A 138,420-nucleotide genomic window follows, 5' to 3' on the forward strand; every position below is an offset into this window, starting at 1 on the left:
CAGTTATGCTTGCTCTGCAACAACCCTGCCCCATTGCCTCCCACCCTTGGGGGCAGCACCTGCTATCCTGCCTCTCCCATGGTTGGGATGCCAACAGACCTATGCTGTAAGGACCACACGTAATTTTAATGAAAAATTGGCTGCCCAATACTAAATCAGCACAGGACTCCTTTTATCCCATATTTCAACCCGTGCACTAAGTCACAACACCATTCATAGATGGACCGAGAGTGAACAGCCAAATTTGAGTGGCACCAGCAGCTCTTCAGCTGGGAAGGGTAGAGGAGGGACCCTTTCCTAAGCTCCACATATGCCCTGTACCTACCATTCAGGATGATCCCAAGGTCTTTTCCAACCTTAGTTTCAGTACCATTTCTATAATCTCCACTCACTCAAAACTCTCACTGGCCTCCGTGGAAGTTTCTCTTCAAAAAGGGGTATTGGGGTTTGTCTCAGGAGGGACTTTGTTCACCTCCAAACTGCATCTGCTCTAGAGTGGAACATGCAGCTGTTCAGCTACAATACCATATAGTGATTTAGGATGGGATGTGAACGGGGGACTAATTATGCAATAGCAACTGCAGCAGAGGGGAGGAAGGGATCTCGAATGTAATTTTCCATATTGGAATTTGGCCAGGACAGTGGGATGAATGCTCCAACTTGTCACGTCCAGACTCAGTTCCTGCAACTCTGTATCTACGGGCGGAGCCAGCCACATAGAGAAAGCTCCAGTGGGACCGGATGCAGCAGCCTGGCTGCCTTGCAATATTAGTGGGACAGTCCTGGGCCTAAACAGAAGAAAGAGACTATATAAAAACATCAATGGGAAGAAAAATACAGCTGGGTAAAACCTGTCAGTAGCAATTCTGATAAAACATTTTGTACTTTGTGCTGCCATACATTCACTGATGAATTCCAAATGAATTGGCATAGAAGCAAAACTTATAGGAGAAAAACATACGAATGAAAGGTCTGACAAATATTAGCAAATTCTTTGTCTCTTCAAACACTGAAAGAGACAGAATTGCAGAGTGTGACATTGCAGCTATTTACCACACAGTTAAACACAGCCTTAGTTGGAAAAGCATGGACTATGGCAATAAGCTTGCTTGCGAAATATTCTTGGGATTCCTATGTTAATAAATTGTCTTGTGAAAGAACCAAGACAGAGCTATTAGTGACTAATGTTTTGGTCCCAAAGTCTGTGAGGAATTGTTTATGGGATTTATTGCCCTCACTCCAAAACAGCCTATGTATTTTGCCATAGCAACTGACACCTCAAGTAAAGAGAACAGAAAGATGTTTCTGATGTGCTTGCAATACTTTACCATATCATGTGGTGTTCAGTCAAATTGCTCAATTTTTATGAAGACTATGATGAATCTGCAAGAGGCATTCATTGTGTTATAAAGACCAGCCTAGATAAACACTAGTTTAACATGAATTGTATTACCGGATACTCCGATAATGCAAATATGAACTATGGTAAACACAACTTGGTGTATCAGTTGTTACGTGCTGAAAATGATTGCATTCGAGATGAACTTCCCTATACACATAGCCAATCAATCACTCACATTTGCAAGTATTGTGGGCTATGATTTTATTGAAAATTTACAACCATTTTTCTGTCCCTGCAAAGCTCAGAGAATTCAGGGTTTTTTTGTTGTTGTTGTTGTTGAAATTGAATGGAAAGAAGTATGGTGACATATGAATACAAGTTGGCTATCCCTTAACCCAGCAGTCAACTGACTTTTGAGAAACTGGCCAGCAATTGCAGCCAACTTCAAGTCACTAGGGGAGTCTTGCCCAGTAGCTTAAAAGAAAATGTTCACCAAAGATGGTGAGTATTCCTGCATTTACATGTTTTTTTCCACAATGTGGCTTGTGTCTTCAACTAAATTGGAGGAATCAAAACTATGCGTTATTGATGTGTATATAGATGTCCCATCTTAAGATGAAGATGTTGAACATAAAAAGAGGACTGTCTTCTCTATTCAGAGCCAAACAACTGACGGAAAAACTACTACCACACCAAAAAGTGAAGGTAAAGCAAGACTTCATTAAGTTTTAGGACTTTGCATTTGTACATTAATAATTGGTTCAGGGCCTCTTCTAACAGCATTATGTTTGAAATTGGTCTCCATAAGAAGCTTTGTTTGCCAAACCTTGAGTTGTAAAAGAAGTACTCCGAATGAAGGAAATTATTAACTTGGATCAGCTCTATAAGGAATTCTGCAACAATCAAGATACAATTGAAACATCAAAAAATGATATTTCCAAACTTGCTAGTGAAAATTGAAAGTGTGGAAAAAAACATCTGAAAAACTTGTTTTAAAAATGTGCCATTCGCACTTAGCATACCAGGCTAAACACAGTTGTAGAGAGGATTTCTTCCTTTAATGACGTATAAATGGTCCAACAAATGGAACAGATACAGGATAGATTTAATTAAAAGCAAACTCAAAATTTGCATAAACTTCAGTTAGCCTGCAAAGATTTCGTTTCCAGATCCACACACCAAGGCCAGAAGGTGCTGAGTGCAACGGCAAGTGATAGTCCTGGCCAATGTAGGTGAGTGCAGCTTGTAATCAGTGGGCTTGTCTTCATCTTCAATGCTACAGCAAAAGCAGCAGAAAATCCTGTGGCACCTTATAGACTAACAGACGTTTTGGATCATGAGCTTTCGTGGGTGAATACCCACTTCGCGCAGCTGCCCCACTGAAGTGCTTTAACGAAGACTCTTCTGTGTGGATGAGATCTTCTCCGTCAGCGTAGTTAATCCACCCCTTCCAGAGGTGGTAGCTATATCAGCAGAAGAAGCTCTCCCATTGACTTAGCGCTGTCTACATGGTGTATGTGGTTGGTGTAACTGTGTCCCCCAGGGGGAGCGAGGTTCACACCCCGAGCCAGATAGTTATACCAGCATCGGTCTGTAGCGTACTCCTGGCCCGAATGCAAACTAGACCCCTCCCGTTCCATGGGTCCCCATCCCCACCCCATCTGCACAGCTCTGCCCATGTCGGCCTGCAGCTAGGGCGGGGTGGTGGGTATCACACCTCAGGGAAGAGAGTTGCCGGCCCTTCCACAGCATAAAATGAAAAACAACAACAAAAAAACCCGTCGAGACCCCCAGGCTCTGCAGGGCCCAAGGCGGGAGCCGCGATTCCGCCGAGCGAGGCCTTAAATCTCACGTGATTTTTTTTCTGGCCGGGCTGCAACTAACCTGCCCCGGGCGGCACTGCCCGGCCCCCGCCGCGCGGGCAGGGCGCGTGCAAAACACAGGGCCTGCTCCAGGGTTTTGGCCCAACGCTCTCAGCCCGCTGCGCCGCCCTCCCAGCCCCTGTCCACCCCTTCCCGCTGTACGCCGGCGAGGGCCTTTTTCTCGTCAAGTCTCGCGATATTTGGACCGGCGGCCAGCCGGCCTGGGCAGCGCCATGTTGGCGCCTGGGTAGAGAGGGCTGGGCCCTCCCCTTGACGCCAGGCCGCCCGGATCCCGGAAGCGCTTTACGGCCGCGCCCAGTGCTCTACAGTCCCCCCCACCCCGCCCCCTCGTCTGAGCTCGCGCTGCCTGGAGACCAGTTCCCAGGTCCTCCCGCCGGACCCCGGAGGAGGGGGGCGTCCCGGGCAGCCCCCACCCCTCCCCCGTGTATAGCGAGGGGGAGCCGGGCATGCTGCCGCCGCCGCCCCCCAGCGCACGGTAAGCGGGCGGGGCTGTGCCGGTCGTGGGGTCCCGGGTGCGAAGGGGCGCGAGGGCATCGGTGCCTCGGGGCTGGGGCTTGGCGGGGGAACCGGGGGCCGGGCTGGGGTGACTGTTCCTTGTAGGCTCCGAGCCGCGGGGCGGGGGGGAACTCGCCGCTCCTGTGACGGGCTGGGGAGGGGGCGATGGGTGCGTGGTACCCCCTTCTTCTTTTTCTTCTCCCCCTAGTTTGGACAGCAAAACTTCGGCTCCGTGAGTTTGGGGGCGGCGTGGGGGTTGCCTGGTGATGCCGCGCGGGTCTGTGACTGGGAGGTGGCTTCTTGCGCGGGCCACAACTATTGTCTGGCTGTTTCTGGTGTAAGTCATTGCAGGTGGGAGAGTTGCCGCCGCCTCTTTCCACTCTTCGGCATGCTGACTCTGCAGCCTGCTGCGGGTTTGGCTCTGGCCGTAGAAGGGGTAACAATGGCCTGGTTGTGCTCTGTGCGGACGCCTCTCTCAGAGCTAGACTTGAGCTCCTGCGTGTTGTGTTCTGTAATCAGTCAAACATAGCAGAGGGGCAGACGGACCCTAATTACGCCTAATATAGATACATTGCTGCTGTTTTGAAATTGCTACTTGAGGGTGTGTTTACACTTCCTTCAGACATGACTTGTAATCCCATATCAGCTTTTTCCCCTAGCTAAGATTTTTTTCCCTTTTTTGCTCCTGTTAAATATGCCCAAGAATGACTGTATTTTAAAGTTACAGAAACGTACTGTACGATTCCTTTATCTTTGGAAAAGTGGCATGGCCTACATGTGCCAGGTTTAAAGGTGGTTCTTAATAAAGTAAAGCAAGACACTGTACTAATCTTTCTGTAAGTCTACGTAAAAGTGGCTATGAAGATTATTAAATGATATTGTCAGTTAACATTGTTTGCTAATTGTCTTATAGCCTATTTTAAACTGAGGAATCATTTAAAAATGGTAGTTGCTTTTCTAATTATTACAGTAGGCTATGCAGTGAATATTTGTTGCTGAAGCTTTGTCAGCATAATTTTCTACAATGACTTTCATTTTTCATTTTATATAAACATTAATAGGACAAATCTCACTGCTGATTTATCAACTATCAGTGGAGAATCTTTGATTTTAGCTCTGGCATACAGTATAGCAAAAAAAAAAAAAGGTACAAATTGTCAATTGTTAAAATGCCTTTTTAAAAAAAGTTTATTTTGATAGTTAAACTACTGATTTTTTTTTCTACTTACAGTAGAATAACATGACAAGCTTTCTTTTCCTAAGTAAAACTCCTGAAGTTTCTGTTTGCAAAGCTTCTGTTCATTTTATAAAATGTTATAAACATAGTAGAAAAATGGTGTTAGTATTTCATGTTTTAAGTATCTATATTATAAAGTGAAACTATAGCTTTTACTTGTAAAATAAAAATTCTCCCTCTCTCCTGTTCATGTCATTTTATATTCTGCAGGTTAAGTTGTGAATTGAACTTGTGATAGTGAGGTTGCACGCATGGTGCACTACTATTCTGTTTACTGTGCATTACCAAGGGATCCTTGCTGCCTTGTATAATAGTGAGGTGGCTTATAAGCAAAAATAACTATTGACTTGACTGAAGCTGGGTCATTACAGCAGAATGAGAATGGCCACTGTGAAATGTCACACTGCCTAACTCAGGTGTTAGGCTGTGTCTACACTACCGTGGTAAGTTGACCTACATTTCACAACTTCAGCTATGTGAATAACGTAGCTGGAGTCAACTTAGGTCGAGTTACCGCAGGGTCTGCACTGTCTGGTCGACTTACCTTACTCTTCTCGTTGGGGGTAGAGTATAGGGTTCGACTGGAGAGCGATCTGCTGTTGATTTGGCAGGTCTTCACTAGACCCGCTAAATTGACTACCAGTGGATCGATCTCAGTGTTGATCCTGGATGTAGTGTAAATGTAGCCTTATTGTATTAACAGCTGAGAGTTCTGTTAACTGGGGCCTATGCCCCTATCAAGCCAGTCAGCTTGAGTTAGTGTTTTTTTGTGGTGTTGGGACTTGAGTTAGGGACAACACTAAATTTACAACTCAAGTAAACTCTGCAGTGAAGACAAGCCCTGAGGCTATGGGTTTGCAAATAAGATGAAAAAGATGCTGAAGGAGCTCTTGAAGTAGGAGACATTGAAAAGTCTTGATAGCCTAAATTGTATAGCTAAAAGTGATTTTATCAGACTGGCACTTTGTCTTAGGTGTTGATAAACTTGTCCATGCTTATTGATCTAGAAAGTCTCCTAAAAAGCAGGTTTCTTAGGCCATGACTACACTGGCGCTTTACAGCGCTGCAACTTTTGCTCTCAGGGGTGTGAAAAAAACACCCCCCTGAGCGCTGCAAGATACAGCGCTGTAAAGCCTCAGTGTAAACAGTGCCGCAGCACTGGGAGCGCGGCTCCCAGTGCTGCAAGCTACACCGTAGAGGATGTGGAGTACGTGCAGTGCTGGGCTGGCGCTGTGACCACATTTGCACTTCAAAGCGCTGCCGCAGCAGCGCTTTGAAGTTTCAAGTGTAGCCATACCCATAATTTAGTTGAACTGCAACAAAACTTCATATTGGGGTATTTTATCACAGGTGGTCTTGGCAAAGAATTTTCAGTATCCAAGAAAAGTAGTGTATTATAATGGTAGACGGTATTGGAGAAATTGTTAATGAAGACAGGTTCTGATATGTTTCTAGTTCAGGCTGTTAATTTACTGAATATGATGCAGGACTTAATAGGTGAAGTTCTGTAGCCTGTGTTATGCAGGAGGTCATATATAGGTAATCATAATGGTCTCTCTCGGCCTAAAAATCTATCAGTATTAAGTTGAAGTATGCATAGAAAGTCTTTTTATGCCTCAGTTGTTTTTTCAAACCTATAACACGGTTCTAATCTGAAAACAATTTCATAAAAGTAGCAAGTAGTGTTTTGTTTCTGTGATTCTATTATATTTTTCTCAATTTACAAATAAGTTTTTTCCCGTAAGCAGCAACTTGTCTTGGAATCTAGCACGATTCCTTTCTTGCTTTTGCATTATCATAGATAATAAAGATTCTGCAGACCAAATGATATTTTCAATATTGCCTCCGCTAACCCTGTAGCTTTAAGTGGACTTGTTTAGGATGTAACTGAGATCCATGAGTTCAAGACAGCTGCCCCAATCCTGCAGAGATTTACACTTGTACTTAACCTGAAGTAGGTTAAGTAGCCTCCTTATAGTCTGGCCTGCTGAAACTATATTTCTGGTGGCGATACATCATCCAGATACAAACCAGTCAGGTTTTTGAGTCCTGTAGTGTGTTGTTAGGACTTGTCAGTGTCATCTTATGCCCCCTTTGATTTGGAAACACAATCAATAATAAACATGAACCTCCTAATACCATCTTTACTGAGAAAAAGTTGAGAATAAAACTTGTACTTGTAACCAGTACATCTCTAAGTTGGGTAACACTGAGGTTTTTTAAAAAAAAGTTTTTACTTTTACAGCAACCAACAGTCAAACGACTAATTCAATGTTTGCTATACTTAGTACATTTTTTTTGAAATGTACTAAGTTTTAGTGAATGTCCAAAACTAATGAGTGTAATATAGTTCCAAACTTAATAAAATTTGGGTATGGTAAATGGGTTGTGTACACTTTCTCATGCTTTACCATAGTTGAGTCTAGTGACCTTTTTACTTTCAGAAACATCTTTCCAAAAATGTAAGATGAGCTTTAATTAATATTAAGAATCTGGAATAATTTCTTGTTGTAGTTGAACCAGGTAATGTGTCCAACTTGAATATATCAAGAAAGACATAGATTTTTGTCAAATAATCCAATAAAACATACATAATGGAGAATAAACCCTATGGAGAGGTTTCCTTTTTGTGTATCAGAGCCTCCATATTATCTTTTTCTTGGGCACCTTTTGAACTTTTTGTTGGGGGTAACGACCCAAATGTATAAAACAAAAATGTCTGCCAATGTTTGTGGGTTTGCAGTTATATTCCCCTCCCCCCCGCCCTTTGGTGTGTGGAAGGCTCACAAAAACCAAGTGGGCAATTATACAGCGGAAGAAGTAAAGTTGCCTAGGTCAGTGTAACCAAACTAATATTGGATGTTTATTTTCAGCAACAAATAGTAGCAAAAAATTAGAGGCTAGTTACTTTTTTTCAGTTGAAGGTGCCCTTTTAATGGCTGTGTAAGACATATCTTCTGCATGCTCCACATTTTAAAAACAATATATATTTGTGCTATCTGTCTGCATCAAGAATATGGGAAATGAGGCTTTCTTGTGAAAGACTGATGATAATCATTTTGCTGAGATTGCATGCAAATAGATGTCAAATGCCAATTCATATGTGTGAGGGATTACAGCTAAATGAGGAGAGAGTTAGACAAAATAAAAATCCCTCCTGGAGGCTGGGGCAGAAATTTATTTGACTGTCAGAAGTGCTTTCTCAAAATTATTTTCAGAACAAGATCCTCAATAGATTCTACTGAACCTCAGATAATTTATTTAAAGCAGGTCTTGCAAAGGAGAGCAAATGCTGAAGATGCCAGCAACTGTCTGCAAATTTGTCACATACCTGTCCTAAATTGAATAAATTATAGCCTGACATACATGCAGAAACCTCTGTGGTATTGAATGTCCTGTTCTGTCTACTTCATGAAGAATAAGCAGGCATCTTGGCTGTAGCCTCATTCTACTATCAATCAATACTTAGAAGATGGGGTTCTGATGTTAACATTTTAATGCAGTGCCTCTCAATCTTTCTAGACTACCGTACCCCATTCAGGCATCTTATTTGCCTTACGTACCCCCAAATTACACCTCACTTAAGCCTGCTCTACATTGGAAGGGGAGGGGGATCGATCTAAGATATGCAACTTCAGCTCCGAGAATAGCATAGCTGAAGTTAATAAATGTTAGACTGACTTACTTCGTGTCCTTGTGGTGCGGGATTGACGGTTGCCACTCCCTCTGTCGACTCCGCTTCCGCCTCTCGCCTTGGTGGAGTTTCGAAGTCGACAGGGAGCATGTTTGGGGATCGATGTATCGGGTCTAGATGAGATGCGATACATCGATCCTCGATAAATCGATCACTACCCACGGATCCGGTGGGTAGTGTAGACATACCTTAAAAACTACTTGCTTGTACAATTAGACATAAAAATACAAGTGTCACAGCACACTGTTACTGAAAAACTGCTTACTTTCTAATTGTTGCTACAGAATTATAAAATCAATTGGAATATAAATATTATACTTACATTTCAGTGTATAGTATATAGAGCATTATAAGCAAGTGATGGCATGAAATTTTAGTTTGTACTGGATTTGCTAGTTCTTTTTATGTTGCCTGTGGTAAAACTAAGCATATGTGTAGATGAGTTGATGTACCCCCCGGAAGACTTCTGAGAACCCCCAAGTGTACATGTACTTCTGGTTGAAAACCACTGTTTTAATGTCTACCAGGCACTTTGATTTCAGAAGTTTGCCACTTGAAAGACTGAAAGAAATAAGCTAAAGTTGAAGAGTGCATAGATACTCTGGATAAAGAAGAAATGTATGATGCTGGTATAGGTATTATAATCCAAAATTTTTGTAACACTGGGTCTTTAAGGAAAAAAGAAAGATTAGTGTTTTATCTTTTTCCTTGATCCTGTCTCCTCCTGTACATGTGTTAGACCTGATAGATCCCACTACATATATCTGCTCTTCTGTTTACTGAATGTTTTAATTGACCTAGATCCAACAGGTGAGCAGACCTTTTCCAAAATTTACAACAAGTTTTTAAAAACGATAGAATTAGTGCAGTAAAGTTCAATTGCTTGCAAATATAATTTGCATAGTTAGTAGACTTCATAAAATCGTGTCTCAGGTTTTACCAAATAAGTTGATCCAACAAGCTGGGATTTTTTTTTTTAACCCTTATGTACTGTCTTACAATGACCAACATAACACTGTAATTATAATTCAGTAAATCATATAAAAATGTAAGATTGGTTGTGTGACAATGAGAAGATTCTTAGAGCACTTTATTAAAAACCTGAATTATGATTGTTGTGGACTTTGCTATCCATATTCTTAGTTGCTGTAGGGTTTAGATGCCTGGGAAGTGGCAGTAGACTGTTGACAGGAAAGTGGCAAAAGAAATCAGGTTTTTCTTTTTATGAATGCAGTCCAGGGGAAAAAAAACTCCTGCAGCAATTTTTATATGCTTTCTATATTTTTTGCACTTCCCCTCCTGTTAAAATAAACACGTAGGCTTCAATCTGCCTATCTTTGTCTCTAATCCACTCTGTTAAGTTTTTATTCTTCCTTTGCTTTGAATACCTTGTTTCCCACTCATTATGTGTGTTTAGAGACATGTCCTAAAGACAGAGGTTTTATCAGTCCTGATAAAATGCTGTGGAATAAAATGGCTCACGCTCCAGTTGTTTTATTCTTTATTTACTTTTTTATAATATATGATCCAGGAAAAAACATGAAAACTGTAAAATATGTGGATTTGTTTTCATTATGCTAAGAAATATTAATCCCCAATAGTATGAACATGTATTAAAAAGAAACTTCTGGTCATTTCCCTTTTTTGTACAGTGGTTGTGATAACTGTGTTAGGTGAGTGGCAGACACCACTGATTTGATCGACTTAATATATCCTCTCTACACGCATGCACATTGTACATCATTTGAAGGCTTATTGTGTCGTCTTCAAGATAAGGTGTGATGTGGAGCAGTCAAATGGTGCCATTATCCTAGAAACAGGGATAACCAATGATACCATCAGCACGTTAAAATGACCACTTTGGAATATGTGCATTCAAGACATAAAATTGGATTTCTTTGTGGCCTCAAAGCATCACAACAACCCACTGGTAAAACAAAATATAAGTTTGTACAGGTATCACTGAAATGTAATAGGGCTGGTGGTATTTCTAATTGTCATCATTATCATAACTAGGGCCCTTCCAAATTTATGACCATGAAAACCACATCAGACCCTGAAATCTGGTCTCTTTCACTCTATACTATACAGATTTCATGGAGACCAGTGTTTCTCAAATTGAGGTTCCTGACCCTGTGTGTGTGTGGGAGGGTGTCACAAGGTTATTTTAGAGGGGTTGCAGTATTGCCATCCTTACTTCTGCGCTCCACCAGCAGCAACACAGAAGTAAGGGTGGCAATACTATATCATGCCACCCTTTACTTCTGTGCTGCTGCCCTTGGAGCTGGGCAACCGGAGAATGGCAGCTGCTGACTGAGGGCCCAGCTCTGCAGGCAGCAGCGCAGAAGTGAGAATGGCAATATCATACTATGCCATCCTTACTTCTCCGCTAGTGCTGATGGTGACTCTGCCTTCAGAGCTGGGCTCCCAGCAGGGTGGATTTGATTTAAAACACTAGTCAGGAAGACTTGATTTAATCATAGATTCCTATATAAAAGTGCATTCTTGTTGGTTGTTCTAACCCAGAGGTCAGCAACCTTTCAAAAGTGGTGTGCCAAGTTCACTGTAATTAAGGTTTTGTGTGCTAGTAATACATTTTAATGGTTGTAGAAGGTCTCTCTCTATGTCTATATTATGTAAATAAACTATTGTTGTATTGAAAGTAAATAAGGTTTTTAAAATGTTTAAGAAGGTTCATTTAAAATAAAATTAAAATGCAGATCTTATCAATTTAATGTGATCCTTGTCTGGGGTTCCAGCCACCAGCCCCACTCAGTGCGCTGGAACCCCAGACAAGGATCCCAGGCCCTGCTAAGCCCACTGCCGGTCTGGGGTTCTGTCCACCAACTCCTGCCAGCCGGGATCCTGGCCGCCGGCACTGCTCAGCCCGTTACCAGCCTGAGGTTCTGCTCACACAGGCCGGCAGGAGGCTGAGCGGGGCCGACAGCTGGAACCCTAGACCAGCAGCAGGTTGAGTGCTGCTGGCACCCTGCTGAGAGCTACCGGCATCTCAGACTGGCAGCGGACTGAGCTGCTCAGCCCACTGCTGGCTGAGTGAATGGAACCTCAGGCTGGCAGCAGGTTGAGTGACTCAGCCCGCTGCCACTCTGGTGTTCCAGCCGCCGGCTCCTGCCAGCCGGGGTCTCAGCTGCCGGCCTGCTCAGCCTGCTGCCAGCCTGGGGTTCCTTGGGGGTCCCCAGGCCAGCATCGGGTGCTGAGTGGGGACGGCGACCAGGACCCTGGCTGGCAACGGGGCAGCAGCTGGAACCCCAGAGCGGCGGTGGGCTAGCCGCTCAGCCTGCCGCTGAGTGCCATCAAAAATCGGCTCGCGTGCCACCTTTGGCATGCATGCTGTAGTTTGCCAACCCCTGTTACAACCTTAATACATATTCTTCACAACTCAGATAGATGTAGGTTTTCATTTTTAAGGGTACCCACTATATATATTTTTAAGTGATTTATTTTGAAAACTTTTCAGATTAGTTTTACAGCTATATCAGAAAATGAATGAATGTTTGTTTGATTATTTCATTTACCAAAGGTAATTGAAGCAGATATTTCTGAAGTCATTGTGAGGTGAACTATCTACAGTTCAACAGGTTAATCATTAATATTTGGAGGATTTTCTTGCCATGGTGTATTAGGAGGAGACCATCACCAGACAGACATTTAAATTGTTTTATTTAACTAAACCAAATATTATATATTCTGGATTTTTTTCTTCACAGCAAACATATAATATTTTAATAAAACAAGTATATGAATTTTTGAATTTATTTCAAGTCTTTAAAATCTGGTTTGTTTTTGTTAAGATTGTTTGTTTGTTTTTAATTAAAATAGTCTTCTTTTTTTTTTTTTTAATATTTCATTTAACTACATCAGCCAGGTCAACATGAGAAACTTAAAATATTGGCTTCTGCTGCGAACTCAGTTGTCTTCACCTTCATTTTTCTGTTTGTTCATAATCTGGAAAAGAAAAACTAGCTTTCCTGCTTTTTCAGGTCCCAAACAATTTCTCAGTTTGGAATGAATTAGTCTAAAGGAAGAAAATATGCTTTCTACACCGACAGAAGAAGCTACTGCTGTTAAGTGAGATTATCACTTCAACAGTCTCCGAATTCAAATGCTTAAGTGACTTTCACCAGTTCACTGGTGTGACTTTCTTTAAAACATCATCAGCAAACATATATTTCTTGAATGGTTCACCCTTAGCTCTGAAGTGTATTAGAGTTGGCATTATGGAGGGATGATTGCTGGATGTCCATGTCGTAGCCAACTCCTCTTCTTCAGCAGTTAAGGTTTGACGCTAGTACCGAGTATTGAGAATATTTGCAAGAAAATGAGATAGAGATAGTGCTTGTCCCATTTTTTTTAATGCTTGTAATTTAACTCTGTCGTTGCATATTTCTCTTTTTAAGATCTCCCTGAGTTCTTTCCAGTTTTCAACAGCATCAGCAATAAAACAGCTATTTCCCTGCATTTTGTTCAAGGCTACAGAAATAGGCTTCAGGGTACTCAGCATGTGTTCAACATTTCTCTTCAGACCAATGTTCAGAACTTTGGCTGTGACAGTTCCATACATTTTTTCACGATTTTGTTCACAAACTGTCGTCAGATTAGGCCAGTTCCTCATCTGGTGCTCAAAACAGTCCACTACTGAGTTCAATCACATGTCTTGTGGGAGAGTTAACTTGGTTCGTCCCACTTTTTTTTCAGAACAGCTGTTGTAAAGTGATTGTTACGAAAGTATTTTGCAATTTCAACATTATTAGTCTTTATGTCTGGAACACTGAAGTCTTTGGCTAGGAGGTGCATCAAATGAGCACTGCAACCATATATTATTAGCTTGGGACTCTCTTCTAAATAATTTCTTCTCATCTTGGATATATTTGCAGTGTTGTTTGTGACCAAGCTGCATGCTAGACATTTGAATTTTTAACAGTTTGTTATAGCTTTTACTGCTGCCACTTGTAAGTATTCTCTTGTGTATGCATTTCCTGATGTATCAATTGTTTCTGTAAGTATGACATTCCCTTCTTCTGTTGTTACACAAGCACATACAACAGGATCATTGTGGACATTGCTCCACCCATCAGGACTCAAGTTAACAATTTTACCCTCTAGACCTTTTGCACACTGCTCAATTTCTCTTTCATACACTTTATCCAGCAATTTGGCTGTGACATCTGCCTGTTGGCTGGATTGTATCCTGGTCTTAATGACTAAACCATGTTAATGAAATGTGGGTTCTCAATCATATGGAAAGCAGAGTTTGTTGCATAAACAAACTGGGCAGTTTTTTCATGAATGATCTCTTTTTGTAATCTTGCTGGTTCTTAAAACAAACGTATCTATCATTGTTTCTGAATGATGATGATGATTTTTTTTTCTGTTGATATACTGTGGCTATGTGACATACATGATACTGAAACACTATAATTGGCAGATGACTCTGAAACTATAGAAGATGATGCTGATCTTGAAGGTGGATAGTCTTCAGAATCCTGTAGAGGATGGATTCTCCCAAACAAAATAAGTCAATATAGTTATTTAATTATTATTACCATACTGCTCATTTGGTATTACTCATTGTATTCACTGACACTCAGTACTACTTCAAAGGTGAATTTGTAAAAGGAAGATCTGCCTATTTCAGCTATGTATTTTTATCACAACTGCATCTGAAATGATAGTACACCTTTACCTCGATATAATGCGACCCGATATAACACACATTCGGATATAACGTGGTAAAGCAATGCTTCGGGGGGGCAGGGCCGCACACTCCAGTGGATCAAAGCAAGTTAGATATAACGCTGTTTCACCTATAACGCGATAAGATTTTTTTTTGGCTCCCAAGGACAGCATTATGTAGAGGTAGAGGTGTACCATAGAGTAACAACTACATTTTTTGCTCAAACATGAGAATTCAAGATTAGTCCAGAAGGAAGACAGGCAGTCTTTATGAAAGAAGTATGAAATAAAAAAGTTTAGCAACCTGAAGATCCTGCGTGTTCAGACATGTTCCTTTCATTATCTTCAACACAGCTTCCTCCTGAGAAGGAACACTTCTCATGATGTTGTTTCATTCAGGCAACTATGCCTTGCGTTTCTTTGTTGCACTGATTGCGTTTTGCACACATGCTTGTCCAGTTCTATTCCACCCCCCCAACAATCTACTATTCATTGAACTTTTTGAAACGCTGCAGTTTTAAAGAGGTAAGGGATTGACTCTGTCCCTCTGCTAATTTGTGTATACAATAGGGTTGAGGTCTGTTTCTCACCTCTGTATATTTATTTATTTATTTTTAAAAACATTTTTGTTGTTAACAAGCATGTTATCTCTGAAGACACAAATCCTCAGTATGAGAACTGCAAAACTAAGCATCTCTGATGGTATCGTCTAGACTGAGCACTGAGTCCCATTGGGCAGATAGAAAGATTACTTTGGTTAATCTATACAGAAGCCCCTGGAACCCCATAAAGTGGGTCCCCAATCCATGAACTATTGGAACTCTCAACTTTTCTTAAACATTACATGAATATATTGTCTCATACTATAGAATTAGAATTTATAATACCTATTCCATGATGAGATATCTCTGAGCTATAATGTATCTTATCTAAAACTATCTTTAGATAGGTTTTTTCCTGAGGAAGTATTTTATCAAAAAAATTTGATTTAAATAAAAAAATCTGATTTTTTTTTTTAAATCGTTGATTTTTATCCATCCTGGTCTGTTCAGAAAATGAACACTGAGACCCAACTTATATGGCAACATCTCTCTGTGTGCATGGGGGATGTACTGAATTATGTGGCATAATTAAGTAATAATTTCAATAATTTTCAGTTATACAGAAATATTTCTAAAATATTTGAAGGTGGAAGTTAGTCTGGAAAGTGTATTTTACTGATTACTTGTCTATTGGAATTTGCGACTTCAGATTTGATAGTCTGCATATCTTAATTGTCTGATAACCTAGTGGTGTTTACAGTATTAACAGTAAACATGTACTGTACAAAATATTTGATGCTTTATATTATTTTCAGTAAGCGTTCTAAAGATAGTTTTATAGAGTATATCAGGGATCGGCAACCTTTGGCCCATGGCCTGCCAGGGTAAGCCACCTGATGGGCTGGGCTGGTTTGTTTACCTGCCGCACCAGCAGGTTCGGCTGATCGCGGCTCTCACTGGCCACAGTTCGCTGTCTCAGGCCAAGAGGGGTGGCGGGGGGCGGCGGCCAGCACATCCCTGGGTTCATGCTGCTTCCCGCCGCCCCCCTTGGCCTGGAGTGGCTTACCCTGGCGGGCAGCAGGCCAAAGGTTGCCGATCCCTGGAGTATATTATTGAGAGATGTTACTGCAGTTCCTTACTGGTATTTATCCAAGGTTTCTAGATATGTAAGTTTAAATTTATTAACAAATGGGAAGTTGGCAGAGTTATGAAAAGCATGATAGGGAAATGTTTAATTTTATACATCTTACTAAATATTACAGTTGTGGAAAAATTAGGAAAACATTAAGCATTTGTTGGCTGCACACATTTGCTTCTCCGTTTTATGAAATAACTTACTTCCATGTAGCTGAGTTGGATGTGGCATTCCTTGTTATAGGCAGTAGTGCTGATGGAATCCTAACCATCTGCAGTGGATAACCTTCTGGTGGTACTTTTTCATCATCAGTCTGGTTAATCAAAAGATACAGATGTGTGTATAACTGCAGCTGTGCCATGTTTCAGACCCTTCGGGGTCCACTGTGGGGATGTTGTGACATCAAGTTTGCTGCAAAATTGTCGATCTAAAGAGCCACAGTTATACCAACTCCATTGTATGGAAGTGAAACGTGGAAGGATGAAGAACACTTCATGTTTCTGATTCTTGTCATCTTCGTCAGCTGTTGCATATCAAGAACGAGATCAAAAATGAGATAGTTGAAGTCAAGTCCAGCAACCGCCTCCATCAGCACTTGTTTAGTTTCAATGGCTTTCTTGATATGGATACACTAATAGAACAGAAGATCAACAAATTCTGAAGTGTGTACACCAGTAAATGCTCCTATGTGACCAGTAATTGCATAGGTGTCAAAATCTTTAGTGGCAAGGCAAGATTGTCAGTGATGGACATAAACTGAATATACAATCAGACCACCTCAAGCACCTTGCCAGAGAGTGATCCAGGTGGAGCTCAGTTTGTGAGAATGTGTCCCTTTGGGATTTGCCATGATGATGGATTCCCTAAATTTGTGAGAAGTTTTATTAAAATTTACAGCATGTTGCATACAATTTAAGTTTAGATATTTGCGGTAATTATCGTTCATAATGGAGTGTGCTAATTATTGCCAGATTTGACATGTGCAATATAGTGCTTAACAAAAGATACAAATAAGAAATATGGCTTTTGTCAACACTGTAGTTCAGAATATGAAACTGTGACTTAAGCTAAATGACCACTTATTTAATTGTGGACTCTTTTGGTTCTCATGCTCAGTTATTCTTAGAAGTTGTTAATGTAAACATCAGAAGGAAAAACTTTAATGCCTGTTTGGAAAACTGCAGTCTTTTGGACAATGACAGCACTTGGAATATATTTGATTGTTTTGTTTGTTTTGAAAACTGTGTAGCAAATTGCTCTTCTAATCAGAATAAATGCTTTAGAACCAGAGAAGAAATGAAGGCCCTGCTCCTGCAATCTTATTCTTCTGGGCAGATCCTGGCATCCATGCTGAGCACCACTAATGTCAATATGGGCTGAGTGAGTAAGCATCTGCACACATGGATCTTGATTGAAGGATCAAGGCCTCATTGAATTTTTTTTCTTTTCATAGCATCCATGTGAAAAATGTTTTTACTAGGGCTGTCAAGCGATTAAAATAATGAATTCCATTTAATTGCATGATTAACGATAATAGAGTACATTTAAATATTTTAAGATGTTTTCTACATTTTCAAATATATTGATTTCAATAATAACACAGAATACAAAGTGTACAGTGCGCACTTTATATTTTATTACAAATGTTTGCACTATAAAAAATAAAAATACCGTATATACTCATTCATAAGCTGATTATTTTTGGTAAAAAAAGTCATGCATCAAAGAACGGGCGGCAGCTTATAAACAGGTCTACACCAAAAATTGATGATTTTAAGCTCTATGAAATCATTGAATTGAATATCTAATACATTGCCATTTTGTTTACCTGGAGCTTCTGCAGGCATGGAGGCCCTCAGCTCCCTGTGGCCGCGGTTTCCTGTTCCCAGCCAGTGGGCCACTTCCCACACCTCCCATTGGCTGGGAACAGCGAACCTCGGCCACAGGGAGCTGAGGGCCTCCATGCCTGCAGATGCTCCAGGCAAACAACGTCCTACCAGTGGCTTACCCTGATGGGCAGGGAGCCAAAGTTTGCCAGCCCCTGAAATATAGGGTTGGCTTATGAAAGGGTCATACATTTTTTGCTCTTTTTACCTAACCATCTTGGAGGTCGGCTTATAAACGAACGGGCTAGTGAACAAATATATACGGCAGTATTTTTCAATTCACTTAATACAAGTACTGTAGTGTAATCTCTTTATCATGAAAGTTGAACTTACAAATGTGGATTTGGGAACAGAAAAATAACTGCATTCAAAAATAAAACAATGTGAAAATTTAGAGCCTACAAGTCCACTCAGTCCTACTTCTTGTTCAGCCAATCGGTAAGACAAATTTGTTTATATTTGCAGGAGATAAAGCTGCCTGCTTCTTGTTTATGAAGTTACCTGAAAGTGAGAACAGGCATTATCAAGGCACTGTTATAGCCAGCGTCGCAAGATATTTATGTGCCAGATGCTCTAAAGTTTTTGAGTGCAGTTATGTAACAACAAAAAATATCTATATTTGTAAGTTGCATTTTCATGATAGAGAGATTGCACTATAGTACTTGTATGAGGTGAATTGAAAAATACTACAGTATTTCTTTGTTTACAAATATTTGCACTGTAAAATGTTCAAAAATAATATAAAGTGAGCACTGTACACTTTGTGTTGTGTTGTAATTGAAATCAGTATATGTGAAAATGTAGAAAAACATCCAAACATATTTTAATAAATTTCAATTGGTATTTTACTGTTTAACAGTGCAATTAACACTGATTAATCACGACTAATTTTTCTAACTGCGATTAATTTTTTGTTAATCACGTGTTAACTGTAATTGACAGCCCTAGTTTTTACATTAATTTTTCTGAGTTGAATCTTTAAAATATTTTAATAAGATTAACTTTTGCATATATCACATTGAAAAAGTAGGATATTTTCACAATACTGAAGAGCTCCCCTGATGGTGCAAGCTCCTGCACATACTAGCTGACTTAATTGAGGCGCCATTTGATGCAGGTGGGCTTCTAGGGTCAGAATCAAAATGTGGAAAATTTACAGATGATTTGGTTGTGACTTTGTAGTTAAAGTTTCCTGTGGGTGTTATGAGCCTCATTAATTTAACACTCTCCTCACCTACCTCCCTACTTTGAGTTAGGAAAGCCTTTTGACTTTTCTGGTTAACGTTGGGGAGGACTAACAGTGTTTACATTTGATTAAATTCTGCAAGTGACTTTTGGATTATCGCTGTTTAAAAATGACCGTGTGAACATAACACTTACTGGAAAGAAGACCTTATGGAACTCTCAAACAATATTTTCACGTTTCTCCAGCAGTCTATAAGGAACAGAAAATATTTAGCTGAGTTCTTTAGCTTCTTAACATACTGCTAATATTGAAGACCTGTTAAAATAGTATTGCCGGCAGCGATACCTGCACTGTTGTGTGGGGAGACTAAGTACTAGCCAGGGATGAAAGGACAATCCTTTCATGGTTTTTCAGGGTTTTCTTTCTGATGTTTTAATGAAAGTCTGTAGCTGTTATGATGGCACATAAAATCTTAAAATTGTGACATAAATTACAGTGATAGCTGAGTTTGTGGAGAGTCTGAAGCAATGAACTCGCCCTCTTATATAGCTGGGTGCTAACTCACTAGCCAGTGATGGTACTTTAAATGCCAACATTAGTAAATATTTCCCTGCTCATGGAAACATGTAAGAATAAGAGAGTCATGTTATGCATATCTACACCAGTGTTGGCCAAAGTAAGAGTAGGTAGCCAAAGGGGGGAGTAGTTAGAGCAGCCAAGAAGATATTAAAATCAATGTTTTAACATCGTATCACTGCTGAAGATAAATTTGACTGTCAAGTGGTCAGGGATTGGGTGTTTAATGGGGGGGAGGAGAGGATTTTACCTGAAACAGTGGCCTAACAGTCTAGACAGGCAGCATCTCAGCGCCTTCATTTGGTCCTGAAAACTCATGTATCATGCCAACAAAAATAAACAAATCTAAACTGTCATCTGATACCCTGAGTGCCCCGGTATGTGTTCACAAGCAGTACTGCCAGGGGTGGCCAGTACTCAAGGCTGAGTACCACCTAAAGATCATATGGCTTGTTCATTGAATGACGCAAGGGTCCTGTGGGGAAGAAGTATGTGGTCAGGTAATCGGCTATATCATAATGCTTGTACAAGGGAGTCAAATCAAAATTGCATAGCCTTAATTCTAACATTTGCTGACTTTTAAGTGCTTGCTTTACAACTTTAAATGTTCTTTTAACATGCTTTTACATAATTTCTGAATTTAAAAAAAGCTTTAAAACCCCTCAGAAATTCTGTGATGTGGAACTACACTGACCCCAGTTTAGGTCGTCTTCAGGTTTTGGGCCTTTACATCCACAGCATAGACTTCTACCACTTGGAGCTAATTGAATAACTGGTAGCATTAATAGGCTGTTGTTCTAGATGTGGGCATATTTTGGGTTACACAGCTTTTTGTCAAAGCAGATGAATGTAGAGACTCTGATTCAGTTCTAGGTTCTGAAAAGGAATGTGCTTGAGTGGTTAGATTCTTCTGTTCCTTGTGCTCCACTCTAGTTCCCTCCTTCTCCACAGTTTAGGCCCTAATCCCCCATATGCTTGCTTATACCACCTTTTGGTCCTGTTTACCCCTACCATTCCCACCAGCTCCTGAGCCCTTCCCACTGTCATCAGCACTCCATATTCCGGTGTGGTTGCTTTTTCCTTTTCTTCTGTGCTGTCTCGGTGCAGCAGGCAGAGGCATTGAAAGGAGAGGAGACCATTTTATCTCTTAATTCCTGTGCCCAGTACTATAGAAACCAGGAGGAGCAATTGCAGAGAAAGACCTGCTCAACATTTGCATTGCTAGTATGGAGCATGCTCAGTCACTCTGTGGGAACGGCATATGTGCAGTCCAGTTGGCACAAGGCAGCTCTAAGGGGATGGAGCATGAGGAGTGCAACTGGGATCTTCAGAGAATTTAGCTTCCAAACTCTGGCAAGTCTCTAATGAGCATATGCAAGCTGTGATTGATTGATTATTTATTTATTTATTTATAAGAAGCACATAATTTGGTGAAATTTGGGTGGACATTCATGGTGACTACAAAAGGTACATCTCTAAGACCAGGGTGACACTCTCTCCCCACCTCAACCAAATTTCAAATCTTTGCTCCGAAGCCTGGAGGCAATAGAGTTTCTCAGTGAAACTACTACGATTTTTAACATGAGCAAAACTTATTTTTCCCCAATCTTGTTCTTGTATATGGCTGATTTTTTTTTTTAAGCTGAAACTTACCAAAAAAAAAAAGTGAGGTTGACTGAGGCAGACACTCAGCATGGAAAATTTCAGCATACTGATTTGGCAAAAGGATAAGAAAATAGGGTCTTACAATAGAAAGCGTTGTACAGCTTTACTATTGAGGATGTTGCCTGCCTGTGTATTATAAATTTCCTTAGGGATATGTCCATTTTCCTACAGGTATTGATATTCTAAACTGAAATGTATATCAATTAACAGCTGTTCTAGCACAGATCTGTTGCTATCTTCAAGGAATTGATTGCCTCCTTAATAAAAATGTGCTGATTGGTATTTTACTCGGTAGTGCTGAGATCCCTTCATATTTAATGATTGTCATCTGTACTATAGTGCTCCTTTGTGCCTGTAATTTTAATTAAATAGAAATACATTTAGCTATATAGTAATACTCAGTGCAGTCAGAGAATTGACCTGCTAATTCTACTCTTGGCTTTTAGATTTGTTTTTTTTAATTGCTTCTGGACAGAAATATTGCCAAGTTTAAATCCAGGGTTGTTATTATGTGGCAGAGATTATATATAAACTTTTGATAAATTAAAATGGAAAGGCTTGATGGGTCATCTGCTATAATAAGACTTCTAAGGATGGTATAAGTAACATTTGTTTATAAAATACAGAAAAATTGCCATTATCTCAGTGAAAGGATTTTCATGGTGTCCACTTCAGAAGTAGAAGACTCTTGATCTGTTCACTTACTGCTGTTGTTTTTAGTGTTTTCTTTGTGACGAGCTACACAAATAATTCCAGAGGAAGTAAGTTGGTCTCTGGGCCCCATAATGCTATGCTTTGCTGCTGCCATGGAACAAGTAGTGTCTTCTACCTCTATAAGAGGGCAGGCAAAGCCAACGTATTAATTTAGGTTAAAGTTCCAGTAGTGGGGAAAAAAATGAAACTTTTCTATCTATATCTATATAGGTTTTACATAAAAACAATTATAATAAAACCTATAAATAGGTTTTTACAAGTTCTCCATCACCATAGTATCTGAGCATCTTAAGATAGTAAGCAGTTCTGCTAGTAGAGATAGTATTGACTGCATATATTATGTGTCAAAATAACACAATATAATCATGCCAGTTCTAATTTATTTTGATAATTTATTTCAAAATACCTGTCAACGAGTATGTCTATAATAATACAGATGACAAAAAAGATTCAGGAAATGTTTTTTGACAAATAGATTCCTTATTAGGCATAATAATACAGAACTTTGAGTAATAATTCATTCAAACTACAATACAGAAATGCATTTCTTGAACCTCTCAGAAACAATGCAAAGGCTTGCAGGGAGTCAGGGTAATGAAGGAGCTGAGGGAGAAGGAAGTCATTGCTGGGAAGGAGCCTAGGAGTGAACCTGGAGGGTTGGGTATAGTGGGAGAAGTATGGAACATTTTGGGGGAGGGGAGGGATTGTTAGGGAGTTGGAAAGCCTACCTATGAAGACCCTAGCAGCTCCCAATCAGTCAGGCACATCTGCCCCCGCCCACGTGTCCCGCCACCCCTCCTCTCCTTGTCCCCATGTGTCCCTGCACCCCGACTCATTCAGCTGCCACTCCAGTCTGCTCTCACTGGTCCTTCTAAACCCCAGTCTGTGACCACCCACAGCAGCCCTGTGTACCCCACTCTCTTTTCCCTCCATCTCATATATCTGTTGCTGCGTCACCTGGCCCTGCAGGCTGTGTACGGTGAGGAATGCAGCCTCTGCTCTCTCCATGTCAGCTGCTGACTATTGCAGCCCCTGAGTCAACTGCCTCTGTTCTGGCATCACAGCAGCCCCTGGTGTGCGAAAGATGTAACTGTAGAACATCTCTGGCAGAATATATTTTCTGTGGAAAATAATATCTGTGGGACACATGAATTCTCTGTGTGCACAATGGTGCAGATTTCCCTCAGGAGTAATACATCATCCCTGCTTGTGTAATTTGGGGGACTGAAGCTGGGATCCTCAGAAGTAAAAGTAGGCACCTAAACCAGATATCTTAGCATTGAAGTAGTAGCAGAGTCATGAACCTCATAGCTGTAAGAGCTATGCTGTGTTAATGTGGATTACAAAAGTATCCAATTTGAAACATTTCTTCTGAAAGACTGTTGGCAAAATGGAAGAGTTGCCTTCATTATATTACAGACTTGGGTTCTGTATTCTCTACTCCCACCACCATCTGAAGTGCCATTGTGCAAGCTCCTTTACCTTACTATAAAATTAGTGCATAGTCCCCTTCCCCACCCCAAGGGATGAAACCATGGCTCATTTTAAGCATGGTTAAGGACAAAAACATTAACAGTGGCCTGTGGAAGAGCTGAGACTAGGACTCATGTTCTTTTGGTTTGCAGTTCAGTACATTTTCTGCTAAACTGCATAGCATTATATGTGGGAGTTCTCTCCTGTTCTGTTCTCCAAAAATGTGACAGGTGAAATGCTGTATCACTGTGAGATTGCATATAATGGGCCAAAATTGTGGTGGTCATGAAAGCTGGCAAAGCTGACAGTATGCCTGGTTAACTTCGGGGTTCTTTTTTTCCAGCCACATCATGTATTTCATTAATTGCTTAATCAATAGCTATAGGTTGTGTGTACCAGCAAGTAAGCCAGTTCATGCCAGATTGCCATACAACTTTCTGGCTTCTGACATTTGGTTTATATGGTAGTATAATGTTGCTGGGGAGTCCTTAATTCCTTTGCTGTCCGGTTGATTTAAAAATTTGTCCTAGCTTGCATCTTTTTGAGGCCCTGCAGAAATCTTCTGACAACCACTCTTCAAGTTTATGCACGTGAGTTATGGGCAATGCATGTTCTTTCTGAACCCAAATGGGTTGTCTGGGCTGTCAAATTGCAATGAAGCTTATCTTTTTATCATAATTTTGGTCCCATAGTATAGAGGTGGGGATCCCTCATTGCCTGGTGGGAGATCATAAGTACTCAGAGAAACGTTCATTAATAACAAAGGGGAAATTTTGTTAGTATCTTACTTATTTAGAATATTTGAAATGATTAAATTTAAAATGCCATTATCTAAAGGCCTTGCTTGTTGCAAGGCTAGTATTGGTGATTTTAAACCACCTTCTGTTACTTCAAAACAATGAAATAAAAAAATACAGTTAATACCAAGTAAAATGGCTGTCTTTGAGGGGACAGACATATGCCATGGTCATGATTCTTATTAGGGGATAAAAGGCCCATAGAAAGGAATATCAGTTTTGAACCCGATATTATATTGTTAGTGAAATGCTCCTAACTTTTTTCCCTTAACAGCATCCCAGTGTATTGGGCAACCTGAGTATGCATCTGTTCCTAGCACTACTTAAGTTATGCTTGTCCAGGCACAATCTATGTGTAGCAAATTTGCTTTGACAGCTTCAGAGAATTTTAATGTTCTGTGGCAGAAGAGGAAGAAGAATAAAAAGAAGATAATTGTGGATCCCGTTTAGATCTTGATAGATCATGAGAATGATATCGTCAGTTCTCTTGGTCTGGAGGCCATAAATGAAAAGAACAGAGAGGCCTGGGAAGAGATTGAAAAAAGGAAGATGCAGGAAAAGATGGATGTCTCTTAGAGGATGTGGAATCGATAGTTCATGGCAATGACTCTTGTGGTGCAAATAAACACACTTGCTCCCAGACCACAGATGGGGACTCAACAGTGATCAAGCCCCATCTCCCATCAGTGTCAGAATATGTTCAGTGGCGGTGATTTATTTCCTTCTTCTAAAACAAAGGACCCTGTCTCAGAAGTGCAGTCCTGCTTTCTATGAGTATTGTGAGGGCAACAAGAATTATCCCCGAATGTGATCTCAGCTGTAAGTAAGCAACATATTTGCTTGAAATTTTCTTTTCCATTTCCAACATCTGCTCTGTTTTTGAAAACCTTGTTTATCATTGTTGAATGAAGAAAAACCTTAGTTTATAGTATAATTTGTCTGCACAGAATCCATGAAAACACTTTTTTCAGTCATAATCCTTTTATTACATACAGCAGTCATTAAATAGCAGCAAATGAATCTATTTTTTAAAACTACAAAGGAATAAAAGATCATGCAGCATAAGCACAGGAACATGGAGATCTGTGTCTTCTTTGTATCTACTACTGCAGTGTCAGTATGAACAAAATACTGGCACATGGCATCCCTCATCATGCATACCTGCAGTGTGTCCAACAATTGTAGTAATCTGCCTAGGATAAAAGGGAAAATCTCAATTTGTGTTGTTGGTTGTGCTTTCCCCTCTGCTCACAAATGTTATGGAGGATTTAGCTAAGACTGTAGAAACATATGTCAGGTCAATGTGATTTTGCTTCGATAGGCATCTACATTGACCCTCAGGATGCACTCAAACACCTTTCTGGCACTGGAGAGGTTATAGTTACATTGCCAATTGTTATCATCTCATAATCTTAGTATTGCAAGGCAACAGAATGTAAGCTAAGGTCGCCAAGGCATTAGCTCAGAAATACCACATTTCTTTGTTTTACTGCAGCAGTGGGACCCTTATCTACTCTTTTTTTCTGCAGATTATCTAATTATTTAATAATCTGGTATCCCGAATCATGACAGGCGAGCAAGTGAAGCACCTTTGTGATCCACCACATCTTTATTTTATGGTTGTAGAGCTCTGCAGATTGAGAGGGAAAATGAACAAAGAATTGGGACATGAATTCCATCAGTAGCCCCAACATACTTTAAGAAGTCTCAACATCATTCACGGCCCTCAGTTACTTGATTGACACTGCTAACTTTAATGATGAATCAATAACATTTACTTTTGTTGCTGTACTATTTCTCCCATTGTCTTTCCCATGCCAAAGCTTTCAAGTGATGGTCTGCATTCTTGGCTAGTCTCCAAAGTGCTATGACAACTCATGTCCAGAAGGACAGTCTTTCTCATCTGAGTGAATTTCAGTTGTAAGGTAGTTGCTAATGCCACGCATACAGTCTAAAGTGACTGGTTGTATTTTGGTGTCTTGGCCAGTTGCAGTTGGTTTAGATCATTACAGTTTTGTCCTAGCAATGGGCTGAGCTCTGTTTTGCCGAAAGTCTGCTTTCTTTGTGGTTCAGTTTGGCATTTTAAATGGACACAATTCTGTGTGGTCCCCTACCTTGTTTTTAGGTTACAACTGACTGTTCTTTATAGTGTAACTGTCTGCCCAGTCTGCTTCCAAGCTGTTAAGCAGCAAACTCCAGAATCTGGAGGATGTAGTAACCTGCAGTGCTAGGAATGTCTCCACAACAACTGGTCACTGTGATCATTGAGGCAGGAGATGGAGTTTTCTGTAAACCACCCTGTAATCCTAGATGGATAATTTAGGGCAGGTTGGGGAGTCTTAGAAAAGAAATACTCATAGTCATATGGTATTGTTTCCCAGAATACACTTACTTGCTGGTACTAAGTGGGGTGGTAGGTATGACAGAAAAGCTGCTACATGAAACTGTACTGTTTGTATTCAGTTGCTGGAGTCTCAAGATATTTCAGTCAGCAAACACTTTTGTAGATACCACAGTTCCATAAGTTTGTGGTTGACTTCACCTTTTGGTAGAGAGGGTAAAGAGATTTATCTGGCATAAGTCTTGGCGAAATCAATTTTTTGTTAGGGTTACACCAGGGGTCGGCAACCTATGGCACGCGAGCCAATTTTTAATGGCACGCGACTGCCTGCTGGGACTCCGCGTGCCATTAAAAATCCTGCCGACGTGGCAAGCTGCGGGGTCCATGGTCCCAGGCCGGAGTGCCAGCCCGAGCGCAGCAAGCCGCTGCCACCTTCCCCTAGAGTTCTGGTGCTGCACGCGCAGCGCTCTGGGGGTTGGGGATAGGTGCTCCTGCAGGGCAATGTTTGGCTCTGTGAGGAGGGAAAGACGCTCCCAGCTCATCCAGAGCCCTGCTGTTGCACGCGCACCACTTTGAGGGGCGGGGCAGGGCAGGGCTACGCGCACGGGGGTGGCGGCGACAGGGCTCTGGATGAGCGGGGACCCTCATGGTAAGGGGGCCGGGGCCGGGCGGGGTTGGGTAAGGGTGGGGCAGTGAAAGGGACAGGGAGCAGGTGGGTGGATCCTGGGAGTGGTTAGGGGTGGGGGTCTCTTGGAGGGGCAGTCTGGGAGCAGGGGGGTTGGATGGGCATGGGAAATCCCGGGGTCTGTTGGGGGGTGGATAGGGGTCAGGCAGTCAGGAGACAGGGAGCAAGGAGGGTCGTGGGGGGCAGTTAGGTGTGGGGCGGTTCTCTGGAGGGGGTGTCAGGGAGACAAGCGAGCTGGGGGGGTGGATGAGTCGGGAGTTCTGGGGGGTCCTGTCAGGAGGTAGGGGTGTGGAGAGGGGTTGGGGCAGGCAGGGAGTGGGGGAGGGGGGTGTATGGGTCCAGAGTTCTGGGGGTCCTGTCAGGGAGTGGGGAGCAGTTAGATAGGCATGGGAGTCCAGGGGGTCTATCTGGGTGCAGGGGTGTGGATAAGGGTTGGGGCAGTCAGGGGACAGGTAGGGTCCTAGAGGGGCAGGCAGGGGATAAGGGGCAAGGGTCCCAGGATGGGGTAGTCAGGACAAGGAGTGGGGGAGTTCGGGGTTCTAGGGGGGGCAGTCACTCAGCCCTGACCCTCCCCCCATACCCAGTCCTCTGCCCTGAGCCCTGTACCACCCAGGCCTTTGACTCTTTCACACACCCCCATGATTCCAGCCCTGACTGGCACCCACACACATACCCAGCCCCCCTACCCTGACACCTGCATCCCGTCACATGCCCCCAGCCCTCTGCCCTAACTCTTGCACCCCCCACATCCCCACCCTGAGCACCAAACAAGAGCCCCTGCACCACCACTCACATTCGTACCTGCACCCCTCACACCAAATGGGAGCTGCCAAGGTGAGTGCCCCCACACCCAAACCTCCTGCCCCAACTCTCCTTCATTCTAGCTCCTGGTCAGACCCTTCACCCCTAGCCCTGTGCTCTGTCCACTCCCATTCTCAGCTCAGTGCAGAGAGAGGAAGAGAATGGGCCAGAACCAGGGAGAAAGTAGGTACCCACTGTATGTGGGCAGGCTGGGACCCCAGACCGGCACCAGGCTGAGTGGGTCTGGCAGCTGGTTCCTGGCTGGCAGGAGCCGGAGGATGGAACCCCTGAGCGGCAGTAGACTGAGCCGCTCAGCCCACTGCTGGTCTGGGGTCTCGGCTGCTGGCCCCACACAGCCTGCTGCTGGTCTGGGGTTCTGACTGCCAGACCCTTCCCAGCTGGGGTCCTTGCCGCAGGCCTCACTGAGCCCACTGCCGGCCGAGGTGAACAGAATCCCAGACCAGCAGCGGGCTGAGCGGGCCAGTGGCGTGAGATCAACAGCTTAATTCAATTTTAAATTAAGCTTCTTAAACATTTTGAAAACCTTGTTTATTTTACAGTACGACGCTAGTTTAGTTATATAATATATAGACTTGTACAGAGAGACCTTTTAAAAAACATGAAAATGTATTACCGGCACGCAAAACCTTAAATTAGAGTGAATAAATGAAGACTTGGCACACCACTTCCGAAAGGTTGCCGACCCCTGGGTTACACCAATGTAATCGTTAGAGTGGTTAAATAAATGAAAATGTCACATACTAAACTTCTTTATATTTTTTCCCATTGCCAGTGGAGCCAGATCACTTAAACAGTCTACCTAATTAATACTTGCACTGCAGGCAAGTTTGAAGTTGAGCCAGTCTTGGTTGCAAAGCCTGTTCAAAGGATTAGAGGTAAGATTACATGATTACATCTGCAGCCAGGTCACATGCCAGTCATGTTTACAAGGCTATAATTGGGTGCAGATGACTACTGAATAGATAGTAGACATGACTGGGATGAAATGTTAAAGACCCTTTTTTTTGGCCTACTTAATCCGTGATGAAAGAGAATTGAACTTGAGCTATGTTCAGATTTCATGGAGTGGAATGAGGTTGCCACTTCGGCGTACTACTTATTTATAAAAACTTTATCTTGGCAACCTTTCCTTCTTGGTCGCTTGTTTCTACAATCCCTGTAAAATGCGTAGCAGTAACAAACTGTCCTTACGAGGTTGCTGCAGTATTGAGGGGTGTGAGAAGAAATGATATATCTTCGCCTAGAAGTATAGCCCAGACATTTGACAAAGAACTTACTCATTTTGGGGCTCTGCTCTGTTACGCAACAAACCAAAAATAGTAATATTCTTGTATTTAAATTCGGTGCTTTCTAATTCTATCTTCTGAGCTAGTTTCCTTCTTGTCTTCTCATGTTTTGTTGTTGGCATACAGTTTATGGAGGGTAGTTCATTTCTCAGACGTATGTAACCAAAACAGCAATGGAGCTGAGATAGTTTTATGGGTATAATATCACATATTTGGAATCAGCTGCCCCCATTGCCTACAGTGATCAGCCAGTGCCTAATCTTTTTAAGCAGAACTTTCCTGGAGCAGAGCATGATTTGGGCAGTGGCGAAACTTAGGGGAGGAGTTGAACAGCTTCTTTCCCCTTAACGCCCATCTCTTTCCAGCAGCCACACATCTGGCTCAGCTGCCAGGCAGTATTCTCATCTCTTCACCCCTAACACCTGGCTTCAAAACAGATCCCAGCCAGCAGAACCTTGCCTCCCCATTCACCAGCCTTCATGTAAAAACAGCCAGTTTCTTGCCCTGACCCCACCTATGTGCTACCTTGGATTGTGACCACAAATGATAATAGAAATGGGGCCATAAATTGGATTCTGGTCTGAGGGTCCTGAATGTTTGACAACCTCTGCTCTAAAACTAAGTTAAATCATCAGCTACCTCTGTTTGAGCACTCAAGGCATACCTGGTGTGTGTGTGGTTTGCACCAGGGGTTCTCAACCTTTTTTTTGCGGAGGCCCCCTCAACATCCTATAAAAACGCCAGGGCCCAGCGGGGGAGAAGAGGGACCCTTAAGCATAGGCATGATTTTACTTCTATTTGGGGGCTGGGGGCAAGACCTGGCGGGGCTTGAGCCAGCTCCTCACAGTGGGGTCCAGGGAGGGAGCCCCACCTCTACCCCCTGACTCACTCAACACCACCTAGCCTATCTGGGCTATGGGGGGCCGTAACAAAAAAAAATCAAAAAGAGGACTCAGTTCCAAAAGTTTTAAAACTGCTCAGGGGGCAGGGAGGGTGCGGGCAAGGGAGTAGCTAAGGGTGCAGGGAAGGGAGTAGCTGTATATGGGCGGGAGGGCTCCCAGTGTGACTTCCAGCTTCAGGGGTGGGGTGGAGGCGCTGGGGATCCTGGCTTCAGTCTCCCCGCTCCTGGCTTGAGTGGGGAGGTTTGCTGGCTTCAGCCCCACAGTGCTTCGGGGGTTTGAGGGGGTGCTGGCATCCTCTCCCAGCTGAGGAGTGGGGGCCACCAGCTTCAACCACGCGCTGCTCCTGGCTTCCGGGCAGAGGGGGGCCACAGGCTTCAGCCCCACATCACTTCCAGCTTCAGCGCTGGGGCTCGGGGCATTGGATTTCAGTTATGGGGCTCCATGGCCCCCCTGAAAGGGCTCGTGGATCCCCGCTGGTTTACACTATAACAAGCAAACCTTCCTAGTGCAATGGAATATTTTCCATTTATTTACTCTAGTAAATCAAACCTCTGAACAACTCACTACTTTGCCACTAGGCAGTTTCTGGGAATACTGTGTTTTGTAATGCCTAAATAATAGTATTGTTTCAGATTAGTTGTTGAATCTGACCTCTTAACTGATCTGTAAAAGTAATTTAGATATGGCTTGGAAAATACTTAAAGTAGCCTTTTCTGAAGACTTCCTATGCTCCATAGACTACAAGAAATATGCTTAGATTATGTTTGCTGAGATTAAATGTCTATGCCTCATCTTTAAGATCACTAAAAGTATATTGTTTTTCCCCTTCAGCTTCACTGGAATATCAGAGAACTGATTACATTTGGTGTTTCTGAGAAAAGAATGTACAGTGTTCTACTGGGTGATTTCTTGGTTGAGAGTACATTATTTTAGGACTGTACCTGCATTATTAGATGATTCCTAAATCCTTCAGGGTTATAGTTGTCTCATAAATCAGAGAAATATATAACATGAATTTCTTTATTACTAATTTAAGTTAAGGATCTGCAAGCTTAATGGGCATTACAGATTGCAAGGTGGTCATTGTCATATAAGTCAGTCAGAATTCGTTATCAGGATGAAATTATTGCTTTTTTTAGGACTGTCGATTACTCACAGTTAACTCGTGATAAACTCAACAAAATTAATCGTGATTAATTGCACTGTTAAATAATAGAATACTAGTTGAAATTTATTAAGTGGATTTATTTATTTTTTGATGTTTTTATACATTTTCAAATATATTGATTTTTATTACAACACAGAATACAAAGTTTACAGTGCTCACTTTATATTATTTATTACAAACATTTGCACTGTAAAAATGATAAAAGAAATAGTATTTTTCAATTCACTGTCCGCCACTTCCCGCAGCTCCCATTGTCTGGGACCGGCAAACTATGGCCACCAAAAGCTGCCGGTGGCTGTGCCTGCAGACAGTTGATGTAAACAAACCATCTCGTGGCCCACCAGCGGATTACCCTGACGGGCTGTGTGCAGCCTGCGGGCTGCAGGTTGCCCACCATTGGTTTAAGGCCAGGTCTACACTGTCACTTACTTTAGTATAACTTATATTGCTCAGGAGTATGAATAAGGTGATGTCTACACTAGCACTTTTGTCAGTATAACTTGCGTTGCTTAGGGATGTGAAAAAAACTCAGAGACACAAGTGACACTGATGAAAGCACCGGTGTGGACGGTGCAATGTTGGTGGAAGAGCTTCTCCTGCCGACATAGCTACTGCCTCTCATGGGGATGCATTTATTATGCTGGCAAGAGAATTCTCTCCTGTCTTCATAGAACATCTTCACCAGGTGCGCTACAGCAGCACAGCTGCACAAGTGTAGCACTTCTAGTGTAGCCTAGCTCTTACAAAATCAAGGGGAAATCTCCCTGTGAAGAATTGAGTTACAGAATGTGGAAACCCAGGGGACAGTAGATCAGTGAAAGAATTAACTTAATGTATTTGTTGCTGGTTGTTGAATTCTGTTATTGGTCATGGGAATGGGCTTATAAATTTATACAATTTTTATAGTACCATCCGTTAGGTGGCAGTGCTGCAGCTTCCCATTGAAATTGTATGGAAAGGGCTGATTGGCAAAAAACAATAAAGGGCAGAGCTAAGGGACTAAAAAACTGGTCTCCAGCCCTGGGATCTCACTTCAGCCTGGTAGTTAAATTTAGCTCAGAAGCTTGCTCCAGTCTTGGGATTTTGTTTCAGTTTAGGAGTGAAGTCCAGCTTAGAAACTTGGTTTCAGTTAAGAACTCATCCTTAAATATAGGGTTTCAGTCAGAAGCCTTCTTGTCTTTTAATGGTGGATTTTATTAAGGGATGTTTATTTTAAATAGTGTTACCTGTAAAGCTAAGTTAAATTAACATACGTTTTATAGGCTCTCAAATTGTTACTTACTTTGATATTTAAAATAGATTCCAGATTATTTTCAATCTATATTTGAGACTACGATCTGCATTTTCTACACTATAATTATGGAGTGACACTCTTTACTAAATGCTAAGCATTGTCCTAGCTGCTGCTTTAATGAAGAGAATGTGATCTAGCAGTCTGTCTGAGTCTCCTTTGAGCTTTAGAGTATTGGATATGATTTCAGTAGTTACAAGGTCCATTTAAAAAAAAAAGCCTATAATTTTTTTTGATTTCCAGAAAAAAAAAAAACCCACACATAATTGTTAAATTAAAACAAATAGCTTTCTTTTTATATCATTCTGAAGTATGTACGTGAAATTAAGATATATTGGAAAAGCTTTTTTATTTGAGAAGTTTAGAACTAATTTTTCTATAAATAAAAACTTATGCTATTCTAAAAAGTTGAAGGGAGATTTGATGAGCGCATCAAGGTTCTGATGCTTATTAGGAAACAAGTTATAGAATTATCTAGAAATGTAGAGGGAAAGGGGAACTTGGAGCTCACTAATTAGGCAGAGCAGTGTGAGTACTGAGTGAAGTGATCTCTTTTTGATTGAGGGCAGAGGGCTTGGTTTATTGGAACCTAGAAAATTCTAGAGGTAGCCAGCGCATTTGAAAACATGAGAAGTCACTAGAATTTGCTATTCCATTCTAATGTAGGAAATTTGAAAGCTGCTAATTAATATAAATATATGTAATTGCCTAAGACAATATATGATTTTTTTTCTGACTCCACAAGTCTAAAGGGGTAGGAAAAAAGCAATTGGATGAACTGAACTGCAAAGTAAATATGGTCAGGATTAAAAAAAAAAAAAAAATACTCCTTTGAAGAGTACAGAAAATAATTTCTTTGAATTCTTCATGATCTAATGTGCCACTGAATAAAACTTATTGAAGGGAAGAACAGACTGGTGACAAGTTTGATCCACCATTAAAATGTAGCTGCAGTGATCATTTAAGTCTTTGTTCCAGGCCTCTGAGCAGCTTTAAAACTGCTGGAGGACAAAGACATGAACTTGAGAGAAAGAGTTGCAGCTTTCTTTTATGCTAATATTGTCTTTGATATAGCACTAAATGAACAGTTTTTTTAACATGACCAAAGCACTTCACTCTTGATGCATTCTCTTCAGGTACACTATTAGAAGAAATGGAGAAAAGCAAAGGAAGAACAAAAATAATTGTATTAGATACGAGGGCAAGAAGATTGGTTGAACGTGAGAAATGACCAGATATTGGTTACAAGTATCTGTAAACAGAAGAATAAAATCCTACTTAATGCTATTAATTTTACATTTGAAAAGAAAGGAGAACACTAGCCATATTGCAAAAGACAACGTGTGGGAATGCTGAGGAAAGCACAGGAAGGAGGTCTGTTCCATTTTTTTCATGTGTTGAAACTAAAGTGGAAGTAGAGGAAAACATCTGAAGTTGAGTCATTCTAAGCTTCTGATATGTGAGCACTCAGTAATGTAGCATATTTTTACATAACTGTTCCACAGAGAGACTATAAATTTACAAAAGCAGTTAAAGGAGGTTTTGGAGGGATTTACTAGCTAGAGACTGACATTGCTGACTCAGTCTCCAAACCTAATCTTCACACACAAAATAAAGTAATGGAAACACGTCAGGCATTGGTTCTCAGACTATTGTACGGGTGACCCCTTTCACACAGCAGGCCTCTGAGTGTGACCTCCTGATAAATTAAAAGCACTTGTCTATATATTTAACACCATTATAAATCCTGGAGGCAAAGCAGGATTTGGTGTCGAGGCTGACTGCTCATGACCCCCCATGTAATAACCTTGTGACCCCTTCAGGGGTCCTGACCCCCAGTTTGAGAACCCCTGACGTAAGGAGAAATTGGAAAATTATTTGAGAAGGTATGGAATCTTTACTAGGCATCATGTCTGATCCAGAGACACGGGTTGAACCCATATCATGAGAAGGCTGAAATATTGCTCATGGAACATAATCCTAACTGTATGCCTTTTTGAATTTAAAATTGAAGATCCGCATTTCCACCCTACATTTGTTTGTAGATTAAGTTCTCACAATTCATTGCTTCAAAATGGTGAAAAATTGGCTGTCCAGCCAGCTCAGCATCAATGAGCATGATTTTGAACACCATTCAGATTGATATGGTTGCAACTTCATAATAGGTTAGGTAATGAAAAAAGAAATGAATTGATAAAAATGAATCAGTATTGTAGATCAGATACAAAGGAGAGAGAGGTCGTAATGGCTTGTAGCTTGGTGACTTGTTTGTGATCTTGTTTTACTTTCAGAATTGCTGCTTCTTTTTGGACAATATCTCATCTTTCGACAAGGTATCGTTTTTTGGCAGAAGGACTGCTATATAGCTCTGGATTAATACAATCAGAGCTAAAACAATTTTACCTGCTTAAACATACATTTTCATTTTTGATCCATTGATCTCAATCTTCTCATTCGTTATTAAAATATTTCCCATTCCTCAACAACAGGCATTTAGGCTTTCCTTTGTGCATTTTCTTTCTTTTTAGGTAAAGGATTAGTATCTGGTACCTTTTTGTATGATTCAGATAGATTTTTATGTTTTTTCAGGAAGAATAAAAACTTGGAACAGTGGAATAAATATCACCCAAAATTTGCATATCCATCACATGCTGCTGCCAGTCATTGATCTGTAAACAGGGTTAACTGAGTTGTGAGTTGGCACACTGAGATATGGAAACATACAAACAGTTAAGGACTAACATTGCAGTAGTGTGTTGTGTATAAAAGACTGTTGGAGTAGTTAGGTATTTCCATATGCAATAAATATTATCTATTCTGTCTTAACATCATTAAAATCCTTGATTGTTCATTTTCATCAGGATTTTGCAAATTTACATATGGTACATCTTGAATGTGTCCACATCCTGCATTTAATACAATAGAGAGCACAAAAAATTATGGAAAGGGGTAGCTTAATTCACTTCCAAATAAGTCTTAAAGTGCAACTAAAATCAATGTCACTTTTGATCGGTAAAGATACTGTGTAAAAATAGCAACATCTTAGACATCAGATTTTCTCCCTGTATGTATTGAGTTATATCTGTTTACTTACTGGTAAAAATGCACATTTACCATTTTTTTTTCTTAGTCCTGCAGCGCCAATGCAGCTGAGAAAGGTTGAATGGAATTCTCTTTTACTTTTTGTACACAGAATTTGGTTGGGGCTTCAAAGAAGTTTTGGATGCCTTGGGGTTCAACCCAGGCCAAAAAGGGGTTGTCACTGCCTGTCCTGCAATTCTGGGTGCCTTCAGTGCTGTACTGCTGTGGCTGACAACCCTGACACCAACAGCCAACCTACAAGCATACAGGTCACACCCTGGCTTCTATTACTTAGGTTTTTTTGTTTTTTGTTTTTTTGTTTTTGTTTTTTTGCAATGTAACTCCAACAACCCCCCCAACACACACAGTCCTGAATTTCCCCAAAATTGTCTGCCTTGCAGTGTTCAACCTTCTCCCTGAAAACTTATTTAAAGAACCTTAAGTTCATTACTCCTTTAAAGAGACAATATGCTGCAGCTCATTAATTTAATTAGATTGTGAAGAACACTCTTATTTCATTCACAGCATTGAATTGGTTTATAGTAAAAATAAAACAAGTTTATTGAAGTCATAGGTTTAAATGATACCAAGTACACTGAGTAAAGAGAGAGATGGTTAAAAACAAAAGTAAAAATACACTTCTGAGATTAAAACTTGATTTCAGCAAGTTACAGTCTTTGCCTAAGAAGATTTCTCACTTGTTTTCTGTGCCCAGAGACCTTCAGCATCCTTGGATAAAGGATGCAATGTTCTCTGATTCCAAGAGCCCTGGCCCTTTGACTCCCACAAGGCTTTTTGTTTCTGCTTCTCTCCCCCAAAGTTCATTAACCCTGTTGGAAGAGGCAGGAAGGCTTCCTGCTGTCTTCCCTTCCTGTTGACATCCCACCCCCCTACTGATTCGTATAGAAATGGGGCTTCTATTGTTTTGATTCCCTGCTGCTTAATTTACATTGAAGACAGGTAGAGAGCTGCTGTAAGCGTGTGCAGACTCACCCCTGTGGCGTCTCTGGGAATTAGCTCGCCAGCCATTGGAACGCCCTCTGGAGGCCGGTGTTGTCCTACTGTTTGGCCCCCATGTCCCTCCCGGACCCGGTGCCCTGTTGTTTGGGGTGCTGCAACCTGGCAGTACCTCCACAGTCTGAGTCTTGCCCTCCCAGGGAACCCCCCCCCCCACACTGTCCCCACTTTGCCTCAGTCTTGGCTACTGCCTAGTCTCTATCTAGCCCCTGTTCACTGGGGCAGACTGCAGTATAAGCCACTCATCACAGGCAAAGGGATTTGGACCTGCTGCCTCTGGTTACCCAAGGGGTGCCCCCTGCAACCCAGTACCTAATTGGCTTTACCAGACCTGCAGCCTGGGGCTTTCCAGGCTGGAGCTTCCCCAGCTCCTCTGCCTTTCCTCAGCCCTGCTCCACTCAGGTCCCTGCAGCCAGGTCCATCTCCCTCTACAGCTAGAAAGAGACTTCTGAGCTCCTGGCTTCCAGCCTTTTTATACAGGCGTGATTGGGGCTTGGCCCAGCTGCAGCCGCTTCCCCAATCAGCCCAGCTTTTCCCCTGCCACAGCCTTCCCCCAGGGCTGTTTTAAAGCCTTCCGGGCAGGAGCGGGGTAACCACCCTGCTACAGCTACCTTTTCTCCAGTCTAGGAGAGAACCTGCTTTTCCCTGTTTGGTCACAGACTTTAAAGCATAATATCAGTGACTATCCATAATTTCTTGTATATAGGGCCCTATGAAATCTGTTTTTGTTTTTTTTATCGAAATTGTTTGATACATTGACAAGTTAAGTATCCTTACCTATAAATACATAAAAATGTTCAGAATTGGACTGCACTGGGGAAAAACTGATTTAGCCCCCCCATCCTACAATTTAAACAAAACATCCCGCAGATATACAGTATATTGTAAAAATTAACATATTTTAAATCTCGAGTAGAACTTGGCAATATGACCAAACTGACATTGCTGAACAGTAACACAAGAATTCTACCGAAGTGTCTCTTAGTGACAATTTTACTGAATTCATATTTGAATAATAAAAAAGCACTAAAAATAATTCATCATTGCAGCAGTTGTTGCCATTTTAAATTAAACTCAGTAACTTTCGAGCTTCCTATATTCTGAAGGAATGCTTAAATTAATTTCAAATTTGATTAAACAATGTCGAACTAACATCATCATTTTTATTGCTGAGTACCATAACTTTTTGATGTCTCTGGTAACAGTAAATTTAGCATGCCTTGTGGCATCTTCAAGAAACATTTGGAATCAGTTGGTTACAGAAACTTTACAGAACATATCTGATTTGTTGGTTGTTGATCTCCACTCTTCTCCCTTTCACCTTTTCCTTCTTCTGATTTATATCTGAAGAGATGAAAAGGCTGGCTTGTGGTACCTTTGCCTCAATATAGAGCTACTGCTTTGCATGATTACTGCGCTCCTTTTTCCTCCCAACTTTACCAGCAGGGTAAGCCAGACTTCCATTATTTCCTGTTGCACTGGAGGATCCAAATGAGTCACAAGCCACTACTTTTTCTTTTGGTCCCCAATTCTGTGGTAGCACAGTGACCTACTGTTATTTCCATATGTTGGTAGAGCCAGGGATCACAGTAATCGTAATAAAATAAGAGATCCTTGACAATTGGAAATGAATGAGTGGATGGCGTCATGCTACTGCTGTGAGTGGAATGAGAGAAAGAAGGGCTCGGAGGAAGGAAATGGAATCTGGGATCCTGAGGAAGGAAATGAAAGGGTGCAAGGAATGAAAATGGAGAGAGATAAGAACTGGAGGGGAAGGGAGCAGACAGAGAAGACTTTTATAAAACAGAGGAATGAGGAGCAAGAAGTGAACAATATAGGGGAGCAAAAATTATTAGAAAAGATAACCAAAAGGAGGAAAGGGGGGCAGAAATACTAAATAAACGGAGATGAAGGAAGAACCTGCTTCAACTGAGACTGGGTTTTTTTTGTTAAAGTTTTTAAAGAAAAAGAATGACAGAAAAAGAGGAAACGAAAGTAAACGTAGCTCAGGGGAACTAAAGCAGGAAAGGGGAAGAGAATAAAATTAAAACAAAGCCAGAAAAGATGCATAAACTTGTGTTAGTAAATATGCTTAAAATCATCTTTCTAGATTTCAGATAACGTCCCTCTATTTTACAGAAAGGTTTTAATTTCAGTCTTATGACAATGGAACCCTATCACTGTATTAATCTGTGGGGAAGGAGGAGTTTAATGGAAACAAAGCTTGATTGTAGTCAGTTCCTCTTTTCTGAGAGTTATGCTACTCTTTTTCCTGAAGCATGGTGAGTGGTGGTTGTCATATAGAGATAATTGGAGATCAGATTTGGAGACTTTTAGAGGATCCCTTCCCAGCTAGCTACTGCCCGTCAATGAGCACTTTCTCTTGACCTTTGAAGAAAGTGCTTCAGACAACGTTCTGTCTACTTTTTTGAAGTCAAAAGGGTATAGAGTTACTGTGGCATTACTACAGAATTGAACTCCGTATCCAGCAACTGAGCTCTGTACATTGCCTTTATGGCAGACTGTATTGCTTACAACTATCATGATGATTTTAAAGACATTTCACCTCTTAAGCTTGTCTTATTGATCCAAACAAGTAGTGTGGAATGTGAGAGGTGGCTTTCACTAATAGTATACATCAAATGTGGCAGAAGAACAAACTTTTGACTTGGTGATGTTTCTGCTTTAATGGATATTAATTTCAGTGATGGAACTCTCCAAATAATGAAGCATTATTAGAGACTAAAAGAAAGGGAAAAAAATAGTGTAGAAATGGCCTGACAGAACAGAGTACTTGGAGTGAGGTGAGGAGTGAGAGGCCAGAGCTTTGCATCATACAAAAAAGAATTATCCATTTATATGGATGAGAAGACTATCCAGAATTGAATATTAAAAAATATAATAGACACCAAGATTTTGGAAAGAGTCTGAGCAGTTAAGCTTCAGAGGCACAAACCAACCTCTTTACCTGTTGGAGGTTAGGAAGAAGCTTTTTTGGGGGGCCGGTTGTTGGTAGTGTAGCATACAGAATACTGGACTTAATGGATCCCTCATCTGATTCTGTATGTTCTTTTAGAGGAACTTTCATATTAGCATCTGTGACGTTGCAGTCTATATGATTTTATAAAAATATGCTAATGGATGCATATAATGTAACTGGAATATGTTTCATGCAAAAGGTCTCTTGTAAGGTATCATTACAATGCTTATTGTCTTCTGAGTGTGGTCATCCTGTTTGTATAAAGGTATCACTCTTTTGTCTGAAACTAGAAATATGAAATATAACTCTGAGGGCCTATTGTAATTATGCAAAGTGTGGGGCATTAATGGTGGTTTGGAATCTTAATTACTCCCATCGACCAGGACAGTTACCTGAGTGGCTCTGTTTGCAAGCAAGCCTTTTTGTGAGTCAGGCTGGGAGGAATGAAGGCTTGGGATCTGCTTTTCCAGTGGAGGGGGTAAAAACCCAGAGGGACAAAGTATTCCCGCCTTATGCAAAAGATATGTAAATAGGTGGAACAGAACAGTGGATGAGCCATCATGAAGAATCCCCTAGCTACCATCTGAGCTGGAACAAGAGCTGTGCTAGGGGAAAGAATTGTGCCCAGGCCTGGAAGGTGTCCAGTCTGAGGGAAAAAACTTACTGAAACATCTCTGAGGATGAGACTATCTGTATTCAGTTTGATTAGACATAGATTTGCTCATTTTATTTTATTTTGCTTGGTAACTTACTTTGTGCTGTTTGTTACTACTTGGAACCACTTAAATCCTACTTTCTGTATTTAATAAAATCACTTTTTACTTATTAATTAACTCAGTCTGTATTAATATCTGGGGGAGCAAACAACTGTGCATATCTCGCTATCAGTGTTAGAGGGCGAACAATTTGAGTTTACCCTGTATAAGTTTTATACATATTAAGTGGATTTATTTGGGTTTAGACCCCATTGGGAATTGGGCATCTGAGTGTTAAAGACAGGAACACTTCTGCTAGCTACCTTTAGGCAAACCTGCAGCTTTGGGGCAGGTAATTCAGACCCTGGGTCTTTGTTGGAGCAGATGGAAGTGTCTGGCTCAGCAGGACAGGGTGCTGGATTCCCAAGCTGTCAGGGAAGGCAGGAGCAGAGGTAGTCTTGGTACATCGGATGGCAGCTCCCAAGAGGGTTTCTGTGATCCAACCCGTCACAGTGTCCTTAAACTAAGGACCTATTTGCACTTGGTCTCAAACTTAGTTTTTTGAACTAGTGTAAACATGGCTTTTTAAGCAGTTCAGTTTAATTCAATTTTCACGCACTTGACCAAGTTTGTTCAAAGTTTAACCATATTTAACAACTGAATTTAAGTGTGGCTTAAAAACAGTTAAAATTGGGTTATATCACTGTTTGGCTACTAGTCTGTTTCTGCCCTGAGAGTATCATAAAATTGTCCCACTGTTGCTCTAGGACTGATGGAAGTGCTAGTGCAATCAGTCACAGCTGTCTTTACCATTTTTATCTACTGTTTGCCTAGATGAGATGGTCGTAAAAATTTCTCTTGTCAGGTCAACTCTAGTGATCACTGGATGTCTTCAGCGTTGGCTGAACCAGGTTAAAAATTTCTAGCATAAGTTTCTAACTGGACTAAAGCATAGTTTTAAACCTATTTTTAAACATAGTTTAGTTACCTATTCAGAGCCCAATGAACAGTGTTTATAACCCAGTTTGAACACAGCTAGGTTTAAACCCTGCCTAGGAAATATGGTTCTATATTGAGGATAACTCTTCACAGACCATTCAGTGACCATTCAATATGGACCAGGACAAACCTTGTCTAAACAAAATGTGGACAGGCCAGAATATATGTTAAATCTCAGTTTAAACAGTTTGACATAGTCACTCAAACATTTTATACCCAGTTAACCTGATGCAACTTTAATTAAAATTATATGTTAAAGCATTTCAGCTGTAACAGTTCCTTTCTGTGTAGTTGGTTTAATGTGTTAGTCTCTGTAGTCTAACTATGAAGGGCTCATCTGTTCATGAAAAGATGTTTATGCCTTTTCATAATGTTTTTTTTTTTATTCAGGTCTGGGTATGTTGCCAAAAGTGGCAGTTTCCACATAAAATAGTCATAAGAATATAAGAATGGCCTTACTGGGTCAGCCCAGTGGTCCATCTAGCCCAGTATTCTGTCTTCCAACAGTGGCTGTCACCAGATGCCTCAGAGGGAATGAACAGAACAGGCTAACTTATTGAATGATCCATCTCCTCGTCATCCAGTCCCAGCTTCTGACAGTCAGAGATTTAGGGACACCCAGAGCATGGAGTTGTGTCCCTTACCATCTTGTCTGATAGCCATTGATGGACCTATCCTCCATGAGGTTTTCTATTTCTTTTTTGAACCCAGCTGCATTTTGGGGCTTCTCAACATCACCTGGCAATGAGTTCCACAGACTGTGCTGTGTGAAGTACTTCCTTATGTTTGCTTTAAACCTGCTGCCTATTAATTTCATTGGGTGACCCCTGGTTCTTGTGTTATGTGAAGGGATAAATAATACGTCCTTATGCACTTTCTCCACACCTTCGATCAGACATGTTAATTAAATCATAACAAATGTTACAGCCATATAATGCAACCAGGAAGACATTGCATAGTACAAGAAACTAGTTGTTGTTGAGACCCTTCAGAATGCTTCAGAAGAATCTGTTATCTCAGCAGTACAGCATTGCTGAAATTCATTTAAATATTTTTTATGCAGTACAAATATAAGTAATAAAATAGAATATTTAGTCTGTTTATTTCTGCACTGTTCAACTGAGCTTTTCACTGTGGAATGACGCTGGCATTTGTGTGACAGTGTTTTGCAGAATGTGTTTTGAAGTGCTCATTTTCTATTGATAAGTACATACTTCAAAATCAGATATACCAATACAATCAGCATCAAGTGAATATTGCTACCGCTGAAGTAATTATTTTATAAATACTTTATAGCTGCCAAAATCTTATGTGCAATATAAAGTGTAAGATTCAATTTATAGTCTCTTGCTTAAGTGACTATACTGAAGTATTGAAATTTTGAGAGGCATAGGGAGAAGCTTAATTCGGTCTTGAGTATCCTTTGGTAAGGTGGGTAGCAAATGCTCGTGCAATTCACTTTCAATTAAGATTCCCATCTAGATGGTTTTTAACATTCTTAATGACATGCTTACAGTGTCAAGGCTAAAAGTGTGGGAAAAATTGTCTACCAATCTGGCTTGTAAAGCACATGGCAGATTCTGTCCACCCTAAAGTATAATAGTTTCATAATGAAATCTGGAAACATACAGAAGAATTTTGTTGCGCTGGAAAGTGCATAATCTTACTCTGAACAAAGAATGAAGTCAGCAACCCAGGCTTTAGAACACGCTTGTCTCCCTTCCACACCTGTCAGATGAGGATAATATTAACTTCCTCACAAGAAGGTTTTGAGGATTAGTTAATGTTTGTAAAGTATGTTGAAGTTTAGCTATTTCAAATACTTAATATTACTAGAGTTACTTTCTGGCCAGAACTGTAGAAGGCATCCTTGGCTTGGTATTTTGACTTCAGCTACAGTACTTCAGGCTAGTATTGTGTCGATGAATCTTAATGGGCAAACCATGTTTACTCAAGATGTATGTGTGTCCTATGTACTCTCTTATTCTGGTTCAAATGCTTCTCGTTATAATGCTACTAGATAAAAGAATCCTGACACAAAAGTAGACACTTTTCTCTCTGTATTTAAATATGAAGGTGATAAATATTTTATGAATACTCAAGATAAATACTCTCTGTAACCTTAAAGTCACTTGGTCACTCTTCTTTCCCCAGTGATATCTTGAATGGATGCTCACGTCTTGAAGGCTTGAAAATATTCTTTTCCTACCAACTGTACCTATTTCTATTTTGAATTTTTTTTTATTTTAATGTAATGGAATAGAAACAGACATGGCTTTGTTTCCTGGTGTGCAAGATTGGATGTTGGCTAATTGCTTGAGTCAGCAAGAATTATTTTCCTGTATATGTCACAAAAATGGTGGCTGTATTTTTTTTTGTTCTTTCTAATTTTCTAATTAGTGGATGATATGAGATGGAAAGAGATTAAATCCAGAGAACATTTCTCTGTATTTTGAGCAGTTTTAAGGTAGGGTACATATTATGCCTGAACGACTGAAGTGTCTAAACAGATACTGTGTTAGAAAGTTGTCGACCTGAGCTGTAAAATCTGTTATCTGATATCCGCAGCTGCCGTCTAATTTTAGTTATGGTATATATTTAAAGGTAGTGGTTGTGCACTGTGGAGTTGGGGAGATCTAATTATTAGCTAAAATACATAATTTAAAATACTACTGGTAATTGCACCACCTGGACTTTTACTCTGTCACTGTTACAACATAGCTCTATTACTAAAATAACGAACCCTTGTATAGTACATCATATCCTCAAACACCACAAACGTTTAACTATTCAAAATGTCTTTGAGAAGTAAATTAATATTAATCCCTTTTTTATCAGCTGGTGAACTGAGGTAGACTGAAATCAGAGAGGGAGTCTAATGCACATCTGGGATTAGAAATTCATGACCCAACTTCTGTGTTTATTCCACGCCCCTTTAGTCTGTGAATCTAGAAAACAGTTCAGGTCATCAATGCACAAACTTCTCCCTCGATCAAATGAAAGCAGTTAGTTTCACTTTTACTTAAGATGAATTAGGATGTATTTAATAAATGATCATCGTTATCTGTTTTTCTTAATAGAAAATGCCTGAAGCATCAGAGGATCATATCCACTGGAAGACTTCTTGACTTCCATTCTTGAGAATCCCAGAACATCATCAGTCTGGCATGGCGCAGGGCAGTCAGCAGCTTGATGTGCAGGTACTCCATGACCTCCGGCAACGTTTCCCTGAGATTCCAGAAGGGGTGGTATCTCAGTGCATGCTCCAGGTATGCTGCAGCAGAATTCAATAGCATAGTAACAGTTGTGCCAGCATAAGTCCGTAATGTAGGCCTGGCCCAAGGCTATGCAATATATGAATTAAAAAGGCAAACGAACCAATAGTCATTAGCTGACTTGTCATCACACCACGTATTCCAAATATTTAAAACTACACTTCTACCCTGATATAACGCTGTCCTCAGGAGCCAAAAAATCTTACCGTGTTATAGGTGAAACTGTGTTATATCGAACTTGCTTTGATATGCTGGAGCGTGCAGCCCTGCCCACCCCCTTCCTGGAGCGCTGCTTTACTGCATTATAGCTGAACTCGTGTTATATCTGGTTGCGTTATATTGGGGTAGAGGTGTATATAAGTCTCAGGTGATAGTGTGTTCCATGGGACATCTCCTAGCTACCATCTTTCCCCCTCATGTCTGTCACATTATGTGACCTGAGGACGCCACGGACTCTTCACTGCATTCTGCTTAGATAGTAGGTGGGTGGCTGGCAGCAATTGCATGTGCTCCCTGGTGCCTGATACTGCTCTCGGTTGCATTGGTGCCCTCTCTAATTATGGGGCTGGAACATGGGGACCCTGCTTTAATTCTGTACTACCCGCCACTTAGGACAGCTTTGTTATCCAGCAGAATACAGACGCAGAAATTGGTGTTAGGAGAATGGTGCATGGTGGGATGTGTCAGAGCCAAAGATGTGAACTGGGCTGGACTTCATAGGGCCAAAGATGAGAGAGAAGTAGATCTTTAACTGACAATATGTGTACATCCTTCTGATTCTGGTTATTGAGGTCATCCGAAATATAGTGCTAGAATAAAGATGACTTTGTCTAGACGATTCGCAGATCACCTAATGTGATGGGGCAAGGCCAGATGGCTACAGTAAAGTACTGAGAAACAGGTATGTTAGCCCCAGGCTAAACAAATCCCTAGTACCCTGGTAACCAAATGGCAGTTGCTCAGGTTATATCAAGGCACTGGAGCAATTAGACTTTCTAGAAGGCAGTAGGATAGCTTACTGTTATTAGACTCCTGCAGCCAATCATAGGCGAGTCTAATCGGGCACTGGGTTTAAAAAGGAGCTCACTCCAGTCAGGCAGAGAGGAAGCCAGAGGAGACAGGAGGTGTCGTGAGGAGCTGGGGGTCAAGGAGCTGGAGAGTGAGAGAGTGGTACTGTGCTGGAGGATTGAGGAGGACGAAGCGTTATAGTACACAGGGAAGGTCCTGTGGTGAGGATAAAGAAGGTGTTTGGAGGAGGCCATGGGGAAGTAGCCCAGGGAGTTGTAGCTGTCATGCAGCTGTTACAGGAGGCACTATAGACAGCTGCGATCCACAGGGCCCTGGGCTGGAACCCGGAGTAGAGTGCGGGCCCGGGTCCCCCCCCAAACCTCCCAACTCCTGATCAGACACAGGAGGAGCTGACCCAGCCTGTGGGTTCCACAAGAGGGGAAGATCACTGAGGTGAACAAATCCACCAACAGGCGCAGGACCCACCAAGGTAGAGGAGGAACTTTGTCACACTAAGTAGGAGAGCTAATGGTAACTCATAAGTCTATTGAGATTATATATATATATATAATATATATATATATATATATAGTAAGACAGTAAGCATCATAACGAGACTACATTGATGGCTCTTAATCAAACAAGTGAAACACCTTACAAATTAGCATTGATTCCTCAGTGCTGGAGAGTCGTTCAAAAAAGCATCAGTAGCAGAGGAGATTTTGATGAATCTATACATTTACTTGTGCCTGATAACGAATTTATTTTTGACCTATTGAGATCTATGGTATGCTGTAGAGAATACCCATCTTGGGATCAATTTTGTAAAATGTATATGATCAGAAATAGTCAAATATGACTAAAGGTACCGATTAGATTAGGGTTTGGATTGAGGCTGAATCACAGTTTTTGTTTGGATTTTGTTCTAAAAATGTGGAAGAAAGATTTCTGTGAAAAATAGTAGCAATCACAACATTTCCACAATCCAGTACAATCTTGAGTGACTTTCTAATGTGTTTCCTATTATCTTGGTCCAAAATATCATTAGAATAGCTGTTGTCATAACACTTTGACCATAACTAAAGTGTGTGGGGGGAAGCCCTTTTTTTTTTTTTTTTGACTCAGAACCAAAACTTTGCATAGATTCAGGTCCAAGGTGTGCAGTCCAAACTGTACCCCTCCCGAAATTTGAAGGGGTTTGGATTCTTCATTCCTCTGAGGGCTGCACAAGCTTTTTCAGCATACTTTTTTTATTTATTTTGAAGATGCAATGTCAGAATATAAGGAATTCTGGAAAATGGCTGTTAATTTCCAAACATTTCAAAGATTCTAAATTATTATATATTTATCAGTTGACCAATGTAGGATTTATTGTATTTTCTAGTTTACTTGATAGCTAGACCAGTAAGAGTTAATAATTTGGGGAAAATGTCTCAGATTTCATTCCATTTTTAAAATTTGACAGAGAATATTGGTAGTTTATCTTTTAAAAAACACTCTTCACAAAAGACAGATTTCACTCTGCATTACTGATAGTAAAATATTAATATGTGCCATTTTCAGTCTATTCGTAAGTAGTTTTTAAACTCTGTTTAGAAAATACTTCCAAGTCTCTGTATGTTGTATTTAACATCTCAGTCCTGGTGATTATTTGTGGCTGTTTACTACATTGAAGCTGTTTTCTAGAAAGAGGAAGGTTGTCAAAAGAGTAAATAGAAGTGGATTAGGCTAAGGGGTAAAGGACAGAAATCAGGGGAGGCCTTTTGCAGGGAAGGTTAGACAGAATACATTTGAACTATGAATACACTTTTACAATAAAATTTTTAACGCTGGGGTTTATTTTAAATTGCAGCTAATGGGAAGAGAAAACCAAAGTTAAACAAGATGAGTATTTGGATTGCAAATTCAGTAACCATGGAGACTGGATGGCTGTAATATGCTAAACCACTTTGAAACTCTGAAGTGTTCAAAACAATATTTCAAACTGTGAAGTAGTTCTAATGTGTAGTATTTTCTCATTTGAAATAGTGTTAAATATACATACATCCTTTTCTAAAGAAACAGAAACTTGTCAGGAATGAATGCCAAAACTAACCATTACCAAATTCTATTTCCCGTAACTTGGACTTGCTGCGTTTTATGTGGGTCACTCAGTAGCTAATGTTATCATAAGATTTCACTGTAAGTAACATCAGCCACATACTTCTTATATAGCATGGTCTAACAGGGATTATCGTTAATTTATTTCAGGAGTCAGGTATGCAGGCTACTGTGAAGTGTTATCCCTAAAATGTGTTCAAGCTAGGCTTAACTGGAGCTTCAACTGAGTATACTGATTGGCGTTACTAATATAATTTGAAGATAATTAATGTCAATTCTTACTTCTAGAACAACAACAACCTTGAAGCATGTTGTCGAGTCCTTGCGCAGGAGAGCAGCAAATACTTATATATGGAGTACCATAGCCCCGATGACAGCAGAATGAACAGGAATCGCCTTTTGCACATTAACCTGGGTATTCATCCCCATACAAGCTACCATGCAGGGGAAGGAGCTCAACTTAATGGTGGTCGTACACTGGTACATAGCTCAAGCGATGGACATATTGAGCCACAATGCACAGCAGGTAAACAGCTGATATGCTTAGTTCAAGAACCACACTCTGCTCCAGCTGTTGTGGCAGCTTCTTCTAATTACAATCCATTTTTCATGAATGATCAGAATAGAAATGCAGCTACTCCTCCTCCGCAACCGACTCAACAGCCATCTTCCATACCACCAGGAATGAACACATCTGCTATGCAAGGCCCTCATCCTTCTTCATATATGCACATACCTCGGTACAATACAAATCCTATTACTGTTACGTTATCGCAAAATCTCCCCTCTGGACAAACAGTACCCAGAGCTGTACAAATTCTTCCACAGATGTCAAGCAATCTTTATGGGACTCCTAGTTCTATATATATTAGGCAGACATCTCAAAGTTCTTCAGGACGACAGACTCCTCAGAATGCACAGTGGCATTCTTCTCCACAAGGCCCAGTTCCACATTATACTCCACGCCCATTACCTGTTTATCCACATCAACAGAACTACCAGCCTTCACAGTATTCCCCTAAACAGCCCCAGATCCCTCAGCCAGCTTATCAGTCACCACCTGCATCTCAGTGTCCTTCTCCTTTTGGATCTCCTCAGCATCAGGTACAACCTACCCAATTAGGTCATCAGAGTTCACATGTGTTTATGCCTCCTAGTCCTTCAACTCTTCCACCCCATCCATATCAACAAGCGCCCCAAAGTTATCAAAAACAGGGTGGTCACTCAGTATCTTATCTCCCTTATGGACCTAGCTTATCCAAAGGTTCTATGAACAAGATAGAAATTACAGTTGAGCCACCACAAAGACCTGGGACTGCAATGAATAGAAGTCCTTCACCAATAAATAATCAACCATCTCAACGAAACCAGCACTCGCTGTATGCAGCCACTACTCCATCTTCAGGCTCTCCTTCAAGAGGTATGTCAAGTCAACCAAAACCACCATTTAATCCATTATATATTACCTACACACAACCAACTGGTGCACTAACTCAGTCTCCCCGGGTAATGGTATCTCAGCCAAACTCAACAGTATTTAAAATCACAGTAGGTCGAGCACAGACTGAGAATCTTTTAAATTTAGTGGACCAAGAGGAGCGTTCTGCAGCACCAGAACCTATTCAGCCCATTTCAGTAATACCAGGATCTGGAGGAGAAAAAGGAATCCATAAATACCAGAGGAGTTCCAGTTCTGGATCGGATGACTATGCTTATACTCAAGGTAAATTTCTTGAACTGTCAACTGTTAATTTAATTTAATTTTTTTTTAAAATAAATTGAACCTATTCAGAAAAACATAGATGACTTTTGGCCTGTGTGATCCGAGAGATTTTGATGTACTAGAAGTTTTTAAAATATAACATGGAAAATATGAATTGATGAGAGTGGCAAATTCTAATGATTTATTATAAATAGCCCTACAAATCATGTTGTCCCATAAGAGAACAAGATGACATTTGAAGAAACTGAAAGGTTGTGTATTTTAAAACTAACAAAGGCAAATGCTTTTCTGTATAGTTAATTTACAAAGTTGTGTTGAAGTTTGACACAAATATTTAAATACAGATCAGATGATTTGCATAGACTCATAGAAATGTGGAGCTGGAAGGGACCTCAAGAGGCCATCAAGTCCAGCACCCTGCACTGAGGCAGGACCAAGAAACGTAGATTATCACTGACAGGTGTTTGTCAATCTATTCTTAAAAACCTCCAGTGATGGGGATTCCACAACCTCCCTTGGAAGCCAGAGTTTAAATACCCTTATAGTTAGAAGTTTTTCTTCATATCCTACCCAAATCTCCCTTGCTGCAGATTAAGCCCATTACTACTTGTCCTTTGAATAAAATACATTTGAATAAATTATAACAGAAATATTTATTTGTTTAATAAACAAAATTATTTTAGTTGCTACACAAAACCAAAAACATTGTAGCAAGACAAAACCAAACAAGCCAGACAGGGTAATAAAAATGAGGAAAGGAAAGAGAGAGGTCAGGAGGTAAAATGTTAAAGTTGCACAGTAAGGTGAATCCACATCTTGATTAAATGTATAATAATTCAGTTATTTTAAGCTTTTAAAAAATGTTATTTTATCATAACTAACATGACAAATGGTTTTTCAGCAGGATTTGGATGCAAAGAGGAAGAATGTTTGGCGGTTTGTTTTTATATGATGGGGCAGGCAATACTTTGAGAGAGCCCTAATATCAAATACACCTCTACCCCGATATAACGCGACCCGATATAACACGAATTCGGATATAATGTGGTAAAACAGCGCTCGGAGGGGGCTGCATACTCCAGGAGATAAAAGCAAGTTCGATATAATGCAGTTTCACCTATAATGCAGTAAGATTTCTTGGCTCCCGGGGACAGCGTTATATCGAGGTAGATTTGTACTAAGTAATTACAACTTAAGTAAAAGAGAATTGGGTGAAAACTACCCAGACATTTGAGCAGAAAAGTGCTTTCTTCAGAGTTGCAACTTTTGCAACCTGGTTGATATACTTGAACTCACTTGCACAGAGAAAGTTTAGTCTGCAAACATTCAAGCCAGTCAGCTATAGTTGTCGTAATGCTAATTAGCAGCAATTATTCAAAGCATCTACTTCATATTTAGATTTCTAATGAGATGAGATTATCTGCCTTTCTTCTCCTCCTAGCCTGTCCTTTCACTTCATTTTATTCCTATTTCACATTATTTCACCTCTCTAACTCTGCCCTGCGGTATTTGGGCCTTCATTTCCCGTCGCCTCAGAGCTATCTTTAACCTCTTAACATGGAATTGCTCTGTACTAGATTGTTTCCATTCTGTGCACACAGCATCCCCTGCTGATTCCTGGACTGAAAGCGGGCAGGAATAAACTTTGTGAATAGTAGAGAACAGTAGGAGTGAGGTGGAGCCAGTTAATATTTACCCTAGGCAGCATTGCCAACCTGGTCCTACCTGCCGGGGCCATACACTCTCTCGGGGTATGCCCTTTAGCGGTTCCAAACAACCTTCAATAACTGGCAGAGTAACCACTGTTCCACAGATTAACTGAATTGTATAGGAAAAATATAACTGATTTCATGTAAGTAAGACAAAAAATAGGTTCTGGTTTGCAGAATTACTTGCTAAATATCAGAGGGGTAGCCATGTTAGTCTGGATCTGTAAAAGCAGCGAAGAGTCCTGTGCATGAGCTTTCGTGCGTGAATACCCAGTTCGTCAGACGCACGTCAGATTGCTAAGTAAGGTTCTATTTGCAGCTCAGTTTTTTTTCACGCTGTTTTTCCCCCAAGATACTGTTTTATTTTTTCTTTGGTAGTTAGGGTACGTCTACACTACCCGCCGGATCAGCGAGTAGAGATCGATCTATCAGAGATCGATTTATCGCATGTAGTGTAGACGTGATAAATTGATCTCTGATCGCTCTCACGTCGACTGCTGAACTCCAGCAGTGCGAGAGACAGAAACAAAGTCCATGGCTGTCTGTCTAGTGCTGCAAGGACACGCAGTAAGTAATTTTAATTTGATCTAAGATACGTATACTTCAGCTACGCTATTCTCATAGCTGAAGTTGCGTATCTTAAATCGATCTCTCTTCCCCTTCTCCCCCACCCCAGTGTAAACCAGGCCTTAGTTTCCTTTATTTGGACAGTTGAGTTTCTTAGGTTTGTATGATCGTTGGGGCAGAGAACTGTATCTTCTTATATGTCAGGGCTTCAATAGTGGCTTTATGTGCCACTGCAGTATAAATATCAACAGCAATAGTATTTAGCCTCTGCAAACTTACATTACACACTTATGTAGCACAACTGAGATTTAAAGAGGAATATACTTAAAATCTTCAGATTTTTGCTAATTTAGGAAATTAATTTGTATGATCTTTTTTATAAGTCTACCATGGTGAAAAAGTTACAGAAATATATAAAACACTACTGATTTTTTTTCTTTAGTGTGATATATTATATTGCATGATGATATAGCCTAATAAGATGCAGCACATATGGGAGGGCATTGTATATGTCAGGTATAAACTGGATGATGAATGAGCATATAAAACCAGGAATTGATGAGCCATGTATCATTACCATTGTGAATTTTTTTAAATTAATGCTGTAATTATGATCTTTCAGACTCTTCTGTTGACTGAGACACGTTTTTATGGAAGGTTGTTGCTGGTTTTGTTGCTTTAATATTATTTAATAAGATATCCTGTTTTCAATCCCTGTGTTGCTACTAGCTTCTGAAATGAGAGGGTCCATACAAAATCCAACTTTAGCATTTCTTCTTCAGGTAGAAAAGTGGCAGCCAACAAAAATACCATATTTTCATGCTCCTGGCTCTTCCTCTCTTTTTTCTCTCCTGCCTCTGTAGGATCTGTCATGACTGCTCGTAGTTCCATCTGTGGATATTTTTCCTTTCTTTCAGTTAGTATATAATTGTATTTTTCATACCGTATTTTGTTTAACATTTTAAATTTCTGTTTGCATTGAATGGAGATCAGGAAGGGGAGAGACTGCAGATGCTTTGCATGTAATAGCACTTTACAGGCTTCTGTGGTATGTTCTTGTGCATTCCTTTTTTCTGTTTATTTCACGGTGAAACAGGAATAACCTGCTGGCAAACCCATTACTTAAACAGAGTATCCATCTGAGTACCAGCAGTAAATCTTTTCCCTCCCTGCTCAATTGCCCTTGTCAGGAAGGATCTTTCCTCTTCATTTGACCATCGGTAGATCAGAAAGTGCGAAACCTCAGACCAGTGACCTGTATTAACTACTTCTGTTTGACATCAAAGTAAAATATTGAGGAAGATCCTGTCTAGTCTCTGTCAGAGAAGATTGAATATTTATTGCCAGCTAGTCGGATTATCTTTCCCTGTTCACCAACTGCCTCAGGAACCCATAACAGCAAAGGTCTTGTTAGCTTGAGGCCTGGTCTACACTACACGTTTAAACTGAATTTAGCAGCGTAAACCAATTTAACCCTGCACCCATCCACACAACGAGGCCCTTTATATCGATATAAAGTGCTCTTTAAACTGGTTTCTGTACTCCTCCCCACCGAGAGGAGTAGCGCTGAAATCATTATTGCCATATCGGACTAGGGTTAGTGTGGTCGCAAATAGATGGTATTGGCCTCCGGGCGGTATCCCACAGTGCACCATTGTGACCGCTCTGGAAAGCTATCTGAACTCAGATGCACTGGCCAGGTAGACAGGAAAAGCCCTGCGAACTTTTGAATTTCATTTCCTGTTTGCCCAGCGTGGAGCTCTGATCAGCATGGGTGGCGATGCAGTCCCAAATCCAAAAAGAGCTCCAGCCTGGACCGTACAGGAGATACTGGATCTGATCGCTGTACTGGGGAGACACAATCTGTTCTATCAAGCTCCGTACAAGAAGCGAAAATGAAAAAAGCATTTGAAAAATACTCCCGACCCTGATAGACAGAAGGCCACAGCACAGTCAGTGTGACAAGCCTAACGGAAACCAAGAATCAAAGGATGCTCATGTGAGGATGAAGGTACTAGAACGTCCAGCTATTCCCGCAAGTTCCGAAAAAGCATTTTGCCATCTGGGCTGAGCTTCCGATCCTGTAGGTCCAAATGTACCGTTAGTCGGGTGCAGTAAAGTCTCAGTCATATTTTACGCCCCAATCCCTGTAAGAAACAGGAAAAAAAATCATTTGACTTTTTCTCAATGTCGCGTATGTCTAGACTGACATGCTGAGTAACCGGGGCTGCGCAGCTGACAGCAGCTCTCTCCTCCCCCTCCCTTCCCCGGTGCACGACGGTACAGTACCAAAATGATCAATAGCTGTCCTCATCTCCGTGAGCTCCGTCTGCCTCGGTGAGTTCAGCCGGGCCGCTGGTTAAAATAAGGAATGACTTCGTCATTCCTGCAGATGGTACAGACACGGCTGGTAACCGTCTTCAATCAACAAACTGGGCGACTCCATCACCCCCCGCCCACTTTCATGTCTAAAGAAAAGATTCTGACTGCCTGACTATCATCAGCAGCGGAGCTGGCTCGTGTCCCTCCACCGTCTTAATGTCGTCCTGACTGTCAAGCAGCTGGAGGCTGCCTCCCCCTCCGTTTAAATCTCACTAAAAAGTCAGTGGTTCTTATTCCTGCCATTCTTTATTCTTCATCACACAAATGGGAACAACTGCCACAGTAGCCCAGGAGGTGGGTGGAGAGGGAACAAAGGGTGGTTTGTTGCAGGCACCCCCTAGAAGGGGATGCAGCTCATCATTTCTGCGGATCTGACATGGATGGTCTTGCTCTCTGTTCTATTGTACATAGGTCAAGTAACACTTGCCCCATATTCTAGCAGGACTGACTCTATTTTTAGATAAAAAAAAAGAGGGAATGACCTGGAAGTCGTCCCATTTTTGTGTTGCGCCCCTGGCCGGACCTCAGCGAAGACCACCAGGACACCCATGGACAGCAGCAGAACGGACAAACGAGACATAACTGTCATCTCATCGACCACATTACAATATGGCATGGCAGATGGTACAATAGGGATGGAAACCGTCTCTGCCTCCTTGCAAAGGAAATGAAAGCGCTGTGTAGCACTGCAGTACCGCCTCTGTCAGCAGCATCCAGTACACATACGTGACAGTGACAGAAGACAAAACGGGCTCCATGGTTGCCATGCTATGCGTTGCCAGGGAAAAAGGGCACGAAATGATTGTCTGCCGTTCTTTCCCAGAAGGAAGAGGGACAACATTTACCCAGAATCACTTAGCGACACTGTTTTTGCATTGGATTCAACCAGAACCAATGGCGAGGAGACTGCGAGAACTATGGGAAGCTAATGAATAGCTACCAACAGTGCAACGCTCCAGAAATTGACACTAGCCTCGGTACAATGGATGCACACCATCGAATTATTGTCTTGTGTGGGCCGCGTGACCGACTTTAATACAATCGTTTAACAAAACCGTTTAATGAAAATTCGGAACTAAAATCGCTTAGTGTAGACGTACCCTGAGACTGAACATGACAAATTTCATCTGAAAGGCATAAGTTTTTGAGGACGTTATTAACGACTGAAAGAGGTTTAGAAGGAATGGCTCAACTTTAACTATAGAATTAAAGGTCCTGAAGGTCTTTAAGTGAAGATTTTTTAACTAATTTATGTCTATCTTCCTTTAATAAGGGATTCTCCTTGCTCGTTAGTTTTACCTGTGAGCACTGGTGAATTTATAATACTGGATATTAAACCTGCTACCGTTCCAAAGGGCAACAGCAATTTTTAAAAACTTCGTTGTATAGTCTCTAGTAGAACTGCAAAAATCAATACAGGGTTGGCTCTTGACTGATACGTGAGACCTTCTGAGAAATCAGATGACGCTTTAAACAGCAGCTGTGAAGTCATGTTCTGGTGCAGTCTTTCAGACTCTAATTCTTGCCTCTGGTATTTATTCCTGACAGTGCAGTAGTAGTATAATTAGGTTGCTATTTCATCCTGAGAAGCTCTCTCCTTGTACAGGTGCCTTTGTATTTTTGAGTGGAGAAAGACCAAATACAAAAAAGAAGCAGTGACCATAATGGTAATATGAACTTCAAATTACTGTCTAAAACATTATTTTTATTCTGGAAGAATTTACTGTTCTAAACTGTAATTCAGTTGGCATGAAGCATCTTTACACTGATACGTGGCTGCATGTTTATGCTCACCTATTATTTTGGAAAGGTCACTTGTGTATATTACACACAAATTAAGAGTTCTGTTTTTTAATTAAGTGCTTTATATTGACTGTTTATTCTCTATACTACTCTAGCCTTGCTATTACATCAGCGAGCAAGGATGGAGAGGTTAGCAAAAGAACTGAAGCTTGAGAAAGAGGAACTAGAGCGGCTGAAAACTGAAGTTAATAGCATGGAGCACAATCTTATGCAGAGGCGACTTAGAAGAGTAAGCTGTACAACCTCAATCCCAACAGTAAGAAACTTGTATTTGTAAAAATCAGTTTTTTTGAAGCTCTCTTGTTCAATTATTGTTCATGCAAGCAGCTTACAAAGTACAGTATGTAATGAGATGTTTTGGAGATTAAACACTTTGAATTGGCAAGTGACTTTTGCTCTTTGCTTTGTGGCTTGTCTGCAAGATCAGTTCTTCCTTTGAAATAAACAGCTGTTTGGTACTTTAAGAAACACATATAGGCTACACTTTCAGAAATGTTGTTGTGCACACAGTGACACCTATATGTGTTTGCTTTTCTGTACCCCAGCATGATGACTGCTTTGAAATATGCTATGAGTGCCCAGGAGGAGATTAATGAGGGAGTCTATATTTTATACTGAAGATTTGGCATGGACAGTTTGGTTATGCCTGTAGGACTGATTTTTGAAAAGGAGCTTCAGTATGCCAGGCTACTGTCACTGCTTGGAATATATCTGTACCGCTTAGACCTCCTACTTCTTAACCTCTCGGTGTGGTAGATCTGAGAGCACTTAGGGCTTCACTTGGCTGGTCACACTCGGGTGTTCTCAAGTGTGTTAAATGGGAGTTACGCTCCTCAGTTTAGCTGTACTCATTGTTAATCCCTGCTGTTAGTAATGAATAGTTCTTCTGGTATAGACAGGCCCATATGCATCAGGACACCTACTTTCATTAATATGTTCAAATGTCAGGAATGGATCAGTTGATCCCTTACTTCCCACTATCCATTCTATGCAGCATTGTACAGTTGAGAAATGTTGGGCTAAAAGTTTTGGTGTAACGCATATCATCTTGAGGTGTGCAAATTCCTGATTTGCAGCTGCTAATATTAACATAAACTAGAGGTCAGATGCTGCTTTCAGTGTATAAGGATAAAAATCTGGAGTAACTATTGATCACGGTTTTTGGAACCCAAAGCAGTGGTAACTTTACTGTATTTTTTTTTTAGGTGGTATTAGGAATAAATTAATGGGGGTTTATCTTATGTGTTGGATAAATGATTGATGCAAGCAAGAGTGCTTTTATTTAAAACTATTTTTATTAGAATTTAAGTTCAGATACATACATATGCTGTTGCAGTAGTCTGGAGCATTTAAAAACATTTATATTTACCTGAAGTTAAGAAATGATATTGAAGGATTAGCTTTAGGGGGTCCCCTCTTTTGTTTGACTGCCAGATTCTTGCCCAAAGAAAACTTCTTTGGATTGCTCCAAAGCAAATTTTTTCACCTAATTTTTTGTAGCCAACTTTAAACAAAACACAAATTTGATAATGACTTTCAGTGCGTAACCATAACAACCCCTAATTTTAGAAAAACCACTTGTTTTTATTAAAAAAACATTTTTAGTTATAGCAATAAAATGTACATGTCAAAGATGTTAGAGGCACTTAAGACCAAGGATGGCTGTCCAAATAAAATTATTTAATTTATACTTATTATTTTGATAGCAAAACTGAAAACATGCAGTTATTTGGCCTTGCTTCTTAGGGCCTAAGATTTTCCTAACTATCTGTTGATAGATTTTCAGCTGGCAGTGATTGAACACACAAAATTGTTGATTGCCGTACTGTCAAATTCTGGGGTACATACAGGAATGTCAAATTTTGGCGTAACAATTACACTGATTTTTCAGGAGTTAGACCAGTTAAACTGACAACAAAATTTGGTCATTGACCTTTCAAAGATTCCCAAGGCAATATGCATCTGGTCTAAGGGTATAGGAGTACTGTAACTGCAATCATAGGTTTTGTAACTTGATAACTTTAAAAGCCGAGCACAATTTTCTTCCTGGTAAGTATTAAATCTGTGTATATGTTTGTTTATCGCCAAAGTGCCTAATGAAGAACTCATTTTAAAAATATCTTTAAACATTTCCCATGAAATCATGTTGACATTCGCTATGGATATTCTTTTTTTTCAGCTGCACTTACCCATCATTGGCAACCCTGCCCCCGGTAACATTATTAATAGGAACTGTTAACATATGAGACAAATAACATTGTTATATCTACATTAGAGTTGATGCTGACTTTCCTACAATTGCTATTTTGGGTCCTTTCTTACTAGCCTGAGGAAATGACCAGATTGAGAAGCCTGAATAGACAGCTCCAGATAAATGTTGACTGTACTCTGAAAGAAGTTGACCTCCTTCAATCTAGAGGTATAGACTTGATTGTTTTTGTAAAACATAAGTTTTAATGTGGTGTGTGTTTAAATATGAGTAGATCTTTGGCTTTTTCTTTTCCTTTTTTATCAAAACTGGGTTTTACTGATATCAAGTCATTACTTCAGAATGAAAGACACAACCTGTCTTTTTTTCTTTGTCAGTTTTAAGCTGGTTGGATGGTGTGGTTTTTGTTAATAACGTTCTCAATAAAAGTGGGCCCAAATTAAATTAAGTAATTACTTATAAATAACAATTTGAAAGGACTTTGTCAAGATAGTTGAATCTAAAAATGGGCATACCTTGATGATGGTTCCATACTCAAGTTCTTGAGTTTGATATTTGTTGCTGCAGCAAACATATCTTTGCTGTGACTTATTGTGACACTAAATAAAGTGTAGTAAATAAATAGCTATGTGTGCTCTTGCTGTGTCACATCTGCCACTTTCAAACTGAGAACACACTTGCCATATCTGTATTTTGAAGACATAGGCACCAGCCATACAAGATAAAAAGACCATAGTGCTTATAGTCTAAAAAGTCTGGTATAAATCTTGTCTCATTTCTATGTTAGGACAAGAAAGAAGAAAGTAATACCAACTAAACAATGTATCTTAACAACATGTTCCTTTGCTTGGCAGACTATTGAAATTAGAGAAAAAAATGGAAAGTGAGGTCTATAAGACTTAAAAGAGCTAGCACCAAGGACCCTGAAAGTGATGCAGCTCAACATGGTTTAAAACCAAGAATTCAGCAAATACAAATAATTCTAATTAAAAGATATTTCCTTAGGAGTTTTTGAAAGTTTGTGGTAAATGTATTACAAAAACAGTTAAATTGTAAATCTCTGGGGCCTTCACCCTAGAAGCTCTGTCCTGAAAAAGAAATGGCATTTTCAGTTATCTATGAAGCAATCCAGCACACAGAAATAGACTTGGCTGTCCAAATAGAAGCTGCCCTATGAAAACAAAGCAAAACCGGAGACATGCAGGGAAAACCTCTGATCCAGAACAAGGTTGAAATAGAACATAACATGAAATAAACGTAGAGGGGAAAGCTTTCAGATGACTAGAACAAAACACTTGTGTCCTGAGCAAATAAACTACCTCTCAAATGTAAACACTAGTAACAATACCCAAATGTCTTCGCATCAGTCCATTTAAAAGAAATAGAACATGACTCAGATATGCTTGATCCTGCAAGTTTCTGAGTAGTTTCTGGATTGGTGAGTTCCTTCTTAGGGAACTGAAGATGCTCAATTAATAGCAGGAGGTTTTACCTGATACTACTGAAATTCATCCAGCCCATCTGCCAGAGATGAAATTTTGGGAAGGATATTAGGAGATCCAGTGGTAATTCTTATAGAAAATGTCATGAGATCCTGAATGTCCATGCAGAGCAAACAGAATCTTATCTTCTCCCCCCTCCTTTTTTTTAAAAAAACAATTATCTAGATGTTTCAAACCTGATCCCTAGGCCCTTGCCACACCAAAGGAAAAAAAAGAGAGAGACTAGAAGAATATGGAATGAGAATGTCCTCTAGCAGAGGACACAACTTGCAAAACATTTAGAGCAAACCGAAAAACAGATTCCCACAGTATACAGACAACTCATTCTCTGTGGGGACTGTGATCCCATTTTATAAATGAGCATGTTTAAAATAAATTACATATTAGAACACCGACACAGAAATGGGATTGATGGGTGTCAAATTCACAATTAGGCATATACACAATCACTGCTAACCACAAAATTAAACCTATGTGCCAGGTCCAACTGAGAATATAGAAAATGTGAAAGACCAGTGAAACTGCACAGGATACATGAAAATGAAGAATAAAAACACTATGCGATTCATACCCAGAAGGGTATAAACAGAGAGAACTGCTCAGAAATGAGTGCTAATCTTCATTTAAATCCAAACTGATTTTCATCTGCTTTTCTAACCAACGATCTAGAAGCAGCTCCTATTTATCACCCTTTCTCTCCTGCATCTGCAGCTACAGTAGGTTTGCGCTACATTCCTCTACCAATTTATTAAGAGCTTCACCTTTTGAAATGACAAAGCAGAAGAAGAGAGACAGTGTAACTAATCTTGAGCAAGTAAACTGAAAATTTAGGAGACCAGCTGAAAATATCAGAGGAAAAATTAAAACACTACAGAGGAGAGATCTTCTTCATACAGCACTGAAAGTTGAACTTCTAGAGAACATGGTTTTCAGAAGCAGTTTGGAGCAGCTACTATTAATTTTGTTTTTTTAAAAAGTTAATTAGAACTTTAGTATGGCACCCCTAACAAAACAGTACCGTTTTTAGCCCCAATTATTTTGATTCTATTTCCACATGGTCAAGGGGATCTCAATTTAGGTATATAGTTCCTTAAACGATTGGCATCCTCATAGGAGATAAGATTGATGGGGTGAAACATTATCTCCTTTTTCTCTTAGATATTATTTGGCTTATTTAAACCTTTATTAGTTATCACTGCTATCTGTGGAATACTGCAACTTTTATTGATAAACTTAGTTCTGAAGAGTGACGGAATTTCAGAGAGATGTGGTAAGTCTGCTACAATTTCTTCAGTGTAGTAGTATGCCTGCAAAGTAAATGCTGCAATGGGATAATATGATTTGAGTCAGAAAGATATGGAAGATGTAATAAGCTGTAAACATGCATCGTATAAAAAGGTATTGTACATATACTCTCTAATATCCTTTCTTGGTATTGTTTATATCCCTCTTACCAGGTAACTTTGATCCGAAAGCCATGAGCAACTTTTATGATAATATAGAGCCTGGTCCAGTTGTGCCACCAAAGCCATGTAAAAAAGGTGAGTCGCTAAATAAAGGCCAGGAAAACCATTCATATATCTCATTGTTTAGTAGTTCTCACACTGAGAAGGAGATTTCCCATGTGTTACAGTAAGTGTTAATGCAATTCTTTTTATACAATCAGTAGTAGCAGGAAACAACATTTTACTTGTTTTATAAATTTTTACAAGCTGTGCAGTTAAGACACTTAAACAGATGTATATTGATACAGCACAGTAACACTGGCACTAAAAGCTATTTTCTATCAGTGTTTAAAATTAATATTCTGATCATATGTTTATGCATAATTCTGCTCACTAATAAAAAGTACATACGTTTTTACAGTTGATTTCAGATTAACTTGAACGTCCAATAAACACATTTTTTAAAATAAATAATTTTGGTTAAATCCTATTTAGGTTAGGATGCCTCAGTCTTCCAGTAGTGTTAATTATTGGGATTTTTATAAACATAACTGTAGTGATAGCCATACATAAATTAAATCAGTAATACAAATTCGTAATTTGAATTGGTATTTTATGTTTTTCCCATTAACATTGTCAGCTCGATGGTCACCATTTTGACCAGAATTAGAGAGAGTTAATTTCATAGTATTAATAATATTTCAGATCAGTAGGAGTCCCACTGTAACCATAAGCTGTAACCATATGTTGTAGGCTGTTCCCCCAAAATTGAAAACTTTGGAATGGCTAACATAGCCAGTATTATTTGCTCTGTGCTGTTCACACATCATTTCTTTTGTCTTGTGGATAGTATGATTGCAGAATACTATTGTGGTTAGCAGAAGAAAGCTGATCTTGTGGTTGAGGTGCAGAATTGGGACTTGGGAGATTTAGATTCAATTAATGGCTTTGTCACAGATACCTGGTGACTACAAGTCATTTAGACCCAGATTTTCAAAGGTATTTTGGTGTTGCTATGGTCAGCATTTCAATGCCTAACTGATTTAGGAGATTCTCAGTTTCAAAAGTGATTGAGATATTTAGGAGCCTAAATCCAATTCAGTGCTTATTTAACAGCATAAATACAGATTTAGGGACCTAACTTCAGGCCTTTAACTTCTTTCTCTTTGAAAGAGGGCTAAAATGAACGCAAACTAGGTACATTTTAGTTTGCGCACGCAGCGTCCACACTGAGGAGTTAGTGCTCAGCATGCTAGGGTGGATGAAAAATCAAGACATTTATTTAAGAGCCTAAATACAGATTTTGGAGCCTAAGTTTAGGCATCCACATTTGAACTGTGGCCTAGACAAACCCCGGATTGTCTTATCACTTTAAACAGGAGTAGAACAGTGGGGAAGGAAATGAAGGAGAACAAAGTAGAGAATGGGCAGGAGTCAGGATATGGCAGAGAGTTGGATAAGTTTACCACAGGTACACCTAAACTTTGGTGTTTTTACCCTGATGTCTTGCAGGAAAATAGCACAAGGCAATTATTCCACAAGGTGTAGTGTTCCAAAAGATAGTGTATGACAATGACATGAAATAAGCAATGGATATTGATCAGTGCTTGCTTTTCTATCCTCCCTTCTTTCAGGATGTATTGGCTAGAAAAGTCAAGTGCATAGAAACTGAAGCTGGAGTAAGCTACTGAAATTATAGTAATGTTAAAACTGTTTTTGTAACAGGGAAAATCTCTTAATGGACTGTAACTGTCAGGCCATTATCATCAGACAAAGCTTAAATAGGTAGTTAGCAGAGTGTGGTGCCCGTAAGTCAGTTCTTTGGTCAGGGGTCTGATGAAATGTGTGCAATATTTAAACTAAATTAGTTTGTGCTATGTGGTAAAAATGGTACATTAAATAGTCTACACAATAAGTGTTAACTAGTAGTTTGCTGGTAGCACTTTGACAATGCTGTGCAATTTTAAAAACTGACAATCAATTTGTAGTTCATTGAACTTTTCAGACTTTGATAGGCTTGGGCCGTATTTACACCCTTTTAAGTATTTATTTTACTACTGTTTTAGAAAGTGCCAACATAAGGGTAAAAATCAGGTTAAGTAATTTGTAAGAAATTCAAAGAGATGACAGTGAAGCAGTTAACAAGTAACCTGGGGCAAAACACTAATTTTCTGAAAAAATGGATGATGTTGTCTGAGATAAAGAAAAATGAAACCTGAGAGTTCTTTGTCAAGACATACATACTGGAGCAATGTGACACGTACATGGTTTTAGATTTTTGCAGAAAAACTTGCAATATAAAGATTTGATTTCTAAATATATTTGACGGGCACAGATCAATTTTATATACTTCATAAAAAAAAACAACCCTCAACGTTTATTAGCAACTGCTGACACTGAGCTACTTGACACCAGTGAGAGTTGGTCATGCCCCAGTTCAGGAGGACAGGGCACTGCTGGAATGGGAGCTAAGGAATACCTTCAAAACTCTATCACCAAACTGAAAGAAGTTTGAGATGATTGCCCAACCTTAAAAGTTTTCCCTTTCAGGGTACTGTTGAATCACTTTTATCCCTGACTTTCACAAAAGACATTTCTGAAGAGCAGACTGCTCATGCACCAAATCCCTTGAGAATTTATTTAGGAAAATGCAGCTCTTCAAAAGTTAATATGCAGCTCCTTGTATAGGTGCCGACTCCAGGGCTGGAGCTACAGGCGCTGACTTTCCAGTGTGCCAGTGGTGATCACTGCTCAGCTCCTGGCTCTGCCCTAGGTTCTGACTCCACTCCGCTCCTGCCCCTTCCCCAGAGCCTGCCATGCTCTTGCTCCTCCCTCTTCCCCATCTCCACTCTCCAAGAGTCTCCTGCATGCTGTGAAACAGCTGATTGTGGCAGATGGGAGGCATGGGCAGGGAGAGGGAGGTGCTGATTGGCGGTGCTGCCAGCAGGCGGGAGCCACTGGGATCAGGAGGCGAGGAGCTGATGGGGGGTTGCTGACATATTACTGTGGCTCTTTGGCAATGTACATTGGTAAATTCTGGCTCCTTCTCAGGCTCAAGTTGGCCACCCCTGGAATATACCGTCCCTCAGATCTTCCAACAAACCCCTTTCTCTCTCATTCATTCACTCACTCGCACACACTTGTTCCTCCTTCATACTGCACATTTGAATGTAGCACCATCATAGTATCAGTGCTTTCAGGAACAGCATATGAACATTTTTTAAGCAAAGTGTACTGTATACATTTTTCTGCTTGTCAGGGTGTTGCCTTCTCTCTTTATCTTGTTTAGGAACACAGATTCCTCAGTCCCTCCCCTATAACTTCATGGATGCTAGTTCCATGGAATTTATCACTGACTAAAGCAGGGGTAGGCAAATTTTTTGGATTGAGGGCTTCATTTGGATTGAGGGCCTCATCTGGGTACGGAAATTATATGGCGGGCCATGAATTCCCGGTGGGAGAGGGGGACTCTATGGGATGTAGCATGGGGGAGCTCTATAAGGGATGTTACCCAAGTGGGGTGAGGGAGGACTCAAGGGTGTGGCGCGGGAGGGAGGACCTCTATAGGGGCGGTATGGGGGACTCTTAGGTGCCATGCCATGCAGTGGCACCAAGGTGGCTGTACTAGGGACTGCCATTGGTGGAGGCACCCTAGCTGGGACAGGTGCAGCCCCTAGGCAGTTTCGAGGCTCTCAAAGGTGGGACCATAGAAGACCGGGAGGGGATTGGGTGCACTGCTGCATGTGGGGGGGTGCCATATAAGGGCAGGGTTCCGATACCGGAAACAGCACAGTGTGGCTCTGCATGCTGGAAGATGGTGCTCATCAAGGGAATTGAGAGTCGGGGACTGGGGAGTGATGGGCAGGCGGAGGGGGCAAGCGGGCCTTAGTTTGCCCACCCCTGGACTAAAGGAAGGGGTAGGAAAGGTGTGTGGCATTTATCTTCCTTTTGAGGCATCCTACAGTGTCGACTTTTGGATGCAGGATAGTGCATTAGACCATTTGTTGGGGGGGGGGTATGGTAAATCTTTTGTTATGAATTACTGACAGCCTTTAATAACAACTATGGAAAGTATCAGAGGGGTAGCCGTGTTAGTCTGGATCTGTAAAAGCAGCAAAGAGTCCTGTGGCACCTTATAGACTAACAGACGTATTGGAGCATGAGCTTTCGTGGGTGAATACCCACTTGGATGCATACCACGAAGTGGGTATTCACCCACGAAAGCTCATGCTCCGATACATCTGTTAGTCTATATGTTGCCACAGGACTCTTTGCAACTATGGAAAGAAGTCTCTTGGAAAAAGTCACTAGGGTAAAATAACGAATATGTAAATTGGGTGCTGTGTGAAAGTATAGGCTTTTATAAATAAATTCTACTTGATGGTAAGAGTAATCTACTTGGAAAAGGAGTCATGTCTCAAAGAATAAAAAAATTCCAAAAGATTTATATTTTAAGTTTTTGATCAAATGAACAACTAAAAGTAATTATCCAGCTTCTGAAGTTAGTATCTCTCTTTGTAATATTATGAAACACTCGAGATGTAGGTTGGGGTTGGGAACCTGCGGCACGTGTGCTGATTTTTAGTGGCACTCTGCTGCCAGCTGGGGTTCCGGCTGCTGGCCCCACTCAGTCCACTGCCAGCCTGGATGGACAGAACCCTGGGCTGGTAGCAGGCTGAGCGGGGCCTGCTGCCAGTCTGGGGTTCCATCTGCCACCCCCACTTCTGGTCTGGGGTTCTGTCCGCCGGCCCCTGCCAGCCGGGGTCCCGGCCAGATCCATCTGCCAGCCTCTGTAAATGTAAAATGTATTACAGTAAATAAATGAAGACTTGGCACACCACTTCTTAAAGGTTGCCAACCCCTGATGTAGGTAGTTAAATGGGTAAAAGGACAACAGAAGGAAAAACTATCAAACTCTTCTTCCTAAATGGCAGTTTTTTAGACACTATTAGTGGTATATTTGTACAAACCATATTCCTAATGAGAGAGCAAGTTATTTCAAAGCAAAATACGTTGTTTTACATGCAGGTCTAGTATACTGATTTACTGGCAACCAGGGCAAGAGTACATTGCAGTGGACCTGCATGACATCAAGATTCCTGCCATCAGCCCAATGGAGACTAGTTTTGGGGCTGAATGCCTGGCACTTAGCATGGAGTCTTCAAACCCACTTTCTCGTAGAAAATTCCCCTCATTTGATACATGTACTGACTCATACATTGAATAGCATTTACTTGGGCCTTGGGGTGAATTCATTCCCTACTAACCTTCGTCAGCTTTGGACTGCCTTCTCAGTAGGTAATAAATATATAATGTATGTATTTTGTACTTTCTGAATTTCAAATCCTAATCCAGTTGTACAGTGCCATTTCGATATCTGTGTAAAACAGCTGAAAACTACTAGCTAGTGGATGAGTATCTTAACCTACTCTTCTAAATATTTGCTAAAATTGCATAGTATACTTTCTTATGAAGGCTTTGTTTGAAAAATAACATTATTTTTTCTTTAGAGCATCAAACCAGCTCCAAACACACTTCACAGACTCAGCCAAGAGATGAAGACTTTGAAGGGGCTCCATGGAATTGTGATAGCTGCACCTTTCTGAACCATCCAGCGCTGAACCGCTGCGAGCAGTGTGAAATGCCACATTACACCTGAATCTGGAAAGGGTCTGCATTAGGTTGAAAACCAGTTCTTGAGCCCACAGCCATAGGAGAAGGAAACATGGGGATCCTTTCAGTCCATCTGCCAGGCCTTTGCCAGTCAACTATTTTCAGATTACAAGGAGGGAGGAAAAGATGTGAAACTGTTTCCACTTGTATTGCACTAAAGAATAAATTTGGGGAGCAGAGAGGGAAATATTATTTTCTTATCCCATTTCAGTGAGCAAAGCAGAAAGGATTCACTCTTCGAAGAATGTATGCAGGAAAGCAGAAAATTGCTGCCGTTTAATCCTGTGGCTGCAGTTACTGCTTAGTGGCTCTTAATTTTTAAATATAGAATTTTTAGTAATGATGTGAAATATTACAGTCATCCCGAAAAACTGAAGCCATAGCTGACCTGCCTGGTCCCAGCTAGCTGGAAAACAAAGGCTCCCTGTGCTTCTGGATTGTAAACTACTGAGAAAGAAGACAGGAAAATGCAACTGTAAATTTTACAACAGATGGAGAGAGGGGTATTTGTAATTGCTGCTTTTTTTCAGGGTGATTTAAGTCTACACAAAAATTTGCTGTTTTGAGATTGTGACTTCTGGTGCAAAAATGAGGTACTTGTATGAGCCTTTATAAAAAGTAAAATCGAAGGTGATTCTACAATCCCTTTTGCTTGTATAGTGCTCATCAAGCAGTGTCAACACTGGTAATTAACTAAGAACCAATTCTACCATATTACTGTTGAAAAGATTGCTGCATGCTTTTATTAGGCCATTGTGTGGTAAAGCTAAAAGTAAATTATGCTTTTATAAATAACGTTCTCCTAAGACTGTTCTGTAGCAGTACAGTGAACGTATGCCAAATGCCAGAACTGTTCCAAATTCTGTTTTGGAAGCTTTGAACTCAGCCATGGTTATGTATGAGAAGTGTTTGCACCCTGTTACTTAGGCCTTTTCAGCTTCCAATTTCGTGAAGAATTCATGATGTTTACAGCACAGAAGGTACTTTGTGCCCCAATCTTGATTTAGCTGAAAAAGAATCAATATTAGCTCTTCAATAAAGGTTTATTTGCACATTGTTAATAAGCCAGCCTGTATAAATAGCAGATGGCAGATCTGGAAAAGTTGCACACGGCATTTTTTTATTTTGGTCAGGAAATGTTTGCAATACAGTGAAGAATACAAAACACTTGCAAACTAGAAACCATACTGGTACTTTTATGCATATAATATATTGTATTATATAAAATGATCAGTTTTGTTTAAATGCTTCAGTTTGCTGTAATAAAGCAGTCATTATTTGTGAAATCAGAACTTCTGGATTTGGGCAGCTGAATGATGTGAAATTATGTGACTGATTGAGGATGTTTTTAAGAAGCCGGTACAATGCATTTGAATTTTTACACTGTAACTTTGTTGTTTAAAATCCAGCATTTTCACAGCATTTGAAAGGGAGAGGGTTTTTTGTTGTTTTTGCCTGTATTGCCTTTCTGATGTCTTCCCTCCATGCAGTTTAAAAAGATAGCAGCAAAAACTGCTGTCTTGTGATTCAGATCTGGAACTGCCTTTTATCTGGTATGATATTGAAATATGTTCCTTCACTTCTTAAATCCTAAATATAATCTAAAATCTGTTTAAGTCTGCTTGAGATCAATTGAAGTGTGCATCATTAATAAGCAAAATGAAGTCAAAGGCATCAGAGTTGAGATTTCCTTTTAAGTTGATGATGATTTTGCACTGTGTGAGAAGGAGCTCATATCTGAAAGAAGAAAAAAATTCCCGCTGTCCAGATGAAGTTAAAAATAAGAGTACATTTTTGTAATTCTGTTTGTATAAATGGACAGTGTGGGAAAACTGAAGGGACAGTGTGGAAAACAGATGAGCTGAAGCATTTTAACTAAAACATTTTTCTTCCTTGAGAGATTAGCAACACCATTAGCTGCTGTCTATTCAGGTATTCAGTACAATACCAATTCTGTCATAATTCTTCAGTGATGATTCCTTTTCTTTTTGTATGATTTCAATTTTCAATCCTATTTATGTTGACTTTTTAACTGCTTTAGTTTCTGCTGGAATAGCAAAAATGATGACTAAAATGAGTCATCAGATGAGAGTAACAGTAGCATGCTTGAGAACAGTTGTGCCACTTCGTTTTAAGACAGTGTAGATGCAAGCATTTTTCTTTTTTAATCAACAGCAACTCTCATTCTGTGAGCTCTAATAATCCTAAATGCGTGGTTTCTGGTGGGATGAAGATATTCTAGGCTTAGTCAGAGCTTTCACCAGCTAGCAGAAGACAAAAAAGAGGCAACCTTTGAGAAGATGCTATTGGGAGGGTGAGAGAGAGTGCCATCAAATGGGCAACTTGATTTTAAGAGCAAAGCTGATTTTTATTTGAGCTTTTTTTCAGTTCTTATTTGTTGGTTGTACAAAAAGTATTGAAAATTTTTTCTGTTGTACTCATTTACTTGTAAATGTCCATGCACAAACAGTAGCAGTAAAAGAACTATTTATGGTACTTGAATCTTCAGTTTGTTAGAACATAAGTTGTATTTGAATAATAGATCATCTATTTTACTTTCTGGAAGCAGGCAACACCCTTTCACACCCCAACTGAAACGTAGACTATGCCAAAAAAGGTTTCTTTGTGTAATATTTATTTAATGCACACACAACCCTAATGTCAGCTGGCATGTGAAAATGCACTGTATTGTATAAAATTCTGAGTGTATTTGTGTGTGTGGATGGCAGGAAGCTGATACCATTGTGATGGTAATGCACTACTTATTTTTAATAACAAGCTTTCCCTCAACTGTGCTATTAGACTAGTACGGTTCAGTTGGTAACTTACTTGGACTTTAGGTATTCAAAAGGATTTCACTATTCATCTAAATTAACTTTTATAAAAACTTATTTTATATTTATCATCTATTAGTATCAATTATCCCTTCCTACTACCATAGTTCTTTAAAAGTTTTAGTCAGAGTGTGATTTGTGAACAATATTTCAGGGTATAGCAAACCAAAACAAATCCTAAACTTGGCTATGCTTCGAATTTGATGTAATTATCAACCTTGCTTGTTTGGGAGGGCGTAGGGCAGGTGGGGGCGAAGAAGAAAATAATTTGTAAAATATAGCCTAAGATCAGATTGAGTTCTGCATTTGTGTGTCTGTGGTATGTGTGTTTTCCCGTAAGATGGGAGGTGTGATGAGGAGGTGTAATAATTTTTGAAGAGCTGGTCTCAGTCTTAGTACTTTCTAATTATGTGCTACTAAATCATGTTTTATTAAAAAAATGTATTGCTTTCTTTCAGTTACTATATCTGTTCCAGTTATACTCTCATTTCAGTTTTTCCATGGCAATACATGTGGACAATAAGAATGATTGATTGTAAAATCCCTTGAAACTGAATTCAGAAATATTTAAGATCTGAAATTGGGACAAAACAAAAGGGGGGGGGGAATAAAGAATGTGAGAATATCAAATAAGTTAAAAATGAAATTGTCATCTTGATCCTTTTTAATATTCACTGGGTGTACCCAGGAATGTGAAAATGGCTTTCATAGTTCAAGGTGGACAATTGGACTTATAGATACTTAACTGCTTCTCTGAGACTGTAAAATTTATGTGCTATGATACTACTGTGACTTTCCACCCCATAAAGAGAAGACATGCACGCAAACAATGCATTTTGTACTCAATATTGCTTCTGTGTTCTGCACCTATTTTATTTCCTTTCCAAATGTTAACATATTATTTAAAGTTGGCCATGATTGAAACTTGCTGTATGTTTTTGTTTGGGGCATTCTCATTGCTTGTCTATAAATATTAATACAGGTAGGTTTTTCTTGACTTGTTTGAATAATAAGAGGTCATTGGAGTTAATGCAATATTATAATTTTGGATTTTCAAGACCTGAAAGAATTTTTTAAAATTCTGTTCTTGAAATTTATTTATTTATGGTGGCACCGATGTATCTAATCCATATTTCCTGCTGTGTGAAACCCTGTTAAATTTTTTCATTAAAACAAGAAGACAAGATCTTGTTAAATTCTGTAAATATGATGTCTTTAGTTTTTAGATGTATATGCTGTGAATGAGATTATTACCAAGATATGAAATTGTAGAAAAGCATTAAGAGGCGATGCATGCATGGTATCTCCAGAGAGCGCATACTCATAAAGTTGCAGATTTCTGCAAAAAATAAATTAATAAATTAAGAAAACATCACTTCCTGCATTTGTTCTCGTATGTAGTAGAAGACATTTCCAAAATTCCAAATTTTCTTGTTTTGACAACTAAACATGTTTCTGTTAAAGTGTAGCATTCTCCATAAAGCCATAGCTATATCACACTTTTTTGTGTGTCATTGTAAATCAATATATTTCCCCCTGAACAACTGCTCTATGTTGGACTTGGGCCCCAAACTTGCAAGTGGATCTACAGGGGCAGATTTTAGAGGTTCGTGGTGTCCCACTAAAGTCAAAGGTGCTTTGTGCAGATCAGATTGCAGGATTGGGACTGTGCACAAATCATGTTCAGAAAGTGTTTTGGTCTCTCTTCCTCTCAGCAGTAAGCCAGAGAACATTTCGATTCCAGAAGATGCTGCTGTTAATGGCAGTTGAACATTTATTGTAGATTTCCACCCCACACCTCCCCAAAAGGCTTGAGGAAAAGGTTCTTCTATTGAATGAATGGTGTAGAATTTTTTTTCATTTTTTCCTAAGAATGACTCACATGTGACTGTTGAATCACTGCAAAGGTAGTTTCCTTAGCGCAGTATCTTTCTTCAAACGATAAAGTTTATTACATTGATTTGTCGTGTGATCTGGTAGGTTTTATAGGAATTATTCTTTTCAGCTGATCCTTTTAACCTTTCTGTATGAAATATGGTGCTAGGTAAATACTAGCTTTTAATTGTGGCTTCTCAGGTTAAGTGTATCGTGGCTAGACAACTGACTTCATCTAATTTATATGAAAATCAGTCTCAGATAGTGGCTTGCTGATGTCTATTGAATTCTAAATCAAAGATTTTCCGTTCTCTGAATGAGGACTATTCAAGCTCCATGAGCAGGATTTTCTGAGGTGTTCAGAGTTGGCCTAACTCTTCTCCCATTTAACTCATTGGGTGTTTAACCATTGACTTCAGTGGGAACAGTCAAGCTAACTAATCCCAAGCAAACTCTGGACCTCCAGTTTGATCTAGCTCAAAACTCTAGTTTGGGACTATTGCCTAAAATCTAAACCATTAAGTTGTAACTGGGCAAGGATGGGTCCTCCTGGTGCTGCCAATGCTAGTGAAGAGAGCAATAGTTTCCACTGTGGGAGTTACCTGAATGTTTTTATAGTTTCTTGTGTTCTTGTTTTGTAGCAAATGAAGAAATGTTCAAGCTTCTAAAAAGCCAGTATAGCATAACTGAGGTGCGGGGGATAACCTGCTATGAGGGAAGGGATTGCCTTACATAATATTACCACACAAACTTGGTTGACTTAGAGTTAAGGTTGCACAAGTGCAGTTTGTATTACAGCGATCAATAAAAATCAAGGAAATAATCAAATTAGGCTACATAAATATCTAGGATAACCTCAATGTACAGGTCTTCCCCACTTTCAAACACAGCGCCTGCACACAGACTCTTTACCTTCATGACAAACTTACATTTACTTTCAACATACACAGCATGCAGGTTCACTTCCTCTAGTTCATACTTGCTATACAAGCTTAGCTATGGGTTCAGAGTTAAGTTTGTGTTTGTGGGCTGCATCCTTGTCTAGTGTGTGAGGAGCCGCTGATTAGCTAGGTGTGGAGAAGAACTGATGCGGCACTTGGACCATTGCCAGTCTGTCCCATACAGAAGTTTGGAGAAAACTAGCATTCCCTTGCTTTCTCCTTCACTCGTCTGCTGGATGCTGCCTCAGGAGCTTTGCTTACGCCCTATACCATCATTGTTGGTCCCCCAGGGCCTCTTCCAAACTTTGAGCCCCTTTCCCCCACTCACACATCAGTCCCCTGTGACTCCATTGTAGGCTCTTCCCTGCATGCTTTATTCCCCCATCTACAATCACTAAAAAGGTGACCTCTTACAAGGAGCCTGACCTATAGAACGTGGCATTGACAAAACTTCCCATGTCCATCAAGTTTTTTGTCAAAGGAAGCCAGCTCTGATCAGGTAAACTTTGCTCCCACATAGTCTACAAATCAAACATTAATATCCTTACTGCAGCTGCAGTGTGTGTTGTGGCAAGGCGGAAGAAACAAGATACGTTTTAACAGTTTGCTTTCAACAGAATGTGAATGGATGAAGCATCAGCTTAGCATATGAGCTGGAAAATCAGCACCAAATAAAAATTGAAGTTCTGAATTTACAGTATGGAACGAGAGATAAATTTGTTCCACACTACAAACTCCTCTAATTACTTCACAATGCCACACCTAATGTTGCACTAATTTAACTAAACATGTAGTTTTAAAATTAATTTATTTAAAATGGTACAACTTGGGCTTGTTACTAGGGAAATGTACCAGAATTACTATACTGGTATATTATACCACCATAATTACTCACATAACGCCTTGTCAACACTCTTAGAGTAACTGGACTTTTTTTGGTTTGCAGCCACAAAAACAATAATAATGGTTTAACTAGGTTGGTAAATATCCTGGTGTAGACTAGTCCTTTGTGTGTGAAAAATTTACATTGGTTTAAATCTGGTTTACGTTGGTTTTAGCTTTGATGCTAAAATAATATAAACAAGGTTTAAATTGATATGATTGTCCATGCTGAGATTTGCACTCAGTACATTGTTTTTTAAACCACACTTTTAGTTAAACAAATGAGGCTTTTGTGTGTAGACAAGCCCTTAATTTCTCAAAATTAAGAAACAAGTCTTTTCCTGAAAGCTCATTGTTATGCTACTTTAAGAGCATGCTTCATGGTGCTAAATGTGAACAAATAGGGGTTTTTTTTAATTTGAACATTAAAATAATAAAGTTAGAGTAGCAAATATCTGCAGTTGTTAAAATGTTGCAAAGGCTGATTTTTGGTTTTATCTGTGTCCTATAGTTTGAGATAACTAGGGTTTGTCTATATTAAAAAATTTTTAGTGGATTCACTAAATTAATTTTTAAATTGGTTGTAGTTAAACCATTGCAAACCTCTAGATGCACTTAAAGTGGATTATCCCTTTTTTAAATTGGTTTAACTTAAACCAATTTTAAATGATGGTTACCCTCATTTAAATTAAGCTAAATTACAGGTTTGAACCAGTTTAATTAACCCAAATTTTCTAATGTAGATCAGGTCTTAATTTATATACAGAAGCAAAAGGAAGCTATTTCCATAAAACATTCCTACAAGTGGAACACTTCAGATTTTCAGTTGCATGAATCTTTTTCTTCTGGTATATTATAGATCTGCTATGTGAAGTTTTATAGGAATGGATGTTTATTTAACAGGTAATTCCTTATTTAGAAGGTCTGCTAAACTGCTGATTAGGCTACGTTGTCAGGTAAGTAAATTCCAATCAAGTCATTAAAGAGGGTCCCTTCAGGAATGACGACACTTCACGTTTATTTTACAAAAAGGTTTACAAAGGTTCCAGAAAATATTTTAAAATAAACATTTCTATAAAAATGTGTAGGAAATACATCAATACACTTTTAGCAAATGCACTGTGTAGAACAATATAATTAGTTTCTTTGCAGATAGTCAAAGGGCATAGCATGCCAGTAACTTGCTGTAAAAGTCCATAGGCTCATATGAGGGGTTTGTCCTGGATTCATTATTCCCATGCCATAATGACCTTGCTGAAGTTCACAAATACTCCTTTGTTCGGTTTGCTAGGGGAAGAAAACCCATACAAAACATTCAGTTAATGTTCACAATAGGTCTGTCTTAACCCCCACAGTAGTTAAGAACAAAATGCAGCTTTTCTCCCTCTCTCCAAATAAAGCACATGTATGGGGTGTATTTCATGATTTTTAATTAAAGTGAAATTTTTTCATTTCTGCAGATCAGTATAGCAAAATCTGGTTTTGCTAGCAGAATAAAATTCTGCTCTTAGTTCTGAAAGATTTGGATTCCAAACTTCTGTTGCTCCTAAATATGCAAAATTTCAACTGATACCAAATGTTGCAGAACTAACAGTAGGCCTTTGCCCTAAAATCAAAGTGAAAACCATTTTTTTCACCTTTGATTTGAACTCAGTCTGTTGATTCGGCCTAATGTGTATGTTATGAACCTGGAAGACCATTATGGCTTGACACCCCTTTTTGCTGGTATAGTCTAGGAAATACTAAATGATTTGGTAAGTGCCCCAACTATTAACTTGCAAGCAGGGATAGGTGGCCATACCATGCATTGCAATCTTTATCCTAAATACATTTGAAAATTTATTCATTTGACCTTGCAGTGAAAATGGGCTCATTGTCTCAAGAATCATACTGTTCTTGAGGGAGGAAGTAGGGAGAAAATCACAGAAGATGTGATTTTTTTATTATTATTATTATTCCTGTTTGTAAAAACCTCAGAATTTGGAAGTTTCAAAATTTTCACACACTAACAAGAATACAAAAGAAGGACTGAAGCCTAAACAAGGGGCAGTAATAGAGAAACAAGAACAAAAATGGATATCATGTGTTTTGGATGCCATATATATTTCAGTCTGTATAGTGGTTTATACTGACCAGACAATGGCATGCTTTAGGTTTGGGGGCAGTTTCTCCTTGCCAAAGGAGATGTTAATCTCTGAGTAGAGGTCCCATCCATTCGCACTGATGATCCAGGACAGCTAGGAGTCTTGATTTGTGCCCCTGATTATCATTAATGCTTCCTATCAATGTCAGTTGTGTAACTGGGATATCTGGGGTGACTCTGTCTCTGGTCCTGCTCTCTGCTTATTCTGATGGCCCTGAAGAAGTCCCCTCAAATGAAAACTGACTCTGTTGGTTCCTAGGGCTAATCCAATTCAGTTTATAAAGTGATTTAAGCTCGGGAAAACTTTGAAGAGTGACTGCTGCCTCAAGAACAGATGAAGAGATATTTGCTTTGCTTTCTCTAAGTAGTGGCCAACTTCACTTTTTAAAATGTTATATATTTTGATGTGCATTCGGGTGTGTTCCATCACAGGAGATGTTGAAGCTTAACTGTGTTATAGGAATGGTTGCTGTTCAAGAAAAATCTAAAAACAATCTATAATAGGCATCTCTTGTGTTTCTTGATTATCAAAGAACCTTTGTCTTGGAAACCAATAACTTATCTGGGGAGTTGTGCCTGATCATTGGAGATGGAATCTTGTTAAACAGATGTATTGAGTCGTCCATATTTTGTTTTCTGTTTTCCATTTTTTTGAGTCATTTAGTTCTAAAACTGCAGTAACTGGTTAATCCAGCATATACATATACTATACTTGTTAAACTATATTTGTATTGTAGTTCAGTGTATTATGCAAAATGGAAACATTGCTAGCTAAGCAATTTGTTTAATGGATGACTATTCACTGTGGGGGAACCCCCCTACTGTTAGCTAATTGGTAAAAATCTAGGATACTTTTATTAAAATTGCTTGTTTTGAGAAACATGACAGTAACTTGCTGACTCCACAATAACTCTGTAGACCATTCACAAAAGAAGTAAATAGTACAGACTAGAACTGTCACCTCTGTTGCACCAACTTCTGCCAGACAAAATAAAATCTGCATTGCTCATTTGGTATAATAGAAATGAAATAGTAGAACAGGATCAATGGTTTTAAAAATACATTTGCTTTATTTATACATATTTTGATTAAATAAAACCTAATCTATTTATCAGCAGAACATTATATTGTGACAAATATATATTAATTTTTGATATTTATAGAACCATAAATTACAGATTTTTCAGGGGAATAGTAAGAGGCTTTTTTGTTTAACTATAGGGTTAATCTTACCAGAGATAGTATCGTGTTCCCTGAAATGTTCCATCATGTTCTCCTTCTTCGCTGCCCTCCATTTCTACCCCAAGATACACATCCTCTCTCCCAAGCAGGTGCCCCAAGTACTTGATTGTTCCTTTACTGATTTTCCCTGCTGGATGGGAGAATTTCACCAGGTTCCCAACTTTCAAGTCTGTAACATTTCTTGGTGCAAATGGTCGTCCTGGTAACACCATCTTACCCACAGGAGTCCTAGTGTAAAAAGAAAAAAAATTTAAAGCGCAACCTTTTACTAGAAGCGTGAAACTAATTTTAAATTCTGAAGAAAACTTTGGTGGCTTCTTTTCAGAGTGCCAAATAACTTTGCATTTGTGATCCACTTTGATAAATGCCTTGTGAATTCAGTTAGAATTCTTACATTTCTTAAAACTTCATTCTCAATTGCCAATCCAGAAAGCGTTCTGTGGGGAGGGAGGATCTGCTTCACCACAGCACAGAGGCAGCTCAGGTAGACTTGTTTTGCATTTTTCCCCTGTTTACATTTGTTCACTATAGAGGGATAGGAATGCATAAGCAGTCCCACTTCACTTCCTGATCACTGGTTGCCTGCATAGTTTCTAACCACAGCAAAAAAATAATTTGCTTCTCCACTGGAACTGAGTTAGTGAAAGCCCATCACTTGGGACTTACTAACAATGAATCAGACAAAGCACTAGAAATGTATGGTATAGAGTAAACCTATTCTGTCAGGGAATGGAATAGGTGGCCTAGTAAATCTGATGTCACTAATTGTTATGCCTCTCAATTCTTTCACTTCCCCTCCCTTTCAGTGCCTGCTGGACCAATTGCAGTGCCAAGCATTCCCCCTACTCGTGAGACTGTGGCTTAACCCAGCCCACTGAACTCATGGAAGCACCATGCCAAGATGCAGCCTTAAAACAGATCACCCAAATGGAACTGGGCTTGTTGAAGGCACCATGACACGTAAAAGGATCAAAGAGTTAATTTAAGCATTGTGAAAGTTAGGGAATGAGGGGAGAGCTCCTCTGAGGGCTTTGCAGATGTGGTGATTGATTTTTGCCATCTAGCAAAATTCCAGGCTAACACAGTCACTCCTATCCTAAGTTAACACTTCTGATTTCACCTGTCTTCTCCTTAGGCAGCAGGAGCGTAGAAAGGCATTCCAGATGAGAGGACTTGAACAAAGCATATCATGGTGCATGCGTACACCAAAATGTACTGAAAGTGGATCAGAAGCCTAATGTGTCCTGTCACTATCCTGAAATATTCATGTATGTTCTTCCCTTCAGCATATTTCCCATTTCCCTCATCTCCAAGGGGCCAAAGTTCCAGACCTCTCAATTTCTTAATGAAGCATCAGCCTAAGTATTTATCACTGTGCCTGATAAAAACTTATTGTGCAAACAGTTTTAGTACAGGCGAACAGCTTTGGAGTCTGGTTTACACCAAAGCAGAGGGTTAAGAAATCCTTCAGCACACTTTATTGGACAAGATTCTGAACCATCTGTTCTTAGTTCAAGAGTTCTCTAAAACTAGGATTAAGGGCTCATTCCCAAATACAGAATCTCTGGAGAAAAATGGAGTAGTGAGAAACCATGACTGAGGGGAAGAGAGACTGTGTAAAAGGTTATAAGGTCAATGATAAAGAACCAATACAGTTCTTCAAACTCAAAGTGCATGCATCTATTCCAGTCCTGAGAGATTCAGATTCCTGTGCAGGTCTGAATTCCCTTTATATATGTTAAGTAAAAGAATGGAAGAGGCCTTTAGTTGGGATTGTGATTTATCAACTGCTTTGATTTTGTTACACACAAGACAGATCTTACTTAGCTTCGAGCAAAGAAATCGACAACTTGCACAAAGCTAAATCTACAAATAAATTTTCTTTCTAGGTCCTTCAAAAATGTATTGGAGTTTAAAGCAGGCAGTTGACACCATGAAGTGACTTGTACCCGCACTGAAAAACCAAATGATCATAGTGTAATGTGACATCAGCACAGCCAGGATCTTACACGTCTGCAAGAAGGGACCAAAAGCCACCAATCTAGATGAGAAGCAATAAGCGGAGTTGTAATAAGCCTCTGTCCCAAATCTGGACCTTAGCGTCCAAAATCTGGGTGCTTAGCATGAACCTCCAAGCTTAATTACCAGCTTGGATCTTATCTCGCTGCCACCAATCAGGATTCTGAGTACCTGATAAACTCTCTGGTCTCCCCAAACCTTTCCCTGGGGGACCCCCAAGACTCAGATGCCCTGAGCCTCCAACAAAGGGAAATAACCCACTTCCCTTCCTGCTCTTTACTTCCTCCCAGATTTTCCCGCCCTGGGGATACTAGGAGATTTCCCTGCTTCAATCCCTTGAAACACAAAACAGAGAGGACGATTTACCTTCCCCCCTCCTTCTTCTCCCCCCTCCCAGTCTTTCCCTGAGAGAGACAGTACTCCTGGCACAGAGATTCCTATCCCCTTGCCTTAACTAGGAAAACAAAATCCAACAAGTTTTAAAAAGAAAGCTTTATATAAAAAAGAAAGAAAAAACACATGACATGATCACTGCATCAAGATGACATAACACAGGGCTATTGCTTAAAAGAAAATATGAATAATCAGCCTTATTCAAAAAGATATCCAATTTAAACATTCCAGCAACTCCACACATGTAAATACAAAATACAATATAAACCTATTGCTTTTCCTTTTGTACTCACAACTTGGGAACAGAAGGGTAGAAAGAAGCTTGGAGATAGGAAAAAAAAAAAAGCTCTTCCCTCATAGCCGAGAGAAAACAAACAGGCAGAACAAAGACAAAACACACCCAGAAGTTCCCTCCCTCACTTTGAAAAATCCAGTTTCCTGATTGGTCCTCTGGTCAGGTGTTTGGTTCCCTTTGTTAACTCTTTACAGGTAAAAGAAACATTAACCCTTAGCTATCTGTTTATGACAAGAGTATGCTATGCTGTGCATCTTTTTATCAGTCTGAGCAAGGGAGCTGCTGACCTGAGCAGAACAGATGAGGCTCCCAGGAGAAGTGTCAGTTTTGTGATGAATTTCCTATTTTTGTGACTAGAACTATTCAAGGAGTTGGATCTCTGCATGAAGCCCAATGGAAAGTTTCCTTTATTACTCATGACACTCAAGGAAATTTAATGACTACTGCCTTTCTCTCTGTTATAGGCTGGGCTTGGATGAATGCTTGTCTTCTTTCACTGCGTGCCAGAGCACAGAGGCAGTGCTGGGTACTAGCTCTCAGTCCCATGTTTAGTCCATCAGCTCAGGAGTTATAATCCTGGTTCTGCCACTGACTTTGTGTGGCCTTGGGCAAGTCCACAAGCTTCTGCTTTCTCCTCTAAAATAGAGGTGATCCTATCAAGGAGGCATTATGAGGACTTGGGCCTGATCCTTCACCATCTAAGTCAATGGAAGCTTTGTCATAGACTTAAGTAGGCAAAGGATTGGACCTATAGTGCATGTTTGAACAGCTTGTGAAAACGTGATGCACCTGTAAGTGCCACATAGGGTATAAATAATACACTGAAGAGTGCCAGAAAACTGGATACAGTTACTCCATGGGCCACCCGAACCACACCAGGTTAAAATTACCTGCATGTCACAAGGTAAGGAAACTGACCCCACAAAAGCTTTCCTGGGCAAAGTCCTGGGATGTTTTCTTTAGCAGTAGTTCACAAGGACCAGGAGCCTGAGCCAAGACCGAAGGTGGAATTCTTGTTACATGGTGGCTGGCAACATTCTTTTGCCATCATTCAGTACAAATGCCAGAGGCAGGATTTACATTCACTGATGCATGAATACCGACAACCCAGGCGAACTGGCTTCTCCCTTGGAACTGTATCAGAGAAGTTTTAAATTGTACCAGGGACTTCATAGGAACCCTGTTAATGGAAATTACTGTGAGGCTATGCATCCCTTAGCCAGGCTGCTTACTCAGCCAGTGCTGGCCCCAGCTAGCTCCCCAATGGGCATTCAGTCCAGTTCTGCTGTTGCAAAATGAAATAGCTATGGAACTCTTGAGGGATGTGTGGACGCTCTGTGATCCCTGGACTGAACAGGAGCAACTCTTGTCTCCTAAGACCTACTGCTAGCTTTGTATCAGAGCTCCAGCTGCACAAGTTCTTTGGTTCTGCAAGTGCCACTCTTTTTCAGCCCCTCCAAGTTTCATGCCTAGACTTCCTGAGTGAATGATCCTGGGCTGATTGCTCATGGGGAGGAAATTAATATTCTGGAGTTCTGAATGGTAAGTTTGCTGATTTAAGTGGCTGTAAGATGGAGGGGAAGGTGGAAATGATTAGCGGCTTGTGTGTTTTGCTCCCTATAAATTTGGAAGCATTTGTACTCAATCATGCCAATTCCATCCATGTACCGGGGGCTGTATAAATGCTTACCCCCCAAATATACAGCCATTTAATTGGCAATGGGCTAAAGTCACTGGCCTAAGATTCCACTGAGGTCGACAAGTATCATGAAAACTGCTTATTTTTCCCTAACAGTAATAGCTTGTCAAATATTACCTTAATTTTGTGCTGTTTGCAAACTCTCCAGTACCTTGTTAGTCTTACCAGACTGAATAAGCATGGAAACAGTACTACCGTCTTGCCCTTTGAGGTGGTCCTTAGAGAAAAAGGAGTGTGCGCAGTAGCACAGTGATACAAGTCAGCATGCCCTGGGGTAGCCGGTGCCATCGTGGTTTTGGTCTATGGTACTTCACTGACCTTGGGTGCCAACCTTGGCACTTGTCGTCACTAAATTAAATTATATATAATTAGGCTGAGGTTTTTTTCTATATTTTAAAAACAAACAGTATATCTAAAAATATCTCTTAAAGAAGAGAGGGTTACTCACCCTGTGCAGTAACTGATATTCTTGGAGATGAGTGTCCCTGTGGGTGTTCCACTTCAGGTCAAGGTGCGTCCCACGCCTTCTATCGGAGACTTCTACAGCAGTACCCCTACAGGCTGTGCACATGCTGTGCCTGCCTCTCGAGCAGTCAGTGTTTGAATAGCACATGCACAACCTGGGCTCCTCAGTTCCTTTTCTACAGAGTGCATTATGAATTCCAAAGTAGAGGGAAGGAGGGCAGGTAGTGAAGCATCCACAGGGACACTCATCTCGAATGTCAGTTACTGTACAGGGTGAGTAACCTCTTCTTCAGGCACCTCTGTGGGTGCTCCACTCCAGGTAACTGAAAAGCAGTACCCTTTAGGATGGTTGGGACTTCAGATGAGGCAAGAAGGCTGTTGACAAGACAGCTCTACCCATTTGTGTCGGACGCTGCAGTATGGATGAGAGCATAGTGATTGGCGAAGGTAAGGTTCAATGCCCAAGTAGCTGCCTTGCATGTGTCAGGCAGCGGGACATTACTGAGAGAGGCTGTGGAGGTGGAGACAGCTCTGGTATAGTGTCTCCTAATTGATGTAGGAGGGTGTATTTGCCTGAGTTGGTAACAAAGGCATATGCAGTCACCAATCCATTTGGAAAGTCTCTGTGTAGAGATAGCATTTCCCTGTGGGCACTGAGTAGTAGAGACAAAAAGTCTGGGGGGGGGGGGTGTTCCTAAATGGTTTTGTTCTATCCAGGTAAAAGGATAATGCTCTGCAAACATCAAGAATGTGAATTGCTGTTTCAAAGGCATTAGTGTGAGGTTTTGGGGAAAATGTTGGGAGGTTCATGGAGGTGAAAGGAAGAGTATATCTTAAGTAAGAACTTTGGATGTGTGCGGAGTGTGACCTTGTTGCGGAAGAGTGTGGTATATGGAGGGTCCACCATAAGTGTCCCTATTTCTCCTACTCGTCTGGCAGAGATGATTGCTATGAAGAAGGCGAGCACATGGATAGGTGGAGAAGGGAGCAGGTAGCCATTGGTTCAAAGGGTTTTATCCGTCGGGGCTTTGAGGACTAGGGGTAAATCCCAAGGTGCAGCAGGCGGTTTCAAGTCCGGGTATAATGTCTGGATACCCTTCAGGAACCTTTTGGTGATTGGATGGGCAAAGACCATAAGTTGTCAATCTTATGGTGGAAGTCGGTGACTGCCGCAAGGTGGACCTTGAGTGAGCTCATAGAGAGCACAGATGTTACACGTTAAAACAGGTAATCCAGTATCAGTGGGAGTGAAGCAGAAACTGGAGAGGTCTGTTTGTCAGCAGACCAAGATGTGAATCGTTTCCATTTATGCAGGTAGGTAGTGTGTGTGTTGTATGTTCTGCTGTGTAGCAAGACAGTGTGCACTTGGTCCGAACATTTTAACTCCACATTAGAGAACCATTGATCAGCCAGGCCTTCAGGTGGAGACATTGTACATTGGGGTGAAATAGTTGTCCCTGGTGTTGTGATAGGTTGCTGAGTAGGGGAAGGGGGATGGGTGGCTTGACCGATATGCGTAGGAGGAAGGGGTACCACGGTTGTCTGGCCCATCCTGGAGCTATGACAATGATGTTGGCTCTGTCTGTTTGTATCTTCTGAATTACTCTGTGCAATAGAGGCATTGGTGGGAACGCACACATGAGTGTTTCGGTTCATGGGAGCATAAAGGCGTCTCCCAGTGAGTGTTTCCCCAGCCCTGCTCTGGAACAGAACGTCGGACATTTTTTGTTTGTTGCTGTGGCAAATAGATCCAGTTGCAGATAACCCCAGGTCTGGAAAATGTTGGAAAGAATGATGTTGTTGAGTTCCCACTCCTGCTGAATGTAAATTTTTAAGAGCAGAAATGTTTTCTCGGGAAAGAGAAGAGACATTTCAAGGTGTCAGGACTGGGATATTCCTTCATCTAAGGCTTCCTCAAAGAAGTGTCTCATATGCCAGGACAGTTCAGAGGGTCATGCACTGAGTACTTTACATATGTCCCTTTTTAAATCCTCTATACAAAGAAAAACACCAAATTTACCAGCTGTGTGACGGGGCACTCCTTTTGCCCTTTCCATGTGTAATGCCTGTTGGCCAAGGAGGGGTAGGGGGTAGTTCAGAGCAGTAGTCAGGTGTATGCAGGTGGTTGGGTAGCCAAAAGGTCAGTTGTATCAGAGGCAGTCCAGGGAAGTGGTCAGAATTCTCACATGGGTCAATAGTCAGATGATCAAATCCATGGCGCTGGGTCAGCGGGTTAGGAAGGGGAGGTCGGGTGAGGTGGTGAGGCAGGGTTGGGAAAGGCAGCAACCAACAGGCAATATTCTATTGCTCAGACAGCACCCATTTCCTATTGGGGTCTTTTGTATAGGCCAGCTAACCAATGAGAATGCTGCCGGTACATCCAATCAGAGGCTTGGAGCATGGCTGTTGTGGGTTTGTAGGCATTTATTACTAAGATGATTGGTCCGTGGCAGCATTTCAGTGCACCGGCATAGTGCAGTAGGTAAGGTTGCCACCTAGGGAGCCAGTAGACTTCATTCAATATCAGGGCCATAAAAATGGCCATACTGGATCAGACCAAAGGTCCATCCAGCCCATTGTCCTGTCTGCTGACAGTGGCCAATGCCAGGTGCCCTAGAGAGAGTGAATCTAACAGGTAATGATCAAGTGATCTCTCTCCTGCTGTCTATCTCCACCCTCTGACAAACAGGCTAGGGACACCATTCCTTACCCATCCTGGCTAATAGCCATTAATGGACTTAACCTTCATTCATTTATCTAGTTCTCTCTTAAAACCCTGTTATAGTCCTAGCCTTCACAACCTCCTCAGGCAAGGAGTTCCACAAGTTGACTGTATGCTGTGTGAAGAAGAACTTCGTTTCATTTGTTTTAATACTGCTGCTCATTAATTTCATTTTGTGTCCCGCTAGTTCTTATATTATGGGAACAAGGAAATAACTTTTCCTTATTCACTTTCTCCACACCACTCATGATTTTATAGACCTCTCTATCAATATTCCCCCTTAGTCTCCTCTTTCCAAGCTGAAAAGTCTAGTCTCTTAATCCTCCTCATGTGGGACCTGTTCCTAACCCTAATCATTTTAAGTGCCCTTCTCTGAAGACCTTTTCTAATGCCAGTGTATCTTTTTGAGATGAGGATCCCACATCTGTAGCAGTATTCAAGATGTGGGAGTACCATGGATTTATATAAGGGCAACAAGATAGCTCCATCTTATTCCTTCCTTTTAATGATTCCTGTTTGTTTTTTGACCACCTCTGCACACTGCATGGACTCTTCGGAAGAACTATCCACAGTGACTCAAGATCTCTTTCTGATTAGTTGTAGCTAAATTTAGCCTCCATCATATTGTATGTATAGTTGGGGTTATTTTTTCCAATGTGCATTACTTTACATTTATCCACATTAAATTTTATTTGCCATTTTGTTGCCCAATCACTTAGTTTTGTGAGATCTTTTTGAAGTTCTTCGCGGTCTGCTTTGGTCTTAACTATCTTGAGCAGTTTAGTATCATCTGCAAACTTTGCCACCTCACTATTTACCCCTTTCCCCAGATAATTTTATGAATTTATGAGTAAGTTGAATAGGATTGGTCCTAGGACTGATCCTTAGGGAACTGAGGAGCCCGGGCTGTGCACGTGCTATTAGAACATTGACTGCTCGAGAGGCAGGCACAGTGCATGCGCGGCCCGTAGGGGTACTGCTGTAGAAATCTCCGACTGAAGGTGCTGGGACGCACCTTGACCTGAAGTGGAGCACCCACAGGGACATCTCTCTCGAAGAATTGTTAGATAACACAATTGATCTATTATGACGCCATGACTTCAATCCCAGCCCTGATTGGTGGTAACCAAATATCATCATCATCATCTGATTGCTTATTCCTGGCCTGTGTGAAATAACTGTTCAGTTCCTAATGAACAGCTGTCCCCCTCACAACAAGAAAAAGGACCCCCTTTAACCCATGTCCTGAGTCCAATGACTAAATGGCCCTGGATACTCTTCCTCTTGGTCAAGACTAAGTCATGCTGGCTGCAGTGAAACCTGCAATACTCTTTAGGTAAGCAAGAACACTTTGATGCATGATAAGGGCACAGTACACAAAGCAAGTGAGGTACAATTTAGTTTTTTCTTGTTTGAGATAAGTTTTATGAAAAACATTAGTAGTTATAAACATTCAGAGGATCCTATCTTAGAAGGATGACAGAGGAGCAAATTCACAGAAACATCTTGTGGATGACAATCAAGATGATACTGATGGGCATGAAGAAACATCTACTGTAAGGGGATGCCTATCTTGTAATTGAGGTTCATATTTGGATTTCCCACTGCCCCTGGATTCCACAGTAGCCAAGGGTCTTTTCACCTACAGTTAGCTTGGAAGTTGTGACTTTTCCTGTCAAAGGTGGACCTTGCAGCATTTATCCAAGCTTTTGGCACCAGCTGATGCTCTGCCATACACCAGTGGCTCCCTATACAGGGTTGCCCATTTGAGAATTCTAGTAAGTGGGTGCTTGCTTACTTAAAGTGCTTTTAGCATAGTATGGTTTACATAGGTCCTCTGTAGTCTTGTACTAGTTATAAAGTAGTTTTCAGAAGCAATTCACAGTGTTGGTTCTGATCTACTAAAGCCCTGCCGTTTTGGGTGATGGCTGATTATCTCTTCATGCTCCATCATGGTGATTGAAATAAACTTCTCTGTTGAGAAACTAGAAGCAGGATGTGTTGAACCCTTGAATCCACTTCACCCATTGGTTTGACAAAGCCACAAAGTGTGCCCATCAGGGAATTCTGGAAGGCATATTACCATTACAATTGGGTCTTCGCTTGAGGATGGTGACTTGAAGATTTTAGCTGACATTTTAACAATGGCTGTTGTACATGGGAGGCCACTGGCGTGAGTGTCAGGAGACTAAGTGCTTTTAACAATACAGTGACTTAAGAAAGTGGCTATACAAGCAGTCCCTCAACCTCACATACCATTCCTAACTCCTCAAGAAGTGAGGGCAAAGATGGGAAGCTAGCCCAGTTACACAACACATGTTCCTAAGCAGATTTAAACATGGATTTCTTTTCACTGAAAATTTAAATTGAGAGGGAGACCTTAATTCTACCAGTGCCTGAACAGCTGAAATGTTTCTGGATGTGCTCATCAACATCTCTACGTTAAGGTTTTATACTGTAGCCCATCATCAAAGCTTCTGAGCATCTTCTGGGAAAGCAAATAAGCACTAGCCAAGTCTGTAGTAGACTTCATGGAGTCTCTTCCTCTTCTTCCTTTCCAGGTAATAGAAATTCTGCTTGGGGTAGGGTTTATTTTATAATAGATTTTTAATAGGATTAGAAAACTTAAAATTTCTAGCAAAATTTTCTTGCTTTAAGTTCAATAATTAATTGTAATTAATGCTTAATTCTAAATTACCTGCTCATGGCACTTTTACTGCAGGTATCCATTGCAGAGAGGCTGCCTGTTACATCTGTATCATGCTGTAGAGAGTTCTGATGACGTGTCCTATTTTGCTGACTGGCTGCAGACAAATCATCATCACACGGTTCTGGGATCTCCTCACATGCACCATCTTGAAAGCAGCAAAAAACCCAGCATGGTCAGAGGGTGCACTGAAGTTGTATACAGTTGGATTTTCTAAACTGAAGACTAGAAAGGTATCCTCAGAAATTTATACCAAACTTGGTTACATACGGCAACTTAGTCATCTGTCTGGAAGTAACAGACTGATGCATCAACAGAATGTCTCATAATGATAGATGAAGTCCTTCAATACCAGTCCCTGGTTCAATTCCAGTTTAGAGCAAAAGTGGTTGTCAGCTGACCTATGTGAACTTAACTGTGGACACAATTCAATTTCTAATGGTCATATGTTTGATTTGTCTAATAAATTAAACATCCTATCATCATAAGAGGCAGTGTTACAGGTAGTCTCAAAGATGGGTCCAAAGACTTACTGAACTGGAACTGAGTGCATACACAGAGAATAGTCAGTCTCTAGCACCTTGCTGAAGTACTTTAAAGCAGTGCGGGGAACTTCAACGGGCACTGCTCCTGTCTACTAGTGATGTAGATTCAGCAGATTCAGTCTCCCGACCGAAAGACCCAGCATATTTCACAAGCCCTAACTTTGTGTAATTAAAAGAAAAAAGAGGCTAATGATCTATGAATTTGGAAATTCCAGATGACACTACAAAGCTAAGTAATTTCTAACAGCAGGTGTGCCATCCCTATTAATCAGATCCTTTCTTACCAAACAGCTCATCTCCCATGGATCAATGCATGTAGGGGAACCTCTGCGTGTTGGCCTTCCAGGAAGAATTAGCCACTACACCCCCCTGTCCTTTGAAGGCTTTGGGGAAGGACAGAGACTGAGCTCCACAACCCTGAGGAAGTTGATCAAAAATATAAATCAATCTGGGGCTGTGCTGCCAAGGAGCCACCAACACCAGAACTGGTGCAGGGTTGCAGAACTTCCATGTAGATGGGTATGGGTTCCTGCAGGACTTCCTGTGATCTACAAGATCCCAAGCCATGTATTGTCTCTGGCCTCTTCTATGGGTGGACAAAGATGATACAGGTAAGAGGATCCTCACAGAGGTGAGGCCCCTCTTGTGGGTTTTTCTTAGGGAGAACAGAGCTAAATAAGTATAATACTTACAACAGTTAAATAATTAGAATTTACTTTAAAAGTTAAAAGCTTCCTTGATATTATTTGTACAACACGCTTCCATATCTAAAGTACTTGCAGGATACCTATCAGTGCAGCATCTGAACCCCAGAACCTACTGTATATATCAGAGAACATGTTTGACTGCTATTGTGAATATTCAGCTTTTTCAAAAAGAAGTACTATTGTAATCCCAGCTGAGAAGCAGTGATCATTCTGATACAAATATTTCCCAAAAATATGAATAAAGGGCAGTCACAATGCTTTGTTTGAATATTAAGACAACAGTAGATTGCATGTGAAAATATAGCAAGATTATTTAACCAGCAGCAGGGTTCTGACCACAGAATTAACTCTTCTGTTCAGGTAGAATATATACTGATATAAAAGGTATTGGAAATAAAAATTCTATGTAATGCAATAGAAAAAGCATCAATTGACCTGGAGAGTGTTTTAATGAACAACTCTAATCAGTATGTAGTTAAAAAATGTACCTTTTGTGTTTCTCTTAGATTCTTTCTTTAAGCCTGTATCATGGTATCCAGTGATCAGAATCTCCGTAGACTCACTATTCATAGACACTGAGGAGGCATTGCTTTTAGAACATTCTTGTTGCCTTTCTAAAGAAAGAAAGAAAAAGGCCTGCTCATATTGACTTCACCAGCTCTAGACATTACTGTAAAGATGCAATTACTATTTTGATCAGTAAAAATTCACTAAGGGTTAATAGTTTTGTATTATTATGTTGTTGGTAATGGTGTAGTACCTAACAGCCGCCATCACGGATGGTGGAGCAAATCTTAGTTTTAAACAGAAAGCGGAATTTGATACATTAAGAAAAGAAAAGCTAAGCTGCTTATGATGAACCTCAGGCTTACTAGTACAATTACTATTCTATTGATTAATAACAGAATATACTAGGCTAAGCAATTTTTTTAAGAGGCTATTTTTTCCATTCTCTGAGACTTACACATGTAATTTTTGCCTATAAATGTGTTTATTATTTATTTAAATTTGAACATTCTAATGCAGAAAGCAGTGAAACAATAGGAAAACAACATACTTAAACTCACGTCACAAATCACTTGTATATCAGTGTTTTCTAAACTGATGTACAGGACCATGTATCCTATACATTCTTAAGCAATATTTCTACTATCAGGAACAGTACATAAAAGTGATGAAGGTAAGAAAGCAAAAGAGAAGTTCTTGCTTATCACCTCTTGTAGACCAAGGCATCTCAGCACTGGTTATGGATCATTTAACTGCAGTGTGGATGGCTTAAAAATGTGGGCATTAGGCTACCTGGTGTTAAACAAATTAAAAAATGAGGGAAATATTCAAACCAGAAAAGTTACAGGGTATAAAATGTCTAAGGGGAAAAAATCTTCTTGCTTGTTTGTTTTAAAGTTACTGCTTATGCTGCTGGTAAGGAACACACAATAATAGTAAAGTTGTTCTTCATCAGAAAGACAAAATGATAGCCGCCATATCTGGATCCTTTATGTTGGCTCCTCGTTTAACTTGTTTCACACCATAGCCCTGTAATGAGCTGTGCATAGGGAACCAGCACAGAACTCATTGCACATGCATGTTAACCTAGTAAGATCTCAGTTGGGAGGTTTCTGGAAATACAGTTAAGAATCCCAGTATCACACCTTTATTACCGAAGCACAAGACAGTAAAGGCCCAATTTAAAGTTTAGTTTTATATTTTAATCCCAGCATGGCAATTTCCAAACTCAATGTCACTTACCATCACACGCATGGGGGCTGTAAACTTTGGGTATAGACACCGTTCTGCTGCTGGGAATTCCATTCACCTCATCTGTTTGTAAACCTTCTTTCCTGCTAAGAGCAAAGATATGGGAAAACAGTACCACTGATCGTTTATTGCTCTTTAAAGAACATGAGGGATCATGACCATTAGTGCTTTTTCTTTTTGTATACAGCTGCTATCAAAACAAAGATTTCCAAAGCTGCTGAAAGCAGATGGCAGCTTGGAGAGAATTATTCCACCTTATCAGAAATGCTCAAATCTTAGCACATCCTATCCAGAACAGATTCTGACATGCTGGTTGGTTAAAGCAGATTTTTGACTACAAGGTACAATTTATCATATTCTGTGGGTGGGAAACTGAATAAGATACATCTATTACATATTTTCACTACTTGTTTAGGTAGTAAAAACTGTGTGCCTATAGAATTGCTCAGCATAGATGGACATTCAGTACAAAAACAAAATACAAAAGGGGCTTGTAAAGGCTGGAGTGAAACTTGCTGTTCTGATAAGGGGGGAGGTAAATTGTTTGTTTTGGTGATACCATTATTTTACAGTTCATGCAGCTTTTTTCCATGATGTCCAGTTTGACTCATTTCTTCTCAATGTGTACTGCTTGCTTATAGTGTCATTCCCTGGTTAGCATAATAAGGTAATAGAAAAAGATTACATGCATTTCTCCCACGACTTACCCATACTGCACTGATGATAGAATTCTAGTCTGAGTGTCTTTTTTGCAAAGATCAGTCCAAGGAATTAATGTTGTGGTCTGGCCTAAAAAGAGTAGTTGAATGCAGAGTTTATTTTTTTATACTGTCTATTATGTCTATTGTTGAATTACCAGCCTTTCACTACTTGATTTTTCTCAGGATAGTATTTAGAGCAGAGGTCAGCAACCTTTCAGAAGTAGTTTGTCGAGTCTTCATTTATTCACTCTAATTTAAGGTTTCATGTGCCAGTAATACATTTTAACGTTTTTAGAAGGTCTTTTTCTATAAGTCTATAATGAAACTGTTGTTGTGTGTAAAGTAAATAAGGTTTTTAAAATGTTTAAGAAGCTTCATTTAAAATTAAATTAAAATGCAGAGCCCCCTGGACTGCTGGCCAGGACCCAGGCAGCGTGAGTGCCACTGAAAATCAGCTCACATGCCACCTTTGGCATGCATGCCATAGGTTGCCTACGCCTGTTTTAGAGATTCAAAAAGCGCTGGCATGAGATGGCAATTTTTACATTAACAAAACCATTTTTGAATAATAATAATGAAATGAAAAAATAAATGGGCTGATTTCTGAAAATTAAGTTTAAACTTTGTAAAGGAAGGAGGTTTTGATGTTTGAAGGATTTGAAACACATCTAATTGCTAAAATCTATCTAAATTCCTACCATGTTCACCCATGTGCACTGTGCTAACTGATTGGTTGTTTGCTTTGTCTTGTTCCTTCCTTTTATCCCTCCAGTATAAGCCTTGCTCTTCCTGTTCCTCTCCATCCTTCATTTTCCCTTTATAGTCGTCTCCCTCTTGCAACCTTTTCCTTGGCCTTCATTTGCCAATGGGGCTTCAGCCCTGCACTTAGGGATGTGTTGAAGGCTTTTGCTGAATCAGGGCCTTCAATGCAGCAAATATGTGGAACCTTTGGAATGTGTGCATGCTGCCATGCTCAATAGCTGTTCTCTTATGAATAAGGTTTCCAGTGGTGCAAATGTGTCCTCTTAGTAAATGGCAGAAGGGATACAATCCATCTAAAAAACTAAATATCTAATTCATTTATAACTTTTTAGTGCCTTCCTAATGAGCACTTGAACCAGCTTCTATATGCACAGAATGGTGCTATTTCTTTGTCTATTCATTCTTGCATAGCTGTCTCCTTCACTCTCCCATCCCAATGACTTTTCAAGCTGGACCATTCGTAGGTCCTGCTTTGCCCTTTGTACACACACAGGTTTTTCAATTGGTTTCAATCAGTCTCTCATTAATTGAAGACCATTCAAACTGGGGCTCAGAACTTTTCTAAAGGCGAACTGCAGCTTCAAAAAGGTGGCATGTTTAAAATGAGAGCAGCAGAAAGTTCACCAAGTAAGATTATGGGGCCATTCTATAGGCCCAAAACCTGTCTTGAGAGGCTATTGTTTGTCCTGAGCCCTTGGGGTGTTGAGTACATTATAGAATTCAAACTGAACAACATCCATCCTGTAAAGGCGCATTTGCACAGTCTCAAGTGTGATCGGTATGGCACAGAGTTCCAATCATAACAAGAAAAATTGTTCTGAAGTATACAGCCCTAGCAGTAAATTGTGTACTTATGCAAGGCACCCACATTCACGATACAATATAGGGAAGAAGAGTAATGACTGAAATCGAAACAAATTGACTACTCTGTTTTTCCAGTAAAAGCGGAAGTCTTAGAAATAAAACAAGCGTGCATTACATTTCACCAAGACACTCTTTTATAGCTCTTGTTCTCATTAGAGCCTGGGGTAAAACAGTGTACTTCAGTGGCAGAAAATACAGAACAGGATTTAGAACACCCTGCTCTGTATTTTACTTCCAAAATGATGGGGTATCACATGCTGTACAGGGGAGCTACAAGTTTTTCATGAAAAAGCATTTTATTTAAACTCTAACCATTTCAAGTAGACTCGTTAAAATGTTTCAAATGCCATGCATCAGTGTCATGCTTTTCATTGCTTGTCTTTTCCTAGACTTCTAAGGAGTCTGAGAAATAAACTGTGAAATGACATATTTTGGGGCTGCCTGCTTTACCTTTCTTTCTGGCTGTTGCCATCTCTGCTAGCCGTTCATATTCCCTCTTAACATCCCATAGCTCTTCTTTCAGTCTGTGGTTTTCCTCATTTAGTTGGTGACAGAGTTCTCTCAACCTCCTGGACTCGCGTCTTAGTTGAAAAATCTCCTCATGCAGGTCCTGATTATAGGTTGCTAGTGGAGCATGCCTCTTGCTCATTGTGTTCATCTGTAAAATAAAAATGGGATGGCATTATTTCATTGCTTATAGCATATAGATAATGCCTTGAGGGTAATTGTGGTGAGATTTTACGTTTTGGAGAAAGAAACTGTGTGTGTGTGTGTGTGTGTGTGTGTGTGTGTGTGTGTGTGTGTGTGAGAGAGAGATAATAAAGTATAGACATAAGAGTGGAAGCTAACTTCTTAAATGTGCTTTTGAAGTAAAATACATCTTCTCTGAGCTCTTGTAATGCTCATTTAAATACAGATCTGGGTTAAAATAATTCATAGAATTGCTTTGAATTCTACCTGCATGCTTTCCACAGCAAGAATAATTGCTTGGGAAGTTGCAGTAGTATAGGAAAGCCTATAAGATGATTAAAAAAAATGATTGAAATATAATAATACTAATAGAGTAATAGCAGGGTACTATGCAAAATATGGTTAAACTATTTAAGCGCAGGCTGGCTGTGACTAATAATCTATCAACCAAGGAGAGAAATGTACATGTGTTCATGAGCCATACAAATCACCAAGTGTATCATGAAATCCCCAAACGATGTTGCCTACCTTTAAAACTGAAAGCAAATTTTATTATATCCATAAAAGATGTGGAGATGTTTCCCAGTAGCTTTCAGTGCTGTTCTTTAAAACTGGAACTGAAATATAACCATATTGCCCTGGATTGCTCATAAATACTAAGAAAAACAAGTTTGTTTTACTAAAGTAGCTACTTTGTCAATATTGGAACATTTCTTACAGTTAGGGGCCTAATCCCACAACCCATACGCACAGGGACCATCCCATGTGATGAAGGAATTGACTTCAATTGGATTGCTCTCAGGAGTAAAGACTTGATGGATCAGGGCTTAATTACTGTACACCTCTGTTATCAATGAGATGGAGCTGATGTCCTGTTTTAAGGACTTGAGGTACTGTATAAAAAACACAGTACAAAGCCAGCATGGTGGGAGTGGGAGGAAAGAGAATGCACAGGCCTGAGTCTGTTTGATAAACCAGATATTCTCCTTGGTTCATTTTGCTACAATACAAGATAACTGTACATATATTTTATGCATTAAATTGCATAGAAGTCTCGATTTGGTTAGCCAAAAAAGCAACAAAATGACAAGGACTCTTGTGAGAAGGGACAGTCCTGGGAGACAGAGTCCCCTTACGGCTCGGCTCATTTTTCCCCCTCTTCCCCTTTCCAGAAAGTCACACACTGGAATGGCTGTGGGGCTGGATGTGGCTTTCTCCTGAGTTTGCCAGTAACACACTGTCCATCAGCCAGAAGGGAAAGCTGGAGCAACGCTAGGCATCCAAATTCAAATTCACCTCGGCTTTATGTTCCCATTGTACTACAGAGTTAGCACAGCCAGTGCACGTTCTTCTTACACAACTCTGCATCACCCTTCTTTCCCCGTAATCAGGGCCGCCCAGAGGGGAGGGGGGGGCAAGAGGGGCAATTTGCCCTGGGACCTGCAGGGGCCCCCATGAGAGTTTTTTGGGGCCCCTGGACTGGGGTCCTTCACTCGCTCCAGGGGCCCCGGAAAACTCTTACGGGACCCCCGGAGCTTCTTCCGGTCTTCGGCGGCGGGGGATCCTTCTGCTCTGGGACCCTCCGCCAAAGTGCCAGGTCTTCGGTGGCAATTTGGCAGTGGGGGGGCCCCCTGCCACCAAAGTCCCCAGGCCCCCTGAATCCTCTGGGCGGCCCTGCCCGTAATACACCATATTCTGAGTAAGTAGCCAGCAGCGAGGCCAGGGATGGCCAAACCGCAGCTCATGAGCAGCATGTGGCTCATTTACAGTTGAAGTGCAGCTTGCAGAGCCCCACACCTGCCCATTCTCCACATACCAAACTGGGGTGGGGGCAGCTTGGGGTTTCTGCCCTGCAGCAGGGTGATGGTGCTAAGGGCTTCTGCCAGAGATGACTAGTGCCTGCTGAGGGGGCGGGTGCACAATTTAAAGGTTTGCCCCCTACAGTTTGAGTCATGCCCCCGAAACCCAAGCACACCCCTCTCTACTCTCAGTGGGCCCCTCCCTGCAGCTGCTAGGTGTTTGCTGCTGCCTTTCCCCGCAGCTGCCACTCCCAGCATGTTGGCTTCAGCAGCTGCCATGCATGGAGGGGGCCTGGCAGCAGCATGTGACTAAGTGGAGCCAGCAAACTCTGCAAAGATGGGGAGGTGGTACATGACCCTATGTGCCCCCACCCCATGTCATCTCTGGCTTTTCCCCAGCAGGGTGGGGAGTCTGGGGGCTTCAGTAGAGCAGGGCTAAAGCCCTGACCCCCAAAGGTGTTACCTGTGGGGCAGAAGACAGGGCAGAAGCCTCAAGGCGTCCCTCCCCCCAGGGCAGGCGTGTCCCGGCTCTCAAACTTCTGAAGTTTGTCATATGCGGCTCAAAGCTACTCTTGAGCTAGGCTTTCTCGGGCCTGGGAGGTTCCTTACCATTTCCTTGAGAAGATTATTTTCTTCTTTGGATTCCTTTATCTTCTGCAGATATTCAGATTTTAACTGAGCCATTTCATTTTTCAGTTGTGAAATCTCTTTGTCTGCATTTGCCAACTCCAGAACAGTAGCCTCATTGGCCTCCAGAAGATCACCGACCTGATTCTTAAGACTTGCTGTAAAACAAACATACCAGCATGTGTGACTTAGATATGTCAAAAGAGAAACATATCTCTTATTCTTTCTTTGACAATGCACTCCTAGGGAGAGAGAGCTGAGGCCTAGTGCTCTGAGCATCCAATTAGGAAATGGGAACTCCTAAGTCTTAATGACAACAAATCCATCTGTGGCCTGGGGCAATTCTTTAAATGGGGGTTGGGAGGATGGGTAATAAAATGTAGCTGCATCTCTGGCAAAGGGATTAGAGGTTAGTGGGTCTCATACTGTAGATCGGGCCCCCAAAGTGGGTCATGACCCCATTTCAATGGGGTCACTAGGGCTGGCATTAAACTTGCTCAGGCCCAGGGCTGAAGCCAAAAGACTTCAGCTCTAGGCACTGGGGCTCAGGTTACAGCCCCCTGCATCTGGGGCTTCAGCTTTGGCTTTGTCCCAGCCTCCCTTCCCCGCCACCCACCTGGGGCCGTGGGGCTTGGGCTTAGGGTCATGTAGTAATTTTTGTTATTAGAAGGGGGTTGCGGTGCAATGAAGTTTGAGAAGTGCTTAATGTTTAGCTAGTGCTGAATATTATGCTTAATAAATACTGAACAAACATATATAGTGTCTTTCCAATGCAATATAGATGGAATGAAAGACAACATGAAGCTGAATACAGAGAAGGTTTCTTGAGGCTTGATCCTGCATACACTTATGTAGGTGCTTAACTGCTGGTACATGAGCAGTCCCCTTGAGGTCAATGGAACTATTAATGTGCCTAGAGTTTAGCAATACGTGTTTAGGTGATCGAGGTCTTAGTTAGTAGGAAGTTCTACTGATTAAAATTTGCCCATTCCCAGGTGGAAATGCTACCCTAGCAGCCACTATTTTTGCTCATGTGATTCCTTATTTGTGTATTAGAGGAGAGAAATAATGAGGAGCAAGCTCAAGGGGAAAAAAATCCATTAAGTTTCTAAATAGTCTTTTTTTCCTTTGTACTGTACAGTTATTTTACAAATATTGGATTAGCTAGTTGTGTTAGTGGAGGGCAAAGTTGAGTAACAGGAATAAAAGCTCAATGTGATTAGCTAAGAGTTTTGATGTGTGGCTCCCTTTAGTGTTAGTAAGAGTTACAACTAAATTCCATCACTCATGGTACTACACTCATAGCATTTAATGTGGCAATATAAAGCAAAATACATGGTTTAGTGAATAGACTGGGGTGCAGAAGACCTGAGTTTACATACAAGTCACAGGCTCCTTGTATGATTTTGCAGAATCAGTTAATCTGCACTGTAGACTAGGGGAAATATTTTGTTACATCATGAAGAGAGATGTGAGGGAAAATGCCATGATGATTGTGTGGTACGATGGTGATGAGGTCTGAGTAAGTTCTCAGATAGTACCTGGATAATATAACTACATGTATTTTCTGTAATCACGTGCCTAGACCAGTGGTCCTCAAATTCTTCAGTGACATTTCATATCCATATGTCATTTAGCAAATTCTGCCTCAGCTCCTTGTTTTAAGCTACAGCAGAACCTCAGAGTTATGAACACTTTGGGAATGGAGGTTGTTCGTAACTCTGAACAAAACGTGATGGTTCTTTCAAAAGTTTGCAACTGAACATTGACTTAATACAGCTTTGAAACTTTATTATGCAGAATAAAAATCCTGCTTTCTCTTTATTTTTTAGTAGTTTACGTTTAACACAGTATTGTCCTTTATTTGCTTTTTGTGTGGGTCAGGGTGGGGCGGGGGGGGTGGGTCTCTGTTGCTCCTGATTGCGTACTTCTGGTTTCAAATGAAGTGTGCGGTTAACAGGTCAGTTCATAACTCTGGTGTTTGTAACTCTGAGGTTCTACTGTAGCTTCTAATTGCTGGGTGAAAGATGTCCTGCCAAAAAGGATGTGCTAATCTGTGAATGTGTTCAACAAAGAAAAGGAACAACAGACTCAGATAAATGACATTGCTTCATACCAATTTGCTGCTGTAGTATTAAAGCTGAGTTGTGGTCCAAGTTGAGGTGACTGGGGGTTGCCATCTTTTCCTTAAAACTCCTTGCCTCCTGCTAATGAAATCCATTTGTTTAGCATTTATTACCAAGAAAATGTTAACACTTTTCCAGAGTTTTCTTCCCTTTATTACTTGATTTAGTTTTCTTTTCATTCTTATTATCATGCATACATTTACTCTTCACCTCATGTGTCTCCCTATTCTCCTTCATTCTTATGCTCCTTAGTAAATAAAAATGCGAAGCTGCTCCGAGTTTCAGTATTGCAGAACGTCGTCTGTTCTGACCATGAATCTGCAGCAGCTCAACAGTTCAAAACTATTTTTAATCTCCTTTCCTGGCATTGCCATCTGTCTAGTGAAGAGCCCAGATTATCTGTTTCTAAAGCATTTCATTCCTGTGTCCCAGATTTGCTACAGCCCTTTTAAAAAAATTCCTCACCAGTGTTAGCTGCATGGCTGTACGTGCTGATCCTGCGTACCACCAATTTACACCAGTGTTTTGGTTGAAGTTGTTTGTTTGTTCACATAAGCAAAACAGAGAGGCAAGGAAACAGGATGAAAAAATAGCTTTTGTTATTGCTGCTGCTTTAAATGTTACTTCACAATATACTGCAGCTAAATGATTAATTTGGATTTTATTCAAGGACTGATTCTTATATCAACTTAACTGAATGTACTTCAAATAACATTTTTTCACTTTGCTTGCTTGAAGTTATGCACAGCATTACTGTTTACAGAGTGCATTCAATAGTCATTAAGGGGGTTATGTCAGTTGTTTTTCCAGGTATCACTCAATCAAAACCTTTTATCAATGGGTAATATACACCGAGGACAAATTCTCATTTTCAACAGCAAGTGGTCCAAAATAAACATGTCTCCTAAGCTCTGTAGGATGTATGTCTGTGATCACATGAATGTATAATGGCATGTCTACTTTAGAAAGAGGGAGGGAGGAGGGGTATCAGAGGAGTGGGCAGTGTGTGCCAATAAGTTGCAACAAAGTATGCATAGATTGAGTGATGGCACAGTTCCAAGTATACTGCAAGACAGGAGACCACAAACAGCCTTCAACTGCCCCAAAAGTGCACTTTGGCCCTGATTGCATCATAGTAGCCAATGGGAGTCTTCCCAGTGACTTCAATAGGAGTAGAAAGAAGCCACTACTGGTCACTAATTTGCCCACTGGTACCCTTGCTAAAAGACTTTTCTTTGTGAGGTGGAGCACATGTGTGTAATGTGTCCTTTCCGCTAAAACACAGTTCATGGTGAAAGAATGGTTCTCTCTATTATTGTTAGCTTACTTTTTTTTATAACACTTGTCTTATTTTTTTCTTCTGAAGATCTTTGGACTCTTTGGGTCCCTCTTTTCTTCTGTTACCCAGCAGCAATTTCTGATTCAAATGCCTCCTTCAGCTCGCCACATCATTTCTCAAAAATGAAATTGAGGATACTGAATAACTAATTTTATGATTTTCTTTTTTATGACAGTTGACCATGACCAGTGGGCCACACCCTGCTGCCAACTAGGCATCTGAAGTCCAGGAGCAGGGAGCAATTAACACTGCCGTTCTCCCCTGCCACACACACCCCCCCACCACCACCAAAAAGAAAGCACTTCTGAAATCTGTCAAACAGACACAACTCACAGGGAACAAAGGACCAGGCCTTGAACTGATGGTTTTAAATTGTGTGTGTATATATATTTCAAATCTAGTTGACACTAAGCCCGCAAGGTATATTCTCTTCTCAATACATGCACATAGCTGCACTTCTCATTAATGGTAATTATGGACTAGATTTTCAAACGAGTTACATGGGACATTCCATGCTTAAGTTGCATTTAGTTGCCGTGACTGAATGAATCGGGTAACAGAGTTCAAAGGGCCCATTCTAAGAACTTTTACATGCTGATCTTTCATCTGCATATGTAATTGTCAAACATACCCTGCTTGTTAGGAAAAAAAAAATCTAATCACATTTGCCCACTGAACGTGTAGCACTCAGTAAAAAGCTATTACACCAAAGTATATGCAATGCAACAGCACCAAATCTAAAATTAACTGCCCTGCTATTGAGACAAAAACCCATACACACATGGACACATCCCTTGATTTTTGCAACCCTCTGTTTATTCATGTGACTATTCTGGGGATGGCAAAGTGGAGAAAAAGGACTAATATCAACAAATTAATCTCCAATTATATAATTACTGTTTTTTGGATATCTTCAAAAGAGGAACAAATCTGGAATCATCAGTAGTTTATAAAGATTTGTTCCCAACTCTTAGGATTAGGTTCTGCCCAGACATCGTATTAAGTATAGTTGAACTGTACTGGTCACAAAGACAGAGGCAAAGGATTATGTGGATAACAAAGAATTGCATGTGCAATATCAATACCTTTCATATCTTTCACATGTTGAAAGGGAGCCTGACCACAGATAATTATCTGCATGTATTCAGAGGTTTCGCTTCTACACAATATTGGCAGGTGACTAATTTCACAGACATTTAGCAGCAGGAATGTTAAGTGCAGCATTACTACATCAACTTGTATTACTGGTATCAAACTAAAGAAATACGTCCTCTGTTCCAGCTGTGTCTCATTTTTTTAAAGTGCTGTTATACCATCCTATATTTTCTTCTTTGACAGGGTTACCGTGCAGTAGATGGGATGGGTGGGGTGGAAGCAGTAGAGGTGATATATATTGATTTTTAGTAAGACATTTGACACAGTTCCACGTGACAGTCTCATAAGCAAACTAGGGAAATTGTTCAGATTAGATTACTATAAAGTTGAATGCACAACTCGTTCAAAGACCATACTCAGTTATCAATGGTTCACTCTCAAACTGGAAGGGTGTACATAGTGGGGTCTCATTGGGGTCAGGCCAGGGCCTGGTATTATTCAATCTTTTCATTAATGACTTGGAAAATGCAGTGGAAAGTATGCTTATAAAATTTGCTGATGACAAAATGGGAGGAATTCAAGCACTTTGGAGGATAAGCTTAAAATTCAAAATGACTGACAAATTAGAGAATTGGCATGCAATCAACTAGATAAAATTCAGTAAAGTGCAATGTACAGCTACAAAATGGAGAATAACTGGGTAGGTGGTAGTACTGCTGAAAAAGATCTAGGGATAATAGTGGATCACAAATTGAATGAGAGTCCACAATGTGATGCAGTTGCAAAAAGGGCTGATATCATTCTGAGCTGTATTAACAGGATTGTCGTATGTAAAACAGAGAAGGTAATTGTCCTGCTATACTCAGCACTGGTGAGGCCTCTGTTGGAGTGCTCTGTGCAGTTCTGAGTGCCACACTTTAGGAAAGATGTTAACAAATAGAGAGTTAGAGAAGAGCAACCAAAAATGAAAAGTTTTAGAAACATAATGAGGAAAGTTTAAAAAATGGCACTTTAGTCTTGAGAAAAAGATGACTGAGGGGGCCCTGAACAGTCTTCAAATATGTTAAGGACTGGTATAAAAAAGACTGTGATCATAGACTCATAGACTCTGGACTGGCAGGGACTCGAGAGTCATCAGGTCCAGTCCCTGCTCTCATGGCAGGACATACTGTCTAGACCATCCCTGATAGACATTTATCTAACCTACTCTTAATATCTCCAGAGATGGAGATTCCACAACCTCCCGAGGCAATTTATTCCAGTGTTTAATTACCTACAGTTAGGAATTTTCTAATGTCCCTAATCTCCCTTGCTGCAGTTTAAGCCCATTGCTTCTTGTTCTATCATTAGAGGCTACAGTGAACAAGTTTTCTCCCTCCTCCTGATGACACCTTTAGATACCTAAAACTGCTTCATGTCCCTCTCAGTCCTCCTCTTTCCAAACTAAATAAACCCAATTCTTTCAGCTTCTTCACAGGTAATGTTCTCAGACCTTTAATCATTCTTGTTGGTCTTCTCTGGACCTCTCCAATTTCTCCACATCTTCTTGAAATGCGTGCCAGAACTGGAACAATACTCGTTGAGGCCTAACCAGTGCAGAGTAGAGCGGAAGAATTACTTCTCATGTCTTGTTTACACACACCTGTGTCATAAACCGATAGTAGGAGTTAGATAGAACAGAAGTACTTTATATCTCTTTTGACTGTCAGGGGTTAACAAGTTCAGTAGCCTGGCTGTCACCTGACCAGAGACAATCAGAGGACAGGTACTTTCAAATCTTGAGGGAGGAAGTTTCTGTGTGTGCTGTTAGTTTTGGTTGTTGTTCATCTGGGGGTCAGAGGGACCAGACGTGCAACCAGGTCTCTCTCCAATTCCCTGATACAGTTCTTATAGATTCCAAATAGTAAGTACTAGGTAGATAAGCGAGTTAGTTAGTTTTGTTTCTTATTTGCAATGTGCATTGTGCTGGAAGGAGTTTAATTGTGCTTTGGTTGGAAGGAGTTCAATTGTATTTTTGCTGAAAGGATTTAATTTGTACTTGTATACTTAGGCTGGGAGTATTCCAGTGTCTATAGCTGAAAACCCTGTACCTATTCCATTTTAAATTTACAAAGATAATTTTACTGTTTTCTCTCTTTAATTAAAAGTTTTCTTGTTTAGAACTGATTGTTTGTATTCTGGTGTGAGACCCAGGAGACTGGGTCTGTTCACCAGGGAATTGGTGGGGAGAAAGAGGAAGGGGGAGAGAGAGGCTAATTCTCTCAGTGTCAGGATTACTTTCTCTCTCAGGAATAGTCTGGGAGGGGGAGAAGAAGGAGGGAGAGGTGAATTTCCTCTCTGTTTAAAGATTCAAGGAATCTGAATCACAGTGATCTTCCAGGGTAACCCAGGGAGGGGAAGTCTGGGAGAAGGCAGGGTGAGGGAAAGGGTTACTTTCCTTGTGTAAGATCCAGAGGGTCGGGTCTTGGGTTCCCCGGGCAAGGTTTTGGGGGACCAGATGTACCAGCACTGGATTCCTGGTTGTGGCAGCGCTACAGGTTCTAAGCTGGTAATTAACGTTAGAGGAATTCTGCTGGTACCCCATCTTTTGGATGCTAAGGTTCAGAGTGGGAATTGTACCATGACAACTGTTAATGCATCCCAAATCATGTTTCTCTTTTGCAGCAGTATCACACTGTTGACTTATATTTAGCTTGGTCCACTAAGACCCCTAGATCTCTTTCTGCCATACTCCTTCCTAGACAGTCTCTTCCATTCTGTGTGTGTGAAACTGATTTTCCTTCTAAGTGGAGCACTTGCATTTGTCTTATTGAACTTCATCCGTTTACCTCAGACCATTTCTCCAGATCATTTTGATTTTGACCCTGTCCTCCAAAGCAGTGCAATCCTCCCAGTTTGGTATCGTCCACAAACTTAATAAGTGTACTTTCTATGCCAACATCTAAATCGTTGATGAAGATATTGAACAGAGCGGTCCCAAAACAGACCCTGCGGAACACCCACCTGTTATACCCTTCCATCAGGATTGGAGCCATTAATAACCTCTCTGAGTACGGTTATCCAGCAGTTATGCACCACCTTTAGTACCCCCATCTAAACTGTAGTTGCCTAGTTTATCGTAAGAGATATCTGCAAGACCGTATCAATGCCTTACTAAAGTCTTAGATATACCACATCCACCGCTTCTCTCCTTATCCACAGACTCGCATCTATCAAAAAAGCTATCAGTTGTCTGACATGATTTGTTCTTTACAAATCCATGCTGGCTATTCCCTATCACCTTACCACTTCCAAGTGTTTGCAGATGATTCTTTAATTACTTGCTCATTATCTTCCCTGGCACAGAAGTTAAACTAACTGGTCTGTAGTTTCTGGGTTGTTTTTATTTCCTTTTTATAGATGGGCACATATTTGCCCTTTTCAGTCTTCTGGAATCTCTCCCGTCTCCATGACTTTCAAAGATAATAGCGTAGAGCTCAGATACCTCCTCTATTAACTCCTTGAGTATTCTAGGATGCATTTCATCAGCCCTGGTGACTTGCAGGCATCTAACTTCTCTAAGTGTTTTTAACTTGCTCTTTTTTTATTTATCTTTCTAACCCTACCCCTTCCATAAGCATTCACTATGTTAGACATTCCTTCAGACTTCTCGTGAAGATCGAAACAAAGACTCTTAGATTCTTGCATTTCCAAGTTTCCTGTTACTGTTTCTCCCTCCTCACTGAGCAGTGGGCCTACCCTGTCCTTGGTCTTCCTCTTGCTTCTAATGTATTAATAAAAAGTCGTCTTGTTTCCCTTTATTCCCATAGCTAGTTTGAGTTCATTTTGTGCCTTTGCCTTTCTAATCTTGCCCCTGCATTCCTGTGATATTTGCCTGTGTTCCTCCTTTGTAATCTGACCTAGTTTCCATTTTTTATATGACTCCTTTTTATTTTGTCATGCAAGATCTCATGGTTAAGCCAAGGTTGTTCTCCATGTCCACTGAAGGAAAGAAAAGAAATAATAGGCTTAATCTGCAGCAAGGGAGAGTTAGGTTAGACCTTAGGAAAAATTAAGGATAGTTAGCTCTGGAACAGGCTTCCGGGGGGAGGGGGGGAGGAGTTGGTGGAAACCCATAACTGGAGGTTTATAAGAACAGGTTGGTGCAGTCTAGATTTATTTTCTCCTGCTTCAACACAGGAAGCTGGACTCAATGACTTCTTGAGGTTCCATTCCAGCCCTACGTTCTTCCGATTCTGTGATTCCAAAACAAACCTTGCACGAACACATCATTCCCTTTTCAGGATTTCACAGCTATTTTTACCGGAATGAGGCATCACACACTTGAGATACAGAAAAGTCACAGTTAAAAAAAAAAAAAAAAAAAAAGAGCAAAATCCTTTTACCTCCCTTTTGAACCTTTCATTTTCTGCAGAAAGTAAGCACCATTCCTCCAACTGCTGCTGGTTCTCAATCTGCACGTTCTTTGTGAGCTGATTAATTTCCTCTGCTCTCTCAACCAGGGATTGCAGCAGATGCACGGATATATCCTGAGATTCTTCTGTCTCTGTTGCCTAGTTTATAAAGTATAACAGAGGGTATTCTAGTTATTAACAGTCTGCTGCTGGCAGCAAAGTGAGAGCTCTAAAGCAGCTGAGACCACAGATACAATGAATGAGTTCATACATTAAATTATGTATTAAAAATATACAATGTAGCTGAAATAGAAGAACCATTTACCATTCGACCCAGTGAAATATGGTATTTTAAATGTCAGGAAACAATTCTTAACTTGTTACCTCTATAATATATATAATAATTAGTGGTTGGTCGCCGTATTTGAATGAACACGTAAACAAGAAGTATAGTTTCAGAATGTTTATATTTCTATGATACAGATTATATTTTTCTTTTTAAGACATCTACATTTGTATAGGGTAAACTTTTAAAGTTGCATAAACAGTTACACAAGCAGAGAGCCATTAAAATTAGATCTCAAAGACTAAATATAAATACAACATCGAAGAATCAATGGATAGAAGTGGGATCTTGGAGTAACACAGTGCATTCAAGATGAGAAAAGAAACCAGTCAAATGAAATTTCTGCTGTGGTTTAACAGTTTTGTTGCACCAAAAATGTCCCTGAAGGTAATGACTGTTAAGCAGATCAAATTATAAATGTATTTTTCTGGCAGATAATCAGTATTCAGGGTATTTAAACACTGTTTGCTGCAAAACATCTTCTAGGCATCAGCATATAATCACACAAACATCATACCATGTCAGACTCTAAATAGCAACTGGAATGATTTATCTGGTTTTTACACACACAAGGTTTATTTTAGCCAAGCTGCTATCAAGAAGGCCCCTTTATTGTTTTGTGTACAAAGACTGTATTTCAGGTTTTTTGTTTTAATCCCGTCCAAACTTAACAGCTGTTTCTTTCATTTTACCTTCATTGTCCTAGTTAGTCACTCTGTGCTCCTGCATCCCAAATTCAGCATCCCCAAAGCTCCTTGTGTGAGGCCATTACCTTCCATTTACTTCCATATCACCCTTTGTGTTAGGCTTTAAACGACACAAAGCACAAGAGATGAGGCTTCAGCCAGCAAGACTGTTGGAGCAGCTGCAGTTGTGGCCTGCCATTAAAAATGTCAGTCAATACCAGGGGGATCAGAGGATCTGAACAGTCGCTTCATAGCAAAATCTGATCATCGCTTCAATGTACAGAGAAGGGGCAGGACTCATTAACCTGAGAAAGCTATTTCTAATTTTGGCCGTCCCCAACATTTATAATCATAACTTGTGTACTATCCAGCTACTTAAAAAGGCACGGTGCAGGGTGATTGTCAGCCTACAACAAAGGAGAATTTCTGCTCATGCTGTTTGGGATACCACCAAATCCAGCCTATTGTGAAAGGTTCGGACTTATACCATTGTCTGCAACAGCAACATTTAGTGCCTGGTCGATTTACTCTATTCATAAATATACAATATGTCTCTTGAGTGTGTGTGCTCTTCACTGCTTTTCTTTTGAGTTAATAGTACACAGGCAAGTACTGCCATTACTCTCGCTTAGGGCTGTCAATTAATCGCAGTTAACTCACGCAATTAACTTTAAAAAATTAATCGTGATTAAAAAAATTGCAATTAATCAGAGTTTTAATCACATTGTAAAACAACAGAATAGCAATTGAAATGTGTTAAATATTTTTGGATGTTTTTCTACATTTTGAAACATTGATTTCAATTATAACACAATATAAAATGTACACTGCTCACTTTATTTTTTATTACAAATATTTGCACTGTAAAAATAAGAAACAGTATTTTTCAATTCACCTGTAGTGCAATCTCTTTATTGTGCAAGATCAAATTATAAATGTAGATTTTTTTTGTTACATAACTGTGCTCAAAACAATACAAAAATTTAGAGCCTACAAGTCCACTCAGTCCTACTTCTCGTTCAGCCAAGCGCTAAGACAAACAAGCTTGTTTATATTTACGGGAGATACTGCTGCCTGCTTCTTACTCACAATGTCACAACAAAGTGAAAACATGCATTCACATGGGACTTTTGTAGCCGGCATTGCAAGGTATTTACGTGCCAGATATAATAAACATTCATATGCCCCTTCATGCTTCAGCCACCATTCCAGAGGATGTGCTTCTATACTGATGACGCTTGTTAAAAAAAGTGTTAATTAAATTTGTGACTGAACTCCTTGGGGGAGAATTGTATCCTGCTCTTTTACCCTCATTCTGCCACATATTTCATGTTAGTCTTGGATGATGACTCAGCACATGTTGCAGATTTGACAAAACACAAAGAAGGTACCAATGTGAGATTTCTAAATATAGTTACAGCACTCAAGGTTTAAGAATCTAAAGTGCCACCCAAAATCTGAGAGGGATGAGATGTGGAGCACGTGGAGCTTTTTCAGAAGTCTTAAAAAGCAACACTGATGTGGAAACTATAGAACCCGAACCATTAAAAAAGAAAATGAATCTTCTGCTGTTGGCATCTGACTCATGATGAAAATGAACATGCGTTGATCTGCACTGCTTTGGACTGTTACCGAGCAGAACCCGTTGTCAGCATGGACGTATGTCCTCTGGAATGGTGGTTGAAGCATGAAGGGACATATGAATCTTTAGTACATCTGGCATGTAAATAACTTGCCAGATGTAACTGTTCTCACTTTCAGGTGACATTGTGAACAAGAAGGGGACAGCATTATCTCCTGCAAATGTAAACAAACTTGTTTGTCTGAGCAATTGTCTGAACAAAAATAGGACTGAGTGGACTTGTAGGCTCTAAAGATTTACATTGTTTTATTTTTGAATGCAGTTATTTTTTGTATATATTTCTACATTTGTAAATTCAACTTTCACGATAAAGAGATTGCATTACAGTACTTGTATTAGGTGAATTGAAAAATACTAATCTTTTGGTTTTTTACAGTGCAAATATTTGTAATAAAAATAAATGTAGTGAGAACTGTACACTTTGTGTTGTAATTAAAATCAATTTATTTGAAAATGTATAAAACATCCAAAATATTTAAATGTATTTATTATTAACAGCGCAATTAATCATGATTAATTTTTTTAAATCACTTGACAGCCCTACTCTCAATAAATCTTTATTAGTAACTTGAAATTTAGGGGCCTGATTCTCACTTACACTGAGGCTTGAAGTAGCCTTGAATGTAAATAAAGCACATCTGAAGATCCCTTTCCACTGCCAGACTAATGTAAAGGAATCTAAGTGCAAATGAGAAAACCAGGCCCTGCATTTCTTTTCCTGTGTTGACTCTCTTTGTTTAGTAAACTATCTTTCTTAGAGTGAAGCTGAAGGTAACTCTTTGTTCATGTACTAATAACTATAATGAAGCTGTTGTTAACGGTATTCTACCCCTTGACCACAGTATTGTTTTAAAATCTACCAGTCACCACCTGCTAACATGAGCATCACTAAAAAATAGTTAAGTAATAAATAGATTTACATTGCTTTGGTTTGGTACAATCAGTGTCGGTTTAATTTTCTCCCTGAGCCCAGCTTTGCACAGACAGTGGATGATGAGGCAGGCAGTAGGACTTGGCAAATTAGAAGCCCTGATTCCTACTTCGATCTCTGAACAAGAAGACATGCTGCAGTGCTCCTGAACTGCTTCTGTAAAGTAGCTTCTCCTTCCTTATGCCCATCAACACACACACAATAAACCCGGTCCACACATAGCCCTTAACAAGAGTATCTTCACTTTTTACCCTGTGTAGCAGCTATTAACTGTAAAGAGGATTCCGCAGCCTTACCTGATCCCTGCAATACGGATGAGCGGCTACTGTAAAGATGTTTTCCCCCTCCCCGTTCCCCCTTGTTCTAAGTGTATCATATTGCTCCCACATCTATCCTTGGCTTTTCCTGCACATTCCCTACCTCCATGCTCCTTTGCTTCTGGTGTGAGAGACAGCAGGCCTCTCTGTAAAGGCTCATTCTTTCTTTCAAGCCCTCCTGCTGTGTGCTTTAGAAATGGAGATGAACAGAAGCTGTTTTTTCCCTTCCCTTTTGTTTTTAATGAGCGGATTTTTCTCAATTTAAGAGGATACATGTATGGATTAAAAAAAAAAACAGAAGAAAAAAACATTTTAGCTAGTTAGGCAGAGGTAGCAGGGAGAGCTGACAACAAGATTTATATATAGTTTTATTACTTTAAAATGTTTATGGGAATTTAGGGCTGACAAATGGCAGTGCTGGAGTCTCAGGTTCTTTGTTTATTCCCATGAGAGGGAACAGCACAGTATGCAACTGTCCCCATGAATTTATTTGCTCCAGGCAGTTTGGGTGCAATCATCTTTCGCTGTATCACTAGGTACAAGACATTAGTTCAATTCTTGGCCTCTTAGCTGTGACAGCCAACCAAAGCCAGTTGTTAGTGGCTTCTTGAGCTCCCCTGTGTACAAAGAGTGGGGACCACAGAGGTCACCGAATAGCCAAGTGATAAAACATTTAATCGTTGGGTGGGATTTTCAAGTGTCACCAAAAGAGATAGGGGCTCAACTCCCACTGAAACCCAGTAGGAGCTCTTCACTTAACTCCTTCAGATGATTTTGGAAATTCCATCCACTAGCAACTTGATCTGTATTTTAACAGTAACCTAGGGTGGAAGCATTCTATTCTATTTCCAGTCCCCCAGACCATGAAAGTCTGAGTTTAATATGTTCCTGTATTCAATAGAAAATGCACTGCTTCTCAGCATTCTCACATACGTGTGTTTTTTACCTTATGAATGTTAGAAACCCTGTCTGCAGATGATGTTGTGCCACTGCCATATGTGCTCTTTGACAATGCTGCAATCATCTTAATCCCATGGTTTAAGCCAGGACTTTCCTGTTTCATTATTGCAAAGGATCCATTAGAGGAGCATTGTGATGCTGTTATTTCTGTCTCTGACAGCATCAGCGTTTCATCTGAATCAAGCAAATTCTGCGGATTAGCCAAGATGACTGCTTGTCCATTGGCATCCCAGCTTCTGAAAGCCCCTCTGACCTTGGGCAGGGTGCAAGCAAACAAGATGCAGTATCTGGAGAATGTTCTAAGTAGGCAGCTTCACCGTGACTTGCTGGTCCAGTGTGTATCTGGGAGTAAATGTCTCTGGAAGTCATACTGTGAGTAGCACCTGGACTACTATTATTACTAATCAGCTGAACAAGTATTTTGAAAGCAACTTCATCACCTATTATATCAGTCACAATATCCTGAGTAGTATCTGCTGTTGGTTTATGTCTTCCATATGTGCCTTCTTGAGCTATGCTTGAGGAACATGCCAAAGCACACTGTGATTGCTTAGATCTCAATGTCTTCCTTTCAAGTGGGTTGAAAGGCTCCAAAGAAGCAAGAGACAACATGCTGTCAACTGACCCCCCTAGTCTATATATGGAATATTTTAAGGCTTCATCCTCATCCTCCTTACTGAGCAAAGTCTGCGAACTTCAGCTAGTTATCTGCCCCAGTGGCTCCCTGAGTCTTAGCTTCCTGGCTCCAGCAGCCATGGCCCACGCCAGATTGTTCTTTTTCTTTCAGAGCAGTATCATCTTTCTGGGCATCTCTGTTCCAGTCTGGAGAAGCCACCATGTTATCATCCTGAAGCTGAGCTCCTTCATCATTCCTTGAGGTCACATCCGATGCCGCGTTGGGCACTATGCTATTCATACTTGTTTAATTCCATGAGGTTTATTACGAACTTGCGATATCAAGGTAGCCAATCAGGAAAAGCTTTCTGCTGAGAATCCTGACAAAAACAAATATGATTGTGTTAAAGTCCTGGAATTTGCCATGGTGCATCTCAGCCATGTCATATTTTCAATGTACAAGTATAATACAAATGTGGGGAAAGGCAATGGATGGAGCAGCTAGCGAAAGAGGCAGGGAGTCAGAATTCTTAGATTTGGTTCGTGCTCTTCCCGCTGATCTCTCATTTGACCTTCAGCAAGTCTCAAGACCTCTGTGATCCAGTTCACTTATGTGTTAAATGGATGTAGTCTGCAGATATGGGAAATCCCCACTATTGTATGAGGAGACAACTCAGTTGCCTTTGGTGAATTTAGCCCTTGACTTGTCTTGAGGTGAAAATCAAGATTTACCAATCCAAAGTGAAGCATAAATTGGTGTTTACTTTGAGGGATGACAAATCTTGAGATGCATCTAAAAGAATAAATGCACCTTTGAAATCAACACAGATATAGGGCTGCATTCTGTAAAGTGTTGAGCTTCTTGGAGATGCTGAGATGAGGGATGAGGGTGATCATTCTTGGAGATGCTGAGATGGGGGATGAGGTCCTCATAGTCTTATCACAAAACTCTTTTCAGCAACCATGAGCCAGGTTATGCAAATATTTACTTCCCTCATAGATAATGTGACAATATTCTTGAGAGAGAGAGGAGGATTATTATTTTACAGAGGGAGAACTGAGGCATGGAAAGATTAAGTGGCTTGATAAGGATGTATGTGGCAGGCTTGAGAACCAAATCCAGGTGGTTTATCATAAATATTAAGGACCAGATTCTGATAGCAGTGTTCACGCTGAGAACAGCTTACTTCATCAATATAGTCCCATTGATTTCAAAGAGAATACTCAGAGTAAGGTACTATTCATCAGTAGCAAGGGCGTCAGAATCTGGCCCTAAATAACTACAGCTTGTAACAGACACGCTCTTTGTGATATGACCCCCGATACATGACTCTCCAGAAGGAAATAATCACAGACCATAGACATTATTAAGACAGCTAGAATGACTTCTGGAAAATGGCTACTGAGGATGAACAAGCTGAAAACTTCTGATGTAAGTAGATCTGATATATTTATGAAATAGTGCTGTCTAATGGCTTTATACAGAAAACAATCATCAAAGTCCTTCAGTAAAATAGTTTGCATACAAATAGTTGAACTTTTAAAATTTGGTTTTAATAAGTTCTGTACTGAAAAACAAACAAAACGCCATCAGCTCCTGAGATATTGTGGGGTATACCACAGTCTTTCAAAGAATGAGGAGGCTCCAGAAAAACCGTGTGATAGCCAGGCATGGTGCTGTCCACAGAGCCAGGAGAGCAACAGCCATTGCACAAGCTCATTAAGTGCAGATGTTTGGGCCCTAGTTCAACAAGATATTTTGTGTGTGTGTGTGTTCATTCCCTTTTAATTCAATGGGACTAGTTGGATGTTTAAAGATAATATTTTGCTCACGTGCCTTCCTGAATCAGGACCTTGGAAACCTATCACCTAGCAACAATAGAATTTAAATTAAGCCTTTGTGATTCTCATAGAGTACAACTGTTTTATTGTATGTCTCAAAGAAAAATGTTTTCTATTCCTTTTTATCTCTGAGTCCAAGCCTGGAAGGTGATGAGACCCCTCAACTGCAATTTCTATGGGTGTTGAGGGGCACTAGCACTTCGTAAGATTGGGCCCTTGACAGTAAGACAGTAGTTCTTAGACTTTTGTACTCATGACCCCTTTCACATAGTCTTTGAGTGTGACCCCCCCCTTATACATTAAAAACCCTTTTTTATATATTTAACACCATTATAAATGCTGGATGCAAAGTGGGGTTTGGGGTGGAGCCTGACAGCTCACGACCCCCATATAATAACCTTGTGACCCCCTGAGGGGTCCTGACCCTCAGTTTGAGACCCCCTGAAGTAAGAGAATCCATTGAAGGAAGCAAAACTGTGCAAGCTAGTGGCCATGCCAGCCCTGCAAGGCGGGGAGGAGAGAGGGGGCAAGAGGCAGGGCTCAAGTAAGGGGCAGATAAACCTTGAGTGAGCAGCAATGCTGGCTCCAGCCTGGGGTGGGGAGGGTGTCAGGCCTTGGGCGGGTGGCTTGGGCCAGCTCTGTGCTGGGTGGAGAAACCCTCACGCTAGCCCCACTTTGGGAAATATGGTCACCCTACTCTGATTTTATAACCAGTTGTTAAGCCTTTGAGCTAGGTCTCAGGAGATCTGGTTTTCATTCCCAGCTTTTCTACAGACTTCCTGCGTCTCCCTCCTCTCCATTTTTTGTGCCTTGTGTATTCAGATTGTAAACTCTTTGGTAAAGGGGCTATGTAAACAGTTCTTAACAATAATAACAGTAACCCCATCTTAATAGCAAAACTTTATGCCAAGGGAAGTTGGATATTATTTTATTTAATAAGCATAACACTTTATATAGAACAAAATGGGATGCTGTCAAAGCAGTAGTTAAAGTGCCTTTATTCTCCCCTTCTTCAAATCAGAAAATAACTACCTAGTTAGGTCTTCCAGTAACGAATCGTTTTATTTTTTTGAAGTAGATAAAGAGTGGATCCTCAAAGATTCATAAGATATTAATTGTACAATTAAATTCTTCTCTCTGTGGGAGAAAATGATAAGCTCATGCAACATAGTAAACAGTTCTCTGATTGGAAAAAAAAGGGAAAGGCAAATGACTTGCTTTTCAAAACAAAAAATGGATAAATAATAACCCAAAAACTGATTCAATAAGAGAAATTAAAGTACTGGAAGACTAAAAGATATTGTAGCTGAATTTGAAATTTACTTTATTTCTATAAGCAGTTAGTTAAAAAACATTAAAGAATTCTTAGACAAGGTGCTCAAGTACCAAGACAATCAGATAATCCTATTCTAGAGAGGAACTTCCAAGGATAATTCATTTATGTTCTTATAATGAAGCTCCTAGATCAGATGGTTTTTCTATTGACTTGTGGGGTTTTTTTTTAAAAGTAGTAATTTTTTGGTACCTGTTTTCATCTGAATGTTTAATGATGGTTTACAATGAGGTTGCTAATATAGGAAAAATTCTAAGGCCTTGGCTACACTGGCACTTTACAGCGCTGCAACTTTCTCGCTCAGGCGTGTGAAAAAACACCCCCCTGAGCGCAGCAAGTTACAGTGCTGCAAAGCGCCAGTTTAAACAGTGCCCCAGTGCTGAGAGCGCGGCTCCCAGCGCTGTAAGATAATCCCCACGGAGAGGTGGAGTACCTGCAGTGCTGGGAGAGCTCTCTCCCAGCGCTGGCGCCACGACCACACTCGCACTTCAAAGCTGCAAGTGTAGCCATACCCTAAGGATAGAGAAAACTGTGGTTTGTAGTGGTTCTATTTCTCTCCTTACAGATAGTGCAGAGCCTGGAAATAATGACTAGCCTAAATCAGAGATTCATACAACATATTTTTGAATATGTAGATCATTTTCATTTTGGATGCTGTAAATACTATTGAGCTAAGTAGCTATCTTTGCAGAAGTTTTCTCCTTATTAAAGTTAATTTGTTGGCAGTATGGCCAAGATTTTCAAGAATGACAAGTGTCTTTGGTTGTCAGTTTTTGGGTACCCAACTTCTGAGGTACCTTGACAGGCTCTGATTTTCAGAAAGTACTAGGATTTTACTTTCTGAAAATCACTGGTCACTTTTGAAAATATTGGTCAATGTTTACTGTGTTCAGAAACACTTAATGATTGCCATTATATTTCTCTTATATTATTTGTCTGTGATGGCTGTGTTTTTGTTTCAGGCTAACTTCTTGTGTTTGCTGAATGACTGAAAATGATGTAGCTATACCACCCTTCTGTGACCTTTATAAAAACAAACCAACAAAATAAAACATTTTCCCAGTGGCAGATTTAGAGTTAGTGGGGGCCAGTGCTCAGCTTCATTTTTGGGGCCACTCCTTGGGACCCAGCCAAGAAAAAGAACATTCTCTCCTATCTCCCCTCCCACCCTATTTTTCATTCTTTTTTCCTTCATCCTCCTCCTATAAGTAATAGGAGAAAATGAAAATAAAGTGAGGTACCTTGATTGTTTTTGTAGTCTAACAGACCACTTGAAAATCGCTGAGGGTCTCAGCAGACCACTTAATGATCTTTCCAAATATTGTTTGTACGATTGGCTAATTCTTGTAAAGCACTTTGGATAAGAGCACTTTATTAAAAAACGTTGGGGCGGAGGGTCTATCCAGGACTTAGGGTGCAGGAGGGGGCTCAGGGCTGGGGCAGGGATATGGAGTGCTTACCTGGGGCGGCTCCCGTTTGGTGCGAGGGGTGCAGGTGGGGATGTGGGGGTGTGTGCAGGAGTCATGGAGGGCAGGGGGCTGGGGGTGTGGGGAGCTACAGGAGTCAGGGAGGACAGAGGGCTGGGGGCATGTGAGAGGGGTGCAGGAGTCAGGGCTGGAAGTGTGAGAGAGGGGTGCAGGAGTCAGGGAGGGCAGTATGTGAGGGGGTGCAGGAGTCATGGCTAGGAGTGCATGAGGGGGTGCAGAGTTAGAGCTGGGGGTGCAGGGTCTGGCCAGGACCTAGGGTGAGGGAAGGGTCTCAGGGTTGGGTCAAGGGGTTGGGGTGTGGAGCACTTACCTGGGGCAGCTCCTATTCGGTGCGAGGGGTGCAGATGGGAATGGGGAGGGTGCAGGAGCTCCCGTTTGGTGCTCAGGGTGGGGGTAGGGATGTGGGGGGGTGCAGGAATAAGGGCATGGGTGGGGGGTCCAGGAGTCAGAGAGGCCAGGGGGCTGGTGTGTGTAAGGGGAGTGCAGGAGTCAGGACTGAGGTCATGGGGGTGCTCCCACCCCCTGCCATGAGCCACTCATGGCAGGGGCTCGGGGGTGGTATGTGTAGGGGGAGTGCAGGGGCCTCGCTGCTTCTTCACTCTCCCCTAATTCCACCCCCTTCTCCAAGGCCCCACCCCTGCCTCTTCTCCTCATCCCCAGAGTGCACTATGGCCCTGCCCCTCCCCCTCCACCTCCCCCTCTCTTCTGGAGCAACCTCAGCACCGGCAAACAACTGTTCAGCAGCTGGGGAAGTGCTGGGAGGGGGTGGGTGGGAACATGGCATGTTCTAGGAAGAAGATGGGAAAAGGCAGGGGATAGGGGAGCTTGGCTGCTGGTGGGGGCAGAGCCTGCAGCAGGAGCCCCAGGAGCTGTCAGAACCAAGCTTCTGCCCCCACAACTGCCAGCCCTAGGGCCCCATCACTGGGGGGGGTTGTGGGGGGGTGGAGCACGCCAGAGCACCCTGTGTTTCACTGTAAATTTGCATCTGTAATTTTCCATATACTTTTCTGTAACCATCTTTGTGGTATGTTATTCAGTTATCTGATATTTTAAAAGTACTCTTAATAGTAATAGGGGAACAAAGTGGTGGGAAACTGCCTGTGAGAGACTTGCTTTTGGTCAAGTCTCATACCTCCCAAGATAAAAAGGAATTAATTCAGAAATCCCGGATAGCAATTGCCTTACTTCAACTTGAGTGGGAGGGTTTTGAAATACCTAGTAAGATACATTCATGCACTTTTATGGTTTTAGCTTAGTATAACATAGAGCTTTCTTAGCACGTTCTGAATAATCTCTATTGTTGTGTCACATTTCATATGAGATTTACCAGAAATGCTGGAGGCTTATACGCAAAACTGTTCAGAGACTGACCATTTATTCAACAAAGCTATTAAATCTTTACACAGAAGAAATGTCCCAGTTTCAACAGATGTTGATGAGGCCATCTGGAAACAGAACTGACTGGACAAATAAGTAAAGTCTACTTCCTTTTATTGCTCCCAACAGAGAATTAACTAAAATGTTCTTTTAAATAAAAGCATCTGGAGCTATTTATCACAAACAGTTTAACAGTGCTACTGCCTATTGAAGTAAAATACTGAAGAGAATTAACTAAAAGCTGTTGTAAAGCAATACCATAGGGAAAGCTTAATTATTGGAGATTTTGCTTCTTTGTGTCTTTCTAAATATTGAGCATTTAGGTAAACACCTGTTGATGCTAGCAATACAAGAGATAATGGAAAAGAATGGAGAACACAGTATAGGGAAAGAAAGTGTGAGCAATACAAGGAGGCGGAAGGAGAGAGAAAAGAAATTGACACTGAAATCAGCACAGTACAAGATACACTATGATCTAGTCAATTTGCATCTTTTTGTATAGATAACCATCCATTTATTTTTTAAATCAGTCTGTGTATTATTTTATTAATAAGTTGCACACAAACTCACATTAAAAATACAAAGAATAAATTATCAGTTGTGGCTGCAAACTAACAAAGGAAAAAGAATTGAAGGTGCCAGTTGTTTAAACTAGCCCAAACCATTAAAAAAAAAAAAAGGAATGGTTCTGGGTGTGTGTGTTTGTATGTTTGGCTAAAATAAATTAAAAACAAATGTAAACATATGTCTGGGTGGTTGCCTGTGAGTGTGTTTATGGGTTTAAAAATAAGTTAGATACCACTATGGTAACACTGTGTCAAAATCCCCTGCCTTCAGAACAGGGTGAGAGCTCATATATACTTAGTTATATTTTCTCTGTCCATATTTTTACAAAATTATTCTGCTTGCATGGTTTTAATTTTAATACTTTAAGTTGTAGACATTGTGATGCTGGTAAACTAGTGCCAGCTCTTGAGAAGACTTTCAGCCCCGGCAAAGCACTGACAAATTCATTGCTGGAAACCAGTCCCGCTCATCCGTGTGTTAGTATGGTTAAGATGGATACTGGACTTATAACTATGTGTTTAGACTTTATGAAATGCTTGAAAGCTGCTTCATGAATTAATCCTACTTATGTCTGTATCCTATGCTATAAGGCAGTGTTTCCCAAACTTGGGACGTCACTTATGTAGGGAAAGCCCTTGGCGGGCCGGGCCGTTTACCTGCCACATCCATAGGTTCAGCCGATCGCAGCTCCCACTGGCTGCAGTTTGCTGCTCCAGGCCAGTGGGAGCTGCGGAAAGTGACACGCGCCAAGGGACGTACTAGTGCAAAATGCTAAATCCCTATGAAAGCCATTACTGCTTGCCCATTGGGAAGGCTATCAGCACTAAATGAGCCATTGTGGGACACCACAATACAAAGACTTTGCTACTTGTCCCTGCACAGCCATGAAAGGGCAACGTGCAAAAGGGCTTGTCCCATCAGCTTGAATTCTGGAAGAAGGAAATAAAGATAGAGGACAAGAACATATTTGATTTCTTTGCTGTTTAGACTCTCACAGGGCTGGATCTATGAAACAGAAGCAGAGATCCCCACGGTCAACCTGGGTTAGCCCTAAAAGACATCCAGACACGTAACTACAACTCTGTCACCTTGTGGAACCATAGACCGTAACTCATTTGTGTTTATACGTTTGCCTGCTTTAACCTGTAAATAACTCTCTCATTTCTTTTTCCTAGTTAATACATTCTTAGTTAGTTTGTAGCCAATCCTATAGCAAGCATTGTCTTTGGTATGAAATCTAAGGTACCGATTGACCTGTGGTAAGTGACTGGTCTCTTGGGACTGTGAGCAACCTGAATATTTTGTGATTTTATGTGTACAGCAACCAACTATCACTAAGTCCAGCTTGCTTGGGCGGCAAGATAGACTGGAATGCTCAAGGGGACTATCTGTGACTCCATGGTAAGACTTATAGTGTTCTAGGAGATCACATTTGATATCGGGTTGGTGAAATCTAATTATAGAATATACAGCCAGTTTGGGGTCTCTCCCCTGCTTCTTGACAGTCTGTCCTGAGGTTTACACTCACCATCGTGAACCACTCCAGACAGCATGGTACGTACATCACAAGTGTTTTCTCAAGTCATTATTACAAAGGGGTATTATGAATATATAATTTATATGATACATGTGTGACAACACACATACAGACAATACAAGCATTTTCTCTCTTACTTTAAAGTCATGCATAAGAAGAAAACTGATGTGGTACTTAAGTCAGTGGACAGAGCCCCCAAGTTCCTGTGGCCACAACGATAAGAACAGATTCTGATGAGTCTGAAGTTAAATAAAATCTTTTAGGATCTTTGTGAATATACCAACATCATCTATTTATTTTGGTTACAAACACATACGCCCCCTACAGAGCCAAATAAAATAATTAAGATAAATGGAGTGACTTACTGCCTGTATTAGATAAACAATTGAGCAAAGATGGGCAAATGAGGTGAACTGGCTTTTAAACATCATTAACTGGTTTTACACAAAAACCAATCTGCATACCTACTGGGCTGCATCTCTTCTATATCCTCTCAACTTTTGTATTTGCTCACTCTCTTTTAAGCTTATAAGAGGTATTGACAATCCTGTTTTAACTTTTTATTATTATGCATGCGGCAAAGCTTGTTACTGTATTTGTAGTAAACATTTGGATTTACAAACATCCCTTTTTTCTTATCAGGTCTCTTTGCAAGTCTTTTCAAACACTTATCTTTTTATATTGTCGCTTTTCTCATACTTTTAGTTGCAGTTTGTTTTCATTTCTAGGGGTGGTAGTACGTATCGGTCATTGGTTTAGGGTTCTGGGCCATATGTCAAATCCTTTTGGTTTCCCTCTGTAGGTAAGGAGGGCCTTGGAGAGGTCACAAGGGTCTGGACTAGGGCCCTCTCTCACTGGGATGTTTTTGGTTAATACTTAGATTCTAACAGACTTTTGTTTTTGTTTTTGTTTTTTACAAATATCCATTTTTTTCCTTTAGCCAATCTCTCTGCACATATTTTTAAGTCCCCTACCCCTTTACATTTTAGCCTTTTCATTCTTTTAGCTGTTTTCTTTATCATTTCTACTTATCAACCATTGGTTCTGGGCTATACACCTAATGCTGTTGGTTTCCTTCCTGAAGTGAAGAGGGCCTTGGGGATCTCAGAAGGTTGGGTCACGAACCTCTCCAATGAAAACATTCTGGAGCATTTTAGTTATTTACAGAGATACACCTTTTTCTTTATAGGTCTCTTTGCACATAGTCATAAACATCTCTCTTGCTTTACATTTTAGCTTTTTTTGTACATTGAACTGTATTTTTTTACCACTTTGAGAGGTGGGGCCATAGGGGCGGGGCCGTGGGACTTCCGGTTGAGGACCGAGTGTGAGACAAGGGTTAAGCTGGACTCTGCAAGGATAATTTAAGTCATGTCATCATCATGTCCTGTGACAAAATAACTTTCTATGACATCAAGGTGAAGCCGGACTTCCAGTGACAATATCATCCTTAACTCATCCATCAATCTCTTTGACATAGAGGCAATTTACTACTCTGGTGACTCTGGGTATATTTTACCTTAGTTCCTCAGGCTGTTTGGGTAAATTATTCAGTCTGGAATTACTATACAAATTTTGAAAAATTCTCAGAAAAAAAAAAGTCAAACTGCAGAAGATTTTTAGTCAACAAGGAATAGAGAAACCTGGATTTGGACAGAATCCTTGAGTGTTCTTTGCTGGATCTGCAATACATTTATACCAGAATCCTGAATGGAAGTGATAATGTGTCTCAGTTTTAGTCGCTAAGGCTTGTAACCAGGCATGTTCATATCACTTCTATAGTTTTATATTAGAAGACACAAATAGGAGTGGGTCAGTAATTAGCTGAATAAAAGTTTAAAAATAGAATTTATTTAATTCTGGATCTGTCTGTACATTGGAAGTCAGAGAGGACCTTTATTTTTCAAAAACCATGAAACACACTGCAGATGTAACCTGTCTAATGGTTAGACCGAAACAGAGAAATTAGAGACTTGTTGCTTAGCAATTGAAAGAGCTCTTCCTTATACACCGAGTGGCACTGTGGTTTCCTAAGAATAAATATAGTAGGTGAGTTTGACCTTTAATACTTAATATTTGGAAGAAGATAAAGCCTTTATCTTTTTCAAGGCTTTCCCATCTAGCCTAGTAATGACATGCAGTTCCCTTTCACAGAAGACTTAAAAATCAATACAGTGTTGCAGAATTGTTTTGGTACCTTTCCCTTTATTGATTAGACTCCTTTTAGCATTTAAACCTCTGAAATATTTATTACTTTTCAAACTTGTTTCTATAGTATGCTTCTCCAGTCTTTACATTTATTAATCTAGAGGTAAGTTATTATTCCAAGACATAAGTTATTTCTGTGCTGTTGTGTATATACCAACATTTTTCTTAGTTAATTCTGAACTGTTCCTCTCAGCCATTGTATTAAGCTCATTCTTAAGAGATACATGAATTGTCTTCAAGTACAAAGTGTATTCACATACAGACCTATTAAAATATAAAATAAATTGCCAAACTAGATCATTATATTTGGTGTCTTCATTCTACAAAATGCAAGACATTCTGGGGCCCAATCCTGCAGAACATTTCTGCATGTGATTAACTTTAAGCAGTGAACAGTCCCAATAGGGTTCTATTCAGGATGGGCTTATCTCCCACAGAAGTCAATAAAGTTAAAACATATGATTAAATGCTTTTCCTCAATAGAGATGATTTCCTGGATCACGGCCAGTATCTAGTTTCTTAAGAGGACTGAGCCTTAGTTTTTTTTAAATTCATCTGCGTTGAAAAGATGGGCATATTTCAGGAGAATTCCAGTTGCTTTGACAGAACAGGTACATCATTTAAGGGAAATCATTTCACAGCTTGTTCTTTTGGCAGATTACCACAATTGTTTGTTCTCTGCAGAAGTTCATGAGATAAATGAAAATGTGTTTCTGTTCCAGAAAGAATAAATGCATACTTGGTCGGAATCTAAAGACAGTCTGTCCCTTACAAAAATCAACAGTCAGCATTAACATGTAGGAAAAACACCAGCAGTGGTTGGGTGCATTGTAGCCAGATCAATGGATGTCATCAGAGACTGATAAAATGTCTGTGAATTACAAGATAATAAATTCATTTATGTTTAAAGTACAAGAAAACTATTTAGTAGTTATTCCTTTTGTTGCTGTTCTGTGGAAGCTGAGAAGGCTGGTAAGCCAGTAAACTATTCTCCTCTGTATAGTTTCTTCTAAATAAGATGTAAAATCAAGGTGCTGTCCATTCACAGTCAGTAAAGATTTCCTATGACTGTCTGCTCCAATTCCTTGTGCTGCATCCTTTAAATATTTGTACAACATTCTTCCAACAATGACTGTAAAATCCTCAGTGGAGGGACTATATCTTTGAGTACATAAGTCCATCTGTGGGGCTATATATGTTTATAACATGGATCGGCAACCTTTGGCACGCAGCCCTCCAGAGTAAGCACCCTGGCGGGCCAGACCAGTTTGTTTACCGGCCGTGTCCACAGGTTCAGCCGATTGCGACTCCCACTGGCCGTGGTTCACCACTCCAGGCCAATGGGGGCTGCGGGAAGCAGCAGCCAGCACATCCCTCGGCCCGCACTGCTTTCCGCAGCCCCCATTGGGCTGGGATAGCAAACTGCAGCCAGTGGGATCCGCGATTGGCTGAACCTGTGGACATGGGGGTAAACAAACTGGCGGGCCGCATGCCAAAGGTTGCCAATCCCTGGTTTATAAAAATAAAGATCTTTTTGAAAGAGCATTAACTACTGTGTCCTAGTCATGTTCCAGTTTGTTTAATTATATCCTAAATACCCCATGCAATTTCAACTTTACATCTTATTCTAAACCAGGGGTCGGCAACCTGCGGCATGCGTGCCATAGGTGGCACATGAGCTGATTTTTAGTGGAACTCTGCTGCCAGCTGGGGTCCTGGCCACCGGCCCACCCAGCCCGCTGCCTGCCTGGATGAACGGACCCCAGGCTGGCAGCGGGCCAAGTGGGGCCGGTGGCTGGGACCCCAGACCGACAGTGGGCCTAGCAGCTCACCCCACTGCTGGTCTGAGGTTTCATCTGCCACTTGCACTGCCAGTCTGCAGTTCTGTCTGTCGGCCCCTGTAAATGTAAAATGTATTACTGGCACGCGAAACCTTAAATTAATGAAGACTTGGCACACCACTTCTAAAAGGTTGCCGACCGCTGTTCTAAACTATCATGTAAGGTTATCATATTTTGTTATAATGCTGTCTTATTCCACACTAGAGGGTGGCTGCATTTCCATGCAGGAGGAAGTAAGTTGTCTGTCAAGCATTTTAGTATCTTTCAGAATCAAAGATGCTATGGCTAATTAACTAAGTAAATGTAAGATAATTTTCCATTTTTATCACAGTAAAATTAGGCATTAGCAATACTGTTTGTGTGTCTAAATTCTCCCTCATCTCATTAGCCAAGTACAACAGCAGGCAATGAAATAAACACCTCTGCAGGCTATGTACGTGATTTTAAATTGAAAAAGGTTTATTTTTTTCTTTAACTAGGGCAGTTGAATGGCCCGAACCACTGCCCAATATGGAGCTGGCAATTTTAAGCTTGTGCTTAGTAGAAATATGGTGAATTAGCCATTCACCTTTGAAAACCAGGAGGAGATTATTACAGTGTTTGTAGACCTTACTCAAAAAGAGCAACTCATAATCCAGCAGAGGAGTGACTGACCAAACAAACACCTTGGAGAAAACTCTTAATTTTGTATTCACCAAATTCATAGCAGCCCACTTGCCAGCTGCCAAATCCTCAACCTCATTCCTCACCAGCGAAAAGCCCTTGATGAAATTCCCTGTACAGGCCTTTCTCTTTGGTAGAGAAACAAAGCTCACTCCCCTTTCCCTTATGACAGCCTTTAGGGAAGTTGTGAAGCCTCAATACATATGTTAGAAAATGCTGCTAGTGAGGCAATCCCAGCAGTTAGTTAGCAGCTCCTCTGGATCGCAGCATCTTCGATGCTGACAGCTTTGTTCCCCGTCACTTGTGAGCTCATCACACTAAGGCTCCGAGATCTAAGAGTGAGGCACAGAACTAAGTGCTATAAACCAGCCATACTTAATGAACTGAGCATTCATGCAGCACTCCCAAAGTCTTGTCCCAGCATGAACTGTGTTCACCTCACTGGGAACATTCTCCTCTTTGTTGATCCAGCCCTGATCAGAAATTCAGAGGGGCTGTCCTCAGGGCAAGGGCATTACGTTGACTTTTCTTTTTCTGCATTAAATAAGCTGTTGAACCATTTTCTGCCCTTCTACTAGGGTGACCAGACAGCAAATGTGAAAAATTGGGACGGGGGTGGGGAGTAATAGGAGCCTATATAAGAAGAAGACCCAAAAATCAGGACTGTCCCTATAAAATTGGGACATCTGGTCACTCTACCGTCTACCTACATTGTTTTAGCTCTCTTCCAGGGGTAGGCCACTGGCAAAATGCTCCCTCTACTCAAGAGCAGTTCATATCCCTTTTCCCCTAATCCTAGTCCATGTTCTTGGCAAACATTTTGCAAATCATCTCTTTAAATTCAGTCCAATTCCAACTAAACAATGCTGAGATACACCACATTCTCCTGTATCTCCTGCTCCTATAAAGTAGCCAGCCAATCACGCAGCGGCATAGACAGCTGCAGTGGCACATCAGCCAGCAAACAGAGCTGTAAACAGGGGAGTTTCAAAGGGACTTCTCTTGGAGGAGCAGGTTTTTGTATTTTGTGTGGAGTATTTTGTAGTTATATGTGTGGAGGCTGGTAGGGGCAGTGTGCTGGGAGAGAAGCTGAGCCCTGTTTAGGGGGCGGGGCTTGTCTGCCTAGGGTCCTATAAAAGTAGCCAGCCAATCAGGCAGCGGCATAGACAGCTGCAGCGGCACAGCAAACGGAGCTGTAAACAGGGGAGTTTCAGAGGGAGTTTACAAGAGGAGGTTGTGAGGGAGACTAAGAGACCTAGGCAGAGGAACTGACAGGCTAGTGAAGGGAGTGGGTGGTGGTCTGCCAGTGTTCTGGTGCCTGTTGGGTGGTTTTTTGTTTTTTTTCTTGGACTAACAGGTTTTAGGTGGGAAGGCTATGACCGATACAGAGGCAGCAGTGAAAGACACAAGGAGGATGACTGGATGTGGAAGCTGCAGCATGTACATGATCCTGGAGGGGGTACCTGAAAAGAGTTTTGTCTGCATGAAGTGCCCCCTGATAAAGCTGATGGAAGAAAAGATTCGAGGACTGGAGATGCAGGTGGAAACTCTGGTCAAGTTTAGAAGGGGGTTCGAGCAGATGATGGAGGAAAGACATGAGGAGGCTGAAGGGATAAGGCTCCAGACTTGTAGATGGAAGCAGTTACCTAAGAATCTGAGGAGGAGACTGCGGGCTTGAGGAGTAGACGGTGGAAGCATGTGACTAGGAGACCAGGCAAGAAAAGACGGTGCCAGCCGAAGTCAGGACTAGAACTCAGAACATGTTTGCCAGAGATATTGCGAAATGAGAAGGGGCACAGCAGGTGGTCGCTGAAGAGAGAAGGCAAGAGAAAAAGAGAAAACAGCTAGTCCTACACGCGAAGAGGAGGAGTTCAATGAGACACACCCAAATATGGACCCCCGAGAGGAATACGGGAAGGTTGCGGAGGATTGCAACGGGTGAATAGGATCGGGAAGGACTTGCAGCACTAGTGGAGTCAGGAGATAGCGACCGAGAATCACACTGTTCACCAGGCGAAAAGCAGTCTATGTGTTGGGGAATTCCTTACCTGAGAAGTAATAGACAGGCCTGTAAACTAGAGCTGGTATTCAAAGGAGGGGGAGGGGGGGAAGGGGGGGGGGGGGGGGGGGGTGACAGAAGGTGTGCTGTCTGCGGGTGTAGATACAGGTATGCTGGACCTCAAGCTGAAAAGCGATCCTAACGGCAGTGGGAAGAATCCGTTGATTGTCCTTTCATGTGGGACGAATGATACGGTGATTACTTTGTTCTCACTTATCTTTTTCTTCGCTGGAACGTTCAGTGGAGACTATGCCCAGACTGGGAGACACTTAGGAATCGAGGCTCAGGTGATCTTCAGTCGGATTCTGCGTTCCTAGAGAATGGGCACACAAAGTGTGTGACAAGCATTATGGCGATCAACAAGTGCTCAGGCAGTGGTGCTTATAGAGGGTTTAGATGTACGCACTGCGCAAGCATTATGGACAGAAGACTTGTTCTCTCGGGACGGACTTATCAAATTCACTGGTAAGGAGGAAATAGACTTCTAGGAATGGAGGGCTCGCTAACTGATAGAGAGCTTTAAACGTAGGATTTGGGGGCAGTGGCTTGGGAGATGTCCAGTATCTCCATGCCGGCATTCAACCTTTGAGAGGGAAGAAAACAAAGTAAGAGGGATTACCCGTGGATAGAAGACATGACACAGAGGAAGGGTAGTGTCATACCAGGTCTATACGGTGATGCTTTGGTGGTAGAATGGTTGTGCCTAACCGGTAAAGAGTAGTCAGTAAGCCAAACGCCAAAAATTAAATGTCGTGTACATAATGCGAGGAGTCTAGTAACACAAATGGGAGGACTAGAGATACGTGTGCGAGGAAGTTGAAACTTGGATATTTATAGAGATTAACAGAAATGGTGGAAGTATAGTCATTGACTGGAGTACAGTATTGAAGCTATGTGCTGTTTAGGGAAAGACGCAATAATAGGCAAGTGGTTGAGTCGCATTGGATATTCATTGATGAGTTAACTTATGAGATATAAACGTGATGGAATGTGATAAGACAGAGTCTGTGCAGGCAAAAATCACTGGGAAAAGAAAGCTATAGAGCTCCCCGGAGACAGCTGCTTGGGGGTGCGTTACAGACGTAGATTCATTTGGATATGATAGAGATTCTTTTAAGTTTAATGAGAAAACTACGGGAATTGTGTGATCATGGAGACTTAACTTCCAGACTTAGACTGCGAGGACAAGTTGCTAGTAATATAAAGGGCTTCAATTTTTTCTGGATGTGATAGCTGACTGCATTTCTTCCACCAAGTATCGTTGAAGACGCAAGAGGGATTGCAATTTAGATTTGGTTTTGGTGGTGTGGGCTCATAGAAGAAATTCGGTTTAGGGACAACTTGGTTCGATGATCATTAGCTAGATTCATCAACTAGATGGAAGATAAACAAAATAGATCTCGGGCTAGGTTTTTTATTTTCAAAGCGGCAATTAAAAGAATTAAGGAATTAGTAGGAAGTGGATTGGACTGAAGAGGAACGTGTGGATCAAAGGCGGAGGAGGCCTAGAATTATTTTAGGTCGAAGTTGCAGAAATATCAGAAGCCTGCTATCCGCAGAGAAGAGGCGAAAAAACCCATGCAGAGTTGCAGACCATAGCTGGATGAGCAACATCTTAGAGAGTGATTTAATAAAAAGCAGAGCTATACAATGAGTGAAGATGGGCAGGAATTTAACAAGGAAAGCTACCTTTAGTGAGGTCTGAACATGTGAACAAATGAGAAAGCTAAAAGCCAGTAGAGTAATGGACCTTGCAAAGGAAATTAAAGACCATAGTGTAAAATTTCATAGCGATATAACATAAGAAAGAAAACAAAGAAAGAAGTGGACCGCTAACACATGGGATGGACTTGGAGGTTAAGGATAACCTTAGGCATGCGGCCAATATCTAAATAAATACTTTGGCCTCGTCTTTAATGAGACATATGAGGAGCTTAGGATAATGGAAGATGACAATCGGTGAAGGGATCATGGAGGTAGATATTACCACATCCAAAAGTAGAAGCCAAACTTGAACAGCTAAATGGGACAAAATCAGAGGCCCATATTCTTCACCCAAGAGATATTATAAGGAATGGCACATGAAATTGCAAGCCCATTAGAAGAATTTTAATGACAGTAAACTTCAGGACTTACCGTCGACTGGAGAATTGCTAACATAGTTCCTATTTTAGAAGGGAAAAAAGTGATCCGAGTAACTTAGGCCGTTGTTAGTTTGACATCTGTATTATGTAAGGTTCTTGGAAAAAAATTTGAAGGAGAAAGTTAGTATAAGGCATTGAGGTCAATGTATGGGACAAATTACCAACTGGTTTTACAAAAGGTAGATCGTGGCCAAACCAAGCCTGATTCTCTTCTCTGAGAAGTAACAGCTTATTTAAGACAAAGGAAATTGCAGGATAGATCTAATTTACCTCGATTTCAGTAGCATTGGACACGTCCATCATGGGGAATTATTTTAGTATTAATTGGAAAGATGGGATCAAATATGAAACATTAGAAGAGTAGTAAAGGACTGTTATGTTAAGGGAGACTACAGGGTTGTACTAGGGATGAACTGTCAGCGTGAGAGGAGGTTACATAGTGGAGTTCTCAGATATTTGGGACCGATCTTATTTAATCCTTTTTATTATTGACCTTTGCACAAAAAGCGGAATATCTGTCATAACTAGATACGCATAAGTATAGAGGTTAAGTTTCTTTTACCTGGAAGGGGTAAACCAACACCTGACCAGTGCGGGACATCAGCAGAACTGGATTGTTTAAAGTCAGGGGGGCGGAATTTGTTACTTCTGTGTCTTTTTTGTCTTTCATCGGCGTGATGTAACAAGCGTTTCCTCCTAACTCCCTCCTTATTTCACATTATTATAACCAAAAGTCTGTGAGTACAAGGACCCCCACAGCACATTGGCTATAGGGAGCTTTGTGGTTGTAGAATAAGATGTGGATGCGCTGTTCGTCTTTATTTTGGTTTCTCGGCTTATGGGAGTAAACAAGTTTTCCTCCTACTCCTCTCTTAATACTTTTATAAAATCTGTAGGACAAGGAAACCAAAGTAAGCTCGGACTATGATGATCTTTGTGGTGTTTCACATGTATTGTGATTTTTGGACGCGTTTAATTGGGCTATCTTTTAAAGCAGACTGTTTCTTTATATCTTTTATAAGCAAGAGCCGTTGTGAGTTTCTTAATGCAAGATTATTGTTGTTATAATTTTTTTCTTCTTTTTTGATATAAATTTCTCTTTTTAAAGTGTGGAAGTTTCTTTTTTCCATAGGGAGCCAAAGGGAAGGGAACAGCCAGCTGTGGGCTAGTTTCCTATGCTTCAGGGAAAGATGCAGGCACGGGAAGGCAAGCCAGCTGTTGGCATTGCATCTCAATTGTCCTGAGAGTAAGAACGCTTATCTTTGGGAAGCAGAGGAAACCGGTTTCTTGATACTCGCAGGCTCGACAAGGCAAGCCTGAGAAGGAGGGGGGAGAAGGGGTTTTTCCCCTGCTTTTAGCAGTCCAAGGCCATTTGGAATCGGGTGTCCCCCCCAGGAGGTTGGGACACCAGAGGGAAGAGGGGGTCAGGCTCTTAATTAAATTCCTGACCGATGGTGGCAGCCAAATACCAAGCTGTAGTGAGCTTGGGGGAGTTTCAGGTAAGCCCCAACTCTTGGACGCTAAGGTCCAGGTTTGGACAGGACCAGGCTTGGACGCTAAGGTCCAGGTCTGGGACTGGGAGGCTAGATTACCACATATGCTTAATAAACTTTGCGGATGACACACTGGAGAGGTATTGCTAACACAGAGAGGACTGGGATATCCTACAGGAAGATCTGGATGACCTGTAACTGGAAACGGAGTAATAGTAATAAGATGAAATTTAATAGTGAAAGTGCAAGGTATGCATTTAGGGATTAATAATTAAGAATTTTCAGTTATAAATTGGCGAAAAACAATCAGTTGGAAGGAACAGAGGAGGTGAAGGACCTTGAGTATTGTTGATCACAGGGATGACATGAGCTGCCAATGCTGATATGGCCATTAAAAAAGCTAATGCAGATTTTAGGCTGCATCAGGCTGTCCCTCGCCTGCAGCGTATATGGGATCTTGGAGCATAATTACTACACAGGTGGGTGCCAATTATCTCTTTATTAAAGGAAAAAGGAGTTGGTGGGAATTTAACAATGAATACGAAGGGATGGGGTGTAGTAGGGTGTTTACATAGACTAATGATGGGGGGGGTTCTTTATTGACAAGTGTAGGAGTTCTAACAGTTGGGGTACAATAAGTGTGGGTTAGCACACCATGGGATACAGTACAGTTAATAAGCAACTCAACTTTATATAGGAACAAACTCTAGATACAGTGTGGAATGCAAAATGACCAAAGACAATCAAAATAAAATGGTAGCTTCTTTGTAAAATGGTCAACAATCTTAGATAGAATGTATTAAGTGTATGTGCCTTATACACAATGTAACACAATGTATCAATGCAAATACAAGTATATCAGAAAGTGTAGGCAACCAAGGAGGTGTTATAATCACAAGTAAAATGTGAATCACCAGTGCAATGATACAATATGGGTGATAAGTGAATTATGCAATGTAGAAAATTACGCTCTAATTTGTGAGGCTGTGATAGCAAGAGTGAACCTAAGGCTGGGTCAAGAACAGGAGGGGGGCGAGGAGTGTAATGATTAGTGCCAACTGATGAACGGAGAGTGGCTGCAAGCAAGAGACTCTGAGCCCTGCGGGTGAAGACAAACGAAGCAGTGTGTTGGTGATCTTTGGTAGGGGAGGGGCAGCGGAGAGCAGGAGATATAACAGGGATACAGGAGAGCGCTGGAGAAGTGTAAAGAAGGGCTAGAGGGAGGTAGCAACAAGCGGCACACAAAACAAGGAAAGAGCAGCAGGGGTTTGGAAGCTACACAGGGGGAGAAGCAGCAAGGGGTTTGGGGAAGTTCGGAGGGTGATGCAGACGCGGGGGGGGATAGCAAAGAGTTGGTTTGGATTAGTTCTGGGGCGAGCTGCAGAATGGGAATGTGGGGAAAAGCAGCAAAGGGTTTTAACAGGGAGACACAGAGAAGTACACAGAGGGGGAGACTTGGAGCGGGGGAAAAACAGACACGAAAGTTCAGGGAGAGATCGGGAAGTGGGAAGACAATTCAAACAGCAAAAACTTATCTATTCTACTTAATCAAACTTAATTAAAAAGACAAGCAGCTTATACAAGTAACAAAACAGGTACATAATACAACCAGGCAATGGCTTTTTAATCTATTTCTTAACCAACGACTAGGCAAACAACAAATAATCACAATTCTAACCAAAACTATAACAGCAAACTATATGGAGCAACAAAACAGCAAACTATAGCAAGGCAGGTGAAAATTACAAGCGCTACAATCTGCAAACTATGACTTATAAACTAAAACAAACTATGTGCACCTTATGCTATGGGAGTTACAGAGGGCAGAGTGTACATGCCCAGGATCCAGCTCCAAGGAGCAAGGGATGGTGGCGTGCAGCAGTGCTACGGTGAAAGCAGTGAGCCCCGAGGCAAGCCCACAGGAGCAATAGCTTAGAGCCAGCACAAACTTATTTTTAGCGGCAAAGCGCCCGGAGTTTGAGAAGGTTTTAAGACAACAGACCAAGTTTAGCTTGAGTCTGTATGCTGGGAACAGAGCCAGCAGTAAAATATAATAAATAGTAAGAAGTTTCACGAGGGCTTCTTACCAGCCCAAGGTAGCAGCAAAGGCAGAGAGCAGCAAGAACATCAGAAGGCTCGGTACTTTTCGATAATCAGGAGATCTCTTCAGGCAGCAATTCTTCTTCATGGGTTTTTTTTTTTTAAAACGGGTATGCTCAAAATAAAAAAGAGCGGAGAAGGACCCCAGAACCCTGGCTGATCAGACCAGGCAGCAATGCAGGAACCTTCTGAGGTTTGTTTTCACAAAATCGTGGCTTTTTAAAGGCAAACTCCGGCAGTTTCCCCCAATCTGATAGGTCCCTCTGTCACAGGGGAGAAGGCAGCGGGAAAAATGCAAGTGAGCACCAGAGTATGTGCCTGGGCAGAGTCCTGTGCATAGTGACTCAAAGCACATGAGGCCTGTGACTCATGCCCAGGATCTTAAACACATTTTGGTCTTACAGCTCTGACATTGCCTACCCTACATCAAGTCCAGGTTTAACAGGTGATAACAGGACTAACCCTTTTGAACAGGGCAGTGTCCCCTTAGCATGCAGCACAAGTGGCCATCCCTTTGAGAAGGGCAGTGCCTGTAAACAACTTACAGCAGGAGGGGCGGCCACAGGAGGAGAACAAAAACAAATGGAATAGGGGGATAGCTGTAACAGACACAGGGAGGTTTTCCAGCAAAGATAAGGAGTGTTGTACCATTATATAGGCACTGGTGAACCTCATCTGGAATACTCGTGCGCAGTTTTGCGTCTCCCATGCTTTAAAGGATGAATTCAAACTGGACAGGTTCAGGACGGGCTACTAGGATGATCCGAGAATGGAAACTGTCCTAGGAAGGAGACTCAAAGAACTTGGCTTGTTTAGCCTAACCAAAGAAGGTTGAGGGTGGATATGCTTACTCTTTATAAATATATCAGGGGATTAATATTAGGGAGGGAGAGGAGTTATTTAGGCTTAGTACCAATGTGGAAACAAGAACAAATGGGTATAAATGGACCTAGGAAGAAGTTTAGACTCGAAATTAGAGGAAGGTTCTAACCATTAGAGGAGTGAAGTTCGGAACTGCCTTCCAAGGGCAGTAGTGGGGCAAAGACTATCTGGCTTTAAGACTAAGCTTGATAAGTTATGGAGAGGATGGTATGGTGGGATAGCCTAATTCTGCAATTAATTTTGGCAATGCATCTTCGATTATCAACACGTAAGTATCCCATGGTCTGTGATGGATGTTATATGGATGGGATCTGAGTTACTGCAGAGAATTCTTTCCTGGCTGGTGAGTCTTGCCACATGCTCAGGGTTTAACTGATCGCCATATTTGGGTCAGGAAGGAATTCCTCCAGCAGATTGGCAGAGCCCTGGAGGTTTTTTCGCTTCCTCTGCAGCGTGTGGGCACGGGTCACTTGTGGAGGATTCTCTGAGGCTTGAGGTCTTCAAACCACAATTTGAAGACTTCAATAACTCAGACATAGGTTAGGGGTTTGTTATAGAAGTGGATGTGTAGGATTCTGTGGCCTGCTTTGTGCAGGACGTCAGACTAGCTGATCATAATGGTCCCTTCTGACCTTACAGTCTATGAGTCTTTGCTCCTGCATGTGAGTCCCTCTCCCAAAGACCTTACTTTCCAGAAACAGTAGATTTCCTGTTAAATGTGCTAATAGGTCCTGATCCAAGCCCACAAAAGTTAAACAGAAAACTCCCATTGACTTCAGTGGCTTTGGATCAAGCCTCTTGTGAACATTTTACTGGAAGAGTTTAGTAAATGCCACTGGATTATTTTAGATGACTAATCGTGGCTTAGAATAGCAACAATCTCATCAAAATTGTCCCTTGCCAGCAGTTACTTATGTGTTTTGTACTGCCTTTGGGTACTTTACATCAACAGAGCTCATTAGCTACCCCATGGCCAACAGGAGCTGCTAACGTGATTTTAAATTTAAATCACTGTGCAATTAAACAAAAAGTCTAGCTAGAATCTGTCTGAAGCTGTTGGGACATCATGGTTAATGCACAAACTACCACTCATTTTCCATAAATAGTAAATTCTGCAGGTCTGGAGACTACAGTAATTAATATATTTATCCACAAAGTAAAATTCTTCTTTTAGATGAGTTTGCAAACCTCTTGCATGCTTAAAAAACACACACACAATCCCTTCTTTCTCCTTCTCTCCCCCCCCCCCATCCCAAAATATATTAAAGGACCAAAATTGAGAGAATATAATCAATCATGACAAAAAGCAAATTCCTGAAAGCTGCAAATATCTTTTAAATAAAGATAGATATGGAGAGGAAGTGGGTGAAGATAACAGGCTGAAAGATCATCTGTTTAACACATTACAATTGAAGGGAAAAGTTGCTCCCGTACCACTTCACAAGGGAATATAATGAAAATGTAAATAAGTTAAAGTACAAACTTTTAGTCCTCATGCTACTTTGTATCAAGGGGAAAAAAATATGCATTTACTCCAGAAAAGATGACACCAGTAGAACACAGCAGATTTCCCTAGCAAAAAGTTTTTCCAAAGTCTAGTGAGGGAGAAGAAGGATGCAGCATTACCAACCCCAAGTGTTCAAAAACCATGCTTCAGTCCCTCCAAAATCATAAGATTAGTTTTCAAATGATGAGATTTGAAAAAATTATAGATTTGACGTTCTTGTTATTTGCCTTCTGGTTATTGAGCCTTTTGGATTAACATTTTCAAGCTTTTCTCCACAATCATGAGAACAACAAACTCACTTAAAATAAAGGGCAAGCACATAATCACATTCTCATATAGTCATTTGATGCCAGGAGCTGAGCTTTAAGAAGAACATGAAATATTGTGACACTTGTGTTAAAATCATAAGAATTGGCAACCCTGACAGTGAGCCCGTATAATTGAAGATTAATTCTTCCAGGTAAGAGTGATTAGGAAAGTGGAGAGATGTCCACCATTGGTATCACTGATGAAGTGTACATAACATCTTCTTCCCCTTTCCATTTCCCCGGGGTGTACCAGCTTCACTGTGTTTCTCCCTCATGTCCCAATATTGCAAACATGTAGGCACGTGTGTAACTTTATTTGCAGAACCAGAGCCTTAGATTGTAAGATCTTCAGGACATAGATTGCTCATATTTTGTATGTACTGTACAGAACTAAGCAGCTGGTAATAATGGGGGATAGAAGCCTCCTTCCACCATCCTCTCCAGTAACTAGCAGAAGAGGCCTGCTGGTGATATAAGAAAATTGAGCCTTAGCTGGACGGAACCTTCCTCAACTCTCTGTGTAATGGAGATAGATGCACAGCTGAGCTCAAGGTTAACCTTGGACAAGTCACCTTTAAAAATAAATTGCTTAGCCTCTGTTCTGACTTCTGCAACTGGTTGGTTGATTTGGAAGAAAGCAGACCTGCTGCATAAGGCCACAAAGAAAAATACCATGTGGGCCCAGGAGTGGCAGAGGAGCTTGGGCCAACATGGGCGAAATGAGAACACACACGGCTGTGGGACACCTATTTGAAAAAGCATGCACTCATTCTGGGTGCCTAAGTTTTGGGCTAGGTTTCTTGGTTTCTTAAATTGACCACACAAAAATGGAGGCACCCCAAATTGGTTGGCACTTTGCAAATATCTCCAGCTCCTGTATGCTGCACTTTAGAATGTTGAGCTCTACAGAGATAGTGAGTGAGAGGTGGGCACAATCTTTTCCCTTCCCACACACACACACAGGTCACCAGTCTGCGGAGTGCACTGTGATGTGTCCAAGGGAAAGGGAAAACTATGGCAGAGGTGGCTGGCCTTTCCATGGCCTCTGTGACATTTTCCACTTCAGCCCCAGGGTGGCGGGGCGTGAGCAGTCAGTCAGTGGGGCCCCTGGAGTTCTGAGCCGCCACGGGCACCAGGGGCCCAGCAGCTCCCAGCCATTACAGGGGGGAACTTGCAGCTCTGAGCTGCCAGGAACAGTGAGGGTCAGCTGCCAGCCCTGGTGCATCAAGCTGAGGTCTCGCTGCTCTGAGCCATCATGGGCAGCTGGGGAACCCTGGAGCTCCCAGCTACCACAGATGACAGAGGGACCCAGCAGCTCCCAGCCATAGTGTTGGCGAGTGTTGGATCCCCCCGCCCCCAATGGCTGAGCCCCATTTTGTCACTGTTATTTTTAGCAAAAGTTAGGAACAACTCAGGGCTTCTGTCCATTTGTGTCAAGTATCAGAGGGGTAGCCATGTTAGTCTGGATCTTTAAAAGCAGCAAAGAGTCCTGTGGCACCTTATAGACTAACAGACGTTTTGGAGCATGAGCTTTCGTGGGTGAATGCCCACTTTGTTGGATGCATGTGTTCATTTGTGTTTGTTGCCTGGGCCCTGTCTGTGACTTGTATTAAAAAGAAACCATGACAAGATCTTAAGCCTAGCCAAGTTGGTCAGGGCGTCCCTAAGCCTCTGCTCATCTGTTCTATTCATTCCCTCTGGGGCGCCTGGCACTGGCCACTGTTGGCCCACAGGACCCTGGACTAACTGGCCCTTTGGTCTGACCCAGCCTGGCCGTACCCATGCACTTGTGGGGGAGTCCTGGGCTGGTCTAAGGCGGCAGCAGCAGCAGGCCGGCTCTTCGCACTCTCAGAGTGGGGTAATCCTAGACAAACCATATTTTACAAGTACACCCGCCGCTCCCAGCCCCTCCCCTGCTCCACAGTGAGCGGGCGGCCGCTTTCCCAAAAAGGAGGGACGCGCAGCCCCAGGCGCCACCTTGCGGCTAGTCTGTGAACGTGACCCGGGGAGTCTGTGCAAAGCACCGTGCTGCACCCGCGCCTCCAGCCAGCCCCGGAGGGAGCAGCCCCAGCACCCGGGCCCTAGGGGGCTGCTGTGCAGCGGGCCAGCCGGGCGCGGGGTGGCTCAGAGAACTGGTAGCTCCTTCTCGAGCCCCCGCCCGCTTCTGGCCCCACACACAGGCTAGGCCGAGGCGGCGCATCCCTGTACCTACCTGCACGGAGAAGACGCGCTGGGCCCTGGTGCTTGACGCCCGCTGCGGCTCAGCCCGGCCCGTGAACCCGCCGTGGGACGCCAGCAGCAGCCGCAGGGCGCGCCCCGGCTGCGCCCCCAAGGCATTGCCCGGCGTTGCTAGCCGACGCAGGCAGGGAGCGATCCTGCAGGGAGCCGCAGCTCTTGCTGAAGGATGGAGCAGGCTGGGACGTGCTTCGGGCCGGCGGCCGTGGCTGCAGCAGCCCTCCCAGGCCAGGGGCACTGTCAGGACTGCGTCTGCCAGGCTGCCCTGCTATTGCTCAGCCTCTGAAGGGGAAGGGGAGGGTGTTTTAAGCAAGGAGAGCCCCCTGCCCGGAGATGGCCGATTTCCAAGTGTGGCTGGTTTGTTTTATTGACACGCTTGTAAGGATATTTAAAACACACGCTCCTGGAGTGCTAGTGATACCACGGGGTGGGGGTACGAACGTGGCTACACTATAGCTGAGCTCGACCTCCCGTAGGTGCTGGCCACGATTTGCAAAAGTGATTGGCAATGTTGGGTGCTTCCCTTTTTTGGGTCCCCAATTTAAACTGCTTCAAAGGGGCTTCGCCCCCTCCCTGTGAGTGAGCGCTCGGCAGTTTCTGAAATTCAGTTTGGGGTGTCTCCAATTGCTACCAGCCTGTGGCATGCTAGATGTGCATAGAATCCTGTGGCACCTTATAGACTAACAGACGTTTTGGAGCGTGAGCTTTCGTGGGTGAATACCCACTTCGTCAGACGCAGGATGTGCATGTGGCCCCTGCTGTCATGCGCTGAGTTCTCCCGTGCGCTTTGATCTCCCTTTTCAAAGTTAAGTAGAACAAAATACTCTAGAGCACTTTTAGTTTTCTTATGACTAGCTGCCCCCTCTCCTGTTCCACCCCCTTTTATAGCTTTGGCACAAGGGGGGGGGGGGAAATCTTTTGTCTCTCATGGGCTCCACCTGTCCTTCTAAATAGAAAAGTACCAGATGTAAGATGGATTTCATTATCAGGTGACATGGTCACATGTCACTGTAAGACACCCCCGCCCCCCATCTCCATTCCCCATGGGCTGGCCCACACATACACAGGAACGCTTTCAAGTAACTAAGCCCATTTACTTAATATGTTTACATCAGTGATACAAGTTTATATCTTATTCTCCTAACTCCAGATATAGAACTAATAAATGCAAACAAACAGGATGAACACACTTCATAGTTTACAAGCTTTCTAATGACTCCATACACGGGGCACTTACTTAGCATAAAGCATATTCCAGTTATATCATATTCATAAGTATATTTCCATAAAGCATATGGAGTGTAACGTCACAGAGCTAATGGTGGTAGTATCACGGAGTACTGAGAAGAAATGCCTAACATTAGCCAGCAGTGACTCCATTGGCAGAGTAAGGAATGGTACTGCTAAGCTTCAAAGGACATCGTCTGATCCAAATGGACAGCTAGCATGTGGAGCTGACAAGGTTAAAAATGTGGGAAATGGGATAAGAAACTTGCTGTGACAAAGTTGCAAAGGGGAGGGCGGAAGCAAAGCTGAGGGCTTCTTAGGTCAGTGGTTCTTAACCTTTAGTGCAGCCATTTGGTTCTCAAAATATGTTCTCTTACCCCTTATCAAAATATGTTCTCATACCCCTTAAACCTAAACAATATGTTCTCACAGCCCTTAAACCTAGATATATATTACAGTTATCATTAAAAAATGTATAACGTTAATAAATATATAGGTTTGATGAAACAAAGTAGTTGTACTTACATGCCTGTGCTTAATTTGTGTTTTCAGTTATTTACCCTCTAAAAAAATCTGATATGTCTTGCACTCCCAGAAAGGACATCTTGCACCCCCAGGGGGTGCATGCTCCCCAGGTTAAGAGTCACTGTCTTAGATGTTTGGAACGTGGAAGTGAAGAAAGCTCTAGGCTGACAGCAAGCCCCTAATATTACGTAGGTGCTTCTTACCACTGAGAACATATTACCTTTCACCTGCAGACAATTAAGTGAATATATTTTATTAATCAATGAAATGTTTTGAAGTGACTGAGTAATCAGGGGCAGCAGAACCACGGGACTGGGGGAGCTAGCACCCTCCCGCCCGGAAATACTGTGGGGGCTGATCTACATTAATTTCACCCGTCAGTCACTCTTAAATGAGGTTTTTCACATGGTTAGGGCTCTGTGGCTGCTGGGAGTAGAGGTCACAGCAGGGCCCCGAGGGCTGTCACAGCATCTGGGGTTGGGCCAGAGACCAGGTAGGAACCAGGGTGATCAGAACAGGGCTGGGTATATCAAGCCAAGGAGCAAGATACGAACTGCCACCACTGACTTCCCAGCCTGAAGCCAGGTGCCCCTCCCTGCCAAATTTCAATAGCTTCCCTCCTTTCCCACTCCACTCCTATCCCTGATAGTGACACTCCAACCTCCCCTCACCCCCAACCCATGACTGCCCCCCCACACCCTATACAGAGCACCCACTGTGGCTTCTTGTGACTTCTCCTTACTTGTCTCCCTCTCCCAGTGCTTAGTATGTTCAAGTTTCACTATGCACCTCTGCTTGCTGCAGTCCAAGTGAGCTTTTGCAGCCTCTGTGAATAATGCCCTCTCCTATGCAGACACATTTGTGCTGTGGCCATTTTTTTCCTCAGGTTTTTCTCACTCCTTCTCCATCAGTAAAGCCATAGGGAAAATCATACTTAGTTACATTACATAATTAATGCAAGTTAAACATTGGCATTTTCCAT

The 138,420-nt window shown here is 41.1% G+C and overlaps 2 protein-coding genes across 9 annotated transcripts; one reads left to right on the forward strand and one right to left on the reverse strand.

The window, feature by feature from the left end:
* Positions 1–3,521: 3,521 nt before the first annotated feature.
* On the forward strand, positions 3,522–71,191 carry TAB3 (TGF-beta activated kinase 1 (MAP3K7) binding protein 3). 8 transcript variants are annotated; one of them, XM_032777801.2, is made up of 8 exons: positions 3,522–3,700; positions 44,667–44,855; positions 48,258–49,389; positions 49,555–49,692; positions 56,249–56,409; positions 58,479–58,572; positions 61,322–61,405; positions 66,820–71,191. In XM_032777801.2, exons 2-8 carry the CDS (start codon positions 44,754–44,756, stop codon positions 66,966–66,968), a joined length of 1,860 nt encoding a protein of 619 aa, XP_032633692.1. In that variant the 5' UTR covers positions 3,522–3,700; positions 44,667–44,753; the 3' UTR covers positions 66,969–71,191. The 8 variants fall into 8 exon arrangements, with proteins under 8 accessions (XP_032633692.1, XP_032633688.1, XP_032633690.1 ...); XM_032777797.2 differs by having other exon boundaries at positions 48,258–49,692; XM_032777799.2 differs by having other exon boundaries at positions 48,258–49,692; positions 56,249–56,382.
* Positions 71,192–74,157: 2,966 nt separating this feature from the next.
* LOC116823321 (uncharacterized) lies at positions 74,158–135,740 on the reverse strand. The gene is made up of 11 exons (XM_075059796.1): positions 135,664–135,740; positions 104,598–104,765; positions 97,769–97,856; positions 95,635–95,810; positions 92,987–93,194; positions 90,917–90,998; positions 90,201–90,295; positions 88,940–89,065; positions 87,191–87,347; positions 76,891–77,127; positions 74,158–74,801 (listed from the first exon to the last, which is right to left on the reverse strand). The coding sequence occupies exons 3-11, from the start codon at positions 97,830–97,832 to the stop codon at positions 74,744–74,746; spliced, it is 1,203 nt and encodes a 400-aa protein (XP_074915897.1). The 5' UTR covers positions 97,833–97,856; positions 104,598–104,765; positions 135,664–135,740; the 3' UTR covers positions 74,158–74,743.
* Positions 135,741–138,420: the final 2,680 nt, after the last annotated feature.

Source organism: Chelonoidis abingdonii, chromosome 1 (assembly GCF_003597395.2).
Source record: "Chelonoidis abingdonii isolate Lonesome George chromosome 1, CheloAbing_2.0, whole genome shotgun sequence".
NCBI lineage: Eukaryota > Metazoa > Chordata > Testudines > Testudinidae > Chelonoidis > Chelonoidis abingdonii.

What these genes read in the sequence shown, in the direction of transcription:
- TAB3 (XM_032777797.2), top strand. Translation starts at nt 44,754, where the DNA reads ATGGCGCAGGGCAGTCAGCAGCTTGATGTGCAGGTACTCCATGACCTC. An exon ending in TGACCTCCTTCAATCTAGAG is followed by an intron (nt 58,573 to 61,321) that starts GTATAGACTTGA and finishes CCCTCTTACCAG; the next exon opens with GTAACTTTGATCCGAAAGCC. An exon ending in ACCAAAGCCATGTAAAAAAG is followed by an intron (nt 61,406 to 66,819) that starts GTGAGTCGCTAA and finishes TTTTTTCTTTAG; the next exon opens with AGCATCAAACCAGCTCCAAA.
- LOC116823321 (XM_075059796.1), bottom strand. Translation starts at nt 97,832, where the DNA reads ATGGCAACCCCCAGTCACCTCAACTTGGACCACAACTCAGCTTTAATA. An exon ending in GGCAACAGCCAGAAAGAAAG is followed by an intron (nt 90,999 to 92,986) that starts GTAAAGCAGGCA and finishes TACTCTTTTTAG; the next exon opens with GCCAGACCACAACATTAATT. An exon ending in GGAACACGATACTATCTCTG is followed by an intron (nt 74,802 to 76,890) that starts GTAAGATTAACC and finishes TTCTTCCCCTAG; the next exon opens with CAAACCGAACAAAGGAGTAT.